Genomic DNA, 122,418 nt, shown 5'->3' on the forward strand with positions numbered 1-122,418 from the left:
TGGACTTGGAGCACATTGGGAATTGGGCATTCCAGATAGGTTGAGGAAAAAAAATATATAATTTTATATATAATTCTTTTAATAATTATATATAATTTTACTGTATTTATTCATCTTTGTCAATCCACAGTTTTCCTGAGCAACCACTGAGTGGTGCATGATGATTGCCTGTTTTCTAATTCTGGTCTCGAGACGCCAAATAAAAACTGCCAAAATGAGCGATCCAGAGAACAACCACCATTTAAGTGTTACTTGGTGTAAATATGAATTTCAGGCTCAACTTGCGCAGTTGTTGGCTGTCATAACAACTCAGAGTAATTAATGATATCAATGTAACTAACCTCTGACCATTGTGTCATGTCATATACACACTCAGGTGAGGCACTGTCTATAAAAAAAAAAAAAAACAGTTATCTCGACTCTGTGAAGTATCGGCATGTTTTTTTGACAATTTTTACAACTGTAATACCTTAAACATTACATTACCCGCTAAGAATATATGCTGATGTGAGTGAAAACATTGGAGACTGGAAACTGAAAACAGCTGAATTGCGGAACACTTCTGCCTTCAGGAAAAATGTGGATATTAGTTAATAAAAATAAAATTGTTCATGTTAGTTCATAGTGTTAACATATACAACTTTTGATTTTTAAAATCTATTAGTATGTTGAAATTAACATTAACTTAGTATAATAAATGCTGTAAAAGTATTATTTATTGTTTATTCATGTTACATAATGTTGTTAACAAATAACCTTATTGTGAAGTGTTACCAATTGTGTTATTGTATCATTACTTTTATTTATGACTATTACAGTGTGGCATGGGGGGGCATGGTCATGTGTTGGTCTGCGGGAGAGGGAGAGCGGTAAGGCTCGTCACCTGGTGATCCGGAGGCCTTCCTCGACCTGTTTGAGAAGACAGCCGATTTATGGAGGTGGCCTCCGATCAGTTGGCGGCCCGCCTGTTGCCCTTAATCTCTGGGGAGGTGCAGCTAACGGCACAGCAACTTCCCGCCACCAGCCTCCTTGATTACAGCCACCTGAGAAAGGCCATCCAGCAATGGGTTGGTCGAACCCCGGAGCAGAATCAGCAGCTATTCCGGTCCCTGAGCTTCGGGAAGCACAGCCCCGTTCACTTTTGCGCAGCAGCTTCATGACGCCTGCCGGAAATGGTTGCTGGTGGGGGGAACCCACGGTGCAGTACTGGAGCAGTTCATCTCCCAACTTCCTCGAGGCTTGTCCGAGTGGGTCTAGTGCCATCGCCCGGCGTCGCTGGAGGAAAGCATCCAGCTGGCAGAGGACTACATGGCAACGTTTTCGGGAGGCAGCGAAGCAGTGTCTTCTCTCTCTCCTCTCTCTTCTCCCTCCACCCCCTGTGACTCATGTTTCCCCCCCTCCCGTCCCCCTCAGTCCCGCCCAGTTCTGGCTCATCGAAGGTGGGGAGGAGCCCCACCCAAACCCCACCCCCGGTCCAGAGGACCTTTCCCCTTGTCTGTCCCTCCTACTGCCCCTGTCTCCCTCCGCTATCCCCCCCAGGTTGGCGAGACCGCCCCCACGAGTGCGGAAGGAAGACCTGGGCCGGTCTGCTGGAGCTGTGGGGACGTCGGACACAGTCAGGATCGGTGTCCAGTGATGGAGGTGGGGACACTGGTCCAGATCACCGATGCTCCACAAGCCGCCCTTGATCGAGCAGGGGAGTATTGGATACCGGTAAGAGTAAAAGGGGATACACATCAAGCTTTGGTGGATACAGGTTGTTCTCAAACCTCGATCCACCAACGCTTGGTGCAAGGCAGGGCATTGGATAAGAATAAACGGGTGAGGGTGAGATGTGTGCATGGTGACATTCACAAGTATCCATTGGTTACCACTGAGATACGATTCAGGGGGAAAAGGCATAGAGTCGAGGCTGCGGTTAATTATCGCCTCACCCATCCACTAATTCTGGGAACCAATTGGCCTGGCTTTAAAAATCTATTGAGGGTAATGTGTGTGGATGGGTCCTGCAAAGCAGTGTCGCGGTGTGTGATGTGTGATGCTATGGCTGGAGAGGCGGTCCCAGGGCCCGTCGGCTCCGTGTCAGGATTCTCAGGGGATTTCCATCTGGAGCAGTCATGTGACGAGTCCCTCAAGCATGCCTTTGACCAAGTGAAAGTAATTGATGGTCAACAGCTCCAGCCTAATGTTGCTCTCACATACCCGTACTTTTCTATTATCAAAGAGTGGTTGTATCGAGTGACGCAGGACACTCAGACCAAAGAGAATACAACTCAGCTGTTAGTACCAAAGAGCCGTCGGGAAACACTCTTCCAGGCAGCTCACTATAACCCAATGGCTGGCCACTTAGGGCACAAAAAGACTTTGAACCATATAATGGCCCGTTTCTTTTGGCTGGGCATTCACGGCGACGTACAGTGCATCTGGAAAGTATTCACAGCGCTTCATATTTTCCACATTTTGTTATGTTACAGCCTTATTCCAAAATGGATTAAATTCATTATTTTCCTCAAAATTCTACAAACAATACCCCATAATGACAATGTGAAAGAAGTTTGTTTGAAATCTTTGCAGATGTATTAAAAATAAAAAACGAAAAAAATCACATGTACATAAGTATTCACAGCCTTTGCTCAATACTTTGTTGAAGCACCTTTGGCACCAATTACAGCCTCAAATCTTTTTGAGTATGATGCTACAAGCTTGGCATACCTATTTCTGGGCAGTTTCCCCCATTCTTCTTTGCAGGACCTCTCAAGCTCCATCAGGTTGGATGGGGAGCGTTGGTGCACAGCCATTTTCAGATCTCTCCAGAGATGTTCAATCAGGTTCAAGTCTGGGCTCTGGCTGGGCCACTCAAGAACATTCACAGAGTTGTCCCGGAGCCACTCCTTTGTTATCTTGGCTGTGTGCTTAGGGTCGTTGTGCTGTTGGAAGATGAACCTTCGCCCCAGTCTGAGGTCCAGAGCACTCTGGAGCAGGTTTTCATCAAGGATATCTCTGTACATTGCTGCATTCATCTTTCCCTCGATCCTGACTAGTCTCCCAATTCCTGCCGCTAAAAAACATCCCCACAGCATGATGCTGCCACCACCATGCTTCACTGTAGGGATGGTATTGGCCAGGTGATGAGCAGTGCCTGGTTTCCTCCAGACATGACGCTTGCCATTCAGGCCAAAGAGTTCAATCTTTGTTTCTCATGGTCTGAGAGTCCTTCAGGTGCCTTTTGGCAAACTCCAGGCGGGATATCATGTGCCTTTTACTGAGGAGTGGCTTCCGTCTGGCCACTCTACCATACAGGCCTGATTGGTGGAGTGCTGCAGAGATGGTTGTTCTTCTGGAAGGTTCTCCTCTCTCCACAGAGAAATGCTGGAGCTCTGTCAGAGTGACCATTGGGTTCTTGGTCACCTCCCTGACTAAGGCCCTTCTCCCCCGATTGCTCAGTTTGGCCAGGCAGCCAGCTCTAGGAAGAGTCCTGGTGGTTCCAAACTTCTTCCATTTACAGATGATGGAGGCCACTGTACTCATTGGGACCTTCAATGCTGCAGACATTTTTCTGTACCCTTCCCCAGATCTGTGCCTCGATACAATCCTGTCTCAGAGGTCTACAAACAATTCCTTGGACTTCATGGCTTGGTTTGTGCTCTGACATGCACTGTTAACTGTGGGACCTTATATAGACAGGTGTGTGCCTTTCCAAATCATGTCCAGTTAACTGAATTTACCACAGGTGGACTCCAATCAAGTTGTAGAAACATCTCAAGGATGATCAGTGGAAACAGGATGCACCTGAGCTCAATTTTGAGTGTCATGGCAAAGGCTGTGAATACTTATGTACATGTGACTTTTTTTGTTTTTTAATAAATTTGCAAAGATTTCAAACAAACTTCTTTCACGTTGTCATTATGGGGTATTGTTTATTGAATTTTGAGGAAAATAATGAATTTAATCCATTTTGGAATAAGGCTGTAACATAACAAATTGTGGAAAAAGTGAAGCGCTGTGAATACTTTCCGGATGCACTGTATGCAAATGTTGTACGGCGTGCCGTGAATGTCAGTTGGTGAACCCCAAAAGTGCCATTGCACCCTCTGCCATTGATCGAGGTCCCCTTCAAGAGAATTGGCATGGACATCGTCGGTCCATTAGAGCGGACTGCATGTGGCCATCACTTTGTATTAGTTCTGGTGGACTATGCAACACGATATCCAGAAGCAGTGCCCGAGCGCAATATCTCAGCACGTAGTGTTGCAGAGGCACTCTTCAGAATTATCTCCCGAGTGGGGATTCCAAAGGAAATCCTCACTGATCAAGGCACAAAATTCATGTCACCTACACTTCGTGAACTATATGAATTATTAGGCATTAAATTGATTCGCACCAGTGTTTAACATCCGCAAACCAACTGGTTGGTCGAACGATTTAATAAGACCTTAAAAAACATGATTCGTAAGTTCGTATACGAAGACGCTAAGAATACTACTGTATGGGCGCCGGCCGCGCAGTGTGCTTGACATCATACGGGAAGCTTGGGAGGAAGGACCTTCGAATAGTAAAAACCAAATTCAATATGTTCTTGACCTTAGAGCAAAAGACCTGGGGCAGGTAACAAGAATGTCAACGCCGACTGTATGACAGGGGCACTCGAATTCGGGAATTCACACAGGGAGAGAAAGTGCTTGTATTGCTGCCCACCTCGAGCTCCAAATTACTCGCCAAGTGGCAAGGACCCTTTGAGATTTCGATTATGAGTTTAGGCGAACGGATAGGAGAGGGGCATGTCAAATCTACCACCTAAACCTCCTCAAACCATGGAGGGAGGTGGTGCCTGTAGCCTTGGTGATGGTAGTTCCAGAGAGAGTGGAGCTTGGGCCGGAGGTATCTCCCAAATCAAGTTCATTCACCCCGGTCCCTTGCGGAGACCACCTCTCACTGTCGCAGCTTACAGACTTTGCCAGGTTGCAAGCGGAATTCGCGGCCGTGTTTTCACCCCTACCCGGTCGCACAAACCTCATAGAGCACGATATCGAGACCACCCCGGGGGTGGTCATTCGTAGCCGCCCCTATCGTCTTCCTGGACACAAGAAAAATGTTGTTCAGGAAGAATTTGAGGCAATGCTTGAAATGGGCGTAATACTGGAGTCGCACAGCGATTGGGCCAGCCCAGTAGTTCTGGTACCGAAGAGCGACGGCTCAGTCCGGTTCTGTGTTGACTACAGGAAAGTGAATGCAGTGTCCAAATTTGATGCTTATCCAATGCCGCGAATTGACGAGTTACTCGATCGGTTGGGCGTGGCTCAATTTTACTCGACGCTGGACTTAACAAAGGGATATTGGCAGATCCCTTTAACTCCAGATATCCAGAGAAAAGACGGCTTTTTCCACACCTTCCGGATTACACCAATTTGTGATGCTTCCTTTCGGTTTGTTCGGAACCCCGGCCACGTTTCAGCGCCTTATGGACAAGATCCTCAGACCGCACACGGCATATGCCACTACTCTGATGTCACCAGCCCACTAACTGACCTTACTAAAAAGTGGCCTCCTGATCCGGACCAGTGGACAGAGTCATGCCAACAGGCTTTCTTCAAGGTAAAGGCCGCACTGTGTGGGGGGCTTCTTTTACATGCACCTGATTTCTCTCTCCCCTTTATTTTGCAGACTGATGCATCTGACATGGGGCTGGGCATGGTGCAGACTGATGCATCTAACTGGGAGGGGAAGAATGGCCAGTGCTATTTATTAGTCGCAAGCTCTCCTTCAGGGAGACAAAATACAGCACCATCGAGAAGGAGTGTCTTGCGATTAAGTGGGCTGTTCTTGCCCTCTGCTACTACCTGCTGGGGTGGGCCTTCACCCTCTGTTCCGATCATGCTCCTCTGCAGTGGCTCCACTGCATGAAGCATACTAATGCGTGGATCACAGACTGAGGGCGCAGATGGTTGTGGCTGACTTTCTCTCCAGAAATGGGGGGGGGAGTAGACAGGCTGGATGTTGCCCCAGCCTGAGTCAGCGGTGGGGGTATGTGGCATGGGGGGCGTGGTCATGTGTCAGTCTGTGGGAGAGGGAGAGTGGTATGGCTTAGCACCTGGGTCGTAATTATCTCTAACACCTATCTCTCGTTATAGTGATGGCGGAGGGAGACCAGAGCGTCAGTGTGGGAGAGACAGTGTGGATCAGAGCAGTAGTGTCTGAAGGACCAGCAGCAAGACAGAGACTGTTTATATTGAGTTCCCTATTTGAGTTGGCCAACAAGAGTCGTTTCTTTGTTTTATTTTCTGTGAAGCTATAGTGTGTGAATAAAATACTGAATGGTTCGCTGTCTCCTGACTCCTCCATTGCCCATGAACTTGGATCATTTTACATACAGATTATGAATAAAAAATGAATTAATCCTCAACTTTGTTTTTGTTTTTCACAGTAGTGCTTTACTTATGTGTAATCTCATGCTTTGACTTGGGGCAAAATATAATAATTTACAAAAAAATCAGTACTGTGTGTTGCGTTCTCAGTGATGTTTCGTCGCCCTGCATATTTCAAGGCATTCTGGATGTTTTTTGTTTTTGGCACCATTCTGAGTAAATTCTAGACACTGTTGTGCATGAAAATCCCAGGAGATCAGCAGTTACAGAAATACTCAAACTACTCAAACCAGCCCGTTTGGCAGCAACAATCATGCCACGATCCAAATCACTGAGATCAATTTTTTTTCTCCATTCTGATGGTTGATGTGAAAATTAACTGAAGCTCCTGATCCGTATCTGCATGATTTTATGCACTGCACTGCTGTCACACTTTTGGCTGATTAGATAATCGCATGGATGATTGTTGGTGCCAGACGGGCTGGATTGAGTATTTCTGTAACTGCTGATCTCCTGGGATTTTCACACATAACAGTCTCTAGAATTTACTCCGAATGGTGCAAAAAACAATAAACATCCAATGAAGGGCAGTTCTGCGGACGGCAATACCTTGTTAATGAAAGAGGTCAACAGAGAATGGCCAGACTGGTTCGAACTGACAAAATCTACGTTAACTCAGATAACCGCTCTGTACAATTGTGGTGAGAAGAATAGTACAATATTAGGCAGGTGGTTTTAATGTTGTGGTTGATCGGTGTATATGCCATGTGACTAATCACTCTGTAACAGCAAGAAAATTATGTCCTGGCACATAGCACCACCAAAACACGCAACGTCCTAAGACCTTTACTCTGACTATCCTGAACTGTGACGTCAAATGCAGTGAAGTGAATTCAATGCTTTTAAGAGCCCTTACAAAAACTGGTCCCTCACAAAGCATACACTATAATATAACAAAATATAAGTGATTTATTCGTTGCTTCCCGAAAGTTGTATTTCATCAGTATTTCGCATATTGTATTTAATCAAAACCAGCTTTAACATTCAAGAACCAGCTTGAAACACATCTGTTCTGAGAGCACTTAACCAATCCTCACTAAATGCACTTACTTTTTAAAAATAATAATAAAAAAAAGTCTGTCTCTTTCTTCTTCGCTAGCTTCTATACTACTACAGCCACTCCAGTGTCAAATTGCTTGCTATGTTCCTCATTTGTAAGTCGCTTTGAATAAAAGCATCTGCTATATGACTAAATGTAAATGTATAATCAGAATATATTGCTTCTTTTGAATGACTGTCAGTGAAGATAGATGCTGGTGTAGTGTCAAATTTTAACCCCCTAGTATCCTTATATTTAGGGGTAGGGACCAATGAGGTTGTGGATGGGTGTAGGGGTGGGCTTTAGAGATGAGGACCAATCAAGTGGAGGGGAGTCAGAATTTGGCGGGCAGTCATATTTCGGCACAACACCTGAATGATGGTGTAGTTATGGAATCTACCAGCAGGGGCTAACTGCAGAGAAAAATGTATTTGCCTCTTTTCATCGCACCTATTACACACAGCCAGCACAGACACAGCAGTACAAAAGATAGATGTTTTATTCATAGTTTGTGTTTTTCTTTATTGGTTACAGAAGAGTATCTGACAGAGCAAAGCAGGCCCAGATGCAGAAAGCAAAAGAGTGGGTAGATTAAAAAAAAAAAAGACATGGACAGAGCTATAGTTCAGTGGAGAGGGGGAGTGAAGAGGATATGTTTTCTTTCAGTCCCCACTGTCCTCTTTTCCTTGGATGGTCTGTTTCTCTCGCTTCTTCCGTGATAAGGCTGGCATCACTTTTAGGAAACCAAGCTCTCTCAGTACAAACCTCATTTGGTCATTTTTTCACCATTAGTCAACTGGTGGGGGAACTAAACAAGACTGATTACAAGTTCCTCTATTATAGAGTGAGATCACTCTGTCTTGCTTCTGTTTCCCCAGAGTGGGCTCACAACACTCTTCCAGATGTAGCAAGAGAGCTGCTTAAGCCAAAGGCAGAAAAGAGCTTGAGATGTCTTCATTCCAATCCTCAAGACAATAGCAAAAGATGCTGCAACTTTAATGCATGCTTTTGACAGTGATGGAAAAGTGAAAAATGAAAGAGAGGTGGTGAGTAATGAGAAACGGAGAAAGAGAGAGTATGTGAGAGATATGGAAATGTTGTTAAAAGATCATTTTATTGAAAACAATCCCATGTCCCCACTGACAGACACTGTGGTCATGAGCCTCTCCACCCTCCTGATTAAGTCTCAATGAGACAAGTCTTTGTTTTTGAATGAGAGCAGAATTGAGGAGAGAGAGAGAGTAAGTGCTTGAGAGTGACAAAGATGGATGGAAAGGAAGAAAGGGAGGAAGAAACACAAAGTAAGAGGAGGAGGACAAAGAGCAGACTGGGAGAGTAAAGCGGCGAGGGATGCATTTTCATCTCTTCATTTTTCTTTTCTCCTCTTGTCTTTTACTCCTCCTTCTCCTCTCCGTGTGTGATGACGTAGCAGATGTTCTTGTAGTCAACATTGCCAGCCACATCTGGGGGGAAGGCGGCAAACAGATTCTTCATCTAAATATGTGGTAAAAGAACAAAGAACTTGTTATATTTAACCAACATTAAAAATGGTGACAAGTTGTTGACTTATGAGCTAATCCAAAAAAACACAGGAGAGCAACATCTGATCTCACCTCCTCTGCGGAGAACCTGTCGCACTGAGTGGTCAGAAGCTCCTCAAGGCTGGATAGGCAAAAAAAAAAAGACAGAAAGAGGCAGTCAGAGATGGAATTTCGATTGATTTAGAAGTCTGTGATTTGCTTTTCACTGGAAAATAAAGACTCACAATTCCTTCTTGATGGTGCCAGTGCCCTCGGGGTCCAGCACCTTGAAGGCAGACACGATGACATCCTCTGGGTCAGCACCTTTCAGAGACAGGGAGAGCAAGTTACATCACACTTGCAAAGAGCTGAATACAACAATGGTCCAGAGAAAAAAACAGCTTTTGCATACCCTTCAGCTTCTCTCCAAACATGGTCAGGAAAACGGTGAAGTTGATTGGGCCGCTGGCCTCCTTGATCATGGCCTCCAGCTCCTCATTCTTCACATTCAGCTGGCCTATAGAATGATGAGGATAATCAGCACAGGAATGAGTGATCACAGATTCATGATGATAAGTTCAAAGAACATAAACTGGAATGGGATATAAACTGACTTACCCATTGAGGCCAACACGTCCCTAAGGTCATCTTTGCTGATGATACCGTCTCTGTTCTGGTCAATGATTGTGAAAGCCTGTGGATGTCAAACAGAAAAAGAAATCAAGAACATTGTTACAGGTGTTAGTCATGATAGAAATTAGAGACCAACCAGTGGTAATGGTTGTGAACCTATGACTCAAGGAACTTTGATTGGATTGGATTTTTTAAATTCTTTTATGTTCAATCTCCATTCTGTTGTTAGCTTTTATCTCTTGCCTGACTCTAGAAAAATTTCCTTTCTCAGTCACATGAAACACAAGATGACCCCCTTTAGCTTAAATATATAACGACAGCTGCTAACCCCCACCCGGCTCCCACAGAGACCCTCCCTGATGCATCTTTCCATCTGTGAGAAGTGTTCCCAACTGAAATGTCAGACATTTGAAGTAGCACTTGAGACAGCTATATCACTTACAAACTACCCAAACCATTTCATATCCTTACTTAGCTCAATCACACATTACCTAGACTTAACACAAATTCCACTGTCACCTTACACTTTTAGCGTGTACACATACACACAGATATGCACACTATTTACTTACTGTCTTATATAATGATGCTGATTGACATTAATCATGATTTTGAAGAATGATAAGGAGGGACGACTACTTATTTGCCAGCCTTTCCTTTGTGCACTTTTCTTGTCATTTCAAGGCCCAATCAGAAAGCTAATGTACATTTAATGTACCTTTCCTGCAACCACTAAATCTGGCCTTCAACATAAACCTTAAAAAAAGGTAACACTTTATTTTAATATGTGTCCTTGTTACACATATTACATGCATTTACTATAGTAATAACAGTTAATTATGAATAATTACAAGCAACTAACCCTAAACCAAACCCTTACCCTAAACCTAAACCTATAGTAAGTACATGTTGTTAATTAGTAATAATCAGTAATTACTTTTGTAATTACACTGTAACAAGGACACATTAAAATAAAGTCCTTTCAGTCCAAGATAACGATTGTCACCTCCTTGTACTCCTGAATCTGGCTCTGCTCAAACATGGAGAAGACATTGGAGGAACCTTCTCCTCCTCCTGCCCTCCTCTTGGCCTTCTTGGGTGCCTAGATATGCACAAATATAGCATTTTTAGCATTTAGCAGCACAGCTATCTGAAAACACATTACAAAAGCATACTTGCACACACATATAATGCATCAAGTGGATATTTCCTCTGTGTTGACACTAATACATGTTGATGCAATTTCAAAATCAGCTAATGGTTACAGACATTTACATTGCATTGCCTCACATAGCACCTTTTACACACACCAAATTCTCAGAACAAAGCTGGAGTTTTGTTCTGCTTTAACACATTCTAGCGAGCACACTGTGGCTTACTGTACATTGATTATTTCAAATAAAATCATGAATAGCTACACATGAATGAAACAATACATTTTATATGTGTGATATACATCCAAATAATGATCTATAGACCACAGGTATAATCAATAAATAATGAAGTTTCAAGGGTCTGTCATTATTTACAGTTTTTGTCAACTGTTGAATGGTACCTACTATCTAGCATTAGCTAGCAATATGTTATCTATGGAAAATCTATTTCATATTATATGACATCCCTTCCAAATTGTTTTTAAAAAAATAATAATAATCATTTATGAAACTTAATTTATGAAAAGTGTTTTATTTCATAAAAAAAATAAAAATAATAAAAAAATAAAAATAATAATAATAATTTTGAACAGAGTAAAATCGCTCAGTTTTGCAGCCTAAATCCTAACGTCCTGGTTCCAAAAACAGGTTCGGGACAAAAAAGCAATGTCATATTGTAAGTCCACAGTTGAAGTATCCAAGAATAAGATGCTAAAAATTGAGCTCTTATCCATATGAACATGCTGAGAGTGTTACAGCCTCAGGTGTGTGTCATTATTTCCTTGGTTCCTATGTGTCCACCTAGATGGACAGGTGGACAGGTAACCGCTAAACTACAGGTTACTCACCATGTCGAGACGGTATGTGACGGTGTGAAGCCTAAGAAGCACAAGAAGTGAAGATAGTTTGAAGCCGCGTAGTGACCTGTTCTCCCTGGGCTTATATACTACACAAGGCCTCTTGCTAATTATAGATCCAACCTTAAGTGTGGCTTGGGAAATAGCAGATAGAGACCAAGGGAAATCTATGAAGGCTGGGGGAGGGGGGCTTGGGGGGGGCTTGGGGGGGGGGGGGGGGAGAGATGAGGTAGGGGGAAAGAGATGAAGGAACAGAGGGTGGGATACCCTATCATCTTACAGTGATCAGAAATAGCTATGTAAGTCTTGGAATGGGATAAATCTGATATTCCAGGGATGTGGCAGCAGTCCTCATGTCTCATGTAGACTAATATGGACATGGAGACATAAGGGACTGTTTGGGCTTCAGACACTCACATGCTAGCACGGACAATCACATAACTCTTGAAATGAATGGGATTAAACATGAAAAATTATATGCAGTTATATAACAACTCTAAAACCGAAACACTGGGGTTGGGGACTTACAGTAATAGAGACTAATTGTTCTAAGGATGTGTACATGCCTCTATCTGGTATATAAGAATTCATTCTGGCTTCTTAACCCTTGCCCTCACCACTTTCTAAATTGGCCCTAATCGAAAATAGGTTTTAATGCATTTCCAAGTATAGTGATGCCATAAGATAGAGGTCTGACCTCCCCTTCCCATCTCCACAACCTCCACCACCATATGGCCATGCCCATTTTTCACTTTCTTATCTGCAGTCACTCATTAATAGAAATCGTGAGATCTGATTTGTGGTGGCTCAAGGGAAGCTGCTCTGTGTGCGGGTATATTATTCTCTTCTCATCCTCAGTTTGGGATGATTAGTGGACACAAGCATAGGACGGCTCAGAGAGGGGTTGGTAGGGGACATAGAAGGGAAATTTGAGGCTTAAGAGAAGGAGGGGGCAACATGCTGAAGGGACAGCTGAGAGGGACTGAAATAGCAAAACAGACTTGTCTGCTCCTTGCACTCTGCTTTTCTTTTCTGTTCAATTCATCAGTCATTTTCTTGTCTACTTCTGTCCAACTGTTTATGCATTCTTTTCCTTCTTAAGGTTCATTTGATATCTTGCGAGTTTCTCCTTCACTTGTTTCCTTCTCCTATCTTACTCTAGATACTTCCAACATCTTCAGCTAAATAATATTTTTATTTGTAAGATTTCAGCTCACTCTTCCTGTAGATTAGTTCAACCGCGTACATTTCTTTGCAATTATTGGGAGTACCAGTGTTATGGATGGACAGCAAAATTATTTCAAACCAAAAGCACTGCATCTCTGTATTATAAAACAACAATCGATGTTCCCTCTTTATTTAAGGCCTGCAGTCAGTTGCAAGAAACCCCTTAAGTTAAGAAAACCCTTAGTTGCAATAGCCTTACAATTATTACAATGGGTTTTCTTAACTTAAGGGGTTTCTTACTGTTAATCAAGGCAAATGGGCCCTAACCACTGTCCTCTGAACTTCTTCTCTGAAGATACTTCAAAACCATCTGTAACTTCTACTGCACTACTGTAGACAACAATGTTGTATTTATTAGTAACATGATTTAACAATAATTTTATACTTCCTTGGCATCCATTTAGTAAAAATATGTTTTGTGTTCTAGTTAGTTGTGAAATGTCAATATATTATTTTAAAGGACCATTGCATCAGCACATTTCATATGTATCACATGTATACTTTGTATATTGTAAAGCCCTGCAACTGCCACTGAAACTGCAAAGAACTTGCACATTCTGTATACTGTGTTGTATATGTATATTGTGTATTATGTGTATACTGTGCATAGTGAGAATGTTTTGAATTCTATACATTTATTATTATGTTTTAAACTGTCACTACACAAATGCAATTTTGGTGGACGACATGCACACCCAAATTTTATGACCACTGTTACTCTTGTGTATATGATACGGTATATATTTTTTATCCACTGCTTGCATTTAAAAACCATGCTAAAGCTGCTTAGTGAATAGTCTTCTCAAATTAGATGTGGTATAGCCTAAGCTATATTAGCACAACCTTCCTACAGCTATATATGGTGGAGCCGCATCCAAAGAGTATACGAGAGAGAGATGGGGAGGGTGAGAAAGGACCTGGTCAGAGGAAATAGTGCTTGATTTGACATATCTGAGATATAATTTCAGTTTACAAAAGAATCATATTAAACACAATATAAATAAAATATAAGTAAAATATCATTTAAAGCCCCTTTCAAGCATATTTAAGTTATGCATGACATGTGTCCATTTATCCGCAATTCAGTTTCTTCATATGCTGGCCTGTAGAGTGTCAACCACCTTTGTATTGTTTATGGTCTGACAAAATGTGCATATCTATGCATAGGTGCATATTGTGTGTAATGTGATCTGACATTTGTAGTCAAAGCTGTTTATCACCCCAGAGATGAGTGGAATCCAAATGAGGTAAAGAAGGCCATGTCAACACTAGAGGGGTCTGACATACCTCATCTTTGCAGTGTGAAAGGTTTAAGGTTGAAATGAGGTGCGTCCGATATTTCAAAGCATTTCTAGTTATTGTTTCTGTTGTCAGAGCTCTGATATATTACAGAATTTCCATAAATCTCCGTAAACTATTATAATTATTATACTAACCACAACATCTCCCTAATAACTGCTCCCCTACATAAAGATACATTTGTCCACATATGTTTGGAATGTATTTACAATAAAAGTTCAATAAAGTACAATTACATTTCTCCACCTAGATTTCAATAAACATTGTACTTACAACAGTGAAACTAATTTTAACATTTTGCTTTGTTGTGCAACATGCAATGTTCAAATGCAGACAGTATATTGGTTTTATGTAACAAAAATGTAAGACTTACCTTTACATTATAAATGACTAAATGACTGGCCTATAAAATAATATGCATTACTGAAGTACTGCACTAAAAAAAAAAAATTCAAGCAAGTTTTTGCACACTGTTTTAAGTCAATCTTATTTATTTATCACACATATATAGTGAAATACTTTTTTCACATATCCCAGCTAAGCTGGGGTCAGAGTGCAGGGTCAGCCATGATATGGTGCCCCTGGAGCAGATAGGATCAAGGGCCTTGCTCAAGGGCCCAACAGTGGGATCTTGGCAGTGCTGGGGCTTGAACCCCCAACCTTCTAAGCAGTGCCCCAGAGCCTTAACCGCTAAGCCACCACTGCCCCTAATGGTATAAAACCAAGTAAAATCTAATTATCTTTATGACATAATAGCGATTAAAGTGAGTAAATTTTACCTAAACATTTTAGTAAATTCAGTGTTATACAAGGTACTTAAATAAACATATAAACATCTTATTAGAACATGTCACGCTTAACAATTCCCTCAAAAGTATATGTTTAATCATGTAATAAATGACATACAGTAACCTCCCACAAGGAAACTTATTGAATGCTATGTAGTCTATGAACCAATATCACCCTACATTACCAGCAATAGAAGCAACATCTATAGCTGTGCATGCAGCTTGGTGCACAAAACGTCTCGGTTACGTATGTAACCTCGGTTCCCTGAGACAAAGGGAATGAGACATTGCATTTATTAACGCATATGGACAGTGCCATCATACACGACCTAGTTGAAACCACTCTACAATAACGGCAATATTCTAATATTGACTATGGTGTTTGAGCCCTGGCTGTTTTGGCATGAAACTGTCCGCTATAAAAACAGAATTTCTGACTGAGAACAAGGAGCTCATCGCTCGTGCCTCAAGAACTCTGAGTCTTGTAGTGCGGCTAGCATTCGCAATGTCTCTTTCCCTTCGTCTCAGGGAACTGAGGTTACGTAGGTAACCGAGACGTTCCCTTACGACTCAGTACACTTGACATTGCGTTTATTAATGCATATGGGGAACAGAATCCCATCACGCCAAACTACAAGATATAACCTTCCAGAAAGGAATCCTGATGCTGTAGTCTCATGGGACGGCGACCAACATGAGTATGCCGCAGTGAGTGACCCTTGTGTTGGGCCAGGAGGGATGCACTCAGAATGAATATATGAACTATAGTCATATAGTATGAGTTAACTCCTTCACGAACCCAGTCAGGAAGGGAGTTAATTTATAATGCAAGTGCTTGTGACTTATGGTAAATTACAATGGCCTGAATGCAGGCGGTTGTGTAAAAAGATGGGGAGCTGGTCCTTAAAGGGAGGAGCATATGTATATATATTTGGCCAATGAATAGCAAGTGCTCTAAACAGAGAAGACTTGTGAAGAGAGAGACGTTACTTCTAGGTTGTAAAAACTTGCAAATGTGTTTTGAGAAGACCATCCTGCTGCAAAGAAAACCCATATGTCTTGTAAGGACACACCATTCGTCCATGCCCATGAGGAGGTCATGCCTCTTGTTGAGTGTGCTTTAACACCATTTGGGCAAGTCTTACCCTACGACTCATAAGCCAGGGCAATTGCATCGACTATCCAGTGAGAAAGTCTTTGCTTGGAGACGGACATTCCTTTCGTGCGTCCTCCATAGCATATAAAGAGCTGATCAGACAGTCTGAACTGGCGGGTATGTTCAACGTATGTGTGTAGCTTCCGCACAGGGCATAAGAAATGCAATGATTGTTCCTCATCCGAATTAAATGGAGGAGGGCAGAAGGCCTGAAGGTGAACCACCTGTGCTCTGAAGGGCGTGGTTTGATTAGGACCTTAGGACTAAAGTTATGTCCCAAGTCGGGACTGTTAAATTGTCTTGCTCCTTTAAGGAACTTTATGATTAAATCATCTTTGCCTATAGTGGTGCCGGCTTCATGTGCGTGATACACAGATGTAGTCACCACATATACTTTGAGCGTTGATGGGGTGAGTCTTGCGTCTAATCGCTCTTGAATAAATATGAGAATTTCACGTATGGGGCAGTTTACTGGGTCTTTGCCATGTGAGAGACACCAATCAGTGAACAATTTCCATTTTAGCATGTAGAGGCATCTCGTGGACAGTGCTCTGACCTGTAAAATGGTGTTCATGACTGAATGTGTCAGTTCTGGCATGTTTAGTGCGCTCCGTTCAGGGGCCACACATGCAGGTTCCACAGCTTGGGCTGGAGATGCCAGATTGTGCTGTGTGTCTGAGAGAGGAGATGCCTCCTTAGCGGTATTTCCCATGGCGAGCTGTACAGCATCTCTATCATTTCAGGAAACCATGGCTGGTTGGGCCATTTCGGCTCAACCAACAGAATAATTTCCTTGTCCTCTCGGACTTTGCATATGACCTGCATCAGGCACACCATGGGAAACGCATATCTGCATTTTGCCAGCCATTTGTGGGCTATTGCATCTGCTCCTAGCGGGGCTTGGGACTTCAAGTACTAGAGGGGGCAGTGGGTATTCCTCACTGAGGCAAATAGATCGATTTCTGCTTTGCTGAACATTTCCCAAATCCTCAATACAGTTTGAGGATGAAGTCTCCATTCGCCCGATATCACCCTGCCGCTGAGTAAGCTTTTATAGCCAGTGCGGACTTTTGTCGACACGGCTTGGAATGATGTATGGGGCATGATTTCCATGCCCTTTTGCTCGCTGGGCAGAGGTGTGCTGCTACCACCTCCTCCACAGGGGGTAGTTGGGCATTACCGTTTTCTTCCCTATGATCCACATTAGAGAGTCACTGTGCGAGCATGCTGAGAACGGCCGGCACCAGGACTTAGACAGTTCATTATGAACTTCGGGGAAGAATGGGGCAGATTTGCGAGACGCGGCCAATTGACAGCGTCTGTACTGCAGGAACCATTCATCAAGGTGAGACTGTTCAGTTTCCTCTGGGGGAGACCACTCAAGGTTAAGCACTTTGACCGCCCTTATAAGGATGCAGAGCATCTCTCTGTCAGTGGCGCATGCACGCTCCTCGCCCTTGCTGACCACTCGCCTGATGCAGCGAGAGATATGACATAGTCATTATCATCCCCAGCGTCAGAACCGCTGAACGAGAATAGGCCGTGCGCTCTTCCAGAGGGTGAAAACTCATCTTGCACATAGCGTATCGGAAAACATGCACTTTGTGGAGATTGAGGGGCTCGTGGGGCGTGTGCCGGCACGAGGACCACATCAAATTCATCCTGCTTGACCTCGCGGCCCCACTGTGCCTCCTCGTGTGAATCCTACGGTATCGCAGAAGAGGCAGGTGGGAGGGCGCATGAGGCTGAATCATCCCTCAGAACGAGGGCGATTCACGAGCGAAGCGTCTTGAGACTCATGCCCTCGCAGTGAGGACAGTCTGTCTCCATGAGAGCTAACTCTGCGCGGGCGTGGCCCAGACAGTAAACACAGTTCTCATGCTGATCTGACGGCAGGATGTGCCTCTCGCACAAGGAACACTTACAGAACAGTATCTTTAAAAAGACGCAAACACATAAGTGACTCTTTTAAATATATAAATATATAAATAAATATATATTTATATCACACAGTATACAATACACAATATACAATTGCTTTGTAAGGATACACAAAACCTGTCAAAACGCTGCGGGGAATCAGGATGCTGAGGCCCTTTCACCAGCGAAGCGTCAAGTGGCGAGGCGGTGTGATGTTCGCCGGAGCACTGCAGGGGAGCGGAAAGTCTTCCCGTGAAGATTCTGCCCACTGACTCGTGTATATCAATGGCGAAGGTAGAGGGCTTCTAAACAAGAGATTATCGCTGTCTTGAAGGAAGAAATTCTGAGAAAATGGTGTTTGTGCACCTGTTTTTATAGCGGACAGTTTTGCGCCAAAACAGGCGGGGCTCAAACACCATAGCCGATATTAGAATATTACTGTTATTGTAGATAGGTTTCAACTATGTCATATAAGAAAGCACTCCCCATATGATTAATAACGCAATGTCAAATGTACTAAATCGTAAGAGAACACCATGACGGTTACATCAACACATAAATTTTTTGATCATGAACAGGTAATTTTGAGTAGAAAATGAACATACGTTTCCAAACGTTACAGAAAAATGAAAAATAAAACATTGTAAATAAACCATGCAAGCTCATTAATTATACAAGACTAGTGTATGTTGGGAACACCAGCTTCGAAAAGTAAAATTTACTTATTTACTAGTTTACTTATTTGAAATTTGCTTAAATTAGCAAATAAATATGCCAAAGTTTTCTACTTTAGGATTAACACATGACACATTGTAAAAATAACAAACAACATTAAATATTATTACTTATAAACTAGAGCTAATTTTTACATGTTTGTATGTAGAATTTACTTAATATTTTCAAGTTCACACTTAAACTTACTTATTCAATGTAGAAAGTACTTAATCTTTTCTGCTATATTTACTTCACCACAAAATCCTTTTTTTCAGCATGTATGAAGTACAGTATGTACAGTACTGTTGTTGAAGCACAGTGCCCTCTGGAGGCCTCTCTTCATCTCACGAGCTGCTCCTTTTGTAAGCTTAATAAATGCAGACAAACTAACTTTTTTTAAGTTTTATTTTCACATTTACTGATATGACAATAACAGCAATAATGATTCAAGTAACAAAAATGCCCAAAAGCAAGACAATTTTGATTTTAAATATTGTGTTTAATGTTTCAAATAGTTAAGCATAAATTATACAGTACAGTCAAGAGAACAAAGGCAAATGGCATCTACATCCCTAAAGAACTGAGGTGGAGTGAAAGAGGAAGATGAAGCAGTGTGTGTATTTCAGTTTGTTTGTGAAAACTCCTGAACAGAAAACAATTCTGTAAGGCAGAACTATGAAACCGTAACTTGCATGTAATATGTTCCTCTGCACAACATCACATTAGTCTGGTTTTTGAACCAGGCCACACTTTACTACTTTAACCCTTGTAACACATGTGGGTGTTGGGCCTGTGTTCGTATTGAGAGGATAAAATCAGTTCAAATTACCAATATAAAATATGATCTTCTGGACCAGGTTAACTTTTACACACCCAATCTACAACTTCAATTCCGAAAAAGTTGGGACAATATGAAAAATGCTAATAAAAACAAAAAGGAGTGATTTGTAAATTATATTCACCCTTTGCTATATTGAAAGGACTACAATTACACATTATATGATGTTTCTCCTTGTGAATTTCATTGTTTGTTTTTTTAAATGTGCAGTCATTTCAAATCAGATGATTGCAACACACTCCAAAAAAGTTGAGACAAGGGCAGTTTATGATTAATAATAATTTGACATGTTGAAATAACAAGGCGATGTCAAACAGAAGATGTTAAACAGGTGAGGCAATCTTGTCATGATATATAGGGAGCCTCCAAAACAGCCTAGTTCTTCAAGAGCAAGGATAATTTGAGAACAATGTTCCCCAAAGACAAACTGGAAGGATTTGGGGCATTTCACCCTCTACAGTGCACAATATATATAAAAGATATAAGGAAATTCCACTTTTTAAACTTAACAAACTTGTGTCTTAATAAGTGTTTTGTTTTTTTCTCCCCAATTTGGAATGCCCAATTCCCAATGCGCTCTAAATCCTTGTGGTGGTGTAGTGACTTGCCTCAATCTGGGTGGCGGAGGATGAATCTCAGTTGTCTCCGCGTCTGAGACGTCAATCCACGCATCTTATCACGTGGCTTGTTGAGCGCGTTACTGTGGAGACATAGCGCATGTGGAGGCTCATGCATCCACATGCAACTCACCATGCGCCCCAACGAGAGCTAGAACCACAATATGGCAACCACAAGGAGGTTACCCCATGTGACCAGTGGCGGACTGGGCATTGGGAGAACCTGGACTTTTTCCGGTGGGCCGGCCACGAATTGGGGCCACTGCGTTATGCAGAACGCGCCACAAAACGGCGCTGCGATATGCAGAAAGGGACAGCACCCCCAACAACTTTTGGGCCAGTTTCTATGTAAAATTGAATTTTCTTCCCAGTCTGCCTGTGCATGTGACTCATAACTCTCTAGCAACCAGGCCAATTTGGTTACTTGGGTGACCTGGCTGGAGTCTCGAGTCCCTGGATTCGAGCTTGTGACTCCAAGGGTTGTAGTCAGCATCTTTACTCACTGACCTACCCAGTCCCCCCCCTTAATAAGTGCTATTAGAAGAAATGGTGATGTTTCGCAGTGGTAAACACTCAACTGTCCCAACTTTTTTGGAGTGTGTTGCAATCATCTGATTTGAAATTACTGTATATGAAAAAAAAAAAGAAATTCACAAGGTAAAACATCATATAATGTTGTAGTGCTTTCAATATAGCAAAGGCTGAATATAATTTACAAATCACTCCTTTTTGTTTTTATTACCATTTTTCATACTGTCCCTACTTTTCTGGAATTGGGGTTGTTCGTATAAGAAATGATAAGAAATCACACAGACCAGTGATTAAGAATTGTAACAAGAACAGCCAGCTTTTATTTAGATGACTAGTCTTCAACTCTTTCTCTGAGGAAGTAACTCACTCACATCAAGATAAATATAAGTAATGCAATAAATAAGTGAATAAATAAATAAATAAATAAATAAATAAATAAAATGAATAAATAGTAGAGAATTAAATACAGAAATTCAATAAATATTCCATTTAAATATTAATATTTAAATAATTATCAATGGTTTAAACATAAGATATATACAGATATATACACAATATTTCCGTTTGTTATATTCTTTTTCTTCCAAGGTTAAAATCAGTTTCTTTTCAATTTTGGGGCCCCTTTTTGTTTTTTGTTTTGTTTTTGTTTTTAGGTTGCAACCATCTATTTTGTTCTCTTCCAGTTCCTTTTACTACCTGGGTAGATTTGATAGTTTCGGTTTGATTCACATCTCTGTGTATGACCCTGTATCTGCTTATCTCTGATCCACCCTATGTACTGTAGATGAAGGTGGTGTTGGTGACTCATTCAGTTTAATGGGAGTTGTAGTCCATTTGCGTCAATACCGCATTCACACACTAGAGGAATTTGTAGTTCATTGGGTTGGCTCACCTTCTTGGTATCCGGTTTCTCCCATCTGAGTTTTCGCTTCAATCATGCATCAATTTAGTCATAAAACAACAACAACCGGAGTCTTCACAACTAACTGCAGTTTAACAAAACACACATTAATAATCAGTTCAGGTTAATCTTTTCATCAAAATAATCTTTAAATCCTCTCGTGTTTCTCTTAGTGATCTATTCTTTTAAACTCCTTTGCTGGTTGATTATATTCCAAATCTAACGGTCAGTCATCAATAGAAAAAATATTTAAATTAGGCTTTTTAGGTGCATGCGCACCATAGCACGTGCAAAAGGTATTATAAATAGATCAGAGAAACCAATGCATGCTCAGTAATTCAATATTGCAATTCATATTTATATTATTGACACTATTCATAAGGGATTTAACAGGGGTTACATTCTCCCCTCCTGAATCTACATGCGTCTCTGCATGTTAAAAATGTATCAGCATGAGTCAACTAATCTCTAGTTACAAAGGTGTACTCAGAATTAAGGGCCTGAGTGAAGGCTCTGTCATGTCCACTAAAAATAGATTGCATAACTAGAACTAAAGTGTTTCCTAGGGTTTGGTAAGTCAATCTGTTTGGAGCTTTTCTTTGCCTTGTTGATTTTCTGATCTCCCTTTCTTCTCTAGCAGATCTTGGCTGAGTAGTCACAGTTTCATCTGCATGACGTTCCACATATTCAACTCCCATGTCTTCAGCTTCCTCTGCACTACTTTGGATTCCTTGGTTTCTTTTTAGGTTCTCTATATCTATGGCTTCAGTTTGAAGTTCAGATGTGAAAGGTAAGTATGAGTCGACAGTAGTTCCAGTAAGTGTGGTATCTCTTCTTGGGTGTGTTCTCTTTAGATGTAGATGATAAACATGGATTAACTGCACATTCAGGTAAGCATGCTCTCTCTTCTCCATTAAGTAGGTTTCCTGCAGGCAGAGAAGGTAAGTATGGATCGACTGTACCCTCAGCTAAGTTTGCTGCCTCTTCACCTTTGTGCAGATCCTCTTTAGATGGATAGAGTAAGTATGGTGTCTCTTTTCCATTGGGTAGGCTGTCACCAGTACTCTCATGAGGTTGGAATATTTTAGCAGCAGGATTTAGGTAGGAAGAATACAAAATGTTATTTCCTGCAGCTGAAGGGGCAACAGTGTGTGAAAAAACTTCCTCGCTAGGCCGTCGTTCTGCACAGTAGTATTCTTCCTCTTCTTCTTCAGATTCATCCACTTCCTCTTCCTCTATCTGTTCAAGAACTTCCACACTTGTCAGTTTACTTGGAGTTTCAACATTTTGTCTGTCTAAGCTTGTCTCCTTCTCAACAGTGGGTGACAAGAATCCACAGGGAAGGAAAAGATCTCTGTGCAATGTCCTTTCAGGACATTCTGAGCTCTCTAGAGCAGCTGCATAAACAGGAAAATCACCAATTTGCTTTACTAGATGATTCAACTCCATCATCACCAAACTTATGCTTTCCTTTTACTCCAACATTCTTACAAGGAATCTGTCACCTGCTTCAACACATGACTTATGTATTTTGCTGTCATGGCGAAGCTTGTTTCTCTGAGCAGTCTTCTCACTCTGTTCTACAGCGACTTTGTTGCTCTCTTGCAGGCAGTCTCTCAGTTTCTTGACATACTCTGTATGTGTTACTTCTTGAAATCTTTAGGATGGAGTCCAAAAGCTATGTTGATGGGGAGATTAGGTTGTCTGCCAAACATGATATGGTGTAAATCCAGTCGTATCATTCTTGGTGCAGTTATATGCATGTACTAATGGTTGCACAAAATCCTTCCATCTGCTCTTGTCCTCTTCTTGTAGAGTTCTAAGCATCTCAAGGAGTATACTGTTCATCCCTTCTACAGAATTAGAGTGATAGGAAATTGTCCTTGTTTTCTTGATCTCAAGGAGCTGACACAGTTCTTTGATGAGAACTGACTCGAATCTCACCCTTGGCCATAGTGGATGAAGAAACTGTTCCAGAATATTTTTTTCCACTGTCTTGGCTCTCTGATCAGATGTTTGAACAGCAACAGCATAATTTGTGAAATGGTCCTTCATGACCAGGATGTCTTTAGTTCCTCCTCGGTCAGGTAATCCATACAGACCAATTCCATTGGGTGGCTTGTCCTGATATTGATCACTTTTCCCAGCTTTGCTTTGCACCTGATGTATCTCTCATAGGTGCAGTTTTTTTCCTCAACATCCATAGCCATCCATGGCCAGCAGAAATGTTCACGGATGAGATCTATAGTCCTGTCTACCCCCATATATCCCATGGAGTCATGGAGATTCTCGAGAGCTATCTTTCGGTAGCTTGATGGGAGGACTAATTGGAATGAATGCTCTCCTTGTGTCAGCTGTCGTTTATACATGACATCCTCATTAAGAACAAGCTGATTTCTAATCCTGAGCATCAACTGAACATCCCAGTCTTCTTGTTGTCTTGCTCTATAATGAAGGCTCTTTCCAGAGGGTATAATACCGATAATCCGATTGATGGAGGGGTCATTACTCTGTTCGGAAACCCAATCCTGTTGTGACATGCATGGGAAGGTACTGGATTCATCATGGGTAAGTAAAACCTTCTGTAATACTCAGTAAACCCAAGGAAAGACTTGAGTTCCTGGATATTGTTGGGCTTTGGCCATGTGGTTAAAGCAGTGATTTTCTCCGGATCAGTCTCTGAGACTACATAACCCAAATAATGGACTGACTTCCTGAAGAAATGGCACTTCTCTGGGGAAAGCTTTAGTCCAAATTCTTTCAGCCTCATCATCACACGTATGAGATGATCTTCATGTTCTTCCAAAGTGTCTGAAAAGACAATGAGATCATCTAGGAAGACTAGAACTTCCTTCAGATTCATGTTCCCCATACACTTCTCCATGACACGTTGAAAGGTGCATGGTGCATCTCAGGAGTCACTCTTTTTGTAAGCTTAATAAATACATACAAACTAACTGTATTTAAGTTTTATTTTTACTTTTACTGATATGACAATAACAGCAATAAACATTCAAGTAACAAAAATGCCTGAAAGCAAGAATGTGTTGATTTTAAATATTGTGTTTAATGTTTCAAATGGTTAAGCATAAATTATTCTGTAGAGTCAAGAGAACAAAGGCAAATGACATCTACATCCCAAAATAATTGAGGTGGAGTGAAAGAGGAAGATGAGGCAGGGTGTGTATTTTGGTTTGTTTGTGAAACCTCCTGAACAATTTTTTTTTTTTTTTGTCTTTTTTTTTTTTTTTTTTATCTGTAAAGCAGAACTATGGAACAGTAGTATGCATGCATGTTCCTCCACACAGAATCACATTAGTCTGGTGTTTGAACCGAGCCACACTTTACCTCTAATACTTCATTTACATCCTTACTATCAGATAAAACATGAATATTGCTAATTTAAAACAAAATGACCAAACCAATTAAAACTGTATAAAACTGTATACATTTAGGCTACATCAGTGCATATTTTAGAGGATGATAATTAATAATAAAATAATTAATTTTCAACCAAGTAATAAATTATTATTATTATTTTGCCTTCACAAATCCACAACCAACATGTCATCTTAAAAGAAGACTAATTCTTCTTTTTCTCTAGTAATAATCCTGTTTGGTGAAACTTTTCAGTTCAAGAAACAAAGTTATTGCAAATATAACCTCATTTGTTAGCATTTGCAGTGCTTGTTGCCTTTAGATAGAATGCAAACAATTGCAGATGCACATGGAGGTAAACTACTGGTGATTTTGGTTCTGTTTTATGACAATTCAAGCAATTGGGAACTGGGCTGAGATGTACAGAAACCTGACCGCAGAGAGGAAATGAGAAACCCTTTACCAGAAAGGACACTAGGATCAGTAGTCAGTGGTGCTTCACATACTTTCAGAACCTTAAAAAGACAGTAGGATTCTAATAGTATTTCATTAACTGCATCAGTGACTAGTGATGCCAGATAGGATATTAACAATACAAAAAACATGATTTTAGATGACAACAATGCGGATATGTGATAGCACTAGTGTGAACTCTAATTAGCCAAGATCAATGAGGTCATCCACAATGTATCTCTCCTCCTCACACTGCTTCTTTAGCCAATCGGCTCTTAGCTGCTTAATCTCATTTCCATAGTACTCATGCAGTTTACTGAATTCTTCTAATGGATCAAAGCACACAACTGGCCACTCCCCATAAGATGGTGCAGCATTATTTAAGGGTGTGACATGGGCATTTCTCTTTGGCCAGACCTTTGGAGATCGCTTATTGGTAGTTTTGAATGGAACAAGAGGGGCATGAAGACTACAGCTGATGGGTCTTTTTGGCATAGATGAAGGTGGTACTGAACTGGTACTGTAGCTCCTCCCATCTCTTGGTAATATGGAAGCCCCATGCAAGAAATAAGAGTGTCCCGTGCTCCAGGAAGCCATTGTATTATTTGGTGCTTTCTCACCCAAAGTAGAAGTCACTGCAGAGGACTGTATGGAATGACAAAGGCCTTTCTCTTTTTTAGCTTCTGTTTTATTCAGAGCATGAAAAAAACAAAAACAATCAGAGTTAAAATACCATTCAAAAAATAAAAGCACTGACACACTGAAAGCTATTCAAGTATATACAGAAAAAAACACATATAAAAGCAAATTTCCACTCACCTTCATAGAGTCTCTCCATGTCCCTGACTATCATTGAAAGGTAGATGTGACCGGTGCAGAGCAGAGCACTGATCCAGCTCTCCTGGCTTAGCTGGTTATCAGCAGCCAGCCTATAAGTTCGAAGGCCTGGTCCAGTGAACACCAAAGAGAAACAGAACTGACCATCCATCTCACAGGCCTGCACCATACAGCCCTCCAAAACAATCACCCCTAACAGATTACGATCACCTGGACGCTCCTGATAAAACAACAGATTCCCCTTTAACACAAACCAACGGCGCAGGTAGGTGGTGTTCCTCTCTTTCTGTGGAATGAAATGAGACAATAGTTTGGCAGGGAGCAAACATTGTAAGAAAGACTACTTTTAAGAGAGACAACATAAAAAAATAAATACAGGGCAGAGAAACCCTGGAGATAAGATATATCATGTAGCTTTTTGTAATAAACCTGGATTAGTATCACTAATAAAAAAATAGGCCAATGGGACACTTTTAATTAGTGTGTATCAAATGATAAATGTAATAGCCCTGTTTCTCCAGTGATACCATTTAAAGAGAGGGAGGGTATAATACACTGCCTGGCCCAAAAAAAAAGTTGCATACTCTAATAATTAGCTGGACCGCCTTTAGCTTTGATTACGGCACGCATTCGTCGAGTTGCATACATTTTTGGACGAACCACTCCGTAAAGTCTTCTCCAGCACATCCCAAAGACTTTCAATGGGGTTAAGGTCAGGATTCTGTGATGGCCAATTCATGTGTGAAAGTGATTCCTCATGCTCCCTGAACCACTCTTTCACAGTTTGAGCCCGATGAATCACTGTCATCCTGGAATATGATTATGCCGTCAGAGAAGAAAAATTCCATTGATGGGATAACCTGGTCATAGCACATTCAGGTAGTCAGCTGACTTCATTTTATTGCCGCATTACGGTGCTGAGCCTAGACCTGACCAATTGAAGCAACCCCAGATCATTACACTACCTCCAGAGGCTTGTACAGTGGGCACTATGTATGACGAGTGCATCGCTTCAGGCGCTTCCCTTCTTACCCTCACGCACCAACATTGCTTTGAAATAGGGTAAATCTGGACTCATCAGACCACAAGACCTTTTTCCATTGCTCTACAATCCAACCTTTATGCTCCCTAGCAAATTAAAGTCAACAAGTGGCTTTCTTGTGGCCACACAGCCATTTAGTCCCAATCCTGTAAGTTCTCATCGCACAGTGCATGTGGAAATGCTCTTACTTTCACTATTAAACATAGCCGTGAGTTCTACTGTTGTTTTTTTACGATGTGACTTCACCAAGGGTTTTAGTGATCTCCGAACACAATCATTCAAGATTTTTTTCTGACCACATATCTTCCGCGAAGCTGATGGTTCACCACTATCCTTCCAGGTTTTAATAATGCATTGGACAGTTCTTAACCCAATTCCAGTGATTTCAGCAATCTCCTTAGTTGTTTTCTTTGCTTGATGCAGGCCATTAATTTGCCCCTTCTGAAACACAGTAACATCTTTTCCACGACCACGGGATACGTCTTCCGACATGGTTGTTTAAGAAATGAGAAGCTACACACTGCATCAGTTAGAGTTAAAAGAATTGTTGCCAGCTGTAACATATTAATCACTGCAATAATGATCCAATCATACGCTCTTAAGGATCTGCTTATTTAAATCCAACTGGTGACTTTTTTTTTTTTTTTTTGGCCAGGCAGTGTATGGGGGGTCATGAATACCTAGACATGTTGTTCTAGGTACATGCGCGAATATGCTGTTGTCAGAGTTCTTGGAGCAGTTCATGTTACAAGCCGCTGGGGTCAGGACAGCTGAGTTTTTTTTAAGTAGTGTTCGGGTTTGTAATTTATGAAAAAATATATACAGGTAGGACATCCAAAATTGTTTCGTGCACACATCAAGTTAAAAAGAGATGCATACCGAGACACCTGCGTTCTGTATCAGTCGTTGAACTGCGTCTAGATTGTTTTTTTTAGCACAGGTGTCACAAAGATTTAACGTTTTGAACAAGTTCAGGTTGCAAAGAGAGGACTGTTACAAATATTCCAGATTGTTCTGCAACAAGCAGATTTCAGCGCTTGATAAACGGCAATGTTTTTTTTTCCTGAGGGGCCGCCGTGCTTTGTATGTTTATTATTAGTTACGAATGTTGCCTAAAATGCTTACATAAAATACAGCCTCAGCATCAGAATATAAGCTCCAGGTGAAAGTAAAATAAATAAGATAGGAATATATTACTATTGTATACAACAAATCCTCAAAGTAATACAAATACTGTATCATATTATAATGGCAAACTGGACAACAATAAATAATTGTTGCATTATAAATGTAATAAATAACAACTGAATTCCAAAATGTTACTGGGTGAAGTAGTAGGTTTTACACACCCTGTTCAAAAAAATTGTTTTGAATAAATTTATGTAGGTAAATATTGCTTATTGTAAGGAGATTATTTACAACAACTATGAAATTCTACTTATTACAGGTTTTTTTTTTTTTTACAATTGGTTACGTGCTTTTTTAATACCTAGTTAGTATAGCTGCACGATTATGATGAAAATCATAATTGACGATTATTCCGCTTGATATTGTAATTGTGATTAAAATACTGTACATTTTGTGGGACAACTGCATGCCATATTCTTTATGTAGGCTACACATCCAAAATAAACTGAGAATTGTTCCTGAATTGCTTAATTAAAAAGCAAGTGTTTTTTTTAATTTGTTTACATTTTTAATAAATTATACACAGAAAGTGTGCAACACAATAATACTAGAATACAGGGTTGTTGTTTTTGATGCTAATAGACTAATTTAAACAGATTTTCTGATTGTCTATTGCATTCCTGCACACAACGGACCAAAAAAGTTTGTAAATAGAAAATCTGACACTATGGGAATAGGTCTACATTTACATTTAGCAGATGCTTTTATCCAAAGCGACTTACAGTGCACTTATTACAGGGATCAACCTGGAGTTTAGTGCCTTGCTCAAGGACACAATGGTGATGGCTGTGGGGATTGAACTGGCAACCTTCTGATTACCAGTTATGTGCTGTAGTCCACTACGCTGCCACCACCACTCAAGGTCTGAACTGAATGACATAATTGAAACCTTTCGCGATTAGTTAATTGTAGCAGCTGTAACTGTTATCACAATAATTGTTTCAATTAATTGTGCAGCCTTAATGACTAGTATACATTTTCAAAACTCTTCATACTATCAACATAACATCAGTGTATGTGGAATAAACTGTGAATCATCTTGTCATGCTTTGATACAAAATGCATTCAATGACCTTATCTTTCAAAATTCATGAAATCTTTTCTTACTCAAACTCAAATATTTGAAAAACTGTGTATCCACAGCCAATTTTTCTAACTTTTACATAACTGTTAAATGTATGTTCAAAACTGTAAAATAAACTGAATTAGACAGCAATATGCTTTATTTCTACAATAATTTCAAATTGAAAAATACTTGAGGTATAAAGAAGTCAAATAATTAGTAAAACCTGATAAAACCAGATTTCTCTTTCAGCTAATAACCTACTCAGCTGTTTTGCTTTATCAGTGTTGACCATCTGTAAAAGGGGCCAACTTTGTAATGAGTGTGCTATGCAAACATGGCTGACAGAGCGGGTAGACTGGTAGGACAAGGAAGAGAAACAGGGATGCATATGCAAGGTGCAAGACAATTATGAGGAAGACCTCATAATTTAATTAATTAATTAATTAAATTAAAAATGAATTACATTAAATTAAATTAAAATTAATTAAAGACCGAAGGTTAGAGTAATTATATTCCTTCCCAAGATGTAGCATCTAAGATATTACATTTTATGTAATGAGAACTTGCGGACAAATTCAGAGGACCGTATTGATTCGAACTAGAAGTAATTACCCTTTTTAATTGAGTAGTATTTCGCTTTTTTGTGTGTGTTGATATTATTGGCCAACTCTATTCAGAAAAGACCAAATAAAGCCACACTGAAGCATCTCATTTGTGTTTTGTTCATATAACTTGCACTGCAGTGCATCCTGCACGTCCTGTGCATGTTTGTAAAAGTTTTTGCTTGGCAAAAAATAAATCAATTATACAGGTCATTGTGTCTTGAAGGTCAAGCTGTGTTTGCTGGGTGAGAATGTTTGCTATGTTATGCTACAATGTGCTGATTTTGAGATACTGTATGTATAAAGTGTTTTGATGGTGTTATTGAATTTTGGTAGAGAAATTAACTGATGTGTCAAGATGCATGTTGCAAAAGACAACTGTGTGAAATGTTTGCAAAAAGGGTCCTCGAGAAAAGCATGTGACTAATTGTTAAAAACTGTAAATCATATAGACCGACTTGCCAGCATGAACTGGTGCAAAGACCTTGATCGGGATTCCTGCTAACACACAACATACCAGTTACGTAATTTATTTGTACTTTTTGGTAATTTCATGACTTACTAACAGAGGCAACGTAACTGCAACGTCATGGGCCCATAATTTTATTACTATTAAATTACTAATTCACAGTGTCGTCTTTACATCCTCCTAATGTCCCAAGCTTACCCAGAATGGTCCAGTTATGTAATGTATTCGTAATATTTGGGTAATTCTGTGACTTACTGCCAACGTAACTGCAACGTTATTGGTCCGTAATATAATTACCACTTCTTCCAATTCCAATTCCACTTTTTTACGTTCTCCTATGTGATAAAAAAACAAAACAAAACAAACAAAAAACAGCCTGTCCTGTTGCAACTCAGGAACATTGCATCTCTATGACAGATTTGTGTTGTAGCAGTTTAATAATTGTATCAATCTTACAAAATGTGTCATTATAAAACAAAATGTTTACATACTAATTAGGATTTCATGCATCATTTGTTTTGTATCTGTTTGCTTTACAGTCTCAGATGATTAATTATTTGTACATTAAATATTCTGAATCCTCTGTACAATATAAGAGCCTGCATGTCAAATTCAAGTAAAAAAAACAAACAAAAAACATTAGATTTGTTGGGAGACATCCACAAAATGTGCATAAATCAAGTCTGTGCATATTACACAATAAAAATTAATAATAACTGAAACCACAATAACTTTGCAATGTGTTATGATGACCAGAATTTGCTATTTAAATTGTATAAAACGCCTCCAGTCGCAACATAGAAAAGAAAATCTCTCTGAAGATAGAATGTGTTGCTTTTCACAAAGTTAAAACATATTTAACATGATACGCATAAACACTGATCTTTTAATATAGTGATGGATGGTAAATACACAATACATACTGTAACATAACAGCACGAGCACACGCATCATCTGAACTCTGTGTGTGCACAACGGAACTGCGTCTGACAGGACTGTCTGTTTTTCTGAGGTAAGACACTTTATTTCACAACACAATATAAAAATGTATTAAGTTATGAACATAACACTAGAATGTTTCTATATTTACCTAAAGCCCGACATATAAACAGATAAACTGAGGTTCTTCTGAGGTAAAACACTGATTACTTCACAACAAATAAATGACTTTTATTAAAAATGTCCTGAAATATTGTGTGTGTAAACGTTCCTTGAACTTTGGAAAGATGCTAAATACATAAAAGCTGTTTTTACCATTAAATATATACAACCGGACCAAACCCAAACTGGAGAAAACAGCAGCTGCTCCTCCGGGTCAAAGTTCAACAACCACATCAGATTTGTTAAGTAACATTATTACCTTCTAGTTGAAGTTCTGTTAATATTTTTGCATCTGTGATTATTTGGCAGCTTTAATCACCTGAAATGCCCGCTAACATTATGACAAATGATGATAATGGAAGTGTCCAGGATAAGCTTTTATGTATGTATATGTTTAATGCTATTTGTTAAAATAAATGTATACATAATATAATATAAATGTGAATCTATCTATCAATCTATCAGTCTATCTATCTGTCTGTCTATCTATCATCTGTCTGTCTGTCTGTCTGTCTATCTAACTGTCTGTCTGTCTGTCTGTCTGTCTATCTGTCTGTCTGTCTGTCTATCTGTCATCTATCTATCTATCCATTTTAGCTGATTAATTTTAAGTTTTTGCTATATTTTAATATAATTATTTATTGAAAAACATGTAGATCTTCTGAAGATTATATTGTAATGAAGTCATTTACCATTGTTATATATCCTTAAAATGGTTTTAAATTAAATTAACAAATGTAATTCAAGGCATTAGGTGTTAAGCTGGTCTAAGTACAAAAGTCATTTAGGCTTGTAATTTTGTTGCAATTCTGTGGCAGTTGGTCTCAATTTCTTTTAATGTTGCATTTTTCTTCTGTTCTCTGTCAAAATAAATGAAGTTCATTAACTTTGAGTTTGCATTCGTTATTCACACACTCAACTGTTTAAATAGTCTTTAAATTAATGTTGGGCAAATGAGGACATAAATTAGGTTACACTGCATGTCCGCCCATAGAATAATCATTAAAAGCAAAAATGACCAACTGGTTAACAGTCAATTATGGATCCTCGACGTTGCCACAACGTCGTCATGACAGACTGGCACCGTTCCAAAGTTACGTTGGCAACGAATCCAGGAATTTCACTTTTCCGATTGTCACAACGTAATCAGTTACTTTGCCACAACGAAAGTTTGGTCATCAAATTACCTTGCAGTTACGTAATGACCACGTAATTTGGTTAGCTGGGCTAGATATACATTTTCTTTTCAAAATTATTATTACATCTAATTAACATTAAATAATACTTGGCAAAACTGAAACGTCTTACCTTTTTGTAGAGGTAGCCCTCCTTATCTGGTGAGGTGCAGGACAGGTAATGGGTTAGAATTTTCTCATGGATCTTCATTACAACGCCACCTGGCTTCCAGCCGTGTCCTACGATCTAGAAATGAAAAGTAATTTAATTACAGTATGGATCAATCTAATTTGTTATCACCATCATTCTGTTTCTACATTTCGGTTAAGTGAAAAATAAAAAACAGTGGAAATACGCAGAAAAGGGGTCATTCGCAAATGACAGTAACAAATATAATCAATGCGTTCCAATAACTTGTTTATCCGGTTAACGCAGGATTTATCAGTCAATCAAAGAGCCATAAACATAGGCTACATTACCACATAAAAAACGTAAAGTATCGTTTTTACGCATCTGTGAAAGCATACATAAGTGGATGGTGGCAAAGTATTATTACAGAATGGTGACAAGAAGATTCATGTTTGTCAGGTATAGAAATCAACCTACTTTGTCAATATCTTACTGTCCGTTGATTTATCGAGGCTACATCCCTACGACCTTAGAGGCAAAACATCACTTCAGGTCAAACACTGCCAACTCCGACAACTGATGCTGGGATAAAGAAGAGGATGATATAATACGTTTCGTATTACCAGCGGGTGTCTTGCAAGTGTTGAACTATAAAAAAACGCGACCCACTTCCTTGTAACAAAACCAGTGCCCTATTCTCTTTAGACTAAATGATGAAACAGCAGCGGGAAGCATGTACGGGATGTCACAGTGAAAAAAATACTGAACTTCTGAGGAAAAATAATGGAAGAAAATAAATAAATGGCAAACATATTTTCTTGTGGAAAAAACAAACAAACAACAACATACATGTTGCAATCCAACCAACAATTTTTGGTTCCCAGAAAGTTAGGTTTTGTTTCTTAAAATAATAAAATAAAATAAAATATATAACCAAATGTAAACCATACATCAACGTTCTGTGTTCGCCAAGATATTGTTGATCTATGTTTTTAATACAGGCTCTCATAAAATATTCAGCCCAACTGGAATACATCAGAATCATACTTTTTAATAGTGGTGGTTTTTGCACACTTAAAGGTGCACTCAGTAATTTTTAACTCCTAAAGACATTAATTCAATAACAATAATTAATCTTCCTCTTGTTCTTTCGGCTGTTCCCGTAAGGATCGCCACAGCAGACCATCTGTGATCCGCATATTTGACTTGGCACAGGTTTTACGCCGGATGCCCATCCTGACGCGACACAGAAAGGCCCATTTGAGCCGGAACCCGAACCTTCTTGCTGTGAGGGGACAGTGCTAACCACTGAGCCACCATGCTGCCTATAAATTGCCGTATAACATAAATTGCAATATACAGCTCTGGAAAAAATTAAGAGACCACTGCAAAATGATCAATTTCTCTGGATTTACTATTTATAAGTATGTGTTTGAGTAAAATTAATTTTGTTTTATTCTATAAAGTACTGACAACATTTCTCCCAAATTCCAAATAAAAATATTGTCACTTAGAGCATTTATTTGCTGAAAATGACAACTGGTCAAAATAACAAAAAAGATGCAGTGTTTTCAGAATAATGCAAAGAAAACAAGTTCATATTCATTTTTAAACAACACAATACTAATGTTTTAACTTAGGAAGAGTTCAGAAATCAGTAATTGGTGGAATAACCCTAATTTTCTATCACAGCTTTCATGCATCTTTATATGCTCTCCACCAGTCTTTCACATTGCTGTTGGGTGACTTTACACCACTCCTGGCGCAAAAATTCAAACAGCTCGGCTTTGTTGATGGTTTGTATGTAGGAAATCATGACCATCACATTAAAATGAAGACTCCAGTAATATCAGTAACCTTATAAAGTTTTATTCTACATGGAGAGGGTCCGCACATGGGGGCTGCCATGTTAGAATCACACTTTTTTTTTTACACTTTCACTCGTTGATTAAAGTAATCATAGCTGACTGTGAATAATACATTTTTACAATGGCATCTGAAACTGAATAATATTGATTTTAAATGATGCTGCATCCAAGCCACTAGGTGCTAGTTTAAGTCCAAGATGACACAAAGACAAAAGTTACTGAGTGCACCTTTAATGTTTGATGACTCCAAAGTTGACTTATGCTGAGTTCGGAATGGCATACTACCCATAATACTCTTACTACTTCTACCATATATGTCTATGGCAGGAGACATATAGACATATAGACATATAAAGACTGGTAGAGAGCATGCCAAGACGCATGAAAGCTCCCTTGTTAACATTTTCTGTGTAAAGTTATATCCAATATAAAAATGTTGTTGCCATGACGACGTAATGCAGTAAACCATGTATGCCCAGTAAACGACAATTTAAATAATGTCTCGGTTATGTATGTAACCTCGGTTTCCTGAGACGAAGGGAACGAGACATTGTGTTGGGGAGTGCCTTCTCACACGTCCTAGTTGAAACCTCTCTACAATAATGCCAATATTCTAATATTACCACAAGAACTATGAGTTTTGGACTGTGGCAAGTGTTCGCAATGTCTCGTTCCCTTCATATCAGGGATTCAAGGTTACGTACGTAACCGAGACGCTCCCTTACGACTCGGTACACTTGACATTGTGTTTATTAACGTATATGGGGAACAGAATCCCATCACGCCGCAAAACACAGCATAACCTCCCAGAAAGAAAACATGACGCTGCAGTCTCGTGGGATGGCAACTGACATGAGTATGAGTGAGTGTCCGCAGTGAGTGACCCTCGTGTTGGGCCAGGAGGGGAGCATTCAGGATGACTATATGAACTGTAGTCATATAGTATGAATTAACTCCTTCACGAACTGAGTCGGGAAGGGAGTTTATTTATAATGTAAGTGCTTGTGACTTGGTAAATTACAATGGCCTGAATGCAGGTGGTTGTGTAAAAAGATGGGGAGCTCGTCCTTAAAGGGAGGAGCATAAGTATACATTTGGCCAATGAAATAGCAAGCGCTCTAAACACAGAGGACTTGTAAAGAGAGAGACGTTATGTCTAGGTTGTAAAACCTTGCAAAAGTTTTTTGAGAAGACCATCCTTCTGCAAAACATATGTCTTGTAAGAACATACAATTCGTCCATGCCCATGAGGAGGCCATGCCTCTAGTTGAGTGTGCTTTAACACCAATTCGGCAAGTCTTACCCTGCGACTCATAAGCCAGGGCAATTGCATCGACAATCTAGTGAGAAAGTCTTTGCTTGGAAATTCCTTTTGTGCATCCTCTATAGCATACAAAGAGCTGATCAGACAGTCTGAACTGGCGGGTATGCTCAACGTATGTGTGTAGCGCCCGCACAGGGCATAACAAATGCGATGATTATTCCTCATCCGAATTAAATGGAGGAGGTAAGAAGGCCTGAAGGTGAACCACCTGCGATCTGAAGGGCGTAGTTAGGACCTTAGGCACTTAGCTTTTTCTGGGTTTGACAGTGGCTTTTGAAAGACCAGGGCCAAATTCCAGACATGAGTTGTCAATCGATAGTGCATGCAGGTCACCTACCCGTTTTACTGAGGCCAGAGCCAGCAGTAGTGTGGTCTTAACAGAGAGCATGCACAAATCAACAGAGTCCAAAGGCTCAAAGGGGGGCTCTGCGAGAGCATTTAGGACTAAAGTTAAGTCCCAAGTTGGGACTGTAGCCGACCAAGGTGGGTTTAATCGTCCAGCTCCTTTAAGGAACTTAATGATTAAATCATGCTTACCTATAGTGGCACCGGCTTCATGTGTGATATGCAGATATAATCACCACATACACTTTGAGCATTGACGGAGTGAGTCCTGCATCTACTCTTTCTTGAAGAAATATGAGAATTTCATGTATGGGGCAGTTTACTGGGTCTTTGCCATGTGAGAGACACCAATCAGTGAACACAATCCATTTTAGTGCATAGAGGCATCTCGTGGACGGTGTTCTGGCCCACACATGCAGGTTCCACAGCTTGGGCTAGGGATGCCAGAATGTGCCTTGCGCCTGAGAGAGGAGATCCCTCCTCAGCGGTATTTCCCATTGCGAGCTGTACAGCATCTCTATCATTTCCATTTCGGCGCAACCAATAGACTCGTTTCCTTGTCCTCTCGGACTTTGCATCAGGCACACCGGGGGAAATGCATATTTGTATTTCGCCAGCCATTTGTGGGCCATTGCATCCGCTACCAGCGGGGCTTGGGACTTCAAGTACCAGAGGGGACAGTGGGTATTCCCCACTGAGGCAAATAGATCGATTTCTGCTTTGGCAAATATTTTCCAAATCCTCAATACAGTTTGAGTATGAAGTCTCCATTCGCCCGGTATCACCCCTTGGCGTGACAATAGGTCCGTGCCATAACTCAGGGGGCTTGGGACATATGTCGCTCTCAGGGAGAGGAGATGATACTCGCTCCATAGGAGGAGGTGACATGTCAGTCTCAACAGTGGCGGTGAATGAATTCCACCTTGGCGGTTTACATATGCCACAACTGTCATGTTGTCTGAGTGAAACAAGACATGACAATTCGTTATTTCTGACTGAAAAGCCTTTAAGGCTAGGAATACAGCCGATAGCTCTAGGCGGTTGATGTGCCACGCTTTCTTTGCACCTGTCCAGGTGCTGAAAAGGCGAGTGTCCATCGCACACCACCCCTCAACCTGTGTTGGAAGCAACCGTAGTCACCACTTTACACCTAACAATCTGCCCCAGCGCGACACCTCGCTGGTAAAAGGCAGGAGCTGTCCAAGGTGCTAAAGCAGCTATACAGTGGCGGGATATAGTGATGTGCATGCGCCCATGGCACCAAGCATGTTGTGGCACACGGCGCTTGAGCCAGCACTGAAGAGGTCTCATGTGTGAGAGACCTAATGGAATGACGGTGGATGCCGCCACCATAAACCCCATTGCTTTTTGAAACAGTTTCAGTGGAAGTGTTCTCCCCTCTTTGAACTGAGACAGACACTGTAGAATGGCCTGAACACGCTCACTCGTGAGGTGCACGCACCCGCTCGCGGAGTTGAGGCGGTTTTCCAAAAAGGAGATTTGTTGGCTGGGGCAGAGCGTGCTCTTTGCCCAGTTCACATTGAGGCCCAAGCTGTTTAGATGTTGAAGCAGTAAGTCTCTGTGCTAGCATAACAGAGCCTCTGATTGTGCCAGTAACAGCCAATCGTCAAGGTAGTTCAAGATGCGCACGCCGCTCAGTTTCAGATGGGTGAGAACCACATCAATTCACTTTGTGAACATTCGAGGAGCCAGAGACAGCCCGAAGGGCAGGACTTTGAATTGATACACTGCTCCCTCGAATGCGAATCTCAAAAACATCCTGTGATATTGTACAATTTGGATATGAAAGTATGCATCTTTCAGATCTATCGATGCAAACCAATCGTGTGGTCGTACATGCGATAAGATCAGTTTCTGAGTAATCATTCTGAACGGGCGCTTTGTGAGTGCACGATTCAAATGTCTCAGATCCAGGATCGGCCGAATCCCACCGTCTTTCTTTGGGACAAGAAAATAACGGCTGTAAAACCCTTTTTAGGCTTGACAATTTGGCACAACCTCTATCGCGCTTTTCACGAGGAGATTGTGTATTTCGGCTCGCAACACTGGCGCACCTTCGGACCAAACCGTGGAAGATAGAATGCCATTGAAACGGGGTGGCCAGCATGCAAACTGGATCATATAACCATGTTTAATCATTTTTTTTGCACCCATTCTGAAATACCCGTTAGGGCTCGCCACGCGTCTGCGTAACGAGACAGAGGGCAATTTGGTTGACGTAACACTGAGCAAACTTATTCACAGAGCCGCCAAAGAGGCCGGCTGGAAACACTGGAGCATCCAACAGAGTGGCTTTTTCCTTATCACTCATTTCTGTGAGGGTCAGCCATAAATGTAGATCCAGAACTACCAGGTTGCTCATGGATTTGCCTATGGCCTGTGCAGTGACTTTCGTGGCATGCAGTGCTAAGTCTGTAGTGGTGCAGAGCTCCTTAAATGTCTCTGGATCGAAGCCTTGTCCATTTGCTTGAAGAGCTTGACTTCAAATACCTGGAGAACCGCCATTGCATGGAGTGCTGATGCAGCTTGTCCTGCTGCTGAGTACGCTTTTCCAGCCAGTGCGGACGTTTGTCGACACGGCTTGGAATGATGTATGGGGCGTGATTTCCACGGCCTGTTACTTGCTGGACAGAGGTGCAGAGGGAGCGGAGAGTCTTCTCGTTGCCGTGAAGATTCCGCCCGCAGACATGTGTATATCGACAACAAAGGGTAGAGGGCTTCTAGACAAGAGATGATTGCTGTCTTGAAGGAAGAAATTCTGAGGAAATGGTGTTTGTGCATCAGCTTTTATAGCGGACAGTTTCGCGCCAAAACAGGCGGGGCTCAAACACCATAACCAATATTAGAACACTAGAGAGGCATTAGAGAGGTTTCAACTAGGTTATTTAAGAAGGCACTCCCCATATGCGTTAATAAATGCAATATCAAGTGTACTGAGTCGTAAGGGAACTTTACAGCTCAAATTATACACAAGTTTTAACAGAAGATTACTGTCAGTGATTTTATAAAATTATAAGCTTCACATTTCTTCCTTTAAACCCTCCAAAAATTTGCTGCATTCACTTCCATTGTAAGAGCCTTACTGTAACCTCAATATATTGCTTTTTTATTATTCCTTTTTTAAGAAAAGGAGGGATACATTTTAAATTATTTATTTATTTATTTAATTTTTTTTGTAATCAACATCATGCCACGAATGCTGTCAGCTGAGCTCAATTTGTGTTAAACCCTGAATATTCCCCCATCCAAAGAGTGAAGTGTTCCCTCAAAGCAGAGAAGCCAAATGTTAACTGTAATATCAGATTTAAAAAAAAAGAAAAAAGAAAAAAAAAGAAAAAGAAAAACAAATCATTGGGTCAATGGAAGGCGTAAACTTGTAGTTGTGTAACATTCAAGCAAGCAGTTTAAGTAATGGATGTGAGGTCAGAAATAATTGGGGGAATTTTGTCTTATAACTCACTGCGTGATTCTAAAGATGGCCTCTAGGGGACGCTAAAGACTCTTCTACAATCTCACGAATGACGTTGTTCCGGTTTTAGTTTACTTGAATGGCGCAGCGGGCACAGCAACAACGAGGTAACTAATTTTTAACAATTGTGCTACATCTTGTCAACATTGTACCAACTGAACAGTTCATTAAATGTGTTTTGTTTGGTCATTATTAAAATATTAGCTAGCTGACTGACTCGCTCTGCACGGCATTAGCTCGCGCAATCGCAATGCATAGCGCTGCAGGGCTACTACTTATAGTGCTTAACCATATGATTGTTCATCAAGCGTCATGATTTGGTTTGGAATAGTGTGCCAAACCAGTGAGTGCAATACATTTTATGCTGGGCTTTCTAGGTTATCAGAACGTAGCCTATAGTTCTACGGTTCTACTATGAAGACACGCAGTTAAGCGGTCTCGTGTGAGTTACAGAAAGAAATCAATAGGTTTGTCCTGCTACTTAGATTAGATTTAAAGGGGGCGTTACAGTCATGTTCTTATTCTTCCAAACACTGTTAAGTACCTCAGGGTATTTTGCTGCGAGGCTCTTAACTTTTCTATGAAGTTTGTGTTGTCGCTTTAAAATCTTAAAGGTGCGCTCACTAGGGTTGGCGATCTTCTCCATAGTCCGATCGTACTATCGTCAGCCTGTGAGATTTACCTGGGGGTATTACCGCTGGTTGGACGCTAGGTGGTACTATGGGGTAATTTTCGTTAAGCAGGGTTAGGGTTAAGCCTACACAATAAAGCAAGACACCTTGATTTCAAACTTTGAACTTTTTAATTAATTTGAACTAATAATTCAAATGAAACTGGAAAAAAATGAAGTGCAATTATAATGTGTGGTGTTCAAATTTTTGAAAGATGGCTTTACAACAGTTGTGAAGGGCAACATCTCTTTGGCAAAGAACCAACTTCATCTGTGCATTCTCTACCGGTCGGGTATTACGTTGTCAGGGGAAAATACATCATGTGTGTGAATACATTTGTTTTGTTCCCTCCTTCACAATATATAATCTCGCAATATCCAATTACATCGGCAACCCCCAGGCTGAGGGATCGGTGAATATTTTTACTTTAGTGATTTTGCATTGAAAATTAAATTATTTTAAAAAATGAAAAACTTAAATCTAATGCAGGGGTCGGCAACTTATGGCACGCGTGCCAACATTGGCACACGGAGGGGTAATCAGTGGCATGCCTGCAACGGTGAGAGAGGAGTAGACTATTTGGTGTAAATTCCGCACCTGCATTCCAATCTACAGCTTGATGTAATCCTTAATCATGATCATGCAGCATGTTTTTAAGAGCTGAATGGGATAAACAAAAAGTTAAAATGTGACGAGACTGCAGTATACCCAACAGACTCGTGCAACACGTGCAAGCCAATTGCGAATCACGACAGCCCTTCACTTTTGGTAAATCGTGCGAGTAAACGCACCAGCTTTGCTTCGGTCAGGATGAGCGGATGACAGCCTACATTCCGTGTTTCATTTGTTTCTTTTTGCTTTCAGAACAACATGTAATGTAATCAGGAAAACACCACTATTAATCGTTGAGATTTCCAACCCAGCATACAGGTAGCCTACACCCTCATTAAACCATAGTCATATTCAAAACTACATTAAACGATTAAAAGAGAAAACATAAACCTACATCGTGGGATTCAAAAATCTGAGTCTATTAAATATATAAATTAAACCTGGAAATACAGTTTTAGGATTTTGCAGGTGCAATTCACCGGAAAGGGCTAAATGATCAGCTTGTTGATCGGCTTGTGATGCGTGAATGTCTTGCACGCGCATCGCGAGTCTCGTCACATTTTAACTTTTTGTTTAGCCTCCCATTCAGCTGATGAAAATTCATTCCGTGATCATGATGTAAACTGGAATGCAGGTGCGAAAAACGTCTTATAAATAGAATAGCCTGCTTCTCTCTCGCTGGTGCTTGCGTGCTAGTGATTACCCAGCTCTGTGTGATTTAGTAAAATGTATGACATAATATAAGAAATATTTAAGATTCCACACAATTTCATGATCAGTAATCAAGCAAATTTGTGAAATTAACTGTTAACTCATTTTGTACAAAAGGACAGGTTTTCTTTCAATAAAGCACTCTCACATGATGCTCTGTGAAAATTCACATGCAGGATCATGATTATATCATAATTATGCTGATAATATCATTTGTAATAAAAAATAAACGATTTGGGAAGGGGGGTTGTCGGCACAGCCATTGACCAGGAAAATAAAAAAATGGCACTCCATGTCAAAAAGGTTGCCGACCCTTGATCTAATGCATTTCTAAATTCAAATTGCACTTCAAATGAAACGAAAAAGCAATTAAAATAACAAAGTGATAAAAAAATTATATATATAACTAACCACCTTTCCATTTACTGTCAGGCAAGTATCCATCTAAACATGAAGGCAGAAAATTACTTACATAAATAAAGACATAAAAACAATTTTAAATAAAAATAATAATTATAATGAAGATAATAATCACTGAAATATAAATCAAGGTTCGAGGTGAACGTGTTTTTGTATTATTTTATGTTTTAATGTTGCGGGGCAAATTATTTGTAATATTAATTTAATAATAATAATTTAATACATTAATGGGAAAACGAGCCAAATATTGTCTTGACATCGTCAAAGGCATCAGCTATTGGCGATCACTCTGACCATCGTCAGTCCCTGAGATCATCGTCTATCGGCACAACCCTAGCACTCAGAAATTTTTTTTAAATTAAAAAGTTTTATACCTAAAGAAAGGAATAGTAATTTTGAAAGATATGTATAAACTCATGAGCACTCACATGAAGACTGATAGTCATAGCAGTAACCTTATATAAGCTGTTTTATTCTACATGGAGAGGGTCCCCTCATGGGAGCTGCCATGTTGGAATCACATGACCAGCCAAATACTACTCGCATATGGTGTGTTCCAGACAATTCATAACTCAGATTTTCCCACTTCCTACTTGAAAATAATGACTGGAATGTCGCTTGAAGTCGGACATCTGACTTGTGAAGTCTGGGTGGTTCGATCAACCCTGATCTCAGCAAGAACTGCCATTTGATGTAATTTCCAAGATGGCGGTGACAGATGAGAATAATGTACAGTTGAAGTCATAAGTTTACATACACCTAGGCCAAATACATTTAAACTCAGTTTTTCACAATTCCTAACATTTAATCGTAGAAAACATTCCCCGTCTTAGGTCAGTTAGGATCACTAATTTAAGAATGTGAAATGTCACAATAATAGTAGAGAGGTCAGGGCTTTGTGATGGCCACTCCAATACCTTGACTTTGTTGTCCTTAAGCCATTTTGCCACAATTTTGGAGGTATGCTTGTGGTCATTGCCCATTTGCAAGGCCCATTTGCGACCGAGCTTTAATTTCCTGGCTGATGTCTTGAGATGTTGCTTCAATATATACACACATTTTTCCTTCCTCATGATGCCATCTATTTTGTGAAGTGCACCAGTACCTCCTGCTGCAAAGCACCCCCACAACATGATGCTGCCACCCATATCTTCACAGTTGGGATGGTGTTCTTCGGCTTGCAAGCCTCACCCTTTTTCCTCCAAACATAACGATGGTCATTGTGGCCAAACAGTTCAATTTTTGTTTCATCAGACCAGAGGACATTTCTGCAAAAAGTAAGATCTTTGTCCCCATGTGCACTTGCAAACGGTAGTCTGGCTTTTTTATGGCGGTTTTGGAGCCGTGGCTTCTTCCTTGCTGAGCAGCCTTTCAGGTTATGTCGATGTAGGACTCGTTTTACTGTGGATATAGATACTTGTCTACCTGTTCCTTCAAGCATCTCCACAAGGTCCTTTGCTGTTGTTCTGGGATTGATTTGCACTTTTTGCCCCAAACTACGTTTATCTCTAGGAGACAGAATGCATCTTCTTCCTGAGCGTTACGATGGCTGCGTGGTCCCATGGGGTTTATACTTGTGTACTATTATTTATACAGATGAATGTGGTACCTTCAGGCATTTGGAAATTGCTCCCAAGGTTTAACCAGACTTGTAGGCCTTAAAATACATCCACAGGTACACCTCCAATTGACGCCAATTAGCCCATCAGAAGCTAATTGCCTAAAGGCATGACATCATTTTCAAGAATTTTCCAAGCTACTTAAAGGCACAGTTAACTTACTGTATGTAAACTTCTGACCCATTGGAATTGTGAAATAGTCAATTAAAAGTGAAACAATCTGTCTGTAAACAATTGTTGGAAAAATTACTTGTGTCATGCACAAATTAGATGTCTTAAATGACAAAACTATAGTTTGCTAATATGAAATCTGTGGAGTGGTTAAAAAATTTGTTTTAATGACTTCAGCCTAAGTGTATGTAAACTTCTGACTTCAACTGTAGATCTAGGTTTTGTGAAACAAAAACAAACTTTGAAGTGCTTTCACTGCACAAAATTTATGGACATGCAATATACGATAAATATACAAGAGGATATTAAGAAGAACTGTTTGTGTATCAATCAATGCCTACGTTTTCACCTATTTTACTCATTAAATAGCTACTAAATAGCCAAATAACTAGCATTTGGAAGACTGTGCATGTCATTACATTTGATGTGTACATGTGACAGTGACTGAAACTCATTGAGGTCGTTAGTGGGAAATGGTGCACAGGTTCCATCTTTCCAATTTGTTATGGAGAGTTTTTATTTTTTAATTAAAAGTAATGTGAAATTAGCCACTTAAAATTTTATCAACAGTTTTACTTGTGTAGTCAAATTTTTCATATCTCTAATAGCATGTCGAAAAGAAAAGTGTCATTTGAGGATGGAGATGGGGAGATTACTTTGGAAGAGGATGTTCCAAAGAGAAAGTTAAGTGCCATATAATTCTTTATACTTTCAGTAAGTGCTGATAATGACTGATAATCTGCCTAGGGAGGAAGCTTTAGAACATTGCTGTATTTCTAATTTGAGCTTAATTATAAATTTATCTTCTGGCATAACAAATATTTACATATCTATGTGAATACATTTACATCAAACCTTCCTAGACAATTCACTAATTATTGATTGACATTGATATGAAATAAAATTTACAGTTTGATTATTGATGGAAAAGATTAATTGTATTGTAATGCTCTGTTCCATTTTATCCACTGTCTTTTCATAGATGGTTGATGGTGTGACTGGGCCAGGATCCAGATTTAAGGAGAAACACTCTTTAGACAGTGATGAGGAGGATGAAGAAAAGGATATAGAGAATAGCAGCAAATACGACATTCTTGCCAGTGATGATGTGGAAGGTCTGGGAATATTTGGTCTCATGCACATTATGAAATAAGCTCTTAGCACATTGCAGAATGCTTCTCTTTCACATTTTTTTTTTCCTTTCTTTAAACCTTTGTGTTTATTTCCTCTTAAAATGTCAATAAGGCTCTGACATTTGAAAACCTATAAATGAATTATTTTTATGTACCAAAAAATAAAATAAAAAAGTAAACATGATAATGAAGAGAAATGAAGCATTAGGTTACTTGTATTTCATTTTTGATCAGTATTCATTCAAAATTACTTGTCTTACAGTTTCTGTGTGTTTTTAGGTCAGGAAATGGCAACAATTGACTATGATGAGGGGGTACCCATCACTCCCTTTAACCTTGTTGAAGAAATGCAAGAGGGACACTTTGATTCAGAAGGAAACTACTTTGTCAACAAAGATAAGGATATCAGGGACAACTGGCTGGACAATATTGACTGGGTACATTTTATTGCTCGAATTAAGATAAATAACTTAGAATATAAGTTGAAATTTAAATATTTAAGTAATGTACAGAAATGCTTTCCTTTATCAAATGCTGTTGCTTAATCACCTTGTAACTTCACATAGGTGAGGATAAAAGAACAGCCAGTGAAAAAGAAGAAAGGTCTTGCAGCTAAACGAAGGAGAAGAGCTGGTGATGAAGATGAAGCAGAGGAGGAGATGCAGCGTGAGAAGCAGCGGAAAGAAAGTGACGAAGATGAAGAAGAGGTGGAGAAAGAACCAGCGGAAGACCCTCTGGCCACATACAGCCATTTTCAACTCATAGAAGCCATCATTGAACTAATGTTGCCTGGAGAAACAGTGGCTGCTGCTCTTCGAAGACATGGGGGTCTTGGAGGACGAAAGAAAAAAGGAAGATCAAGAGAAGAAGAAAAAGAAGAGACTCCAAACAGAGATGCTGATAAACTAGACAAACTGACAGCATTGGCAGACAGACTGGTGGGGATTGGAGAGTTTGAAATTTATCAGCAGACCTATGAAAAACTGGCCTACAAACTGAAGGGAATGAAACAAGGAAAGGCTGCCAAAACAAAAGAGGGCAGGGAGGAAGACGACGATGAACTAGACATGTTTGGTGATAAATTTGATGAGAAGCATATTGTAGAAAAAGATAAAGAGAATAAGAACAGCGATAGAGGTGAGAATGAGTATGTTTTTGTGGTTGTGGTGTTGTTTTTAGGCACATTTATCTTAATATTGCTTTGCTGTTGTTCTTGTGACTTTGTGCCAGTGTGATGAAGCCACCCAAACAGGTGATGATATGAGAAAGTCCAGTTACAAACAAATGACTCTACGAGACATCTAAGAAAAATTGCCTATTGTGATATGTTATGAATTATTATCTTGACCTGTCACATAAATCAATGCACATTAATCCCTCCACAATTGCATCCATGTTTTCTTTGTTTTCTCTTAGTGACTTATGAGGTCATGTGGGAGTACAAATGGGACAATGAGGAAAACTCTGAGCTCTATGGACCCTTCAGCAGCCAACAGATGCAGGTATGACAATTATAGTTGTTTTGTTACCAAGCAATACCAAGCATAGATTTTTTTTCTCATGTTACTGAAATAATTTTTTTGTGTTATGTTTAGTAAATGTCATAGTGTTTCTGGGAATATCAAAGGCAAACACTCTTGTAACTTTTGATTTTTAAAGTATCATAACCAAAAGTAGTGCCTAATATATTTCTGTATCTTTAATTCCAGGACTGGGTGGATGAGGGCTACTTCAAGGATGGTGTATACTGTAGAAGGGTTGACCAAGAAGGTGCCCCGTTCTACAACTCGAAGCGAATAGACTTTGAGCTTTACGCATGAACATTCTTTCAGTCATGTTACAACCAAAATCAGTTCTGTTTAATTACTTCAGTCCTTCTATGAGGGCTTTTCTAATCAATTGTTTACTCTATTTGTTTTATGTACACACGCTAATATGTGCACCTCTGTTTGATACCTGATGTGTTTTAGAATAAAGATTTTTTTCTGGCTGGGCCCAACTTCATGTTATGATTACTGCCTCATAGATATTTAAATTAATGTATATTAATATTAACATGCTTATTTGATTTTCCCGCGCCCATACTTTACAACACATGGTATAGAATGTAAGGATTCTTGTAGTGGCATATAAAAAATAGTGATGTCGAGTTCGTGAATGAATCATTCTTTTGAACCGGTTCTTTTTAGTGAAAGAGTTGAACTTGTTTACCAAATCGGACTGAATCGTTTGAAACAGTTCATGTCTGGAGTCAACACTGATCCACAAGTTACTCTGTCTTAACCTGTCTCTCGGATGTGCCTGACACTCCGAATTGAAATGAACCGGTAACCGGGAGTAATATGATCCTAGAAGTGGTAATATTTGCTTTTGCCAACTCTTCTTTGCAATTAACCGCTCCAACTAGTTCACATCGGACTGAACGCTCGGGTCGCAACGGTTCTCGAGAGGAACAGTACAATAAACTGAGAATCGCCTCTTTCGGAGGTGTCCAACATACTGAGAACCGATGAGCTGCTGACATTGAGCATGTGTGTGATTAAGGGGCGAAATGTATGTTTCAGGTCTATTTTGCTAAACAAACAACAGAGAATGTAACAAATAAAACATACTGGAAATATGTTTATGACTTGATTGTATTACCGTTTTATCAACGTATTAAGATGATCCAGTCTACAGCTCTTGAGTCAACAGTACATTGAGTCGTTCACAGCAGTTCTCGAGTCAGCAATACACTGATCCGAGGACAGCAGCTCTTGAGTCAACAGTACATTGAGTCGTTCACAGAAGTTCTCGAGTCAACAGTACATTGAGTCATTCACAGCAGTTCTCGAGTCAACAAGTACACTGATCCGAGGACAGCAGCTCTTGAGTCAACAGTACATTGAGTCGTTCACAGCAGTTCTCGAGTCAACGGTACACTGATCCGAGGACAGCAGCTCTTGAGTCAACAGTACACTGATCCGAGGACAGCAGTTCTTGAGTCAACAGTACACTGATCCGAGGACAGCAGCTCGAGTCAACAGTACATTGAGTCATTCACAGCAGTTCTTGAGTCAACAGTACATTGAGTCGTTCACAGCAGTTCTCAAGTCAACAGTACATTGAGTCGTTCACAGCAGTTCTCGAGTCAACAGTATACTGATCTGAGGACAGCAGCTCTTGAGTCAACAGTACATTGAGTCGTTCACAGCAGTTCTCGAGTCAGCAGTACACTGATCCGAGGACAGCAGCTCTTGAGTCAACAGTACATTGAGTCGTTCACAGCAGTTCTCGAGTCAACAGTACACTGATCCGAGGACAGCAGCTCTTGAGTCAACAGTACACTGATCCGAGGACAGCAGCTCTTGCGTCAGCAGTACATTGAGTGGATCACAGCAGTTTGCGAGTCACCAGTACACTGAACTGAGAATTGCCTCTTTCAGGCATAATACTGAGAACTGCTGATTAGTGAGCAGCTGATGAGCATGCGTGAACTGAGAACTTGAATGAGGGAGTAAAACGTTTCAGTCGAGAGATATAAACAGATTTTACTATTGAGTATTGTGCATGCAGATTATATCTGAAGTTGTGATGAGCTGGATCATTGTTTCCGTTAAAAGGGTGAGTTGATTAAAACTAGTTTAATCACTTTTTATGCTTTAAACGTGTAGAACTTCCACGTTTGTATATCAGTGTCAGTATTAGGTGCTTTAGGTGCAAATCTTTAATGGATGTATTGTAAGATCACTGATGACAATAAACACCCTTATTATAACTTATTTAAATAAAATGTTATAATCAGCAATATGCCCTAACATATGGCTTTATTGAATGTGTGCGTGTATTCTACGACACCGGCGTATTAGCGTTTTATATATATAGTGACGTCATTACGTGATGACGTAAATTAATTGTGTCTCGGTTTTTTGAACCAGTTCATTGAAACAAACCGTCCGAAAGACCCGGTTAGCGGAAAAGAATCAGACTTCCCATCACTTATAAAAAACCCTTGAAGTTCACATGGGGACGAAGACGACTGTTTATGACATCACTATTGGTTCGATTTCCCTCCTGAAACCAAATTGTTAAGTTCGTTGACGCTTGCACATTTCTAATTGGCTGAATTTCAGAACGTACCAGAGTGGCGGGCCATAGTCAAGTTATGGGAGGCTCTGATTGGCTCTTTCACAGACCGGGAGCACAGTCGCACCGAATGATTTGTCCGAATCTTCAGAGTGCAGTGCAATGGTAAAACTCAGGCACCGTCCGGCATGGAAATGTCACACCAACACAGACTTACGGTGTTTTAAAAACAACGCCTAAAAGGGATGTTTTCTCAGCTACGCCACACGTTTCCTACAAATGTTTTTAGGTATGTGTGCAGTTTATTTACATCTGTTACACCATGCCTGTTTGAAGGACGAGGTAGTACAAGCACTCTTATTGTAATGTATTATGCGTAGATAGCAGCATAGCTTAGCTAGCCGCATTTACGTCGACGACGTACACAAAACCACAGCAGTGTCTGGAAACTTACATCTCTAGTAAAGCGGCTGCTCAGAAAGATAATTAATGTTTGTACCCAAGAAAAAATGGTTTTAGGTGGCAGTCTATGGCTCATTGTCTGAGAAATGACAATGCTGTTGTTGGATCTCTTCACACGGTAGAGCTGGATGTCGAGGTGGTTAGCCGAACAGCTAACTTCAACTACACACGTTTAACGATGAAAAAATAATTTTAAATACAGAAATATTTCTGACTCTGAAGTACCGAGTTTGGTCTCAATCAGAATGTTAAGAATAAAATTTGCACCGGTTTTCAACGAATCGAAGAGTTTAATAATCGCAACCATATTATGTGGAGATTGCTGGTTAGTCGAGCGGAAAATGTAAATTGGTAATTTAATTTACTAAAAAGTTAACTTGAGCATTATTAAATGCTGCGGCCTGCTGACAGAACTGCCTTTATTTACAAATTAATATGGGATTCTGTTCTCACCGTAAAGAGCACCATCTTGTTATCATATGTAAAAGTTTTCTGCTAATTGAATCTTTCATTTCTACTTTCATTTCTAATTATTAAACCCGAATGTAGCTCTTCTATCATACTCTATTGTTTTTAATATGCACTAATGTTTTTTTTATTTGTCAAACAGCAGGTGACAGACGCGATACACCAAAGGTGTATTCACTAGCTTTTCACCCCTTATAGCACGTACAATACTCATATTCAATGTTTAGTGTTCGTGAAAGATCAAGGAGAATAAAATAATTATTCCGGTTTAATTTTATAATAATAATAATAATAATAATAAAATGAAAATAATAAAGGTCTCACCCACCAGCGATGAAGAAATGCAAATAAAATGGCCTTTCTTGGGCATCCATCTACATTTAAAGGGTTAGTTCACCCAAAAATGAAAATGCTCATCATTCACTCACCCTCATGCATCCCAGATGTGTATGAATTTTTTCTTAACACAAACGAAGATTTTTAGAAGAATATCTCAGCTCTCTAGGGCCATAAAATGGAAGTGAATTGAAGCTCCAAAAAGCAAATAAAGGCAGTATAAAAGTATTCCATATTGCTTCAGTTGTTTAATCAATGTCTTCTGATGTGATCCAGTTGGTTTTGGGTGAGAACAGACCAAAATATAACATCAACTTCTTTCACTGCATGATCATGATTTCAAGCTCGATTACACTTCCTAGTGCTCGAGGCATGCGCAGAGCGCTAGATGGCGCTGTGGGAAGTGTAATCGAGCTTGAAATCATGATCACCAAGGAGATTGCTGTCAAGATATACAGTGAAAAGGGAGTTACATTTTGGTCTTTTTTCACCCAAAACCAACTGGATCGCTTCAGAAGACAAGTCATATGAATTACATTTATGCTTTCTTTATCTCCTTTTTGGATTTCTGGTCATTATTCACTTGCATTGTGTGGACCTACAAATCTGAGATATTCTTCTAAAAATCTTTGTTTGTGTTCAGCAGAAGAAAGTTAGTCATACATCTGAAATGTCATGAGGATGAGTAAATCATGAGAGAATTTTCATATTCGGGCGAACTAACCCTTTAAATATACTGATCCTCATGATTTTGTTGTGCATTTATTCCTGTAGGTTTATTCTTACAAGGTGAATAAGCTATGAAGCACCTGTGTGGTAGTGACAGTAATTAATACATGCATTAATGTATCTTCTTAAAGAGTTTTCCATTTTTAAAATGTTTTTTTTTCCTGTTTGTACTTTGTAAGTGCCAGTGACCGTATACGTATTTTGCTTATCTGTATCGAATGTGGTATTGTGAATAAGAGCTTGGCAAATTATCATGATGTAAGCTTAGAAAGTGGAATGGTTAACCGGTATACTGCCATTCCACAGTTGCAATGTTTTTGAAATGAGGTTGGCAAACAGAAAAAGTGGACTCCATCCTATGACCAGAAAAGAGAATAAGAATGAGTCTCAGTAGTGAGGCCCAGTCATCATAATCTCAACACTTGAGATCATCCATATGCAAGAGAGGGGAAAACAGCATGGTAATGTCTCACTGACTTTGTGTCATCCTTCAACACATTTGGTGACATTTCTCTGAATTGTTAATTTTGCACTGTACAAAAATGAACAGAATTAGAAGTCACAACCCCAAGTTATAGAGATGTAAAGTAGCTCATACATATGATTAAGTGCTTAAATACTAATTAATGGGGTGAGTCTCATGAAAATCAATACAATAAAGCATAAAATTATATTTGGCACAAAGAAAATTATGCCTAGATTTAGAACATTAAGATATTGTGTTGAGTGAGATTATTTTCAGAACACTGACTCATTTGACTCTCCAATTCTTATTACTATAACACATCCAGACGGTTTACTTCTACTATTTCTGTTGTTTAAATCATCAATTATTGATAACTGTAATTTTTGACTGTATTGTAGTAAAAAGATCCTGTTGTACAATGATTTTTAAATTGATTTTTCATTTTCTATATACATATGATTGCTTATTTGTTTCTTTTGATTTTGGAGTAAAATAGGATCATGATATTTTCTTGACAGGTGTCAGGAGAATCACCGTATGCGTTGCTCATCATACTCATGAGATGTTACTGTTATTATGGAGTTGATTAAGGTTAGCAGGATGTCAAGACAGAAACTGTGGAATTGATGGTGACATCTTTGCAAACCATTTAGAAAAATTAAAATACGAAAGGGGAGAAAAGTGTTGGCAGCAAGGCATAAAATCAAAAGGGGTGTGGTGCCCTTCTCGTTTTGGAGAAAGTGAAGGCTGGGCTGAGGGCCAGTAGGTCCAGAGATGCTGGCCCAGGCAATCATCACCCTCAGAATCACTATAAGTGCAATAAAGCAGAATTAGAATAAGCTGTGCTTATGTTCTACCACCAGCAGTGTTTTGTTACTGTACCCCTCTTACTGATCACACACACACTCCTGTCCATGAGTCTGAATGTGAGCCTGATGATTGACTTAAATCTACTGTTACAGTTAATTGTTTAAACACTTAATGTTACTGACTTTTGTGTTGCATGCTTCATTATTACAGTTCTTTGTCTTAACCCGCTTTTTTTTTTGCAGACAAGCTTTGGAGTTGAAGCTGAGATGGAGGAGCAATATTCAGAGTGAGTTATGCTAAGACATGTTAAGATATGCTAACTAAGGAAGGATCTGTAACCCTCAACCAGCATGAATGTTTTAAATATGTTGTGTATTATTTTTAGTTTTTTTTACGAAATGTCTTTTTTCCCCTTTCTTTATGATTGTAGGGATGAAGTTGATAAAGGCCATAAAATGTTATCCTCTGCAACACCACAGTTAGGAAATGGCAGCCCCACAAATGAGCATAAACATGACCAGAAACCAGTGGAGTGGGAATCCCCAGAGAGACTTCCAACTATAAAAAAATGGGAGATTGGTCCACTTCTACAGTCATTCAAATCCAAGATGGCTAGCTTTACTGAGATTGTCATGAGCCCTGTTCGCCTTTTTAAGTCCAGTGACTCACTGTCCTCAACTGGATTGTCTGATCAGCATCAACAGTTAATCACCAAGTCAAATGTGGAAAGTTCAATCAGGACTGAGGAGGGGGTGACTACCAGTGATAAATATAAAAATGGGTTGTTTTCAAAAAGGCCTTCATCAGAAGGAGTGCAGTGTAACATTGCTCCAAAACGCCATAGAGTTGCACAGAGACTGAATTTTGGTACAGTTTCAAGTAACAACCATGAACCAGTATTGGATAATATTAAAATGCACAGCGATTTAAAGGTTGCACCAAATGAAGAAGAAAATCAGATAGACCGTCCTTCAAGGCAGTCACAAGCCGTCCTTCAGGATGGAATACATGATTCATGTCCTTGTAAAGTACAAAGTCGTTTTCTCAGGACTAGACCTATTCCGTCCTCTGACAAACCTTTGAATTCTGCAAGTGCCAAATGTGTGTCTTGTCAAGCCAATTCGAAAAATGATGAAGCTGTTGCTCAGCAGCGACTAATAGGTGAGAGACAGACCCATAGCAGTAAACATGAAGATAGTATCACAGCCTGTGAACATGATATTGACTCCTATATTTCAGAGGCATCAAGCCTTTTGAAACCAGAAACAAACTCTGTAATTGTAATCACAAAAATAACTTCTTTAAACAATGGTTCTGAAGCCTCTTCTAGTATTTCCTCTGATTTTCACTTGATAGGTGGAGACACAAGGAGAGGTTGTGTGTTTGGCAGTGAGGAATCCTATTCGCAGATGGCCATTAGGAAAAGCCCTAGAAAGTCAGTGAAACGTCTGTCAGACGCTTTTGAGTTCACCTCGACAGAATTGGCCACATTTGTGACAGGACCAAATACTCTGGATTATAACATGAAGGATTCACAGTCTGAAAATGTTATGGAATGGACGCACCACTCAGCTGAAGTAACAGACTGTCCAAAGAGCACTTCTGTTGTTGAAGTGAGGGCAAAGAGGTGTCAAGAGGTAAAGAAAGACTTGCTGGTAAGGGAGAAATGTAGTTTGCAAAAAGCTGAAAAGGGAGGCCCGAGGCCTTCAAAGAATAAAAACAAGGTCACAGGCAACGGCATGTCTTTGGAAAAGAATCAGGAGGATGCAACAATTGTTCCGATCAGGAAAAAGAGGAAAGGGATTTCTACAGTGCAACAGCTCCAAGCCTCAAATATGATCCTTAGTATTAGCAATACTGCAGATGTTGATATGAGAAATTCTGTAGTCTCCGACACCTCACGCTCTTGTGACTCCACAGAGATTAAACAAATGAGACTGGAAAAGGCAGTAAGAAGTCGGTCGAGAAAAAATTTAAAATGTGGAATGTTACTGACCTTTGCTAATGAAGGTGATACCACTGATGCTACATCTTTCCAAAATGCCACAAGAAATGTCTTGATTGACAAGAGCTTAGACTGCAATAATTCGAATACCATGGGACAATGTAATTATGAAAATTCCAGACCATCAGAGCTTCCAGGATTGCAGCACCCCATGCAGGCACAAGAGACTTTTGAGAAGATTGTTGAATCATGGAAGACAAGACAGCATTTTCTTAAAAGTGCAGGAAATACAGCTTTCCAAAAGAGGAATCTTCATCCACCCAAGCAGAATTTTAAGGACTGCAGTACAACTTCAGTAGTTGATCCAGCAGGACCCAGTAAACCTGCAAGAAGAACTGTACTTCAGAGGGACAAGGCTTGCGATGAAACTCAAAGGACAATTATTGCAACTGAGGAGCAGGAGTCATTTCTGTCTACAGGGGTGCTTTCTGGACTTGAAGTAAGAGAAGAAAAAAATGGACTTGTGTCACCGCCAATGCAGCCTAAATCGACAGCTCCATTACAGTCAGAAAGAAAGCCAAGAAGACCCACAAAGATTATGAACCGAAAAAGTAGCAAATGTGTTTTCGCTGGAAAAAGGAAAGGTGCTATTGGAAGCGAAGATGAGGCAGAGACCCAAGAACAGACGATGGAAACCATTCCAGTAGTGTTGTCGTCAGGTAGCGGCTCCAAACGCCTCCTGCGCAGCTACTCCTGCCCTGAAATCCCTTCTCTATTATTCAGTGACTCTCATTTACCTCTGTCCCACATGCATGACAACAGTACTACCTCACCACCTAAAAAGAGCTCACCCGTTCCACTTCCCACCCATTTAAACTCTCCGTCCAAGCGTACTCGCCGGCACACTGTCTGTAGTGTGGAGATGGAACGAGAAATTGCCCCTCTGTGTCTTCGTAAGGAGGTGTACCCTGCTAGTAGGGGTGGCCACTACAGTGGTCCGTCCTTCCCATACTCTCCCTTGACCTCTCTCACAGCCCTTGCCTCTTGTTTTTTGTCCAGCCCTCTAGCGTTCTTGTCCAAAAGCTCAAGTCAAGGGCATAGTCATGCTAGTGACACCAGCACTGGCAGCGTTCATGCCGTTGCCTCCCCTTTTATGTCCAGTTTCGTCACATCCTCATCGTCCTCCTTCAGTTCCCCCTTTACATCCACCCTCACAGCCTGTCATGCTTTATCTGGCCCCTCCAATGTTGTCACTCCCAGTCCTGAGACTCCTCCTGCCACTGTGTCTACACTCTGCAGGTAATTTATCAGATTCCAACCTCCTTCACAAAGGGTCACATTCACTAACAGTGTGTACGTATGTATTTGTAAAACCTGTGTGCAAACGTTTTGTCACAAAGAAATCATGATTTATCAAGTCCACACTTAAATTTATTCCAAATGTTGGATAAAAATTTGACCCAACTGTGCAACCACACATGCGCAAAAATCACAGACTCTTGGTGGCTTAAGAAACGTGGAATGTTATGCAGAAATGTTTTAAGGCTGTGGGAGCCAGCAATCTACCTTCCTGCAGAGTTCAGCTTCAACCCTGCTCCATCACACCTGCCTGTAATTTAAGTAATCCTGAAGACCTTGATTAGCTGGTTCAGGTGTGTTTGATTAGGGTTGGATCAAAACTTTGCAGTAAAATGGCCCTCCAGGAGCAGGGTTGGCTTCCCCTGTTTTAAAATTAAGGATGCAAACTACTCATCTTTCAGCTAAAGTAATTTTCTGAAGCTAATTTGTCCAAATTGTTTGGTAAAATTTTCTAAATTTTCCTTATTAAATCACTTGAAAGGATTACTTTAAGCTTAAACACTTAAAAGCTATAACTACAACAAAAAGCTTTCAATTCAACAAACAAATCAACTGAAAATATACATCTGGAACATCTGCTATGACTTACCATTTTCACCCCATCCCTGTAAGATACATATTATTATTCTTAGAAATTCAAAAAGTGACTACTTATTTTAAAGTAGCAAAAAGTATATGCTATAACTTGATTCGATAGCTAGGTTATGCATCAATTTGCAGCCAATCATGTGTAGTCTAGGCCTATATGAAAGATGTTTGTTTTATTTTATTTTGAGAATAGCACACTTGGCTTTACTTGAAGATCTTGATGCGTCTATAGAGATTAAGGATACGTTTGTAGAGATTGGCGAATGACTTCACAGCAGATGTGCACTTATGAAGACCATTTGGGCAAGTTTTATGCATATTATTTCCGTGAAAACCTTTTCTGCACACACAAGTATGCAACTTGTATGCAGTTATTAGTGAATGAGACCCGATATCTAATCCACAGGATGATACATGTACAATATTATCCTAGCACATATTGTACAATGTAGCATTTAGATTTTCTCAGATTAAATATTTCCTGCTTCACTAAACCCTTCATAAGATGATACAGATCAATTTCATTGGTTAAAATCCTTCCTTTTCCTCCCTCAAGTGCATTTTCACAAAGGTCTTTGGAGGGAGACCATGTGATGCTCCAAATGAGATGTGAGGAAGCAATGGATGAAGAAGAAAAATCAAACTTTAGCCTTCAGCTCTCATCTACATCCATCTCAGAGGAAAAAGCATTATCAGACTCTGAAATCAAGGTGCAAGACTTTTCAGCTTTCATTAATTCTTTCTTTTACTATGGTTTTGAAGTCTACAATTTATACTTTCTTTATACTTATTACATCTTCACTATCCAAACAGACAGAAATTAAGGAGGGTCATCGAGGAAAAGTGTCCTCTATTCGTATCTGTAAAAAAATTCCAAAGCCTCAGAATAATCTCACACCAATGGGCCTTCCTAAGGTCATCAGGTTTGTATATTTAGAGAAGGTCTCCTTTGTCATTTTTTTCCTTCCTTAGCTAATGTTTGTTTTCATTTATTCCATCACACCTGTGATACATGGTTTGTATTTTTACAGAATAAAGAAGAAGGATTTTAGCTTGGAGGAAATCTACACCAATAAAAACTTCAGCAAACCTCCTGATGGGTGAGGATTTTTCCACATGTGTTTTATCTTGTGTTGTGCTAAATTACTAATTTATCATATCTTAAATAAGTTCTCAAACTCTTCAGGCCATTTACCATAACAGGTACCTGAACTATGTTTCAACATTGAGTAAATTAAAATCACTTTGAGTGAAAGCTTAAGAGCTGTGAGCAACATATATGGTACTTCCCAATCTGAAGGCTGCAGCCTAGTTACAGTGCATTCAGAAAGTATTCAGACCCATTCAATTTTTTCACATTTTGTTATGTTGCAGCATTATGCTCAAATGCTTTAAAAAAAAATTTTTTATATAAAAACAAAAAACAAAACAAAAACTGAAATATCACATTGACATAAGTATTCAGACCCTTAACTCTGTACTTAGCTGAAGCACCTTTGGCAGCGATTACAGCCTCGGGTCTTTTTGGGTATGATGCAACAAGCTTTGCACACCTGGATTTGGGGATTTTCTGCCATTCTTCTCTGCAGATCCTCTCAAGCTCTGTCAGGTTGGATGGGAACCGTCGGTGGACAGCCATTTATAGGTCTCTCAAGAGATGTTCGATTGGGTTCAAGTCCAGGCTCTGGCTGGGCCACTCAAGGACATTCACAGAGTTGTCCCTAAGCCACACTTGCATTGTCTTGGGTGTGTGCTTAGGGACATTGTCCTGTTGGAAGGTGAACCTTCGGCCCAGTCTGAGGTCCTGAGCATTCTGGACCAGGTTTTTATTAAGGATATCTCTGTATTTTGATGCATTCAGCTTTCCTTCAACCCTGACCAGTCCGCCAGTCCCTGCTGCTGAAAAACACCCCCACAGTATGATGCGACCACTGCCATGCTTCACAATTGGGATGATAATGCGCAGGCGATGAGCGATGCCTGGTTTCCTCCAGACATGACGCTTGGAATTGAGGCCAGACAGTTCAATCTTCATTTCATCAGACCAGAGAATTCTGTTTCTCACAGTCTGAGAGTCGTTTAGGTGGTCTTGCACTGAGAGGCTTCCGTCTAGCCACTCTGCCATAAAGCCCAGATTGGTGGAGTGTTGCAGTGATGGTTGTCCTTCTGCAAGTTTCTCCCATCTCCACACATGATCTCTGGAGCTCAACCAGATTGACCATCAGGTTCTTGGTCACCTCTTACCAAGGCCCATCTCTAATTATGGTGGCCACTGTGCTCTTGGGAACCTTCAATGCAGCCAAATTTTTTTTTGTAGCCTTCCCCAGATCTGTGCTCGACACAATCCTGTCACTGAGCTCTGCGGGCAGTTTCTTTGACCTCATGGCTTGGTTTTTGCTCTATGCATTTTCAGCTGTGAGACCTTATATAGACAGGTGCGTGCTTTTCCAAATCATGTCCAATCAATTGAATTTGCCACAGGTGGACTCCAATCAAAGTGTAGAAACATCTCAGAGATGATCCAGAGAAATGGGATATACCTGAGCTAAATTTGAAGTGTTATAGCAAAGGGTCTAAATACTTATGTAATATTTCAGTTTTTTCTTTGTAATAAATTTGTAAAGTTATCAAAAATCTGTTTTTTGCTTTGTCATTATGGGGTATGGAGTGTAGATTGATGTGAGAAAAAAAATTATAATTTAAAGCATTTTAGCATAAGGCTGCAACTTGACAAAATGTGAAAAAAATGAAGGGGTCTGAATACTTTCTGAATGCACTGTAGGCTGTGTCTTTCTTAGACCATTCCTTATGAGGCTGTGGGCTAGGCTCCCCCTCAGCATTCAGTGCTAGAATGAGACTGTTTAGTAAGTGTGCATTTGCAAGGGATTGTGGGTGATTGAAAGCCATTTTCAAAATATGGCAAATGAAAGCTGTAAAATGAGGCTGCCTTCCAAGGGTCCTCACAATTGAGGCAGCCTTCGGCTGTGCTTGATGTGGCAATCAAGATATACAGTCTAGCTAGACTGCAGCCTTCCAGTTGGAAGCACCCATATAGTGGCATCTAAGAAGATATGTTGACCCTGTTTCAACCTCGTGTCAAGATGTTTCAGGTGGTCAGAACTAAATACAAGTATAAACGAGGTCCAAAAATGTTTTTTTATCAGATCACAAAAACATCATACGGAAGTAGTCAAAAATGCATGTGAACACCACATTTTTGTTATACACCCAGATATGTTTTTGACTGTTAGATTACCATCTGAGACTAAATCGAGTTTAGCCGGTTTTGCGATTATTTGCTAATTTTCTTATTATGCAATGGCACTAAGGCAAAAACCACAGTTCACAACTGAATGTTGTGAATCATAATTCACAACAACATATCACAATTGAATGTGTTAGTTGATGCGTTTTATTCTATGGGCTCTAACTGCAGCCCTACAATAGGAAAACTGATAAATGCACAACAAATAAAAAAATGCTCCAACATTTAGTTCATGGCACCCAACAGTTTTTTTTTTTCTTCTGCAACATTTTATTAAAGCAATCCGTTGTCTGTCTGACAACCCACCATAAAGAATCGGCAACAGACACAAAACTACTCTCCACAACACCTCATAAATAAACCTGTGGACTATGCATAATGATGGGAATGTTGCTTACAACAGGCGATTTTAAAGTCCAAAAATGATTACAATTGAAATGTATTGATGAATATAGTAAATCTGTACACAAGTAATGCTGTAAATAATGAGTATGATTTAAGATGGAACTTCACAAAGTTTACCATGCTTATAGTAATTGACAGCAAGCTTAAAGTTCCCATGAAGTGCCTTGACAAGCACAGTTCGATTTGATGTTTTGACGATTTAAATTTTGTGTTGCTGCACTTTTCATGTTATTGTCTCCTTAAGATGAATCGCTTATGTCGTATCCTTCCTCATTTTGTAAGTCGATTTGGATAAAAGCAAGGCTGGAGCCATTGTTGAAGTCCAATGATGATGAATGAGAAAGAAGCGAGTAAAAGATAATATATCCATGTTTTGAATCGCAATACACCAAGCATAAAGAACACTTACTGGAGCTGTACATCCCTAGAAACCTCCGGCTACACAAAAAAATATAAATAAACTCCAGAAACTTTCTTGCCGTCTAGCTCCCGCATTGGTGCGTCCCATTTAGAAGTGATCATCCCTATTCCCTTCAAATACAATAACCCTCCACTGGGAGAGCTTCAGATAGCTAAAAAGGTGATAATGGAGAACTCACTTTTTTAGTGATTCTTATTGGAAATTCTGTTAAAAACAACCCTGCAGCACTGATTGTGCTCCTTTCGAAGTGTCATGCGAAGGCATGATCAGCACCAGTTAGAACACAACCAGATAAGCTGAACAGTTGTAAGGGGAGGGTGCATTCTCGTTTGGAAAGCATTTGATTGGACAAGATTTCGGAACCTCTATGTGATGTCATGGAAATTTCAGAGTCTTTTTAGCTGGAAGAGAGAGACTGCAGATTTTAAATGCTTATGTCTTGTGAAAACAAATTTTGTCAATGTTTCAAAGTACAGTAGTATATAAATTACCTTAAAGCTAATAGATATGGACTAAAAGCAGCAAACGTCTTTAAACATTCTAAAAAGTCTCTCAATTCATTCCTTTAAAAGCACCACAGCTAAAAATATTAAACTTGTAGGATGAGTACCTTTTTAAATAACTTCTGTCTGCATGTTTTACATCCATCTTCAGAAAGCAGCAAAGCTAAAACAGGAGTTTAAAACTGCCAGTTATATGTGGCTTTAGTGGGGAAATACCAATCTGATTGGAAAATTCTACAAAGCACAGACATACACATGCACAAGAACTTCATGGAACTTCTTCAGTATGCCTGATTTTGACATGCAGGGACACAGATTAGAGGCACACACATCTGTAGCTCAAAAGTGTGTTTGCTCTTTCAACTTCTCTTTAGGAAATCTGGCTTCTGTACACAGAGACTTCAAGGCAGACAGAACATTTAATTTTTGTTGTTCACCCCAATATTTTGTGCTTTTTTTGTTGCCTAAAATAATGGTGCACACTATTAAAGTAATTAGTGCTGAAAGCTTTTAAAGTTTGCAGAGGAAAAATTGGTTACAACCTCAACCATTCGCATCCTGCACTGACAAAGTAAAAACACAGGCTGTACATAACAGATTTTTGTGGGGCCAGTCTATACCACAGTTTAAAAACTTCAGACTTAAATAATTTGCATTAAAAACTGTAGTTGGTAGATTTGTAGAAAATGAAGCAACATGAATATTAGGAACTTAAGTTTGCTTTTTGGCATGCTGTGTTTTAACATCTGGTAATTTTTGCTACTGTTTTGAAATTTTCAGACGTTTGGAAACCATTTTTGAGGTGCCTCTTAACCGGCGAGATGGCTCTCAGGCTGTCGTAGGCCAAAAAAAGGTAAAGCGCTTTGTTGAATTCCCTGAACTGGGTGTTGCCAGGAAGCCCAAGAAGCCTCTGGTTGGTGGAACAGCAGGGGGTGGAGCTCAGAGGAAAGCAGGAGGGAACTCTGGGATCTGTAGAACCAGACGAGGTGTCGGGGCCTCTTCTAAAGTGGAGGATGGGCTTATCTTGCAGAAGTTGGATTCACTCCTCTGTTCCAAGCTTGAGGAACTAGACACCTGGATGGCACTTCAACAAGTTGCATGCTGAGGCAGTTTTGGACAAAACGTGCTTCTTGTCCATTTTGTTCCATGGCAATTTATGTAATTTACTTTAGTTCATCAAAGCAACATTAGAACAGAATTGCAGATCTGTAAAATCTGTTTTTGATTTCTAATGTACTGTAAAGATAAAGAGAGAATTCATTTACATGCTTGATATATTTTGCGAGGCCATTTACTTTGGTTAGATTTAAAAGTGTACCTATGTGAATGGGTAAAGCCAAGTTTTATAACCAGCACTGTTTTGCCTCTGTTTTGTCTTTTTATAACCCTTCAAAAGAAGAGCACTTGTTTACAGGTTCACGTTTAAGATAAGCAATATCTCTTAATTCCTGTTCACTACATTTCAGTATCCAAAAGTGAGACTGGATGTGGAGTCTCTAAAACACCATTAAACTTGTCTTTGGTTAAACTGAATGTCTTAATGCACTCTCAGGTGTGTTTGAACATGTTCATTATAAAGAAGACAGCACAAAGGCCTTTGCAAAGTTGCAGTGGTGGCATTGAGTGAGAGAAAATGGTTGCATTGTTCAAGTTTTAAATGTGCTATTCATATAGAAGCATAAAGAGTTGTGCTTGAAGGTTTCAGTGCATTCTGTGGTTTTACTCGGGTACTCTGAACATAGATCATTCACTTAATTTTGGCTTTTGATCTCCTTTGATGTAATGATTTAGTACTTGTAGTGTTTGAATACCTTAAAAAGTGGATGGTTTGTGTGTAATATAATGTTCATATTTTGTAAACTGGGTTCTTTGTATTTTGTCTTTTGTAAAAAATGTACAATGGAACTGCTGTATTTTGACTTACACATTTTATTACAGAGTCTGAAAGACATGCAATGTACAAAACATAAAGCACAACTTATTGAAATAATTACAAATAATTTACACAAACTGATGTTAATAATGTAACAATCCATATCTCAACATTAAATAGAAACTTGTGCAAGTGTCATGCAAGTGTCTGTTTATTTCAACACTGCATTAATAAAATAATAATAATAATAAAAATTTAAAAACCAGCTTGATACACTGTCAGTATTTTATTGTATATGTATTTTCTGGACTGAGATGATGATTTTTTTTGTGTGTGCATCATTCTACCTGATGCATGTAACAAATTCCAGAAAGCTACTATAGCTTTTTTGAGCCACCTGTATTTGCTTTACTAACTGCTGTGGGGTTACTGTGTACTTATCGTTATGGTCCATCATGTTTTTTAGGTTATAATATTTAAATTTACAACCCAATGGCATAGGAAATAGAAATGTAAAATGCTTAGTTCTTAGTGCAAGGCAGAGCTGTGAACAGACTGAGCTCTCGTTTTATATTCTAGGTCACATTTGTTTTTTAGACTTTCCGAATAAGTCTCAACTGCAAACACCATTTAAAACCCACAGTAAATGTAAATAAACACAAAAATGTCCATTAATGACCAATCTGTTGTTATCAGGTTAAGTTTGTAGATAGTTTTACTGTGTTGTTTCATGTGAATGATAAAATCCATGGCAGTTTATCTCTGCTTTCTCGGTTCATTTGCATTGGTTGCACAGCATTTTTAAAGACATCTGGAGTAAAATTTCTGCAGTTTTAGTCTATGAAGGTTACAAGATAGGACAGTAATCCCAGCAGCAATGGAAAGATGGCAATTAAACCTACCCAGGCTACAATGGACCCTATTCCCCATTTCAAAGCTTTTCTTGAGTACTCCTTAACCTTCACATTCTGTTGTGCTCCCAATTGATCTTCATTTTGAAGTGTTTTTCTTGTCTCTCGAGCCTGGAAAAAGATGAAAGGAGGCATCAGATTTCCAGGTAATATTATTATTATTATTATTACTTTTATTAAAAAAAAATTATTATTATTTTTTTTCAAAATTCGAAGATCCTTAGATGTGTTTGCAGTGCTGGGTAGATTACTTTTGAATTGTAATCTGGTATTGATTACAAATGACATGACTAACATCGTAGCCAGTAACGTAATATAATCTTGATTGCTTTTGGATTACTTTTGAATGACTTCTGACCTAATTTTTGTTTATTTTATATCACATGCATTTGAGTAGTAAAAACTTGTAACATTTTTACATCATGTTGCTTAAATGCATTAAAGAAAACGTACTTTTATTTTCAGATAAATGTTTCTACCCCATTAACTCTAGGGGGTGCTAATTTGCGACACAAATGTTTTGAGGCCTTATTTTGTTATTTTATGTAGTATAAAATGCAGAAAAGTTACGATCTTAAGCTTTCAAATGATAAGTCATATGCCTGATTTATGTATAGGGGTACTTAAATGTTTAAAGCGTAAAGATTTTCATGATATAGAGCCCCCTTTTTTAAGGGATCAAAATAAGAGAATCAATATGATTTTGCGTGCATGTGTTGTACTCGCTATTTGTCTGTTTTTTGATTGAAATGAAAAGATTTCAAATGTTCTTACTCTGGCAGTTTTGGCATTACAAATGCCATCCACGTGTTAACAAATCAGACCAGTAATATTTATGAATTTACATAAAAAAAAAATTTTTTTAAAGAAATTTGTAAACGCATTCATGTACATTTTTAAGCGGAGTACAAAAGCAATTCACGAAACTAAATCTAACTTTACTGAACTGATGCAATCGGTTCGGCATTTATGTGTGGATTACCACTCAATCTTCAGTGTAATTTTGGTTGGTGTCTAGTATCAGGTCTGTATGTACAATTTACTGCCTTTGCCTGATTAATATGTAATCATGTAATTAATAAAAAAAGTAACTGTAATATGATTCCGAGAATTTTAAAATATAACAAATTACAAGTACTAGATTTTTGCTATCTGATTACATAATCTAGATTACATGTAATCTGTTACTACCAAGCATTGTGTGTTTGTAAGTTATTTTCCCCCATCACTGACTACTGTTATTCAGATTGTACTCTTGTGTTTTTTCCTTTGCCAACAGTATTGATGGTACTGTAATGCAGTGGTTGTAAACCTTTTTGACTCCCAGGCCCCCCACTGTCCAAGGCAATGTTCAAGGGCCCCCTTCCCCCAGAAACTAGGAGTTTCAATAGATTAAAATAATTAATCACAATTCATTTCATTCCAAACATTTCAGGAATTGTCAGTTTATTTGTTGTAATCTTAATTCGTAGGTGTTTTTAGCATTTTAATTAAGTTAGATTTAAATATAACTTATTTTAAATCATTTTAAGTCATATCGCACCATAGTGGGCCACGGCACCCTCTGTATTTAATATTTATTTTATTTTTTTAGTTTAATATTATAGTACTAATGTTTTAACAATACTGTAATTATAATGTATAGTTACCTTGACAGAGTAGATAAGGGACATAATGCCAATGCAGGAGAGTCCACATACGATGCTGCATATGGCTAATTTCCGGTGGTCAGTGTCCTTACTGAAGGGGATTTTATGTAGAACAAGACAGCAGGTGACACTGTGCAAGCCAGCTGTCTGATCAGAGCGCTCTTCGAGTAAAGCATTTTCAACCCTTACTTGTTTTAGTTCACTCTCATTAGCTGGATCACACATCTCTGTTCAGAGAACAAATAACAAAGTATGAATATTTGGATAAAATCAACATGGAATTAAAGGCACTTTATTTATTTTATATATTTATTTGACAGATCTAAAAATTAAATTCTGTTTCAGTCATGTGTGACACTTTAACAGGTCAATTAATGAATCAAGCAGTGATTTAAAAACAAGCTGGACAACAGATTTTTTTTTTTTTTTTTTTTAATATGAGGAGGTTTTCTTTAAATAATGGCTTTTATAACCTGATCTAAGACAGATACCCAGAATAAGAGTGAGAATATACAGTATATACACTATATTCTAACGATTTTCCAAAATCCCCTCACATTTTTAAGGGTGAACTGAGGCTCTGTTATCTGTGTTAGTGCCTGAAAAACAGGTTTGACAACAGAAGAGACATGATAGTCATGGTAATGAGAAAGAACCTGGTATCAATAGGGCAAGAGATTTGTTACTTGCCATTGAATAGGTCGCTGGTCCTATTTCTTTTTGATCTACAATAAAACTCCAAAATTATGAACTGGGACATTTGGTAAAAAATGTGTCTACTCAACTCTAACTGGTTTTATAAATGTATCACTTACAGTAATTAGAATAGCCTTCTTTTTTCACTCCCAAACATCACAATGAGAAATGTTATGTGATATGGAGAAAACTGCATTTCTTACGATAATGAAAAAATCATGATGAAAAAACCCAATCAATGTAAAGTCTGATTTCAGAAAGACAATTATATTAAAAAGAATCAGCAACATTGTCAGTTGAAAACCAAATCAGTACTTACAGACTCACCCAGACTTAATCTTTGGGAAGAAAGGTTTGAATTCCTCAGGTCAACCAGTGATCCAAATTTACTTAATAACCAAGTTTGGATGTTTTTGATCAGAAAAACTGTCTGGTGTTGATGACTTGCTTTTCTGCTTCTTCTTTCAGTTTATGTAGAGCAGGAGTTGTAGTATCCTGTGAACAAGATGTCACAATTGGTTGTCACAACTTCCCATTAAAGCTTCCTCTTATACTCAAATACATTAAAAAAAACATTTCACAAAGCTTTTTTATATCCAGTATAGTTTCTTGAGCAGCGTAAAAGAAATAAGCATCTGTGTGTGTAAGAGAGATAGTGTTTCTCTATGAAACTGGCACAACTGAATGCTATGGTGAAACTTCACACCTCCTTAGTTTTTTTTTTATTTTTTTCCCAACAGTCACTCCCTCTCTGTCTTACTCCCACCTCTAATAGATCTCTATATACTTCCTCCCCTCATTCTTGAGGGCTTACGTTTATCAGTCTGTTTACCACACCTTGTTTCCCCTGTGAACCATAAAACTGTAATAGAGAAACAAAAAGAGAAATCAAAAGTAACAGTCAGTATCTGGTGTGGCCACCAGCTGCATTAAGTACTGCAGTGCATCTCCTCCTCATGGACTGCACCAGATTTGCCAGTTCTTGCTGTGAGATGTTACCCCACTCTTCCACCAAGGCACTTGCAAGTTCCTGGACATTTCTGGGGGGAATGGCTCTAGCCCTCACCCTCCGATCCAACAGGTCCCAGAGGTGCTCAATGGGATTGAGATCTGGGCTCTTCGATGGCCATGGCAGAAATCTGACATTCCTGTCTTACAGGAAATCACACACAGAACGAGCAGTATGGCTGTTGGCATTGTCATGCTGGAGGGTCATGTCAGGATGAGCCTGCAGGAAAGGTACCACATGAGGGAGGAGGATGTCTTCCCTGTAACGCAGAATGTTTGGATTGCCTGCAATGACAACATGCTCAGTCCGATGATGCTGTGACACACCGCCCCAGACCATGACGTACCCCCCACCTCCAAATCGATCCCGCTCCAGAGTACAGGCCTCGGTGTAGCCCTCATTCCTTCGACGATAAACGCGAGTCTAACCATCACCCCTGGTGAGACAAAACCGTGACTCGTCAGTGAAGAGCACTTTTTGCCAGTCCTGTCTGGTCCAGCAAAGGTGGGTTTGTGCCCATAAGCGACGTTGTTGCCGGTTATGTCTGGTAAGGACCTGCCTTACAACAGGGCTACAAGCCCTCAGTCCAGCCTCTCTCAGCCTATTGTGGACAGTCTGAGCACTGATGGAGGGATTGTGTGTTCTTGGTGTAACTCAGGCAGTTGTTGATGCCATCCTGTACCTGTCCCGCCGGTGTGATCGTATCCTGTGCAGGTGTTGTTACATGTGGTCTGCCACTGCGAGGACGATCAGCTGTCCTTCCTGTCTCCCTGTAGCGCCATCTTAGGCATCTCACAGAACAGACATTGCAATTTATTGCCCTGGCCACATCTGCAGTCCTCATGCCTCCATGCAGCATGCCTAAGGCATGTTCACACAGATGAGCAGGGACCCTTGGCATCTTTCTTTTGGTGTTTTTCAGAGTCAGTAGAAAGGTCTCTTTAGTGTTCTAAGTTTTTATAACTGTGACCTTAATTGCCTACTGTCTGTAAGCTGTTAGTGTCTTAACGACAGTTCCACAGGTGCATATTCATCAGTTGTTTATGGTTCATTGAACTAGCATGGAAAACATTGTTTAAACCCTTTACAATAAAGATCTGTAAAGTTATTTGGATTTTTACAAAATTATCTTTAAAATACAGTGTCCTGAAAAAGGGACGTTTATATCTGCACCACACATAAATAGCCTCAGACTAGACTCACATTTTATACTTCTCTTAATAACACACTGGCAACTGACTACCAACCGACAGCTGAATGTCAACATATCACTTCATATTTATTTCCACTGATTACATGGTGGGATTACATGGTGGTGTGTGTGGGGGGGTATTTTTATTGTATACAGTCTTCTTATTTTGTGTATATTGTATATTATTAGGTGTATATTGTATATCGTGTTGTGTAACAAGATGTGTAATCTGTATTATGTGAAAATCATATGTTTATTGTAATTGTCATACTGCTATGTTGCTTGGAACCGCACCCAAGACTTTCATCCACTGTTGCACTTGTGTATATGGTTGAGTGACAATAAAGGGATTTGATTTTTATTTGATTTGAAAATATGATTTTAAATTAGTATTTTGGTTGGTTTGCATGTGTGTGCATGTCACAGGATGCCTCGTATCAAGGTGAGGAAAACTAAGAGAGTATTTCCAGCTGATGTGTTAGAAACTATACATATGCAAGCATTAGAAATATTTGAAAACAATCACAGAGTATAAAATGTGTCAGTATATTTAGTTTAAGTTAGGCATAATGCCTTATTTAGCACATTACAAATGAGTGTTCCAACTGTCCCGGGGTGGTGTTACAACTACCTGTGTGGGGAAGGATGTAACAAAAGTGCTCCTTGTCTTCAAACAATATTTTTGGAAAATAGCAATAATGTATGCAGGTTTTTGGCATTTATTTTGTTAGTAGACAGATAAAGGAACTCATGTGAAAAAATGCCATGTTAATTCTGCTCTGTTTTTGTGCAGTACAGCAAAAAGTGTTACAACAGTAATCGGTCTACCCTTCTCAGCTACAGATGTGTTGGTCGTTATGTGTCTGATATGCTTGTGGAGATCTATTCTGGTATCAGCTGGCACCAGGGTTGGGGAGTAACAGAATACATGTAACGGGATTACGTATTTAAAATACAAAATATAAGTAACTGTATTCCACTACAGTTACAATTTAAATCATTGGTATTTAGAATACATTTACATTCAAAAAATATTTTGATTACTGAAGAGATTACTTTTTATCGTCATTTGTTTCATTAATATTTAGTCCTTTCAGATGGAAAACATTTAGACATATAAATGATGTGATCCAAAGTGCATTTGAACAGCGGTGAAACACTTTCTTATGATGTGTTACATTCATATGAGCAGACAGAGAAGTAAGTTTGGAGCAGAAGAAATAGAAATAAACCTTGTGTAAATTGTCAGATTTACGCTAAGCTAAAATGCTATTTCTAACCATTTTACATGCACAAGTTACCAGGCAAGATCATATTTTTTTTTTATCAAGAAAATTTGTGTTAGATCATTATTTCTTTTTTCTAGTAAGACCTTTGGTATTTGGGCAAAAATCATATTCTTGATAATAATTTTTGTATTGTTTTCCTTTAAAAATATCTAAAAATCTTTAAAACAAGATCAATTAGATTGATCTTGTTTTAGAAACAACACTGCATAAGATATTTAGGTTTTTCAGAGAATGTATTTTTAACATGTGTATTTTGTCTCACTGTACTGATAGAGTTTTTATAGTCAAAACAAGTGAAAAAAAATCTACCAGTGCTGAAGAAGTAATCCAAAGTATTTAGAATATGTTACTGACCTTGAGTAATCTAACGGAATACGTTACAAATGACATTTTACAGCATTTATTCTGTAATCTGTTGTGGAATACATTTCAAAAGTAACATTCCCAACCCTGGCTGGCACATTAACAGAGGCAGACATCGAGGTCAGGAGGGACCAGACAGAAAACAAAAAAATGGATTAACTTTAATGGTAACATTTTACAATAAGGTTCCATTCATTAACACTAGTTAATGCAGGTATCATGAAATAACAATGAACAATATATTTTTTTACAGCATTTATTCATCTTTGTAAATGTTAGTTAATAAAAATTCAATTGTTGATTACAACTTTAGATTTTAAAAATGTATTAGACCTACTATATGTTGAAACTAACATGAACCAAGATTAATAAATGCTGTAAAATTATTGTTCATTGTTAGTTCATGTTAACTAATGTTAACAAATGGAACCTTATTGTAAAGTGTTAGCACTTTAATATACATTTATTAATCAGAAACCAAATGTTATTATTATTTTGTATGCATTTCCCTTGTTAATTGAATGAAAAGAAAAAGTTATAGAAAGGACAGAAAGAATAAAAAAGCACTGAAAGTAGATCTATATGAAAGGATAAAGAACAATAAATAATTTACAAACAAAAATAAAAAACACAATAAATAAAAGCCACCTTTGTCGCTGCACGACAAAGCAGCACCAAACCACCCAAAAACACACGAAAGTGATAAAACTAAAAAACATTGCAGACAGTTATTAGAGACTGTCCTGGGGTGTATTCCAGAAAGCAGGTTATGCGACATACCTGGGTAAGTTTACGGATAAGTTAACGGATAACCTCAGCTTTCGGTTCCAAAAACGGAGGTAACTTTCAGGGTATGTTAGTAGCCATAGCAACTTACTCTCTGAACATAACCTGCTCCGGAGTAGTTTATGTACCAGAGTTAGTTTATTTCAGGTAGATATTAGTATGTTTCAGAGGCTGTCAGCGCATGCGCGCCCTTTTAATAGCGGCACAGTGGGCGAGAAAGTTCAGATTACGCACATTATTATACTTTTAAAGCAATATTACGGTAAACTGCAATCTTTACTTCACCTCACAAATCTTCTTTACTCCGGCATTTCCAGTCTCACACCCCAGATTTGCATTCAAAAATGAACAAACTGTGTACATTGTGCTTTAACTTTTAATGGGAAGGTTTTACTACTGTAATATTTTTTAACCCAGAACACATCGGAAAGTCCCCCACACTCTTCACTGTGAAGACAGGGCTTTATTTATTTATATTTAGCCCATCTAATAAATCATTTGTATTCTATAAATTTCATAGAATACAATTATTATAGCACCCACATTCTATTTACAGTTCCTTCAGTCAATGAATATTAATGTTATTTATAAAATGACGTTCCATAGTATCAATATGTATGTAATGTCTGCCAATTAAAAGCTTATGCAATTAATCACTCGTTATTCTTCTTCACTAACTAGATAATATGTGATAATTTCACAGACCACAGATTAGAGATGTTATTTCTTATCACTCTAATTAATGTAGGCTACGGTACATATAAATGCACACATTTCCAGACTTGTACATTACTCTATTATCTGAAAATATAAATGAGACATGCTGTCACTTAGAGTCACCCACAGTGCCCTCATGTAGCTGGTGGTCAGGAGATTCAATGAAAAGATGTATCTTTCTGTTGCTCAGCCTCACCTACTCCATCAGAAACTGTACATGGTCCATCTCTAAATTACATTTTTGTTCTGCATTTTACAGCTTCCTATTAACAAGGAAGAGATGAGTTACTTTTCCCTAATGCTGAGATCATGAACATCTATAATGTATAGTCAGACACATGATCTTCAATTAAAACAACATCATTTCATTCTGTACCAAGTTGGTGGAGGCAGATGGACCCTACTGTACGTGACAACACAACATGACATGTTTTAATGCCACATCAAATGAGAAAAGAACACAATGGACATTTAACTCCTGTCACTGTCCACCACTGTTACAGCAGATCTTCATCTTACAATGCACATGAATAATCATGTGTGGCCTACTAAAAACATTACATTAATTCAATGGAAAATGATGTCAACTGTGGGAGATCCTACAACTGAAAGAGGGTCTGTTAATACAATGAGACCATCAGCAACTGTGGGAAATTAAAGGTGATATGATTCTAAGTTTTTAGAAACCCCAACTGGGTACATCAAATTGTATTAAAAATGAAGGAAATACATTCAGTTCACATGACAATAAAATAAAATTAGCATGCACAGATCATGGTAAATACCATTAAAATTAATCTTAAAATAAAATATATAGTAAACCTATAGCCTATTGTCATATTAATAGAATATAAATGTTAATACTTATAATGAAGTTCAGAGCAAACAAATAACGTAACGGTCGACCTATTAAACATTAATGTAGGTGAGAGAGGTCTAATATTAATGTTGAATTAAGCTTTTATATGTACGGTAGAACTTTATAGTTTTAAATACTGAATCACTGCGTGAATTTTATGAATTTACGCAGTGATTCAGTATAATTTCTGTCAAGTAAACTCTCAGTCCTAAACCAATGTAGCTCCTATCGCTATTACGAGTGAAGATGAAGTAATGCTCGTTTGCAGTCATTAAAACTTCATGTTCTGCTTCACTGAAATATGGCGCGCCTTTCTTCTTAGTGTCTGTTTCCATGGTGACTCGTGGATTCGGTGATCTGCTGAGAATGCCTTTCTGAGTTCACCGAGAACGCGCACAAACTCTGAGTTTCAAACTCATGGTTGAGTTAACTAACCCCGCGCAGGTGTTCTGGAACCCGCATACTCAGAGTAAACAAGGAATGGGTTAATCAACCGAGAGTTCAGGGTATATGTGACGGTAAATTAACCCAGCTTTCTGGAATACACCCCTGTTCTTTTGTGTAGATTCCTTACGTCAAATGTCATGAGCCAATCAAAAAACGCGACTCGCTTAAGACGTGGCGATACAAACGAAAACACGGAAGAGTAATACGTTGGATGGATGAGGTGGGCGATCTTGTTCATATATTTCAGATGACTTACTCTTTTACACTATTGCAATGTATCCATTTGAATATTAAATTTTGTAACGTGACAACGTGCTGTGTGTGAGACTGCAGTTACAATTGAGTGTAAAAATTCAAAGTAAAAGACCGACTATTGCAGTCATTGTTTTCCATTATTGGCACATGTTTTGATCCACAGATGGAGGACCGTGAAGGGGTGTTTGCCACAGAGCGTTACGGCTCTCAGGAGTCATGGAAATACCTGTTGAAGGAGGGGAGGATGAAGAGACAGAAAGATGTAGAGCACAGTAGACTGGCGGGAAATTCAATCTCTGGCGTGTTTAAAGTGCGCGACTCACAGAAGTCTTTCAGAACCTTCAAAATAAGCCATATTTGTCATCATTAATTGATCACACCTCTATTTCCAGAGTGTTTTCCTGCCACAGGGATATCCCGAGAGTGTCAGTGAGGATTACCTACAATATCAGTTCTGGGACACTCTGCAGGTAGATGTCCCGTAGAAATGACACTGACGGTATTGTGGATGTTGGATTTTTTTCTGGCTTTGGGAAAACCTTGCAAACAACTTGCTAAAGATTTTAAAACATTGCCAATTCCCAAAATGATCATTATTATATATATATATATATACATACAGTACTGTTTAAAAGTCTAAGGTACATAAGATGTTTCACAAAAGCATTTGTCTTAAGATGGCTATTTATATCTTCAGCTTTAGTGTGTCAATAGGAAATATAATTGTTAGACTCCCAAACATTACTTTTGCAAATAGAAATGATTAGAATAGAAGAACAGGGAGCCCTGCTACAGATGTCATTGCCCCCACAGAGCCCCCCACTAAACATCATGTCAGTCTGAGGTTACATAAAAAGACAGAAGCAATTGAGACAGCCTAAATAGACAGAAGAACTGTGGTGAATTCTCCAAGAAGCTTGGAACATCCTATCTGCCAACAACCAAGAAAAACTGTGTCCAGGTGTACCTAGGAGAATTGGTGCTGTTTTAAAGACAAAGTTGGTCACACCGAATATTGATTTAGCTTTTTTATGTTTACTGGACTTTGTATGACATTAAGTGATAAATGAAAACTATTTATGTCATTATTTTTGAAGACATCCTCACTATGCAACATTTTTCACAGGTGCCTAAAACTTTTGCACAGTATTGTGTATATATACTGCGCAATATATATATATATATATATATAAAATGTTAATTTTTTTTTTACAATTTAACCAAAATGGCATTCACAATTTCAAAACGCACATACACTATTGCCATAGTCATGACTTCTTCCAGCGCTTCAAAGTAGATGATTCTCTGTAAAATTCAATATGAGGGGCATGCGTTTTGTGGTCTCCTGCCTGATATCGAGTGAAGGCTTGTTGAGTTGCGCAGTTGTTCCACTCTGCGTTATCCCATAGCTCTGGTTATCCTGTCTCTGGAGCACGGTGATGTGCGTTGCAGTGGCAAATTTGCTTTGACGGCCCATAAATTGAAGTCTCATGCTGATGGAAAAGTCCTTCGAGCAAGATTTGTTGCTGTTTTATTTATTTATTTTTCATTGAATTACGTTGCTTTGTTATTTGACGTGAGATTTATTTGGGGAGCGTGAGACAGAGCCTGAAAGCATGCGGCAACCCTGCTCACAGTGTCTACAATGGGTTGTACTGTTTGATTAAAACATCTTTCCAAAACATTTCAATAAAATCTGCAGAAAACACAAGTTTGTGCATTCATTAAAGACTGTAAGTCTATCCCTCACAGCCTCATTTCCATTTCTGCCAAATATTAAATATGGCACTACTCTAAATAATGAGAACACAGATGAAAATATACATTGCACATGCACAGAAAAGCAAACATCATAGCAATGGTGTCTTGTTTTCCAAGGCATTTTCCAGCTCTCTCTCTGGCACACTCGCTACTCAGGCTTCACTGAGGGGTGTTGGGGTTGGAAATCAAGAAGCAACAGTTGCAGCGGCTACAATAACATGGATAATAAGGGGTATGTGCACTTGATGGCATTTATTTATTGAATATATACTTTGTAATTTTTACAGTAATATTATATTAATATTACAACATGCTCTTTGTTCAGATGGAACCGGAATGTTGGGAAGAATACTGTTTGCCTGGCTCAAAGGGTAATGTTTATTTCCTCAGGCATTCAGAAAATGAACATGTTTTGTTTTATAGTAATTCTCTGTGACCCTGTATTTCAGGAGCAGGTTAGATTCTGAAGCCAAAAAGTGGAGGTACATTATGCAGAGGACTTCATATTATACAATATTTGTCATAAATAATCACATTAAGAGTCTTAGTGGTGATCATTGTTGTCTTAATTTCAGGCTGTTTGCTGATGTTCTAAATGACAGTGCTATGTTCATGGAGATTGCAGCCCCCCATTTCCCTCCTTTTTTCACCCTAATTGTCTGCATTGCTGGAATATTTAAAGTAAAATATTTGCAGGATCTTCCTAAATTAATAACTACTTATAGAGTGGCTAGTTGCTAATGTTTTTTTTTTTTTTTTTTTTGCCTAAATCATCAGAGTATAACTTTGAATGTTTAAGCTTATTCCACTCATCCTCTCTTATAGTCCATTGTAGGAGTTGCTGGTGGGGCAACAAGAGCTGCATTAACTGTCCACCAAGCTCGTAGAAACAACATGGCTGATATCTCTGCCAAAGATGGGAGCCAGGTAGGTATAAGTCACCTTCTCTCATATAAGCTATTTCCCATGTTGGTTGCTTAAATTTCCCAGATTTTCCCAACAAAATTCCCCTTAGTGTGGGAAATTCTTGTCAGTGGTGTCATATTTCCTTTGTTCATTTTTGCCTCTTTTTTTTTTTTTTTTTTCACCCCCTAAAAAGGAAACCCTGGTGAACCTGGCAGGGCTGCTGGTCAGCCTGGCACTCATCCCATTTGTAACAGATAACCCTTTGTGAGTTTACACCCTGATATCGAAGCCACGCTCTGAATTTAGTGTGTTCCAGATACTTTGCTGATTTGTGTACTTGCCCTGCTCTCGCCCTCAGGTTGACATTCATCCTATTCTTCCTTTTCACGGTTCTTCACCTGTTTGCCAATTACAAAGCTGTCCGGTCTGTTGTTATGGAAACCCTCAATGAGGCTCGTTTGTCCATAGTCCTCCATCAGTACTTGCTTCATGGACAACTGCTTAGTCCAGTGGAGGCAAATAAGAAGGAGCCTGTGTTCTTGTGTATGCCCTTAAAATCTCTTAAAATGCCTTGTCTTGTTAGTTTAAGGATTACCATGATTCGTTTTATACATTCTGCCTCTAATCAACAAAATGTTGTTCCTCTTTGCAGCGTTTCAAAGGACAGTTACCATCAAGTTGGGTGTGAGGCTTGGAGACATTGTTGAAGAGTTAGTTTATCTGTTTTTGAACCCAAATTACATTCACTAAACTAAACAAATTATATTATCATTGTCAACACACCACACAATGACAATGAAAAAATTATATTTCTTTATGAATTAAAGGCCAGGAGAACTACAGCTGGCATTGAAGAACAACAGCAAACCATACCTCATTGGAATCAAAAATGGTACGGAAACCTATGTTCAGTGCTGGGTAGTAACAGATTACATGAAATCTGGATCACACAAACAGATTACAAATATTAAGTACATGTAATTAGATTTAATTACATTTTAAAGTACTCATAATTAGATTAAAGTTACTTTATTGTGGATTACATGATTATATATTAAACAGGCAAAGGCAGTAAATTGTTAATAATATATTGTTCCCTTTCATTTTTTTTCTTTATAAATATTTTTAATTGTAAATCAGCGTACAGTTGATATAGGTTTGAAAAATCTTGATTTCTGGATTGTATTGTAATCCACACAAATGCCATTCCGATTGCATTAGTGCAGTAAAGTTAGTTTTATTTTTGCAAATTTCTTTTGTACCTGGCTACAAATATGTACATGAATGCTCTTTGCTTTATTTAATTTTTATTGTGATGTTAATTCACAAATATAACTGGCCTTATCTGTTAACACACATGGATGCATTTGTAATGCCAAAATTGCTGAAGAAAGAACATTTTAAGTTCCTTTTTTATTTCACTCAGAAAAAGACACACACACACACACACACAAAATATACATATTCTCATATTTTGATCCATTAAGTAATTTTCTGTAATGCATTTAAGTAACATTGTCAAAAAAAGCTTATCCAATTCAAATGCATGTGACATCAAATTAACAAGAATTAGGTCAGAAGTAATTCTTAAAATGTAATCCAGGGGATTACTTTACTGGCTACAAATGTTGTCATGTAATTTGCAATCAGTACAAGATTACAATTCAGAATTAATCTACCCAGCACTGCCTATGTTAGACCCTATTCAAGTAGAGGTTAGACATGGTGACATAAAATGTCTGCTGTGATACTCTACTGGGAATGTTTACACCCAGTACGAATTACTGTAATTACAAGATACAATCCAGAGATTCTACTCTGAGCTGCTCACGTCCTCGGACTCAGAAAATGTTAGTTCCTACGGGAACTAGGGTTGCCAATTTATCACCATGTGAATACGGGACACTTGAACATTTTGCCACTGAGATAATTGGCCAAAATACGTGACGTCCCAGAACAGTTAGCAACCCCCAACTGTCATTCACCTCTATATGTTCTTACAAAATGTTAAAGAACAAAGAACACCCAAGGTAACACTGTATATAATAAAATGGCATATCAAACATAAATATGTGTTGATAATCTTTAACTGCTGATCCCTCTGCCATTTTGGTTATTTTCTTACATCACGTCACGACTGTCAAGTTGGAGCTTTAAAAAATTCTGAGACGTAAATGCTTGTTGCAATTCGGAATCTTGTAATTATGGTAATACATGATATGATCCCACCATTACTCTCAGTGTTAGTCACTAAGCATTACTGATAACAACAACATGGTGTAAGACACACAATGGATGACGTTTCTTTGTTTTTGACAGGTTCTGTCTGTGTATGTCTGGGAAGTGATGCATCTGTGCATGATGAAATAATGGCAGCATGTCAGGCCTTGTGCCTTAGTACTGTTCTACACAATGGTATCTCTCTGGATGGTGCCCTGAAACAGCTCTCAAACACCAGAGGTGAGCACTTGATTCATTATAATAAAAGAAACCTTAATTTTCTTTGGAAATTTGCATTTACTCTTTCCATCTCTTCTTCTTCTTAACTTTTCTATAACAGTGGTTTTAACAACTTTTTTTTTCAGACCCATGGGAATTAGTATCACAAAGTCATAAAATGATTGATCAGCTTTTCCAGACATTTGTTAAAGGTAAGTCTAATGCTTTAATGCACTGTTTATTTTATAATAAAAATGTTGATTGCTTGATGCACATTTAATATGCTGCTATTAACATTCAGCTATGGCAAAACCTCAGTCATGGGACTGCTTTTGGTATTCATTATCCTCCATTCTGATTCTCTGTGACAGAACTTGATCAAGCTAAGTGGCAGACAGACCGGACACTATTGAACTGGAATGAGTGGCGTGTGGAATGGAGAAAAAAGAGAAGCTGAATCAGGACGTTATGAGAAGGAAGGGAAAATTGAAATTTTCTTGATTCCATTGATATTTCATTTGGACATAACTGTTTTAAATGTTTTAATGACTTAAAGAGCTCAACAGTAGAGCTAAAATTTACAGGTTTATATAAAAGTTTTAAATAAAAACCACCAAGACGACAAACTCTGCATGCAAAATCATAAAAATGCTAAGCTCTTATCATACTGCATCCAGAACAGATCATGTAGTCTTTAATCATATGATCTATATTTGTTTTAAAGCTGCTAGAAAGGCCCACACAGAATCTATGCAATATTTTGACAAATTTTATCATGTTCTCAGCTACCAATAACAGTGTAGTACTCTCAGCTCCAATTACACACATTTTAAAATGTGTTTATAAAAGTGTGCAGATTCCATCTAAGCCTGCTTACAGCACTGCTCCATATGCATTTTCCTTAAAGGTGCACTCAGTCATTTTTTCCTGATTAAAAAAGATTTACTCAAATAAATTAATAATCATTTTGAAACAAATGTATAAAATCATGACCAATCACATGAGATGAGGAATCTTTTGAGCCACACCCATCTTGAGGTCCTCTCTGCCACTTCGGTGGTACTGCGGATGGCTCTCCTCTAACTCTCTCCGTCAATGCTCAAATTGCTGAAGGCTCTGGCTAACAAATGGGCTGCGAATCCCCTGCATCCAACCTCCACTGGAAGACACCTCACTCTCCATCTAGCCTGCTGACAGTTGCTGACCAGTCCTGCGTACTTGGAGAGCTTCCTTTCAAAAGCCTCGTCCAAGCGATCTTCCCACGGGACTGTTAGTTCCAGCAGCACAGCTTGCTTGGTGGACTCAGACACAAGCACAATGTCTGGTCGCAGGGTAGTGGCTGCAACATGGTTAGGGAACTTCAGCTGCTGTTCGAGGTCCACCAGCAGCTGCTAGTCCCTTGCAGAGGTCAGGATGCCTGCAGATGTTCCTTTTGCGGGTATTGGCTGCTCCCTGGCTCTGACAAAGGCGATGGTCTGCTTGGAGGTTCGGGGCCGCTTTGCCCACTCAACTACTGCGCTGATGGCTTCAGCGATGGTCTTCAGGACCTGATCATGCCTCCATCGGTACCGTCCTTCTCTAAGTGCCTTTGTGCAGCAGCTGAGGATGTGATCCAGGGTTCCTTGCTTGGAGCACAGTGGGCATGCTGGCGACTCTGCTTTGCCCCATATGTGCAGATTTAATGGGCTTGGAAGCACATCGTACACTGCCTGGATGAGAAATGTTATGCATTGTGGCACAGCTTTCCAAAGCTCAGCCCAGGTCACTTTCCTCTCGACCGCATTCTCCCATCTTGTCCAAGCTTCCTGCTGCTTCATTCCCACCACCTTGTAGGTTCTTGTCTCCTCCACTGTTGCTCTCACCTCCTCCTGGACCAGTTGGCGCCTTTCCTTTACTCTGCTGGTGTTCATTTGGGGAGTTGTAAAGGATCCTAGCACAGCTCTGCCTTGTGTGACCACTCCCACCAGCCTCCTGTGCCGCAGCCTTACCTCTGCTTCCTGGATGGCCTCCTCAGCTCTCCACTTCCTGCCAGTCCTCATTTGGATCCCTGCTTTACCCACCTTTGGAACACTTGAGTCCCTGTACTGTACCATTTCTCTGGCACTTGTTACCTTGAATTCCTCCTCCAAGGATTTGAAGGGTAGTTGCAGTTCGGTGTGGTGTCCATAAAGTGCAATGCTTCTCAGGCACTTTGGCAGCCCCAGCCATCTCTTGAGGTGGTTGCTGACACTCCTCTCCAAGGCTTCGACTGTCAAGATCGAAACTGCATAGACGAGGAGGGGTCACAGGACTCTGGGAAGAATGCTATACTGATACACCCAGGCTTTGAACTTCCCAGCTAGCCATCCAACTCTGTGCAGGTCGCCTTGATGGATGTTGTGTCCTTTAGAAAGCTGTCAAAAACCTTGCCTAAGTTCTTGACAAGCTTTTCTGTGATGATTGGGATGGCTGTGCCTGCTATGTTGAACCGGAACTTTTCTTCCACCTTCCACCTTTCCTCAGCACCATAGATCTTGATTTGGCTGGTTTGAAATACATCAAACGGATCACCGGGGATCCTGGGATCTTCTCCCTTCTCCAGAAGACTCGCAGGAACTACCACAGATGCAGCAAGAGTTTGGGACAGTTCTTGTACACTTTGTATAAGGTGCTACTTGGTCCTGGAGCCGAGCTTGCCCTTGCTTTGCGGACGACCTCTCTGATTTCCTTTAGCTGGGGGGGGGGTCTATTAGAATGTTACACTCTCCTAACTCCTGCTCTCTTTCAGGGTCGCTGTATGTCTTCTTCAGATGTTGGTCTATGTCATCCTACGAACAGTTCAGTTTTCCACTGAGCTTCTACCCCAGCAACTCCTTAGTGAACTTGAAGGGGTTGGCGATGAAGGCAGCACACTTTTGGTCAATCATAGATGACTGTGAATTTTAAATGTATACAATGGAATTTGTAACTGAAAACTACAGTGTTTGAATGATGCTGCATCCATGCCACTAGGTGTCAGTGTAAGTCCAAAAATTACTGAGTGCACCTTTAAGTGTCTTTTGAATCTCCATCCATAGAGAGAATAGTCATATGACAGGCCCGGTTGTCCTCAAATCAACGTTATAGCGCCCTCAATTGCAGACCAGGGCAAATTTATTCGGAACATCTTTTTTTATTGGATCTCTGGGACCTAATGCGCCTCCACAAGCGTTTAATATGTTCAGGGTTGCCAGATAATAGATGTGAACCCCCCCAAATCAGAGATTTATACTTGCACAAATTGGAAATATTCTGCCTAATGCAGTGTTTAACAACTGTCAAGTGTGCCGTGGAAAAATGATCAAATTCCACAAAATAAATAAATACCATTTTCCAGAATATAAATCGCAGATTTTGTCATCATCTGAAAGGTCCAGCGACTTATAGTCTGAAGCGACTTATATACATAATTTATATGTAACTGATGTCGGCTGGTCAGAAACACTCACCAAAACAGTTGGAAAACAGAGATGGCCAGGGTTGGGAGGGTTACTTTTGAAATGTATTCCACTACAGATTACAGAATAAATGCTGTAAAATGTAATTTGTAACGTATTCCGTTAGATTACTCAAGGTCAGTAACGTGTTCTAAATACTTTGGATTACTTCTTCAGCACTGGTAGATTTTTTCACTTGTTTTGACTATAAAAACTCTGCCAGTACAGTAAGACAAAATACACATTAAAAATACATTCTCTGAAAAACCTAAATATCTTATGCAGTGTTGTTTCTAAAACATCTTATGCAGTGTTGTTTCTAAAACAAGATACATCAAATTGATTTTGTTTTAAGAATTTTTAGATATTTTTACAGGAAAACAATACAAAAATTATTATCAAGTATAAGCTTTTTGCTCTAATATCAAAGAAATTATGATCCAACGTGAATTTTCTTGATAAAAAAATATGATTGTGCCTGGTAACATGTGCATGTAAAATGGATAGAAACAGCATTTTAGCTTATCATAAAGCTGACAATTTACACAAGATTTATTTCTGTTTCTTGTGCTCCAAACTTACTTCAAACTTACTTCTCTGTCTGCTCGTATGAATGAACACTTCATAAGAAAGTGTTTCACCGCTGTTCAAATGCACTTTGGATCACATCATTTATATGTATAAATGTTTTCCATCTGAAAGGACTAAATATTAAATAAAACTTATGACAATAAAATGCAAAGTAATCTCTTCAGTAATCAAAATACTTTTTGAATGTAACTGTATTCTAAATACCAATGATTTATATTGTAACTGTAGTGGAATACAGTTACTTATATTTTGTATTTTAAACATGTAATCCCGTTACATGTATTTCGTTACTCCCCAACCCTGGAGACGGCACAGAGATGGTAGAAGCGTTCTAAAGTTGCCAATTCAGAATATTTTGCCTTTACAATGTATTTTATGCAACCAGTTTAAATATTTTGTCCATCATAACATTAATGATCTAACAAACTCTAGATCGCTGACCAGGGGCACCTTAACGCACGGGCTAAGATGGGCTGAAGCCCAGGGGCCTACAACTACCATAGGGCCCATTTTCCCCATCCATGTTCACGGGAGGAGCGCGTTTAAACGCTGTCAGCGGGAGACGCGGTTGCTGATAAGGTGACAGTGCGCAACCCTTAAAGCGTCCAACTCCTCACATGTCCACAAAATGATGCTTCATCAAATAACATTCAGTCAGTGAACCGAATAATTAATACATTGCAAAGAGGGTTGCAAATATCAGAAATATCCACAGTCGCTAACGTTATCAATGAATAGAATACAACAGGCATATTGTTTTATTCACAGACTAAAAGCTGTTTATTTGTGCATAACATACACTTACAGATTTTATAAACAGATGTGGCTTACTTGTCGCATTTCTCTCATGAAACGTAAAAAGAATATGAAAAACTGTTACACACGAATACTTAAAGCAAATTCTCATGTTTAAACCAAGCCCTAGAACACTGTGTTACGGTGTGTAGATTCTGGGGGACTGTAAAAGCGCGTTTGACATCTGAACCAGTGAATGGGCAGCTGCTATGAAGTGACTCACTGCAGCTTCCAATTTCGGGACTGCTTCCCTATGGGAGTAATAATTACTGGGCAAATTGCCTACTGTAGTGCAAACTCTGACATCCCTTTACTTTACTATGGTATTCCTATAAAAATTACTATCCACCAAAAACAAACAAAAAGAAAAAAAAAACATGGTACCCATGGTTTTCTGACCATGGTAAATTATCATAAGGGTAATCTTACATTAGGTGCATGCTTATAATATGATACTCACCTGCGAAGACCCACCCTGTTCTGTCATTTTTCTAGAAGGTAAAGCAGAAGAGAATATAAGGAATAAATCGTTTAATATGAGGGTATCATTTAATATGAGACGACTGAATAGCAAACTTAACAGTGCAGGTAGTCTAGCGTTAGCTTAACTTTCGTGAAACAAGAAAGGCTAACCTAACAAAGAAACACTGATTACCAACGTAGCTGACCAGCGTGCATATTTAAACTATAAACAAAAGTATAACGGTGAGTGATTTCAGAAAAAGAAAGAAAAAATATACCTTTATTGGTATTTGCCACTGCCAGCTCGGGAAGATGCTCGTGGAAGTTTTTTTTTTTTTTTCTTACTCGTTCGGTCGCCAAGTTCCGCCAACGGATAGGCGCCCAAACTAGCTCTTCTGATTGGCCAAAATTCTCTGATCTCAGCCCGCCGCTGCCTCTGCAGATGCACAAATCACTTTTGCTCCATATTTTACATAGATATGTGGTGCAAAAGCGAGAGTGCGCGAAGCTTGTCATTTGCAAGCGAAAAAAGTGTTTGAGACTCGAAGCAGCAGATTCAAGCAGTTGTAGTTATTATTTACTTGTGTTTGTGCTAGAAAAATATCCAAGAATGTTTTTTGTTTTTGTTTGTTTGTTTGTGAGAAAATATTCTACAAGTGTGCAACTCTCATTGGATGAATTCACATACTGATTTGCGGATGAGCAAAATTTGTCCGTGACTTAAAGTTTTTTGATGCGGGTGTGTGTGTGAATGTGTTTTGCACCATATTCACTGCATATGAGCATATGAGTTTCTTAATTTGTGATTCGTAGAATAGGATTTGTGCACCTGCAATGAAGAATTTTAGAAGGTATAACTGTTGTGTTGTGTTTGTGGGAGAGAAAAAAAAAATCTACAAGTTTGCCAGTCTTAAAACATTTTTCTCTGTGACTTCAAATTTACTGATACACACGTGTGGCTAATCTCTGCAACTACAAATTCCACTGTCACAGGCGCTCAGTTGTTTTGCTCCAAAAATACCTTCATAGGCTGCTCCCGGGTCCTAGTGCCTGCTATCCAACATCTGTCAGTGAGATTTATACAGGGATGCAACTTATGTGTGTGTGATTTTTTTTTATTTTAATTTTTTTATCTCAACAATGAGATTAGTGCGACTTATTGTCAGGTGTGATTTTATTTCCAGAAAATACGGTAAATAAATACATAAATAAAAAATGTATTTGCTGTGGCATTGCAAGAATTAATTTGCAAGAACAAATCTACAAATTGGAAGAAACAAATTTGTTGGTTTTCCATTAGCGCACTTGTCACCTGTGACCACATTATACAGCGTGACTTTGCATTGCTGAATTTCAAACATTACTAGTAAACACGCTACTAAAACAGTAGAAAACATGGACAAGTTCTTGAAAAGGAAAACTATCGACGATGGTTATGTGGGATAGTGAGTGCCGTTTTTTTTATTACTGTAAAAGTGTTCCATGGCAGAAAAAAGGTTGGGAAACATTGGCCTAATGTAATACTTAATTTGTTCAATCTGGCAACCATGCATACCACTGCGCGCCCTCTCTCCTCCTTGAAAAAACTTAGGTAACTGTCGATAGTGCGATATTCTGCTCAACGAAATGTGTGATACAGTCACTCCGGGTCCATTCATGTGTGCTGTTTAGTGCTACTAAGTCTGCGAGCAAACCTTTTCAGTGATGAACTTTATTAAAATCCAAATCTTCGCATTAAGCGGAGGGTTAATCAATGACACGCGAGCAAAAGCAAGCGAGAGAGGAATATGTTTTTTATTTGTATAAAACTAGTTATAAAAAAAATCCCTCACACCTATATATGAATGTTACCCTGGCAGTAATCATTACTATAGTAGAATTTAATACTTCACATGTCTGGTTATAACAGACCATGTTGTTGCAACAGGTGGAAACAGGCTGTTGGTTATGTTCGTTTACTAGAGGATCATCCAGCATGCCAAAAATGGGAGCTTGTGTTGTCACATTGTCCATCGTAATAGAACATTCCAGATGCTCTGGCTTTGATTCCACTTTGACCTTGCCTGAGATTATGCTCAGTGCTGTCTCGGGGGTGTTGGTAGCTGGTGGTTCTCTGATGCCAGGTGAACCAGGAGAGAAGATCTTAGAGGGCCACTCTTTAACCTGAGGTGGGTCTTTGCTTTTTTAAAGAAGAGTCACAAGCCCCTTGCAGAGAACGACATTGGTTGTCTAAAACAAGCTCATCTAGGGGGCCTGGGTAGCTCAGCGAGTATTGACACTGACTACCACTCCTGGAGTCGCGAGTTCGAATCCAGGGTGTACTGAGTGACTCCAGCCAGGTCTCCTAAGCAACCAAATTGGCCCGGTTGCTAGGGAAGGTAGAGTCACATGGGGTAACCTCCTTGTGGTCGCGATTAGTGGTTCTCGCTTTCAGTTGGGAGCGTGGTAAGTTGTGCGTGGATCGCGGAGAGTAGCATGAGCCTCAACATGCTGGGAGTCTCCGTGGTGGCGTGCACAATGAGCCATGTGATAAAATGCACTGATTGACTGTCTCAGAAGCGGAGGCAACTGAGACTTGTCCTCCACCACCCGGATTGAGGTGAGTAACCACACCACAACAAGGACCTACTAAGTAGTGGGAACTGGGCATTCCAAATTGGGAGAAAAGAGGAATAAAAAAACCCAACAAAAAAAAACAAGCTCATCTAAAACTAGCTTTAGACGAATAGGATTCTCCTCTCTAAGTGACAGGTTGTCACTTTGGTGTCCTGGCAGCTCATTGTGCTTTCTCACCAGTGACTCTCCATGATGAATGAGGTCCTTCTGCTCATTATGCTCCCTTAAATGAGGCTTATCTGGGGAAAAAAGACATTTCAGTTCTTCCTACAAAAATATTAAAAGAATTTGACTGAGAATTATGGCATCACATTAAGCAGACAGGTCTCTGGATCTGGATTGGTGAATACATGCAAGCACTCAGCATATACACTCACTCAGCACTTTATTATGAACACTATGGTCCTAATAATGTGCAAGACATGGTCTTGTGCTCTTGTAGCTCATCTGCCTCAAGGTTCGATGTGTTGTGCATTCTAAGATGTTATTCTGCTCACTACAATTATACAGAGTGGTTATCTGATTTACCGTAGCCTTTCTGTCAACCCAAACCAGTCTGGCCATTCTCCATTGACCTCTCTCATCAAGGTAATTCCGTCTGCAGAACTGCCGCTCACCGGATGTTTTTTTATTTTTGGCACCATTCTGAGTAAACTCTAGAGACTGTTGTGCGTGAAAATCCCAGGAGATCAGCAGTTACAGAAATACTCAAACCAGCCCGTATGGCACCAACAATCATGCCACGGTCTAAATCACTGAGATCGATTTTTTCCCCATTCTGATGGTTGATGTGAACATTAACTGAAGCTCCTGACCCGTATCTGCATGATTTTATGCATTGCACTGCTGCCACACAATTGGCTGATTAGATAAACTCATGAATATATGGATCGATTATCTGGAATCATCAGAGAGGGAAATAGCTGCTAACCCACTAGCGACCAAGACAGATTTGCAGTGCATCTGGGAAAAGTTGGAAGACCTTGAGAATCGTAATCGGCGAAACAACATCCGAATTGTTGGAATTCCTGAGAAAGAAGAAGGCCGAGATATGGTGAAATTCCTAGATGAGCTCTTCCCGAGTCTGCTCGACATAACAAGCCAAGCTGGAAATCGAGCGAGTTCACAGGGTCCCGGCTCGGAGATCCACGGAGGGAGACAGGCCAGATCAATTCTGGCCAAATTTCTGAGATCATTCGATAAAGATCTCGTGTTACGTGAGGCGAGGAGCAAAGGAAGGCTTTCTTGGAAGAACCACATTATTTACTTGTTCCCAGACTATGTGAATTCGATGAGAGAAACGGGATCGATTCAAGGAATGCAAGAAGTTCTTGCACTGATGTTCCCAGCCAAATTGAGAATAGATACTAAGGATGGCCGCAAAATATTTACATGCCCACAGCAAGCATTGTCCTTCATAAAGTCAATGGAATGAGTAGGTCATGGTGTTATTCTCACATTGCAGCAAGTGAGCCTGACTCACTGAACATTCACTTGACCGTCCGAGGAAGCTGGGTGCCTTTTTTGTTTCTTTTTGTGCTGGTTCCGCCTAGCGGCTGGAGTTTGTTTTGTGGAATAACACTCCTTCAAGAAACTTTGCATCGACGGAGGGTCACTTTTACACTGAAGTTCCCGGCCAGATTGAGAATAGATGCTAAGGATTGCTGCAAAGTATTTACTTGTCCCCAACAAGCAGTCCATCATAAAGTCAATTGAACGAGTAAGTCATTGTGTGGTGCTCGCTTTGCAGCCAAGTGGACATGACTCACTGAACATTCACTTGACTGTCCGAGGAAACTGGGCACCTTCTTTGTTTCTTTTTGTGCTGGTTCCGCCTAGCGGCTGGAGTTTGTTTTGTGGAATAACACTCCTTCGGGAAAGTTGTGGATGAATCTGCACGTTCTTTGTGCTTATGCCTCCTATTGGATGGAGTTTGTTTTGTGGAATATTTTTTGCAGGACATTGGAATGATTAGGTCATCTGCTGCACTCATGTAACAGTCGGCTCACTGATCATTAGTTTGACTGTCCGAGGAAACTGAACTTTTTTTTGTGTGTGTGTATGCTGGTTCCACTAGAGGCTGGAGTTTGTTTTGGTGAGGAACACACCTTTGGGACAGTATGTGGTTGAATCTACACATTCTTTGTGTTTATTCCTGCCTATTGGCTGGAGTTTGTTTTATAGATTTTCTTCTGTTATGTCTTACAAAATTTGTATAGAAGCACCGGACTTGAGCAATCCGATGGCAAAGTTGTCGTGGGGGCTCTTGTAGGCGTACACGGACTGTTTGAGTTTAGAGGGATGGACACCAGCTGGCATTGTCATACGCGAGGTTAATGCACACGTTTTTCTTTTTTCAGTTTTTTTGGTTCAGGGGGAAGTCCGGGGTTTGTTTGTTGCTCTAATGTTGGAATGTGGTCTTTATAATTTTGTTTTTGACACACAATCTATTTTTTCTATTATGTCAAAATGTCAAATGTTAATATGAGCAGACTGTCTCTCTCCACGTGGAATGTGAATGGGTTTGGGCACCCTATAAATAGAAGGAAGGTTATTTCTTTTCTTTAACATAAGAAATATGATATAATGTTTCTTCAAGAAACTGATTTTTCCCCACAGGAAGCTGAAAAATCTGGGAGGATATGGGGTGGGCATGTTTCCTTTAGTGCTGGCTCAAGTAAGAGCAAGGGAGTCATTACACTGAAAAGTAAACATCTACAATTCAAAAGGGCTTTTTTATAGACCTTGAAGGGATGTTGCATGCCGCTAGCACCCCTCATGATATAATATTGGGAGGAGACTTTAATCTTTTGATGGACTCAGTCCTTGATCATAGTGAAGCAAAAGTGTGTAAGCCCCCTAGAGCAACATTGACGCTTCACAGGTTGTGTAAAAATTACAGATTTACAGTCTTACAGATATATGGAGACTTTTGAACCCATCTAGTAGGGACTATACATTCTTTTCATCAATCCATAAGATTTATTCTAGAATAGATTTTTTTTATATCTAAGTCCCTCATTTCATCTGTTGTTTATTGCTCAATTGGAAACATCTTAGTCTCAGATCATGTCCTGGTGTGTTTAAAGGTGTTGCCACATATGGAGAAAAATAAATCATATAGTTGGTGCTTTAATGTATCCCTTTTGCAAAATCCTGATTTCCAACAAATGTCAAAGGCTGAAATCAATGTTTATATGGAGACCAACTGGTCCTCAGTATCCTCTGTGGGCGTGGCTTGGGAGGCACTTAAGGCGGTTCTTAGGGGTCGGATCACACAGTGTGCCTCATTCATCAAAAAATCTAAAGCACAAGAACTTGTGGAGTTGTAAGGGAATATTAAAGGTACCGAGGCAGAGCTGAAGTGTCTAATGTCGTCTAATGGCCTCAGAGAATTGACCCGATTGAAATACAGATATAATACTATTTTGTTGTGGAAGGTGGAGTTTTGACTATTCAAGGCAAGACAGTCACACTTTGAGTTGGGGGACAAAGCAGGGAAGCTTTTGGCTAGCTATATAAAGCAGAGAGTGTTTTTTTCTACCATTCCCTCTGTGAATTCTGCTGGTGGTGAAATTTGTACCTCGGCCATTGATATTAATAATGCTTTTAAAGAATTCTATCTTGATCTCTATAGTTCAATATCTTCGTCTACTGATGAAGATAATATACATTTTGTGGAACCATTAGAACTCCCTATACTGAGCAAAAAAATTCTCTTGATTCTGAGATAACCTTGGAGGAGCTTGGCGAGGTAATTAAGGCCTTGCCTACAGGCAAGGCTATGGGGCCAGATGGATTTGCCACTGAATATTTTTATCTTATGCTACAGAACTGGCTCCTCTTTTGTTAGAAGCATATACAGAATCATTAAAGAATGGAAAGCTTCCGCCAACCATGACACAAGCCCGGATCAGTGTGATTCTTAAAAAGGACAAAGATCCAAGTGAGTGTAAGAGTTATCATCCAATTATATTTATTTATTTTATGCTAATAGAGTGTCTTTTTCACTGTATTAAAGTTTGCATTCATAGTAACACTGTTTTGAATCCTATTATTCCACCCCACCCCAACCCCCCGGCGAAAAAAAGGTGTCCTCTTTTTGGAAAACCAGAATATGGTCACCCTACCTCTCTTATTTCAAGCAATTTGATAACATAGTGAAGTCCTTCATTTGGAATGGTAAATGTGCCAGATTACATTTCAGTAAGCTGCATAGACCGATTGACAAATGTTGACTAGGCCTACCCAAGATTTTGTTTTATTATTATGCATTCAGTCTCAGACATTTGGCTCACTGGTCGCTTCCACCTGAGAGAGGGGATGGGTAATAGTGGGAGTTTAATGTTAAATGTGATTCATTATATATATATATATATAAGTGGTTTTTTATTTTTGCTAAGTCTATGAATCAATACAAATTTTAATTGAAAAAAAAAAAACGAAAAAACTCATGAATATGTAGGTGTACAGGTGTTCCTAATAAAGTGCTCAGTGAGTGTATCAAAGCTCTGTATAATCTCACCTGAGACTTCTGCTGTCCACTCTTTCAGTTCTTTCACCTTTCGCTGGAGGTTCTGATTCTGTATCAGTGTTCTGGTAGTCTCCTTCAGATATTCAGATACAGCCTCACCCATGAGGCGCAAAACTTCCTGTACAGCTGCAGTGAGGAGCTCGGCTAAATTTGTGCCAAGGAGATCCACTTGTGACATTTTGGGGTTGTTTTTAAAGGACAGGGCCTGCTAAAAGTGATAATGCTTCTTAATGAGATGTTAGTTTGCACACATGGCTGCCTCGGAACCAGTAGATATAAATATTACTTAATATAGTTTATTTCGGAGAACCCTGTTAAAACCTTCCAGCAGGGAACCTACATAAAGTAGTTATAGTAATAATCAAAATGATACAATAACACCGACCTCTCTGTTCTCACAAGCAATATCTAAATATCATTGAGCCTTCAGACTGTCAGTAAAAGCGAGAATGTTCCAAAATGAGAATGTGATTGTTTTTGTTCAAATAAATGGTAAAACTGAATAACGGTAATTATATTAGCGACATCTCGAGTACCCATGTTTTTAAAATGAAGTTCGTTAAAGGAATAGTTCACCCAAAAATGAAAATTCTCTCATCATTTACTCACTTTCATGCCATCCCAAATGTGTGACTTTCTTTCTACTGCTGAACACAAACAAAGATTTTTAGAACATTTCATCTCTGTAGGTCCTTTCAATGCAAGTGAATGCTGACTAGACCTTTGAAGCTCCAAAAATCACATAAAGAAAAAAATAAAAGAAATCCAGAATGCCTTGCAATCACTTTAGATGGGAAACAGATCAAAAGTTCAATTCTTTTTACTATTAATATCCACTTTCAGAATGTGAAAATGGAGATTTATAGAAAAAAATAAAAAAGACTTAAATATTGATCTGTTTCTCACCCACACCTAGCATTTCAATTTTGAAAACATATATCAACCTCCTGAAACCCCCACATGTCTGCTGTGTGCATTTTCCATTTCCCTTTTTGATTTGTAACTAGTAGCACATAATAAACAAAACATTTTCTAGAGCAGATGGTTTTCCTAAAAAATTAATGTCCACATATGTGGACAGCAAGACTATGTTGTGAAATTTTAAATAGCACGAAGCTATACAAAGTCCGATTTTTTTCATCAAATTGTTATGTTTCCAGGGGTGTTGGTTATTCATGTTTTTGAGACATTACAGACTTTTTCTGTAAAGCTGAATAAATAATTTTTATTCAAAATAATGTACAGCATCATCCAATCACTGCCAACCATGTTAAAATAAAATGTAGCATTATACAATTCTGAATCTATGTACTGATTACCATTGTCCCATGTCTGCCAAACATGTAGAGTGGTCCAAACATCATCTGCAGTCTGAAACTGAACTTTTGGTCAGAGTTTACGATTAAATGCACTTAGCTGCATAGAAAGCTATAGGATGCTACCTTGCTCCCTATTTATTGAATGCCTTAACCTCCAGTGTGCTGTCTGTCTTCACTGGTCTCAGAACAGTTTGAAATACAACTTATTTTCATCCTAACTCCATATAAAGCCTCTGAAAGCAAAATTTTTCAGCTTTTGGGTGAACCCATTTATTCTCAATGTGAACATGTATAGTAAATACACTACCGGTCAAAAGTTTTCTTTATTATAATTTTTTTTTTTTTTTTTTTTTCACATTTAAAATAATAGTAAAGTCATCAAAACTATGGAATAACATAAATGGAACTATGGGAATTATGTTGTGACTAAACAAATTCCAAAATAAATCAAAACTGTGTTATATTTTAGCATCTTCAAAGTAGTCACCCTTTACCTAGAATTTGCAGACATGTACTCTTGACATTTTCTCAACCAACTTCTTAAGATATCACCCTGGGATGCTTTTTAAACAGTATTGAAGGAGTTCCCATCTATGTTGGGCACTTATTGGCTGCTTTTCTTTATTATTTGGTCCAAGTCATCAATTTCAAAAACTTTCATCAATTTTTAATTAAATTTTAGTTTTATAATGAAATAAATTAATACGGTGGCACAATTATATTTTTGTCTACAAAAATAATTTCAAACATTTAAGCATACGCCTTCAGATCAAAAGATTTTTAAGATCATGAGAAACATTTCAGTCAAGTGTTTCAAAACTGTTGACCGGTAGTGTATGTAGGAATGCATTAACGAATGTTTAATGAATTTAATCATATTGCACAGTGATAACAAAATAAAATATAACAAAATGTATATTAAAATAAAGCAAAATTACCCACAGACGTGTTAGAAAGTTTTTCAAAAAAACGAACGTGTTTTTTCTACTTTTGTGGAAATACGGTGCCAGTTTCCAAAAATGTGGACATCATGTTAAAATAAACTGATTTTTTAAAGCGGCATATCAAACAAAACTAGAGACTCTCCTCTTTACAACCAAACAGGTTTCAATGAAAAAACTTAAGAATCAACAGCATGCTGTTGTGTCACATGACTCAGTGCTCCAGAAGTTCACCTCTAAATGACATTCTAGTGTTTTGTGAACAGCATTCAGTCAGTATTTATTGATTTAAATGATGCGTTGCATATAGTGAAGCCAAAATACGCGGGTCGCACGAGGTTAAACCACTGGAGTCTTATGGATTACTTTTATGCTGCCTTTACGTGGTTTTTGGAGCTTGAAAGTTCTGGTCACCATTCACTTGCATTCAAAGGACCTACAGAGCTAAAATATTCTTCTAAAATATTTGTTTTTGTTCAGCTGAAGAAAGGAAGTTATACACATCTGGGATGACATGAGGGTGATAAGAGAATTTTCATATTTGGATGAACTAAACCTTTAAATACAACTGCTTCATGTTGGTTGCAAAATATTCAGTGCATAAATATTCAGTTCCCGTTTATGCTATATTTTTATGGTTACTGCAGTCGGCAAATAAATGGAAACTCTATATGCCACCACAGTAATAAAAGTAAGCTTGTGCTGTTTCTTTGGTCACAGAAAACCAAAGAACTGAAGCTTTTTTTCCTATTTCCATGGTTGCAACCAACAAACTGAAATGAGTCTGTTTATTCTATTCTATTGCAAGGTGCCTCATAGTGAGTTTTCATAAATTGCCATTGTTCGCAACTATTTATATGTTATTAACATAACAACATAGGTTTAACAAGTGACTAAATTTATTTTGGGGGAGAGGCATACAAAAGCAAGTGCAACACATGCTACTGGCATATCATAATATAGACAGCTGTACACTATGTGGTGTTTACAAGTGCATCATGACAATTCCTAAAAGCTGAATTAATCTATTCCATTACAAATAGCACAGTAGGCTATGTGAACTGCAATAAAGCCGAGGTATGCTATAAAATAAGTGAAACTGCCACTTAAATTGTATTTTTCATTATAGGCTTTCTTAAAAACAATACTTAGATGAAGGGCTAATAATATATCATATTTACTGCAATGTGTATGTCCCAAAATACAAGTTTTAGTCTCACTTGAACTAATGAATAAAATATTCTTTGTATTTAGTGCAATGAATTTGGTTAAGGTCAACTAGGGCTGGAAATACATATCTGGTTCAGGGGAAGAAAAAAAGAAACAAGGACCCAATTAGAAGAGGCAAAAATCAGATGAATCCCTTCAATGCCGAACTCATGCCCTTTGGCTGCTTGTGACAAGGAACATTATCATATTGATTGACTAATTTGTCCTCACAAAGCCAGAATTTCCTTATAGTGTTAGGAATTGACTGAAACACTATAGTGGTCTGTTCAAATAAATATTCAACAGTAAATAGACAGTTCTCTAAAAGGAAGCAATACAGTAGATAAGTTTGTTTCTTACAGTAACTAAAAACAACATTAAAAACAAATGGTGTTTGAGTACCAAACACTGTTACTGGTGATTTGTGAAACTGGTAGATAAATTAGGTGATAAGATCTTGTATGCCCCGTGCCATGTACAGTAACCATGTTTCGGATAAAGTAAAGCAATGTACGTACAGTCTAACTGCACTATGTGAAAAGAGTTTTACTCAATACAGTTATGATTGCAGTTTTACTAACTGTAAAAAAGAAAACACTTTCCTATGCGTTTAGCTATTCTAATAGTGACCAAGACCTGCTAAACTACAGCAAAGACTGAAGAGCATGCTGATGAATTTTCTTAAGTTCCTTTGGGTGGGCTCCACTTCAAGGCCACAGGGTCAATAGTCTTGTTGCTTCCACGTTTGTCCTCTTTGGTTTTCCAATCATCAATCAGATCCTAAAGGTTAAGTGCAAACTTTAGCTTCATTTAGATACATCGAAAACTGCTAATGACATAAAAATAAACCAATAGTTTATGTAAGCAACCTGTGTTGCTTAAATCACTACATACACTCACTGAGCACTTTATTAGGAACACCTGTACACCTACATATTCATGTGATTATCTAATCAGCCAATCGTGAGGCAGCAGTGCAATGCATCAAATCATGCAGGTATGGATTAGGAGCTTCAGTTAATGATCACATTCACCATCAGAATGGGAAAAAAAAAATTGATCTCAGTGATTTCGACTGTGGCATAATTGTTGGTGCCTGAGGGGCTAGTTTGAGTATTTCTGTAACTGCTGATCTCCTGGAATTTTCACGCACAACAGTCTCCAGAGTTTATTCAGAATGGTGCCAAAAACAAAAAACAACCCATGAGCGGCAGTTCTGCGGATGGAATTACCTTGATGAGAGAGGTCAACGGAGAATGGCCAGACTGGTTCTAGCTGACAGAAAGGTAACGGTAACTCAAATAACCACTCTGTACTATTGTAGTGAGCAGAATAGCATCTCAGGATGCACAAAACGTCAAACCTTGAGGCGGATGAGCTACAACAGTAGAAGACCACGTTGGGCACTTTATTAGGACCACAGTGTTCCTAATAAAGTGCTCAGTGAGTGTACATTACAATTACCTGTCTTTTTAAGATCAAGTGCTTCCCTTTCCAGTACTTCAGCATTTGGAGAGACTGTAAAGTGCTGACAATGTCTACAGGATTGACAGCTGTTTCTTGACTGATTTCTTCTCCCAAGAGTTAATGAAAGAGGATATACAAATGAGGAAAATCACAATGTATTATTTTTTATGAAAAGCAATGACATAAATGAAGCATGTAATACAGATAATACTAGAACACTATGTACCTTTAATGGAGATTTCTTTGCCCTGGAAGTCGTGTAGGTAGCGCAGGAGCACTTCTTTCCAGTAGCTTCTGTAGCTGATGAGGCCCAGGTCAGAGAGAGGGCGCTCAGGGGAGCCAACCTTCTCTTCCACTTTGGACAGTAGATAACCTTTACAGAAACAAATCATCCACACATTAATAAGTTAACCAAGTATCTATAAGTGCATCCAAAATTATCATCACACTCTAAAGCCTAAATGTAACAAATTATGCATACTATTTAAAACCAAAGGTTGCAATTGTTGTTTTAAAAGCACCTATTTGCAAGCGTCAACACACTAATACTTTGTTTTAGCATAATCACTCGCAGTGACAAATAAAAGATAGTAACAAAAGTATACAAATGATCTAAATCTACTAAACTCACTGAAATCAATCAGCATCTTGCCATAACCCTGCCTCATATACTGTGGCATAGTCAGGATGCAGGAGACATTGTAGTTCAGGAATGAATTCTTTTCCTAAATCCAGAGATGTATTTTGATTACCTTTAGGCATGGCAAAATAATCACTTACAATATAAATTAACTTTAAACCATTCACCAACAGATTACCTTGGAGAAGTATCCAACAAGGTGACAGCCAGTATTGTCAGCTTCAGTCATCACATAAAATAGGAAAGGCTCCACGTCGTAGTATAATGTTTTGTGGTCCAGGAAGAGCTTGGCCAGCAGACATAGATTTTGGCAATAAATCTACAAAGGGTAAATGTCAATGTCATTAAGGCTGAATCACTTACTGATTGCAAATTAAGCTCAACAACTCTTAAAATGACCAAGTCTAGGCGAATGCACCCCAACTGACCTGGTGATACACAACTTTTAAGTTTTCAAATAAAATCAAGAGCTCTGGTAAAACTTCTACCTTGTTCTTCTTGCCGTCCACTTCAAAAACAGATATCGCCCCTTTTCTGTAAATCTCGTCACCTGGTGGGTGTTTCCACACACATTTGGCCTGATTCCATGTAATATAAGAGAGAAGGGCACATGTCAATGCCACATTACACAATTATCAAAATATTGATTCAATCTTGCAGTATTACATTGTTACATTTTTAGTCGCATTGCATTGTTTCATATATGGGTGGTTATTAGGGATGTCAACATCACAGGCTCTTCAGTGCCAAGTCGATACTAAAATTAAAAACATGGATGTGTGGATGATTGGGCAAATGCACCTTGGTCAAGATGTCCATCTTGGTAAGATATTAATGTAAAGTGTGTCCTAAGGGAATGTATACAGGTGGGACCAATTTTTTTTTATTTGTGTCGAAATGGTGGATCTGTGCATTAGGTCTTGCAGTCTAAATGTAGCCTAATAGACTTGCCAGTCTATTATATAATTAATCAAAAAGCAATATTGACAAGAAATGAGAAAACCACTTACTGCTATTCATTTAGTTCTTTGTTACTGACTGTTTACCTGATTAATTACTTCAACTTGAAGCAATGTTTACTTAAATAAGAAATACTTGAAGGCTACATGTCATTAGCCACGTAACCACTATTGGGCCAGTGCGAGCCACGGCTATCAACTGGTCAGCTGGGGCTAATAGCCTTGGACTTTGAGCAGTGAGACCAAAATCGTTCTGCATTCCCATTATCAGGCCAATAGCCCTGCAGCATTACCCTAAAACCCACCCATACTATGCCTGGCCAACGTCACACACTCTGCCCATTTCACAAGCAAAAGGGAAACTCAAGCCAAGGTATCAAGCCATCTCCACACTAATAAGTTTTAGTTTGAAAACGCATCTTTTTCTCTACGTTTTGGCCTTCTGTCCACACTTAAACAGCATTTTTGAAAGCGAAAATGCTCTCCCAAGTGGATACATTTGAAAATGCTGTCTTCGTGTTGTAGTGTGGACTGGGAAAACAGAGATATCTGAAAACTATGACGTATTTGTTGTCAAGTGACGCGGTCAAAACAATCAAGATGGCAGCCCATGTTGTAGCGGCATTGTTGTGCCTGGTATCCACTTCGATAGCACTGTTAAAGATAAACGTTACTTTGTAGAACCTTCACATTGCATTCCTTCAAAGGCAACAGGAAGTCTACTCGGAATTGCTGTCCAGCAACAGAACACAAGGAAAATTGCATTTCAGACTATACATGGAACTATGATTTTTCGCATATGCAGTAAGGGGATTTAAGAGTTTTTATACATTTCAGTGTGGACGAGAAATTTTAGGAAAATGCTTGAAAATGCCAGTGTGGACAGAGAGCGTTTTGAAAATGAAAACACTGTTTTCAAATGTATCCGGAATTATGTGTACGTAGCCTCAGACTCTGGAGAGGAGACTAGCTAGGCCTCAAAATGAAAATGGTGGAGACCATCTGCTGTTTGTTTGCTTATTTTGGTCTTTTCTTGGTGGAAAGTGAGACCTGACTCAGCAAAACACCTTTGACATTGACCCCCAGTTGGCCTTCTTTGGCCCAGTGGTAATCGGTGAGCCAAAGGCGCTTGGCTGTTGGCCCCAAGGAGGCACAATGAAGCCCCGGAAATGACAGTGGGAACACAACTGGCCCTGGCACGCACTAGCATGGCCTCATTTGGCTCGATAAATATAAACTTTCTAAATAAAGGAGTGTTCAGTAGCATCTTAGTTTTTCTGTGGTATCAAGAATCGTGAAATTTCACTGGTAATTGTATTGACTACTGAAATTTTTGTATCATGACAAGCCTAGTGGTTATATGTTACCAGAATAAGACATTAACCAGACACTACTAGGCCATTTTGAATTGTCTGAATGATGTTTACTGTTCTAGTATTAACTGAACATGTAAATGATATGTGAAGAGTTACCATGTGACGTCGCAGAATGGTCTGACTCTTCATGTATTTGAGGCAGAACTCGCACATGTAGAGACGGCCAAGTCGAGCATACTCTTCAGGGTATGGCGAGTGGTACCAGGTATCCAGCTCATAGCGACCAAACACAATGGTCTTGATCATGTTGCCCCCTTCTGTGACCTGTCCCTGGAGCCTGAGTTTTTCCTGCAAGGACCAATCAAGGATGGGAGAAACACAGGTCTGAAAGCAATGCAATGATTGAACACAACCAAAAGGAGAAAACCCTAAAGCCTACCATACCACCATGTGAATGAAGAGGTAAAGGACGTATCAAGAGCTGTATTTCACATTGCAAAAAACAATTTTCTTAATCAGTATTTTTATCTTGTTTTCCAGTAACAAAAGCTGAACATCCTTAAATCGAGATATATTTGCTTCAGAAGCAATACTGCATAAGATATTTCGCTTTGTTTTCAGAGAATGTATCTTCAATGAAGTTTATTTTTTATTACATAAATCAAACAAAATTATGCCAGATTTAAGCTTAAAACAAGAAAAAAGGAGGTCTTGTTTTAAGGATGTTAAGGTATTTTTACAGTTAAGAACTGTTTAAGTGAGAATTTTTTTTTATTTTTATTTTTTATTTTTTTTTTTTTTGCAGTGCAGAGAAGGGAATGTGGAAATGAAAGTCATCAAAAATAAATTTAACTGGAGAAAATAAGGTGCATGTAATTTCAAATGATTAATCCTCTTAAGGAAAGGCAGAGTTGGCAGATAATGTATTGTACTTAAAACTTTGAGTGACACTGATATGGCATGGATGAGAGAGACTGAATGGCAGCAGTGTTGAAGCTACAGTGAAAAAAGTGCAGTGTAGTCCATCGAACATCCCAGAGAGTAGTAAATGAGGGTCAGCCCATCTACGATCTTTATAGATCTATGAGAAAGAGAGGGGGGAGGAAAAAAAAGAGGGAGAACGTGTGATGAGTTTTCTCTCTTACAAGATCATCCGAGGCACGTGCCTGGGCTTTTTTAAAGAGCTCCAGGTCATAGTCACTTGTGATGTTCTCAAGCAGGGGCTCACGACTGCTGCCATGGGTCTGCCTGTGCTCCTGAAGAAGGAGATAGTACAAAACGACGATATTGTTTTTGTAAGATCAAAACCAATTATTTTTATTTTTATATGTCAGATAACCAATATGCAACACTGATTTTTATTTATTGTTGTATTTCTGCTTTTTCACTCAATAACGACTAATTAATCATTAGACTTCAACAGTAAAAACATAAAATTCATTATGAATATTTTAATAACAATATTAACTACTACTATTATTATTATGCATGCAAAGTTATTTTGTGATCTAGACAGTACCCTATTAATTTCACATTTGAGGGGTGTTATATTTATTGTAGTTTCTTACTGAAAGAGAGCTAATGGCTGTAATGTAAAAAGTTGTGTTGCTATTCTTTAGAGACCCACAAAACAATTGCATTTATCGGTAGACCCAATATTAAAGGGATAGTTCACCCCAAAATGAGAATTCCCATCATTTACTCATCCTCATGCCATCCCGGATGTGTATGACTTTCTTTCTTCTGCAGAACACAAATGAAGATTTTTAGAAGAATATTTTAGCTCTGTAGGTCCATATAATGGATGTGAATGGTGGCCAGAACTTTGAAGTTAAAAACACATGTAAAGGCACCATAAAAGTAGTCCATACAACTCCAGTGGTTAAATTCATATCTACAGAATATATTTAAGTCCTTTTTGCTATAAATATCCACTTTCACTTTCTCTTCCACATTCTTCATGTTTTTGGCAATTCACATTCTTTGTGCATATTGCCACCTATTGGGCAGGCAGTAGAATGTATAGTAAAAAAGGACTTCTGTTTATCTGTTTCTCACTCACACCTTTCATTTCGCATATTAAGACGGATTTAACCACTACAATCTTTTGGATTACTTTAATGCTGCCTTTATATGCTTTTTCGAGCTTCAAAGTTCTGGCCACAATTCACTTGCATTGTATGGACCTACAGCGCTGAAATATTCTTCTAAATTTCTTCTTCTGTTCTTCTTTGTTTGTATTCAGCAGAAGAAAGAAATACATGAAGGTGAGTAAATAATGAGAGAATTTTCATTTTTTGGTGACCTATCCCTTTAAAGAACCAATTAGGTAGAAAGGCGTAAATATCAGTTAAAAAATACTGGTGAAACCAAATTCAATTCAGTTTGGTCAGTTAGGTGAATAAGCTGAATGATGCATCCATCCACAGTCTTTAAATTAGTTTTGTTGAGTTCTGAGTGTGAAAAGTGATCTCATATTCAAACACTCACCATGTGCTTATCTTTTTGCTCTTTAAGAGGAACAGAATTTCTCTTCCTCCTCATTTCTGTCACCTTTTCCTTATACCGCAGCTGTCGCTCTAATTGGGCCTAGAGGGGAAGTAACTCAAAGAATGTGAGTGCTAGTTACAGCTTTATTAACATGTGATTAACCTTTAGCAATCACTGCAAACCACCTCAATAAAATGGGGATAATTTTTATTGCTACCATTTATTGATAGAACATCCCATTCCAAGAGTGAGGACTAAGTGAGGCTAAATATTTGTTTTGGCTTTACCTGTTGCCGAGCAGAATGTCGGTTCTCATCCTGCCGTTGTGACAGTGTCCTTTCCTCCACATGTTTGTCACGAGAGCTTGCCTTCACCTGAGTAAAAGTTTTTTTTTTTTTATCTTGCTGGATTTGATACATCTTCTGATAAAATAATCCCCCATGAAGTTCTGTCTGGCTAAAACTAGAGTCCAAATATAAAAATAGACATTACCTTACACTCATCTGCTGAAAGGTTATGGTACAGCGGACATCCAGATATTGAAAAGTGCCTTTCATGTTTCCCTGTCAAATGTCCTGAAAAAGGAATAAAGATTTAATCAAAATATTTGAGCATTTTAATACCACATTAAAAAACAATTCACAAAGAGGACCTGGAATCCAATTACCAAGTGAGTTACAACCAGGTGTAGGACACTTCATGTTGAAGTTGTAGCTCTCATGAAAGCGGCGGCGTTTAGGACGGTGAGCGAGGCCACATTCTTTTAGTGACAACTCCTTTGCCAAACTCTCATCATGAGACACATTTGGGCTGGACATGTCAATGTCTGACTCAGAGGAATGAGCGTTGCCTGTGGGTGTTCTAGGTGGGGACTCATCGTGGTCGACCCCATGTTTACTGTCTGTATTACCAACACAACAAAAGACAGGGCTGTATTAAGTTTATTATCAGTTTTATAGTTTTTATGATTCAAATGAAATCATCAATAGAGTAAACAATTACAAAGGAAAGGGAGCATAAAAGGGTTAAGGTGAGTGCTAGGATTTAACCACCTACAGTACAAACCATAAAACTTTAAAGGTTTAGATTATAGAGTATGTCAATCAGAAATATGCATTGTAAAAATGTATATCTCGTAAAAACAACAAACTAGATGGAACAAGGCACATTTAATGGTAAAAAATCCTTAAAAACAGTTTTAAATACTCCTGTTATTGGATATGATTGTAATGTAGGGCAGAGCGATAGGATGATGTAACTAGATATCAATGATATCTGACAAATATCCCAAATGCCAACTGCAACAGTCATTGACAGACGAACATGTGCATGTAAATAGTTCTCACTCTTTCTTTGTCTGAAAATAGTTTGCAAGAATAGTGTCATCTATGAGAATGCTCCAAATGAACAAAGAGAATCTCAGGAAGTGCTCCGAGTTTAGTTTGCTAATAAATCTTTTTATTTAAGAAACAAAGATGAAAGTGATTAAATCCTAAAATACAAAAACATGTTCACTATGAACATAAAATTCTAACTCATTTTCTTTAGGCAGCATTAACTGCATTAACGAAACGCTATAAAAACACAAATTCGAGGAAAAGGGAATTTATTAGGCTTACAAAAAATAGGAAAACTGGTGTTTTCTGTTAGTATAAGCACAGACTATGTGAAGTAAACAAATTGTTGAAACTGTTTTATTAAAAGTAGAAATTATGTGGGTTGTGTTGAACTTTCTACAGGTAATGGTTTATTGGCAAAAGGGGCCGGTGAAGTAAGTTGAACAGTAAATGTTTGGATTTGGGGAGGTGGTTATATACGATTTTTTTGACCACTTCGTTATTTTAAATGCATTTACATTTCGTTTGAAGTGCAGTTTGAATTTAGAAATATCTTTGGTTTAAGGTTTTTGTGTTTCAATAAATTTTAATTACATTTTTAAAGCAAAATCAATAAAGCAAAAACAATCACCTATCCCTCAGCAGTGGGGGCCTGAGGGTTGACGATGAAATCGCATATCGTGATTTTTTTTTTCTAACAAAAATGAAAATATTTCTTGCATATCGCCCAGCCCTATTGTAAAGTCAACTTTTTTTGATTATTGAGACAAATGTTGCCTTATAACATATTAAATGGAGTTTAGGATGTGTACTTTTTTTTTAAGGAAACTAATTAAAAACAACTGGAGCATGGTTCAAATCAATTTACACCTCAGCAAAATGACAACAGAAAAAATAAGCATTGGCCATGGAGTAATATAAATAGCAATATAACATCCAAATCCCACGTAGTATTCCAAAAAGTAAAACTGTCAAATCTTAACAAAAACAGGTCAAAAGGGAATAAATGTACAACTGGTAAAAACAACCTGTCCCTTGTCCCAAATAAAGAAATACACAAAGCAAATGAAGGAAAGCACATGTGAGCAGAGCAAAGCATGGAGATACTCTAATGAGGGAAGGCATGAGTGAAGAACCATGCGGTTTTCTCCTCCTACCCCTCTCTGAGATTTCCCCATGCTGCTCCATGTCTGAGCCAGAAGAGCGACTCTGCCGCAGGGGGTATTTCTTGGGCGAGACTGTCACCCCCTGCTGTTGACTACGTGTCACACGACGGGTGGAAAAGTTCACCACCTCTTCTGAAACCGGGGCAGAAGCGTCCCCCACAGGACTTGAATCTAGAAACAAAGCTCTCAAGTTTGTTTGTTCATTTGTTCTTTGTTTATCTATCTATCATGCTTCCAAACAATCAACCTATCAAAGCATTCTATCAGTGAAGCCTCTGTAGAACAAACACCTTTACTGTCAAATTGAACATCTGGAATATATTATTTAGATTATGGATTCTCTGTGTCTTACAGTGTTAAGATAAATCCCAAAACTGTCCACTCAAATTTGATCACCCGAGTATATTGTGGTGCCAAATGTTATTTATGTTTCTTCTTAATTTTGGGTCAGAAGTAGTGTAGCTTTTCTAGTAACTGCAATAGTCCAATCACTAGACACCAATACTTCTCTTTCATGCTACTGATTAAGACAAATGTCAGTGCCAGTTATATATAAAATAAGATTTCAGCATTATAAGTAAATCTGTGACAACTGCTAGTATCAGGTTGGCCTACCTTGTGAGTTGCGGATGAGTCGCAGTGAGGAGCGAGTCAGGCGGGTATTCCTGATTGTGTGGGCATCACTCTCAGAGCTGTCTGTGTGCTCAGCAGAGAAGTCTGAATCCTCTGTACCATCAGAGCTACTACCAGCATTTCTCTAAGTGTCCAAAACATAGTTTAGTGACTGAATATAAACTGTGTATGTTACACAGACACTGTAACACATTTGAATTTACACAAGCAATTTACAGGGACTGCATACATTTTATGAACACGAAGTTTTCATCAACATTCTCACTTGATAAAAATAATAGTTCTAACTCCAGTGTACTTGATTGGTGGGGACAAACTTAATCACTGAGCTGTGGCCCATTAGTTTTAACTAGGTTCATATAAAAATGGGTGAACAAAGATTTAACCAAAATGTCATTCCATGAGCTATGATGCTTTGAACATCTTTGCATAGGAGATCCCTCACTTTGCAGCATTATTTTGGGTGTTATAACAAACCCTCATGAATTTCAATAAATCAGACTACAGTTACTAATAGAATATTTATCCTGATAGTTAATACTGCTTTAAAAAATTATAACCATATTTTAACCTTTTAATTCATCACAACAACACTAACTTTTTATAAATCTAAAATAAGTTAAAGATAGGGAAACATGAGATTATTTTATTATTGTTAGTATCCGCTAATTAAAGGAAAGCAATCTCTTAATAAATATATATATATATATATATATATATATATATATATATATATATATATATATATATATATATAAATAAAAAAATTAATAAAAAAACAGCCAGTCAATTTCCTGGTTTTTGGCCAGTCTGCACATTCTTTACACAAGCAATTTAACTTAACACTCATTTTATGGCAAATAAATAAATAGATTAAAAATGGGTACACACTTTAAGGTAGGGACCCTAATCGATTTAAATGCAATTCATCAGAAATTTCACTATTAAAAAGAGCAAAGAATCAGGTGTAATAATAAAAAATAAAAAAACTAAATAAAATAAAAAAAAAATTAATTATTGTGGCTTGTCAGAGACTGAAAAAGGGAATCATGGGAACATATGAATTTTAAACTGTTTAGATTTTACTTTTTTTTTTTCCACAAACTGTGACTATAAACTACATTTACCAACTATTTTTAAAACATTTATAATTTCATTTAGCATTTTCACAAACTTTAACTTTCAACTAAATTTAAGAGCAACAGTTTTTGAACATTTTCAAAATTTTTTTTTTTACTTTTGTTTTTACAAACTGTTAGACAAGTGTATGACATTATGATAATTCTCTGTAATGAAACTGATTTTTAATTTCCCTTTGGGGTCTTTTTTGTTTCGTTAAAGTAAGCTTGTTTACAGTCATTGTAAACAGTATTTCATCCTTTTTATTATAATTACTTTCTACAGTTTAATTCAGTAAAATTTAGAATAAAATTAAAAATTCTTGTGATGGTGTTTAGATCATTGCACGGTCAAACTCCTGCTTATATAAAAGAGTTGTTGCAACCTTATAGCTTCAGCAGGAATCTGAGATCTTCGGAACAGGTCTTGTTAGCTGTTCCTCACTCTAGACTAAAGGTGACTGTGCCTTTGAGGTTGTTGCTCCCAAATTGTGGAATGCTCTCCCTTTGGATTTAAAATCTGTGGACTCTGTGGTCACTTTTAAAAAGCAGCTAAAAACCCACTTGTTTAAAATTGCTTTTGTCTAATTTGTTTTGTCTTTGTTTTCTGTTTTTTTTTATTTATTTTTTTTATGCTTCCTTGTTTTTATATTGTGGATGTTAAGCACTTTGTGACGTCTGTTCTAGAAAGGTGCTATAGAAATAAAAATTACTTACAAAATTAGCACAAATTTTGTACTTTTTTCTCCAAGGATTATTCAGCTTCTGGATTTTCAGCTACATGAACCTCTGTCTAAAGCATTCTGTCTCTGAAATCTCTTCATCAACAAAAAATGTAGGATCTGGACAACATTTCTGTCCCGTCTCTGCAGCATCCTCTGTCTCTGAAATTTCTTCATTTATTTAAGTTTTACAGCCCAAAAGGACTTCTACGGCTGTTAGTCTTTTGGAGCTCATTTTACTATCGGTGTCTGACAAAGTCTGTTGCAGCACTGAAAAGAAGTGTGGGAAAGCTCCTTTTGACCTCACAGGGCAGTGAGAACCAGACATAACAAGGATACATCAAATATTGTTTTTTATTTTGTGTCTGTGCAGCTAACTTTGAACATAAAAGTATGCAGGTCAAATTGACCCACAAACATCATTGTTGTATACAAATTGTGTGCAGCCTTTCCTAAACATATCTGGGTGTCCACACTTTGTATGCATATTTATGACCCTCCTTGAGAGTCACAAAATTTAGAGAAAAAAAAAAAAAACATTAAAAAAAAAAAGTTTAACTGTGTTTCAGGAGGCTGAAAATGTTAAAACAGATCAAACTGACCCTAACATAATGGATGGAAAAAAAAAAAAAAAAAAAAAAAAAAAGAAAGATGGATGGCTACATCCGAAAGCGTAGTCAGTTGACTTGCTGCCTAATCAGTAAATGGCTTAACCCACAGCGTTTTTGAATAAACGGAACTCTTAAGAAACTGGTCTCAGAACAGTTATAATGGCACCTCATTTTCATCCTACATTACACAGCCTCAGAAGGCATCATTTTCCAGCTTTCGGACGCAGCCAACGTTTGTTTTTGATGATTAGGATAGGCGCCCAGCATGCAAGCTGTTATACCTCGCTTATGTCTGAATCTAGCAGGCGAAAGCTTCATGAATCAGGCTCGTGATGCTGCGCACAGACACTAGTCTATATAAACATGAAAGCAGCTGGCCTGAAGGATGTAGTCCTACCTTCCGCCGTGGCATTGCAATTCTTCAGTTTTCAGTCTTGCAGTCTATTTGAAAGGTATACTATCTGCCTTATTTCTTCATGCAATTCTATTAGATAAAACTGCCACTGGCCGCGTACAGGCTACATCACAGTGGAATTGAGGGGAAACACAAATAACTAACAAGGAAACACTATTATATTAACGTCAGTCACAGGACATATCTGCGCTTCTCTGTCTGCACGCTGAACACTTCCGGTAGAGGATTCTAAATTAAAGGTCTCGTAGAAAATGATAAACATGTGAAAGTAACGATTATGTTCACACAATGACCGATTTATTTATGCTTTCCCTACCTATTTATACGTTTATCAAGTTAAAAACAGGAAGAACGACATTATTTATTATCATATTGCAGATGTTTTGGTCCTGCCACTTGATGGCAATATTTCTCCTGTATTACTGATGAAGACAAAAAAATAATGCCTAATATTTTAAAAGCCTTTTCATCCTTTTTTCAACTCTATAATTTTGCATTTCTAATTGTGTCCAGTTATATAACATATTTTGTGTAGTAAATCTAAACATAATTGTATTCATAACTTTCAGGCAGCTTCATGTAATATATTAATTATAATTATATAATATTAAAACATTATAACAAATATTAATGTACAGTCCTGTTGATACCTCTGTTTTATTCTATTTGCATTTGCTATAATCAAAACATTGTAGAGAATATAAACCAGCAACACTCTTTCTTTCTTTTTTCTTTCTATTTATTTACTGTTTTCCAATCAACAAGTGTAGGTGGTTTACATTTCTTTCTAGCTACTTCCATTCACATTGTTTAATAGTGAAGTTGCACTGGAGCAGTGACGTGCACAGACCTTAGCAGGAACAGGGGTGGAAGGATAAAAAGAGCACAAATTTTTTTCTTCTTTTTTTTCTTTTTTTTTTTTTACGAGTAGTAATTATAAATACTTAACTAATTTCTTTGCTTTTTGAGTATTTAACAATTTTCTTGTATATACATTAAATACTGTACATCATTTTTCAATTTTTCCTTTATCACAAATAAAATCCTATTCTTCCCAAAAGCACCATGGTAATACACTTTTTTATTTATTTATTTTCAGAATAATTTTCGGAAAACCCCATGTTTATGACGTGTCATAGTAAAACCATTGTATTTTTAAAGTACCTTGGAGCACTTCGATGTTCCGGGCTGAATTCAAAACTGCATTTTTGCTTCCTTGAAGGGCACTCCTGCGGGAGGGGATGCCACTCGAAAGCTTGTTCAAAACTAAAGTGAGAAAATGTATCTTTTCTCTGAGGGCCCTTCTACAAGACTGTTAGCGAAGGGTACATTCATACAGTAATGACATGTTTCCTTCGGAGTACCCACTTCAAGGGCTCTGCAGTTCGGAGTGAGTATAGGGCATAGGGAGGATCACTTGCGATTTGTATCTGCCCCCATCTGCTGTAGCGCTCACTTTTAAAGGCACCTCCACTTAATTTTCTTTAATACGCCCTCGATTTACAAAGAAATCTCATAATAACACTTTATTACTGTTATTGTGAGATTATGATGAGATTTTAATTGTGTTTTATTTAAACATTTTAATTATTAAAATATCTGCCCTTTTTCTGGACGACCAAAAGGGCACCTGTAGATTTGTGAACGAAAGGGGCAAGGGCTTGCGCCCCTGCTGCCCCCGTTCTGTGCACAACTCTACAACTACAACTCTAAAATCAGAACATCTAAACTAATCATTGGTTAACCAGGATAATTCCTTTAGTTCTACCAAAATATTTAAAAATCAAGCAAATTTACGAAATAAACTGCAAAGCACAATGCAACTGAACTGGGTAATCATGGTGTATTGGCTTAATGCACTTTTATTCTATGGTATACATTCACAAATGTGCTTATGCAGTAAGGTACAAAACTTATTGTGGTCAGAGGTACTGTGGCACTTTTACAGAAAGACAGCAAGTAAAAGAGAGCATGAGTGCTAGTGGGTGGTCTAAATGAGTCTAAGAGTCTCAGGAGTGGCAGTGTTGCTGTTGTACAGGTTAGTCTATAAATGGTGCTGTTTCTCCAGCTCTTATTTTTTTCCATATCACCCTGAATAGGCAAATGGAGACTCAGTCCCAGGCCAAAAATGGCCCCGGTGTTGCGCAGAAGGCCAGTGAAAGGTGTAGTGTCTAGATGGACCCATTCAGACTGAATGCACCACTTCTGTGCCTTCATTAGGCTCCAGTATGGGTCTATTGAGGCAGCATCCAACAGGGCATAAAGGCCCAGGGCAACAAAGAGAAGACAGAGGATGGTATGCACATAACCCTTCAAGCTTGCGGAGTAGATCCAGGAAACCCGATAAAAAGCCTTGGCCACTGCAATTCCTGTATAGGTAAAAGTGAAAGTGAACAATTACTTGACAAAGACAGGCTTTCCTAACTAGGGGTCCATGAACTGCTGAAATGTTAAATGAAATTGAATAAAAATGTATAAACAAAATTTTATTATATTCTTATAAAATGATTAAATTAGTTATTTGATAAAACATTATTTAAGAATTTGCAAGTATTAACATGTAAAGATTCATATTTATGGAAAGATTTGTAAAAAAATCAATAAATTAAAATTAATATTTTAGGTCATAAGGGTTCAGTTTGGAAGTCCCTGATGGTAAGATTACTTAAATTACTGTCATTATTTAGGCCACAGTCAGCAATGGATGAATGAAGCCTAAACTAAACCAGAAGCTCTAACGTCTAACCTTTCACCACAACAATTGTCACACAATACAATTAAGGTTGCTGAAGGCACGCTGCACAAGCATTGCTTATTCTTATACGTTCACCGTTTTATCCTATTTTACCGTGTGGTTTGGGTTTTTCCACTTTTCTACTGTTTCATCTGCGTGTATTATACCGCACGCACCCGTTTCTCTTGTTTTTTATTTCTTTTTTCTGCTTTTTTCTGCTTGTCTACATCTCGCATCTTAACTGCGTGCATTCGTTTTTCTCCACTGTGTTTTACACAGATTATTGCATTGTAACACGTCCTTCAGGTTTGGGTATGGAAAATGAGGAGATGGGGAGCAATGACATGCTTCAGGTCAGGCTTTTATTCTCTTGCCTTCTGTGCAGCAGATACACTCTTTCGGGTTAATTTACTCTCAAAAATAAACATGAACTTCTTCACAAACACTCAATGTAACGTAAACAGTTTGACAATGTTGCTCACTTGTTCTCTCTCCCTCTCTCTTCTGGCATGTTCAGCTGTTGTAAGGCATCTCTCCGGTATCACTGTAATGATAAACAGCTGTTAGAAATGATGTCAACCAGCTTGACGAGCCACACCACTCCCTCTCTCCTGCAGACAGACACACGACCACGTTCCCATCACCACATAACGACTCAGGCCGTGGCAACATCCAGCCTACCAACTCCCCCCACCATTTCTGGAGAGAAAGTCAGCCACAGCCAGCTGCACTCCCGGTTTGTGGATCACCTCAAATTTGAATGGCTGAAATGCCAGGTACCAATGGGTGATCTGCGCATTGGTATCCTTCATGCGGTGGAGCCACTGGAGTGGGGCGTGATCTGAACAGAGGGTGAAGGCGCCCCAGCTGGTAGAAGCGGAGGGTGAGGACCACCCACTTGATTGCCAAACACTCCTTTTCAATGGTGCTGTACTTAGTTTCACTCAGCGAGAGCTTACGACTAATATACAGCACCGGTTGCTCCTCCTCCTCCACCTCCTGCGAGACCACTGCCCCCAGCCCTATGTCAGATGCATCCATCTGCAAAATAAAGGGGAGAGAGAAGTTTGGAGCATGTAAGAGCAGCCCTCCACAAAGTGCAGATTTCACTTTCAGAAAAGCCTGTTGGCACGACTCCGTCCACTGGACCGGATCGGGAGCCCCCTTCCGAGTGAGATCAGTCAGTGGGCTGGTGATATCAGAGAAACTTGGCACAAACCTTCGGTCATAGCCAGCCAGCCCAAGAATCTGTCTCACCTACTTTTTGGTCTTGGGCGCTGGGCAGGATGCGAAGCTGCGGTTTTGTTAATTTGGGGACGCACCTGTCCATGGCCCAAGTGGAACCCCAGATGCCGAACTTCCACCTGCCCAACTGCATACTTCTTCGGGTTGGCCGTGAGCCATGCCCGCCACAGTGATCTCAGGATGGCGATATCATCTAGATAAGCATTGACATATGCCGTATGTGGCCTGAGAATTTTGTCCATGAGATGCTGGAACGTGGTGGAGGCCCCAAACAAACCGAATGGAAGGGTCACAAATTGGTGTAAACCAAACACAGTGGTGTGGAAAACACAGTTTTTTCTCAGGAGATTGGAGTTCTGCCAATAACCCTTTGTTAAATCCAGTATTGAATAAAATTGAGCCGCGCCCAACCAATCGAGTAATTCGTCAATCTGGGGCATTGGGTTGTATCAGATTTAGACATCGCATTCACTTTTCGATAGCCCACACAGAATCGGACCGTACCGTCGCTCTTAGGTACCAGATCCACCGGGCTGTCCCAATCGCTGTGTGACTCTTCTTTTACACCCATCTCAACCATTGCCTCTAATTCTTCCTGAACTACCTTTTTTTTGTATTCAGAAAAGTGATGGAGCGGCTACTAACCACCACCCCCGGGCTGGTCTCGATGTGGTGCTCTGAGGTTTGTGCAACTGAGGAGAGGCGAGAACACATCCGTGAATTCTGCTTGCAACTTGGCTACCTCTGTGAGCTGCGATGGTGAGAGGTGGTCTCTACACGGGACCGGAGTGAACTGATTAAGTCTGAGTGTCACCTCTGGCCCGAGCTCTGCCCTCTCGGGAACTACTGTTGCCAAGGCCACAGGGATCACCTCCCTCCATGATTTGAGGAGGTTGAGATGGTAAACTTGACGTGCTCCGACCCTATCCATTTGCTTAACCTCATAATCGAGATCTCCAACCCACCGTGTGACCTCAAAGGGCCCTTGCCACTTGGCGAGTAATTTAGAGCTTGAGGTGGGCAGTAATACAAGCACTTTAACTCCCGGTGCAAATTCCCGTAGTTCAGTGCCCCTGTCATACAGCCGGCTTTGATGTTCCTGAGCTTGGAGCAAATTCCCCTGTGTTAATTGACCCAAAGTGTGGAGTTTTGCTCTAAGATCAAGAACGTACTGAATTTTGTTTGTACTGTTTGAAGGTCCCTCCTCCCAAGCCCATACAGCAGCTCGAATGGGGAAAACTCTGTGGAGGATTGTGGGATCTCTCGCACTGCAAATAACAAGGGCTCGAGCCACCTATCCCAATTCCTAGCATCCTTGTGTACAAACTTACTGATCATGCTTTTCAGGGATTTATTAAATCGTTCCACCAACCCATCGGTTTGTGGGTGGTAAACACTGGTGTGAATCGATTTAATACCTAATAATTCATACAGTTCATGTAGTGTTCGTGACATAATTGTAGTGCCCTGGTCAGTGAGGATTTCTTTCAGAATCCCCACTCGGGAGATTATTCTGAAGAGTGCCTCCACAACACAACGTGTTGAGATGTTGTGCAGGTGCACTGCTTCCAGATATCGCGTTGCATAATCCACAGGAACTAATGCAAAGCGATGTCCACGTACGGTCCATTCTAATGGCCCGATGAGGTCCATACCAATTCTTTCAAAGGGTACCTCGACTTGGAGTCCTGAAAATTCCCTGGATCCCCGCAGCTCCCGTTTGACAATGTTGCGCACTCATTCTCTCTCTCTCTTCTGCCGTGTTCAGCTGTTTTAAGGTGTCTCTCCGCTATCACTGTAATGAGAAACAGCTGTTAGAAATTATGTCAACCAGCTTGGCGAGCCACACCACTCCCTCTCTCCTGCAGACAGACACACGACCATGCACCCATCACCATATGTATCAAACATCAGCTGATTAGGACCATAACAACAACAAAAACAAACAATTGCGTTAAGTCATGGCACCTGCTCATTTTATCGCTTCCTGCATTATGCCACATGTTTACTATAGCTTCTTCTTTCAGCAGTGAGGGATTTACATGTGATAAATGTAAGGAATTAGTCAGGCTGACAGAGAAGGTTAATGAGTTAGAGACACGCATCCGCACGCTAGTGGAGGTCAGTGAGAAAGAGAAGCTGGTAGATACTGTTTTGGATGCGGGTAGTACAGACACACACACTTTGGTTCCGGCTGAAGAGCCCCCGCAGCAGGGTGTTTGGGTTATGTCTCGTCAGCATACTCGCTCAGCAAAGCGATACCACTCTCCCATTCCTGTTAGGGTTTCCAATCGATTCTCCCCACTCAGTGATGCACCCACTAAAAATCATGTTGAAAGAGCCTTAATAATTGGTGATTCTATTGTAAGGAACGTGAAAATAGAGATCCAGACAACATTGTTAAATACATTTCGGGGGCACGGGCATCTGACATCAGATCAAATTTACAAGTGCTGGCTAATGCTAAATGTACATTTTCTAAAATTGTTATTCATATCAGTGCTAATGATGTCCAGCTTCGCCAGTCAGAGATCGCTAGAGATAATGTTAAAGAGGTGTGTGAACTTGCAAAAACGATGACAGACACTGTAATACGCTCTGGCCCCCTCCCTGCTCATTGTGATGACATGGTTTATAGTAGATTAGTGTCACTGAACGGCTAGATGTCTGAGTGGTGTCTGGAGAATAGCATAGGATTTATAGAAAACTGGAAGAGTTTTTGGGGTAGACCTGACCTGCTAAAGAGAGACAGACTCCATCCCTCCAGAGAAGGTGCCGCTCTCCTCTCTAGTAACTTGGCTCATAGTCTTAATAATGATAGTATTTGACTAACTGGGGCCCAGGTCAGGAAGCAGACAAACTAGTTAATCCGAATGTCTGCTAGCTGCCTTGAGACGTCACATAGGTCACATAAACTACAACACATAGAGACTGTATCACCTAGAGATCACATAGAGACTGTGTCTGTTCCCCGAACTACCAAACACAAAACTCTCACTAAATCATTTAAAAAAAAATTTGATTAAGGTCAAACTTGAAAAAAATTAAATAAATTGAAGATAAACATCATATAAAGGTAGGACTACTAAACATTAGATCTCTTTGTACCAAAGCACTAATTGTAAATTAAATGATTGTAGATCATAGTTTGGATGCATTCTGTTTGACTGAAACCTGGCTTAAACCAGATGAATATATTAGTTTAAATGAATCTACTCCCCCTGGTTATTGTTATAAACATGAGCCTTGTCTGAAGGGTCGAGGAGGAGGTGTTGCTACAATTTACAGTGACGTTTTTGGTGTTACTCAGTGGACAGGATATAAGTTTAAGTCTTTTGAACTAATAATGCTTAATATGACACCATCAGATTTAAATAATAATAAATTAAAATAAATATCTGTCATCTTTTGCATTTGCGACAGTATATAGATCACCTTGACCTTACTCTGGTTTCCTTGGTGAATTTGCAAATTTTCTATCTGATCTAGTAGTTAATGTAGATAGACCTTTAATTGTTGATGACTTCAACATTTACATAGATAATGAAAATGACACATTGGGATTAGCATTTATCGATATTCTCAACTCTCTTGAAGTCAGACAAAATGTGACAGGACCAACTCATCGCCATAATCATACGCTAGATTTAATTCTGTCATAAGGAGTTGATGTTGATACTATAGAAATTCTGCTGCAGAGCGATGACATCTCAGATCATTACCTCATCTCATGTTTGTTGCGATCAGCTAATGTCACTCAATCTACACCACGCTATCATTTAGGTTGAACTATTATTTCGACCACTAAAGATAGCTTCACTAATAATCTTCCAGAATTGTCTCACAAACTCAGTAAGCCAGAAAGTTTAGAAGAACTTGATGAAATAACAGAAAATATAAATACAGTCTTCTCTAGCACTCTTGATAATGTACCCCCCTTCGATTAAAGAAAAAAGCCTTGGGTAGCTCAGTGAGTAAAGACGCTGACTACCACCCCAGGTCTCCTAAGCAACCAAATTGGCCTGGTTGCTAGGGAGGGTAGTGTCACATGGGGTAACCTCCTCGTGTTAGCTATAACATGGTTCACTCTCGGTAGAGCGTGTGGTGAGTTGTGCATAGATGCCGCGGAGAATAGCGTGAAGCCTCCACACGCACTATGTCTCTGCGGTAACGTGCTCAACAAGCCACGTGATAAGATGCATGGATTGATGATCTCAGATGCAGGAAGAAAAAGGGGAGGGAAAAAAAAGCCACGCACCGTGGTACGATAATCACACTCATGCTCTCAAGAGAGCAGCTTGGAAAATGTTGTGCAAGTGGAAGAATACAAAATTAGAGGTATTTTGCGGCACATGGAAGGATAGTGTCTGTAGCTACAGACAGGCACTAAAAGCTGCCAGGTCAGCATATTTTAGCAAACTCATAGAAAATAACCACAACAATCCTAGGTGTTTATTCAGTTCTGTGGCTAAATTGATCAGGAATAAAGCATTTACTGAACCAGATATTCCGTCACAGAACAGTAGTAATGATTTCATGAATTTCTTTACTGATAAAATTTAAATAATTAGAAATAAAATTGGAACTATGCAATCAACTCTCACAGCACCTCAGAAAACAGTGTCTCATAATTTTACTCATGAGCAACTTCAGTCCTTCGCTGTCATAGGTCACGAAGAGCTAACAAAACGTATCAAAAAAATCAAAAGCCACAACATGTATGTTAGATCCAATACCAACTAAGCTCTTAAAAGAGGTATTCCCAGGAATCTCAGAAACTCTTCTTAATATTATTAACTCCTCGCTATCCTTAGGACATGTCCCAAGAAACTTGCTCAAAAATGGCAGTTATCAAATCACTTATTAAGAAGCCACAGCTTGATCCTAGAGAATTGGCTAATTACAGACCGATTTCAAATCTACTATTTATGTCGAAAATACTAGAAAATGTAGTGTCCTCCCAACTACCAAATTCAGTCAGGATTTAGGCCCCATCACAGTACAGAGACTGCACTTATCAGAGTTATAAATGACTTGCTCTAATTATCTGATCGCAGCTGCATTTCTCTTCTAGTGCTTTTTAGATCCTAGTGCTGCCTTCGACACAATAGATCACAACATTCTCTTGAATAGGCTGGAGAATTATGTTGGCATTAGTGGACTTGCATTAGCATGGTTTAGGTTCTATTTATCAGACCGCTACCACTTTGTATGTGTAAACGAGGAATTGTCAAATCAAACAAAAGTTAAGTATGGAGTGCCTCAGGGATCAGTTTTAGGACCTCTACTTTTTTCCTTATACATGCTTCCGCTGGGAGATATTATCAGGAATCATGGAATAAGTTTCCACTGTTATGCAGATAATAACCAACTTTAAATTTCTTCTAAACCCAACGAAAATTCACAATTCTCCAAATTAGCAGAGTGTGTCAATGAAATCAAAGATTTCCTTCTACTCAGTTCCGACAAAACAGAGGTACTAATGATTGGACCAAAAACCTCTAAAAATAAGCCGCTAAAATATAATTTGACTCTCGATGGGATGTAATGTTACGTTGTCTTCTTCAGCAAAGAACTTAGGTGTTCTATTTGATACCAATCTGTCCTTTGAAAATCAAATTTCCAATGTTTGAGGAACAGCATTCTTCCACCTGAGAAATATTGCTAAATTACAACACATGCTCTCTGTTGCTGATGCCGAAAAAGTAATTCATGCGTTCATGACCTCAAGACTAGATTATTGTAATGCATTACTGGGAGGATGTCCAGCAAGTTCAATAAATAAACTTCAATTGGTTAAAAATGCAGCTGCCAGAGTGCTGAATAGAACCAAGAAATATGATAATATTAGCCCAAGTTTATCGTTGTTACATTGGCTTCCTGTTAAATTTCATATTCATTTTAAAATTCTGTTAACTACAAAGCTTTGAATAGTCTAGCTCCACAATACTTAAGTGACCTTCTGACACACTATATTCCATCACGTTCATTACGATCACAAAATTCTGGCTTGTTAATAAATCCAAGAATATCAAAATCCACAAAAAGTGGTAGATCCTTTTCATCCTTGGCTCCTAAACTATGGAATAGTCTCCCTAACACTGTTCGGGATGCAGACACACTCACTCAAAGTCTAGACTAAAGACTCAAATATTTAGCCAGGTATACACCAATTTATCCCTAAACTCACAATTAGGCTGCTTTACTTAGGTCTGCCGGAACCAGAAACATCCATCATGATCTATAACTCTGCATAAAATAGAATGGCATCTACGCTAATATTATTCTATTTGTTTCAATGTCTCAACCAAAGCCTGCCAGATCCAGCTCTGTTCCTGCTTGGTGTCGGACTCCACTGGTACGTGTCGCTGAGAGATGACGACAAACTACAGCCAGTGCTAGCCAGACATCATTTCAGTCTTTTGATAAACGGATATCAACTATAACTGTAAGACATCGGATACTACATATGCCACTGCCTGAACCTTGGACCCCACTGAACCTCACCGAAATGACCTGCAGGTTGAACTGCGATGCACCTCATTAATCTCTGCCTGCATCACCTTTGTCTGTTGATGGACTACACTCTTGAAATGGAATCCATAGACTATCATTTAATTGCCAACAAAAGCCTCATCAGCCAACTAACAAAGGACAATGCATCTATGTAAACTTCTGCAGTTAATCCAGGATGGACGTTCAAGACATTAGTCATTAATCTTAAAGTTAATTTAAAACCATGGCTTGCACTGCACACAAATAACTAATATTGGCATTATATTCATGTTGTTTAGCCAGAGGGGAACTGGCCCCCTCTGTGAGCCTGGTTTCTCCCAAGGTTATTTTTTTCCATTTACCAACATCTTATGGAGTTTTGTGTTCCTTGCCACAGTCACCTTCAGCTTGCTCGCAGGGGTTCTAAATACAGTTATTATTGAATTAATTAATTTCTATACACATTTTACAATCATATTTAATATAGTATTAATTTAACATAGTTTAATTTTTGTTAATGCATGATTTCCTGTAAAGCTGCTTTGAAACAATGTGTGTTGTGAAAAGTGCTATACTAATAAAAATTACTTGACTTGATTTAAAATACAGTATGCTGAGATCATGTCAAGGGTGATAAGCATATATTTGGAAAAGAGAAGATTACATGCATTTAGATTTTATATGCAGTTTTATGCATCAAGGCTTCAAAGGTGATTAGAGGCACACAAAAATAGTAAGACTAATTTATATTTTGTGACTGACCAGTAACAACTCCAGCAATGACATGATGTGGGAAATGAGCTGCAATGAAGACGCGAAAAAGACTGACACTCACCTGCACACCCAAGAACAGAGTCCAAAGAAGACCCTGCCAGCACCTAGACTGGCACAAATGCAAAGGAAGATAAAAAGTAGAGACATTAATATTAAAGCAATACACTGACATAAAAGTGCTGCTTATATTTTATAATGGCAGTGACTTGAATCTGTTCTCTACTTTCTCTACTTTTCTGCATTTCCTACTTCAGCTTTAGCTTCTCTACTAATCTAGCTTTACTCTTGAAACTTGGCAGTGACAAACTGCTTGTGATGTTGCTCATTTTGAAGTCTCTTTAAAAAAAAGTGTCTGATTAAATATAATATAAATGTATCAGTAATAGGGCCATTTTCATCTATAACACATCTGCTTGCTATAACAATGCTGTGTATTTACAATATACAACTCATTATGGAGATAAAGCAAAGCTGCTAAGATAAATGAGTTTACTAGTCGCTAATTAGGTATTTCCGTTTGACTATATGCAGCTGGAGTTGGAGTGTGTTATATTATCATTAAGTATTTTTTCTAGTCCCCAGACAAAGTTCACAGATTTCCTTCCTTGCTCTTTATCTCTCAATGTTTGTGGAGGAATCCTTGTGATTGAAGAACATTTCCATTTATTCAGTGTGAGATAAGCTTAAAAATAAAGTAATTCATCTTTTTGATGGGGAAGAGTATAGGACAGAACTCCTCACCATCTTTTAACAGGGTCACTGCCCTGCAAAATCAGCAACAGCGACGTGACCATGGCATAATAAATCCCTGCAGCTCCCATTGCATGGCCAGAGGGGCTTCCTAGAAGAACAGACAGAAACTGCTGTGAAATCTGTTTTTGATTCAGTGTGGTTGGTTGGACTATATAATTACAATGAGAAACATTTGGAATGGCTCACCAGGGCCAGTCTCACAGGTCATGGGGAACTGTTTGATTTGTGGAACAGTTTCTTTAACCCACCAAGTACACTCTCCACATAGCAGCCTGTTTAGTGATTTCATAAAACAAATCTGATTAGGAAAATGTTCATGCTCAATTACTAGAGATAAAAGCATTACTCTTAGATTTTCCAGATAGATATTGCAATGTTTACTTGTGATTATTCCAAGGATTTATTGCCTTGGTATTACAATTATTATACATTCAGTATCAAAAGGCCCCAAATACTTATTTTAACATCTGTATCACTGGATACTGAGAGAAAAACATTTAACACTTACCACTTAAGGACTAAGTTGAGCCAGTCTCCCACAACAGCAGCCCAGACCAGCTTCACTCCTACTGCTGATTGCAGGTGGAACCAGATGGGAAAAAAGAATAAAAACATTGTACGTAGGTCTGCCACCATGGACAAAAACGCAAACCAGCTTTGGGCGTACCCATAATGTGTCTGCAGATATAATATACTGCTTATCCCATAACCATACAGGACTTCCATTACAACTTTAGGTCTATTGCAAAACAACAATTTTAGCGGGGACAGTTAAAATCCTCCTTTATGTTCACAGTCTTTAAAGTTGTCAATCTTAGCAGGCACAAGTTTCAGGTTCAAAAATTGTATTATCTTGTTTCCAAGTTTGGCAAACAGCATTATGATGTCTTGAATCCACATTCTCACCCTGTGGTCAACCTGCACAAACTCAGCCTGCACCTTTTATCCATCCACTTAGTTGCCTGGTCACTGGTCACCTCCTGAGCTTTGGACTCGGTGAAGTAAATAGAGGATAAATTGTCTCCAAACATTAAACAGTGGTCATTAAAGATGGGACATCACGCAACGCATTGTGCATGTGTGAAGTGGCAGATTTTGGGTGCTAAATTTATCTCTCGATTATGATAAAGACACTTACTAGGTGAATTATGCTCTGCTTGGAATCAGCAGCACTGTTTGTACTTCAAGCTTGCTTTGATACTACAGTCACAGATTTTAAAGAGAATATCTTAAAGGGATAGCTTTTGGAGGGAAGCTCCAAAAAGTACTTAAAAGACTCTAGTGGTTAAATCTATATCTTCAGAAGTGATATGATAAGTGTAGGTGAGAAACAGATCAATATTGAAGTCCTTTTCACTATAATTTCTCCTCCCTGCCCAGTAGGTGGTGATTTGCATGAAGAATGTGAAAAAGGACTTCAATATTGATCTGTTTCTCACCCACACCTATCATATTGCTTCTGAAGATATGGATTTGCCCATTGGAGTTTATGAATTACTTTTATGTGGCATTTATGTGCTTTTGGAGCTTCAAAATGTTGGTACCTATTCCTAGTGGAAAGGCCTGTCACCATTCACTTAAGACCTAAAGAGCTAAGATAGTCTTCTAAAAATCTTTGTTTGTGTTCAGTAAAAGAAATAAAGTCATAAACATCTGAGATGGCATAAGGGTGAGTAAATGATGAGATAATTTTCATTTTTGGGTGAACTATGCTTTTGATATCAGTTTTTAGATAGATTTGCTAGGCCTATTTTCATGTAATATTTACCATATTTATTTTGAGGGAAGAATGATGTGCAAAAAATTGCCAAACAATTCTAGAGCGAAAGAAAAAATGTTAACCTAAAAAATATCCTTTATGCGATTACATCTAAATTAACTGGTTTTATTCAAGTCAAAATATTATTAAACATCACCGAAACAACCTGAATACATTAGTGTGGCAAGGCCCCTAATCAGGCTAATCAAGCCCACGAGAGGGATAAAGGCAGCCAGAGGTAGCAGTTCGGGAGAGAGAGAGAGAGCTACAGGCAGCTGCCCTGTATGAGTTTGTGTTTATGTTTTGTGTTTATTTTTTAATTTATCATTAAACATTATTTATATTGTCAAGCCGGTTACAATGAGGTTACAGCAACCAAACTAATGTTAAGGATTAGATTAAGTGTTAGGTGTAATCTAATTACTTTTTTGTCAAAAAGTAGTGCAATGCATTACATTAAAAGTTTTTTTTTTTAATCAGATTAAAGTTACTGACTTTCAGTTAAGTTAATTACTTTTAAGTACATTACTTTTATTATTTCTAAAATAACATTATTTATGTAGAATACATGTAGAAAAAAATACATTTGCATTTCTATGTCAGCTGAAAGGCCCCAGAATGAGTCATTGTAAGGGAGAAACACGTTACTGGATTTGCATCCAACAAAGAACTAGAAAAAAACCCTTTTCTGTGAAAAGTGTTTTAGAAGATAATTTAAAAGTAAAATAATTAACTGTGATTACTTTTTCCATGAAGTAATCAGAAAAGTAATCTGATTACAATATTACAGAACTAATCTGTAATTTTCAGTGTATTACTTTTTTGAATAACTCATTGTAATGAGGAGGAGGGCGGGGCCGGCCCGTGTGGACACACGGTCAGCCCTGAATCTGGCTAATCAGTCGGGAGGGGGATAAAGACTAGCTGGAGGCGCCAATTTGAGAGAAAGAGAGCCATGCTGCATGTGTGTTCGTGTTTGTTTTATGTTTTTATGTTGAGTTTTTATTAAACTTTATGTTTACTGTTCAGACAGTTCCCGCCTCCTCCTTGCCCATCCTTTAACTGTTACTTTGGTGCCGAAACCCGGGAGGGAGGAAAGATGCGCTGTCGCGGAGTCCTCACTGCTGCCATCCGCCAGGGGAGTAGCTGCGGCCATCTGCCTGGGGACGGAGGGGTCACTGCCGGCCGCCGAGAGCTGGAGAAACCGCTGCCATCCGCCGAATAAGGGGAGGAGCAGTTCCATCCGCCAGGGGCTGGAGGACTCGCTGCCATCCGCTGGGGGAGGAGTGAGCTGGAGTCCGCCAGAGGGCAGAGGAGTGGTTGAGGACCTGGCGACAGCGCATCCGGGAGCCAGCGAGCAAGTTTTTCTCTCTCCTCTCTTGCTCTCTGTTGCTCCACCTCGCTCTTTCCCTCTCCCCTTTCCCTCCCCTCATCTCTCCCAGGGCTCCAAAAGGCGGGGAAGACCTG

General features: G+C 38.9%; 7 protein-coding genes, 1 long non-coding RNA gene and 1 pseudogene across 20 annotated transcripts; 3 read left to right on the forward strand and 6 right to left on the reverse strand.

The window, feature by feature from the left end:
- Positions 1-7,942: 7,942 nt before the first annotated feature.
- On the reverse strand, positions 7,943-11,749 carry LOC127452322 (myosin regulatory light chain 11). The gene is made up of 7 exons (XM_051717725.1): positions 11,617-11,749; positions 10,621-10,716; positions 9,600-9,675; positions 9,394-9,498; positions 9,227-9,305; positions 9,075-9,123; positions 7,943-8,955 (listed from the first exon to the last, which is right to left on the reverse strand). The coding sequence occupies exons 1-7, from the start codon at positions 11,617-11,619 to the stop codon at positions 8,854-8,856; spliced, it is 510 nt and encodes a 169-aa protein (XP_051573685.1). The 5' UTR covers positions 11,620-11,749; the 3' UTR covers positions 7,943-8,853.
- A 12,885-nt stretch (positions 11,750-24,634) lies between these two features.
- On the reverse strand, positions 24,635-33,741 carry LOC127452321 (sesquipedalian-1-like). Of its 2 annotated transcripts, none has more exons than XM_051717724.1 (4): positions 33,535-33,741; positions 33,061-33,174; positions 26,267-26,504; positions 24,635-26,130 (listed from the first exon to the last, which is right to left on the reverse strand). In XM_051717724.1, exons 2-4 carry the CDS (start codon positions 33,136-33,138, stop codon positions 25,652-25,654), a joined length of 795 nt encoding a protein of 264 aa, XP_051573684.1. In that variant the 5' UTR covers positions 33,139-33,174; positions 33,535-33,741; the 3' UTR covers positions 24,635-25,651. The 2 variants fall into 2 exon arrangements, with proteins under 2 accessions (XP_051573684.1, XP_051573683.1); XM_051717723.1 differs by having other exon boundaries at positions 24,640-26,130; positions 26,267-26,570.
- Positions 33,742-40,134: 6,393 nt separating this feature from the next.
- LOC127452319 (CD2 antigen cytoplasmic tail-binding protein 2-like) lies at positions 40,135-47,907 on the forward strand. Of its 2 annotated transcripts, none has more exons than XM_051717719.1 (7): positions 40,135-40,191; positions 44,897-44,970; positions 45,269-45,403; positions 45,701-45,858; positions 45,988-46,558; positions 46,838-46,923; positions 47,131-47,904. In XM_051717719.1, the coding sequence occupies exons 2-7, from the start codon at positions 44,898-44,900 to the stop codon at positions 47,239-47,241; spliced, it is 1,134 nt and encodes a 377-aa protein (XP_051573679.1). In that variant the 5' UTR covers positions 40,135-40,191; position 44,897; the 3' UTR covers positions 47,242-47,904. The 2 variants fall into 2 exon arrangements, with proteins under 2 accessions (XP_051573679.1, XP_051573678.1); XM_051717718.1 differs by lacking the exon at positions 40,135-40,191 and adding an exon at positions 41,620-41,685 and having other exon boundaries at positions 47,131-47,907.
- Positions 47,908-49,637: 1,730 nt separating this feature from the next.
- On the forward strand, positions 49,638-63,381 carry LOC127452315 (uncharacterized). 6 transcript variants are annotated; one of them, XM_051717708.1, is made up of 9 exons: positions 49,638-49,775; positions 51,788-51,942; positions 53,000-53,043; positions 53,188-53,918; positions 54,114-56,001; positions 57,206-57,359; positions 57,463-57,572; positions 57,681-57,749; positions 62,024-63,381. In XM_051717708.1, exons 2-9 carry the CDS (start codon positions 51,940-51,942, stop codon positions 62,346-62,348), a joined length of 3,324 nt encoding a protein of 1,107 aa, XP_051573668.1. In that variant the 5' UTR covers positions 49,638-49,775; positions 51,788-51,939; the 3' UTR covers positions 62,349-63,381. The 6 variants fall into 6 exon arrangements, 4 of the variants coding, with proteins under 4 accessions (XP_051573668.1, XP_051573666.1, XP_051573667.1 ...); XR_007899233.1 differs by having other exon boundaries at positions 53,188-56,001; positions 57,467-57,572; positions 62,024-62,101; XM_051717706.1 differs by having other exon boundaries at positions 53,188-56,001.
- LOC127452323 (uncharacterized) lies at positions 63,155-67,065 on the reverse strand. Of its 2 annotated transcripts, none has more exons than XR_007899236.1 (3): positions 66,700-67,065; positions 65,677-65,903; positions 63,155-64,138 (listed from the first exon to the last, which is right to left on the reverse strand). It is a non-coding gene; the product is annotated as an uncharacterized LOC127452323 (long non-coding RNA). The 2 variants fall into 2 exon arrangements; XR_007899235.1 differs by having other exon boundaries at positions 66,692-67,065.
- A 6,124-nt stretch (positions 67,066-73,189) lies between these two features.
- LOC127452318 (RUS family member 1-like) lies at positions 73,190-82,592 on the forward strand. The gene is made up of 15 exons (XM_051717717.1): positions 73,190-73,254; positions 73,453-73,599; positions 73,682-73,759; positions 75,168-75,282; positions 75,376-75,421; positions 75,500-75,532; positions 75,626-75,731; positions 75,876-75,977; positions 76,150-76,220; positions 76,315-76,499; positions 76,609-76,666; positions 76,784-76,848; positions 78,276-78,416; positions 78,542-78,607; positions 78,767-82,592. Exons 1-15 carry the CDS (start codon positions 73,246-73,248, stop codon positions 78,850-78,852), a joined length of 1,308 nt encoding a protein of 435 aa, XP_051573677.1. The 5' UTR covers positions 73,190-73,245; the 3' UTR covers positions 78,853-82,592.
- Positions 79,382-91,026, reverse strand: LOC127451535 (uncharacterized; annotated as a pseudogene).
- A 2,959-nt stretch (positions 91,027-93,985) lies between these two features.
- Positions 93,986-107,403, reverse strand: LOC127452317 (histone acetyltransferase KAT7-like). Of its 4 annotated transcripts, none has more exons than XM_051717714.1 (15): positions 107,174-107,403; positions 104,308-104,449; positions 103,684-103,863; positions 101,857-102,090; positions 101,682-101,764; positions 101,477-101,563; positions 101,190-101,288; positions 99,866-99,955; positions 98,856-99,047; positions 96,913-97,002; positions 96,603-96,743; positions 96,416-96,509; positions 96,011-96,157; positions 95,782-95,888; positions 93,986-95,097 (listed from the first exon to the last, which is right to left on the reverse strand). In XM_051717714.1, exons 1-15 carry the CDS (start codon positions 107,186-107,188, stop codon positions 94,999-95,001), a joined length of 1,800 nt encoding a protein of 599 aa, XP_051573674.1. In that variant the 5' UTR covers positions 107,189-107,403; the 3' UTR covers positions 93,986-94,998. The 4 variants fall into 4 exon arrangements, with proteins under 4 accessions (XP_051573674.1, XP_051573673.1, XP_051573676.1 ...); XM_051717713.1 differs by having other exon boundaries at positions 99,845-99,955; XM_051717716.1 differs by lacking the exon at positions 103,684-103,863 and having other exon boundaries at positions 99,845-99,955.
- Positions 107,404-109,042: 1,639 nt separating this feature from the next.
- LOC127451520 (glucose-6-phosphatase catalytic subunit 1-like) lies at positions 109,043-119,927 on the reverse strand. Of its 2 annotated transcripts, XM_051716267.1 has the most exons (5): positions 119,701-119,927; positions 119,379-119,464; positions 119,181-119,280; positions 118,428-118,543; positions 109,043-109,560 (listed from the first exon to the last, which is right to left on the reverse strand). In XM_051716267.1, exons 1-5 carry the CDS (start codon positions 119,916-119,918, stop codon positions 109,043-109,045), a joined length of 1,038 nt encoding a protein of 345 aa, XP_051572227.1. In that variant the 5' UTR covers positions 119,919-119,927. The 2 variants fall into 2 exon arrangements, 1 of the variants encoding a protein (XP_051572227.1); XR_007899111.1 differs by lacking the exons at positions 118,428-118,543; positions 119,181-119,280; positions 119,379-119,464; positions 119,701-119,927 and adding exons at positions 110,408-110,469; positions 112,845-114,998 and having other exon boundaries at positions 109,422-109,560.
- Between the last annotated feature and the right edge of the window lie 2,491 nt (positions 119,928-122,418).

This window comes from Myxocyprinus asiaticus, chromosome 14 (assembly GCF_019703515.2).
Source record: "Myxocyprinus asiaticus isolate MX2 ecotype Aquarium Trade chromosome 14, UBuf_Myxa_2, whole genome shotgun sequence".
Lineage (NCBI taxonomy): Eukaryota > Metazoa > Chordata > Actinopteri > Cypriniformes > Catostomidae > Myxocyprinus > Myxocyprinus asiaticus.

Coding starts and splice junctions, on each gene's coding strand:
- LOC127452322 (XM_051717725.1), bottom strand. Junction 9,676..10,620: donor AGATTCAGGAGTACAAGGAG/GTGACAATCGTT, acceptor TGACATCCACAG/GCTTTCACAATCATTGACCA. Junction 9,306..9,393: donor GTTTGGAGAGAAGCTGAAGG/GTATGCAAAAGC, acceptor TGTCTCTGAAAG/GTGCTGACCCAGAGGATGTC.
- LOC127452321 (XM_051717723.1), bottom strand. CDS start 33,138: ATGAAGATCCATGAGAAAATTCTAACCCATTACCTGTCCTGCACCTCA. Junction 26,571..33,060: donor AGGGCTACCTCTACAAAAAG/GTAAGACGTTTC, acceptor TTCATTCCACAG/AAAGAGAGGAACACCACCTA. Junction 26,131..26,266: donor CATGGAGAGACTCTATGAAG/GTGAGTGGAAAT, acceptor TGAATAAAACAG/AAGCTAAAAAAGAGAAAGGC.
- LOC127452319 (XM_051717719.1), top strand. CDS start 44,898: ATGTCGAAAAGAAAAGTGTCATTTGAGGATGGAGATGGGGAGATTACT. Junction 45,404..45,700: donor TGCCAGTGATGATGTGGAAG/GTCTGGGAATAT, acceptor GTGTGTTTTTAG/GTCAGGAAATGGCAACAATT. Junction 46,924..47,130: donor TCAGCAGCCAACAGATGCAG/GTATGACAATTA, acceptor CTTTAATTCCAG/GACTGGGTGGATGAGGGCTA.
- LOC127452315 (XM_051717706.1), top strand. Junction 53,044..53,187: donor ATGGAGGAGCAATATTCAGA/GTGAGTTATGCT, acceptor TTATGATTGTAG/GGATGAAGTTGATAAAGGCC. Junction 57,750..62,023: donor TTCAGCAAACCTCCTGATGG/GTGAGGATTTTT, acceptor TGAAATTTTCAG/ACGTTTGGAAACCATTTTTG.
- LOC127452318 (XM_051717717.1), top strand. Junction 73,600..73,681: donor CAATCTCTGGCGTGTTTAAA/GTGCGCGACTCA, acceptor CTCTATTTCCAG/AGTGTTTTCCTGCCACAGGG. Junction 76,849..78,275: donor CCTCATTGGAATCAAAAATG/GTACGGAAACCT, acceptor TGTTTTTGACAG/GTTCTGTCTGTGTATGTCTG.
- LOC127452317 (XM_051717713.1), bottom strand. Junction 101,289..101,476: donor GACATTCTGCTCGGCAACAG/GTAAAGCCAAAA, acceptor CTTCCCCTCTAG/GCCCAATTAGAGCGACAGCT. Junction 96,158..96,415: donor CAAGATGCTGATTGATTTCA/GTGAGTTTAGTA, acceptor GTTTCTGTAAAG/GTTATCTACTGTCCAAAGTG.
- LOC127451520 (XM_051716267.1), bottom strand. CDS start 119,918: ATGGAAGTCCTGTATGGTTATGGGATAAGCAGTATATTATATCTGCAG. Junction 119,281..119,378: donor GACCTGTGAGACTGGCCCTG/GTGAGCCATTCC, acceptor CTGTTCTTCTAG/GAAGCCCCTCTGGCCATGCA. Junction 109,561..118,427: donor CATTGCTGGAGTTGTTACTG/GTCAGTCACAAA, acceptor TTACCTATACAG/GAATTGCAGTGGCCAAGGCT.